We start from the raw sequence: 144,179 nt of genomic DNA on the forward strand, positions 1-144,179 counted from the left end.
CTGTTCAAAGGTCATGGGAAACCATCCACACAGTTGAAAGAGGAGTGTGACTTGATGAGATTTTGGTTTGTAAAATGACCTTAGTATTAAAGAACATCTCCAGAGTAAACATAGAAGAGTACTGCTGGATGGTAAATCTTCATTAATAGTAACAAGACTTGATGAAAGAAATGGCACCTTTAAGGGAAATGTAATTCAGGGAAGGAAGATAAGAATTAGTGAATCTTTTCTCCTAAGATGGTACTTACACCAACTGTAGATATTGGGGCCCTAATTTGGTGTGTTGAAGAGGATTCCTCTAGGATCTGGAATAACTTGAGCATCAGAACACATAATTTCAGACTATAATACCTTTAACAAGATAAGAATCTATGAACTCATAATGATATAAAACATAATGACACACTAACTAGCACAGAAGAGTGAGCCCTTAGCTTTGATGCTAGATCAAAATATAAATGAGAAACAATATTGGGAATTAAAACACCAGCATTTCATATAGCATTGATGATTAAAAATACTATTAAAGGTAGTGGATGAAAATTTGATAGGAAGTAGGATACTGGCATAATATTGGAATAATTTTTAATAAAAGTCCACACATTCCAAAAAGGAATAAAAATGTGTATATAGCACAGCATATATGAATGCTGTGGTGCAGCAAGTTTTGCCACTGCCTGCCACACCAGCATTCCACATCAGAGTGCTGTGGTGCTGCCTCAAGTACCAGCTTCCCTGCTTTTGATCAAGCACAATGTGAATGCACCTGGGAAGGTTTCAGAACATGGCCCAAGTGCTTGGGCCCTGCCACCCATGTGGAAGACCGGGAAATAGTCATTCATCCTAGCTTCAGCTTGACAAAGAACTTAACATTGCAACTCTTTGGAAATGAACCAGCAGAGAGAGAGAGAGAGAGAGAGAGAGAGAGAGAGAGAGAGATCCAGCTCTCTGCTATGGCCTGGGAAAGCAGTAGAAGATGGCCCAAGTGCTTGGACCTCTGCACCTGCATGGGAGACCCAGAAGAATCTCTTGGCTCCTGGCTGTGGATTGATGCAGCTCTGGCTGTTGCAGCCAATTGGGGAGTTAACCAGTAGACGGGAGACCTGTCTCTCTCTCTCACTGCCTCTCTTTCTCTCAAATAAATAAATAAATCCTTTTAAAAGATATAGATGTAGACATAGATATAGGTACTGATCACTCATTGTAATTCTGCATTCAAAATGGATAAATAAATACTTAAAAGGTTGCATGTGAATCAATCTGGCAGAAATTCACTAAGTACCAAGTTGATAGCATCCATCATAGCACAGATGGGAGACTTAGCAGAGCCCAGCATCGACCCATGGTGCTTCTGATGAGAATACAGGGCCCATATTTTCTCAGAAAGGAACACTGGAGCGACCCAGCTTGAGTCATCTCTGCTCTTGATATCTATTAAGAGTTTTCATATTAGAATTTCATATTAGAATTCCAGAAAAATAACATGGAATCACAGTGGGAGAAACGATATTTTAACATGGTTGGAAAAAGATGTGATAGTTCTGTGGATTGGGTTGTGTTGGATTAATGTTGGTTTCTTAAATTGGGGTTCATATGCTATTTATCAGGGGACCACCCTATAGTTAGCAGAAACATCTTGGGTCAGGGGCAAAAGTGCTAAAAGGATACTAACTGGGCATTCTCAATGAATGGGACTCACTCATGGTATTTCTGTAAGTTTGAAATAATTTCAAAATTAACTACTCTTAAAATGACCAAATTGTAAGATGACAATATCCACATCCTGTTAGTAAAACAGGGACAGCATCAAATACTATAAAGGCTAAACCTTACCCAATTCCCATTAGGCCAACGTTATAAAACTGGACCCCCTCTAAGCATCTACATGCCTGTATGGAGACTGCAGAAATAATACAATAATATTCACAATGCGTTTCCTGTTCTGAACACATTTGTGATAGTTTTGAAACACCTTGATCTTTTTATTTTAAAGATTTTGAGAACTCTCTTGATCTTTAAAAATAATTATTTTATTTTTGTACTGAAAAGAAAATATGTGGATATGTCTCAAATCTGTTGGTTCACTCCCCAACATTATGCCACAGCTGGGGCAGGACCAAGCCCAAACCAGCAACCTGAAACACAATCTGGGTCTCTACAAGGGTGGCACGGACTCAACTCCTTTAACCCTCATCACTGTCTCAGAATGCACACCAACATGAAGCTGGAATCAGAAGCAGAGCTGGGACTTTACCCAGGCTCTCTGACATGGGATGCAGGCATCCCAAACAGTGGTCACACCACTATGTCAAATGGCCACTCCTTCATTTTTAATTTAGTTTTTATTTGGGAATCAGAGAGACTGAGAAAGACAAGCAGCAGAAATCACTTATCTGTTGGCTTACTGCACAATGCCCACCACATCAGGACTGAATTAGATGAAAGACAGGAGCCAGGAGCTTCATCCAGGTCTTCCACATGGTTGACAGAAATGGTTGGGCCATTATTCACTGCCTTCTCCACAGACTAGCAAAAATCTAGAATGGAAGAGGAGTTGCCAGGACTCAAAGCTGCACTCCAGTATGAGATGCCAATGTCAGAAGAGCAGCTTGACCTATTGAATCACATGCTAGTCCCTGCATCAATTCAAACCAGTGCACTCACCCTACCCTGTATATATTCAAAGAATGCAAAGCTGGACATCCTCTCCCTTTCCTTATTATTATATTAGCTCCTCAGCAGACCAATTGTTCAGTTTAAACTGAGAGAACAGAGCAGCTCTGATTAGTACAGTGATATGCTTTTTGGGTTTTGGACACTTTTTTTAAGATTTATTTATTTATTTGAAAGTCAGAGTTACACAGAGAGAGGAGAGATGAGAGAGAAAGAGTTCTTCCATCCACTGGTTGACTCCTCAAATGGCTGCAATGGCCAGCGCTGTACCAATCTGAAGCCAGGATCCAGGAGCTTCTTCTGGGTCTCCCACACAGGTGCAGGGGCCCAAGGACTTGGGCCATCTTCTTACTGCCATAGCAGGCCATAGCAGAGAGCTGATTTCTATGCCACTGGTCCAGACCCTGGGCACTTTTTTGAAGGTTGAGTAACTGATTTTGGCAATGACAGAAAGTTTCTTTTACAATGACTTTGATGGGGCTGGTGCTGTAGCATAACAGTTAAAGCTGCTGCCTGGAGTGCCAGCATCCCATAAGGGTGCTGGTTTAAGTGTCAGCTGCCCCACTTCCAATCCAGCTCTCTGCTATGGCCTGGGAAAGCAGTAGAGGATGGCCCAAGTCCTTGGGCCCCTGCACCCACTTGGGAGACTCACAAGAAGCTCCTGGCTCCTGGATTTGGATCAGCACAGTTGCAGCCATTGCAGCCATCTAGGGAGTGAACCAACCAATGGAAGCCGTCTCCCCCTCTCTCTCTGCTGCTGCCTCTCTAACTCTGCCTTTCAAGTAAATAACTAAATCTTTTTAAAAAAGTGAAAGAAAAAGAAATAATAAAATGACCTTGCTTCCCACAGCTAAAGTATTTTACGTTATCAGGATGTTTAAGGGCAGCAGCCGTATATTAGTTTTGTAAGTCTCAGTCTGTACTGTTTGAAGAAATTTATTCATTTCTGCCATCGTAGTTTCAGGTTTTGGAGACAACAGCTTTTAAAACATTTTTTAATCCTGATTTGCATTTTCATAAGCCATTTGTTTTAGTAATATTTTGCCACTTCCTGATTATCTACCTGATGTCCAATAGCTTTTTCTAGCCTATGCACAAAGGACATATTGCCCTCAGTCAGCCCCTGATGGACTGTAGAAAATGAAGTGGACAGGTCTTTAACATCAAGAATCTTTTTCCATACTTTTAATGAATGTTAGAAATTTTTGCATAAGCCTTCGTCCAAGGATAAGCAACTTGTTGACCAAGATCTGAATACACTCCCTCTCTCAGCAACTGCTCAAAAGTGGTAGGGACATTGTTATTTAGTTAATCTATGGCTTGTACAGAAGCCCAGTCTCTATTCCTGAGCCCAAACAGTGTACTGGGCTGGAGTAACCAAGATTTTAATTAAAGTTTTCCAGTTCCATGGCACCATCTCACACCCTTCTCCAATTCCCTCCAGTATGCCCACTGTACCAGAACTCTGTATCTTGTACTCCGTTAAGCCCTTTTTTAGCCCTCTGTAAACATTATAAGGAAGATGTTCATGCCAGGGAGCTGCATTTTCGGGTCAAGCTACAGGACAAACAGTTAACACTGGTGATTCCCCTTGCTCCTTGGCTTGCAGAAGCATGCCTAGTACCGCTGACACACCTGAAGGGGACTCAGATATCACCACCACAACAGCAGGTGCTGAGAGTGCAGAGGTCTCTGTGAGGCAGTGGGGACAAGCCCATTGACTGACCTTCCTGGCCGGGGACAGAGGCCAAGGGAATTGTAACCTTACTAATGGCATCCCAGCAGAGATATCACATGTGCAAAAACAGAATAGGAGCTCAAGGCTCCTGATGTTATTTTTGACCAACTTTCTCTCAATCAGTTACTGTTTTTTTAGATTTATTTATTTATTTCAAAGTTAGAGTAACACAGAGAGAGGAGAGGTGAGAAAGAGAAAAAGGTCTTCCATCCACTGGTTGACTCCTCAAATGGCTGCAATGGCCAGTGCTGTACCAATCTGAAGCCAGGAGCTAGGAACTTCTTCCTTGTCTCCCACATGGGTGCAGGGGCCCAAGGACTTGGGCCATCTTCTTACTGCCATAGCAGGCCATAGCAGAGAGCTGGATCAGAAGTGGAGCAACCAGGACTTCAACCAGTGCCCACCACTGTAGGTGGTGGATTTTACCCATTAGACCACAGTGCTGACCCAACAATCAGTTATTTTTAAAGTGCCTTCATCAGGGTTCCAAGGATAGCAACTACTAATTTTTTACAGCAAGCATCCAATTACTTTTTGGTAAAGAGTGTCCCTCTTCGGGCCAGCACCGTGGCTCACTTGGCTCATCCTCTGCCTGCAGCAGTGGCATCAAATATGAGCACCAGGAGCTAGTCCCGGTTGCTCCTCTTCCAGTCCAGCTTTCTGCTGTGGCCAGGGAAGGCAGTGGAGGATGGCCCAAGTTCTTGGGCCCCTGCACCCACATGGGAGACCAGGAGGAAGCACCTGGCTCTTGGCTATGGATCGGTGCAGTGCCAGCCGTAGCGGCCATCTGGGGAGTGAGCCAATGGATGGAAGACATTTCTCTCTCTCTCTCACTGTCTATAACTCTACCTGTGAAATAATAAAGAAAAAAAGTGTCCCTCTTTCTAAAGGAGATAAAGCAGCCCAACTTTATGTTTCCATTACACCAGGTATGGAATTCCCCATCTTTATGACTCACCAGGATCTTGAAGAGATGGGTGTGCAAGTGAAAGGAGAGACAGGAGAGACAGGACATGGAAACAGTTCCTCTGCAAAGTGCTGCCAAACTAACCCGGTGTGTTTTCTTTATTGATAATGATTACAACAGCGTATTGTACAGCTCATGCATGTGCTCATCTAACTCCAAGGTTTCTCTGGAACATGTTTAGCAAGACATATTAGATAAACAAGTCTAGGGCAGCTGCTGCATGTCTTTGGGAAGCCAACATTCCCACAAGGCTCAGTGCTCTTCTTCTTAGTGGACCATAAACTATACTTAGTCCCTGCAGCTACATGCTGTGTACTAGGAAGAAAATGTCTTTGCTTTGGCAGAAATCCTATTCTCCACAGTCACATTTGACCATCTTTACAAACCTTCCTATGAGCAACCAGGTTGACCAGATCTGAGTCCACTCTGTGTGTGAATGAACATGACTTTGCTTTATATCTAAATACTGTTCTTCTATTTTGGATTACATATGTGTTTTTTTTAACTTTTATTTAATGAATATAAATTTCCAAAGTACAGCTTATGGATTACAATGGCTTCCCCCCCATAATGTCCCTCCCACCCGCAACCCTCCCCTTTCCCACTCCCTCTCCCCTTCCATTCACATCAAGATTCATTTTTGATTCTCTTTATATACAGAAGATCAGTTTAGCATACATTAAGTAAAGATTTCAACAGTTTGCTCCCACACAGAAACATAAAGTGAAAAATACTGTTTGAGTACTAGTTATAGCATTAAATCTCAATGTACAGCACACTAAGGACAAAGATCCTACATGAGGAGTAAGTGCACAGTGACTCCTGTTGTTGACTTAACAAATTGACACTCTTGTTTATGGCATCAGTAATCACCCTAGGCTCTTGTCATGAGCTGCCAAGGCTATGGAAGCCCCCTGAGTTCACCGACTCTGATCATATTTAGACAAGGCCATGGTCAAAGTGGAAGTTCTCTCCTCCCTTCAGAGAAAGGTACCTCCTTCTTTGATGACCCATTCTTTCCACTGGGATTTCACTCGTGGAGATCTTTCATTTAGGTTTTTTTTTCCCCCAGAGTGTCTTGGCTTTCCATGCCTGAAATACTCTCATATATATGTGTTTTGTAACTGTGCTTTGATTCATAGTAACTCAACTTTTTATGGAATTGATTATCATTGAATGGAAACTGAAAATATAAATAAAATATTGAAAGAGAAAAATGAATTTATGCAAATATTACAATGTAGCCCAGAAAAATTTTTAAGTATAAAATGGTGACCACAAATGAATAACTCCCTCTTGCTCTTCTATCCAACCCTCTCATTTATCTCTCACTCAATGCTGCTCAACCTCTCCCAGTACCTCTAGTACTGATTGAGCTCACTGCAGGAGTGTCTGTCTCCCCACTGCACTGTGAACTTCTGCCTTCACTCAGCTCTATCTCCTGTGTTCACCACTCACGTAAATTCACTTTGATCACTCCAATGGTTAATGAGGGAATTATTTCCTTAGCAACTCCATGATATAGAAGAGAAAAATCAAGTCTTTCATGTTGCTTCTCTCTAGGAAAATCTTTCATGGAGAAAGAAATGTTAATGTAAATGTTGGAAAGACATTATTTTATTTATTTATTTTTATTTTATTATTTTTTTTTTTGCCAGAGTTAGACAGAGAGAGTTATAGACAGTGAGAGAGAGAGAGAGAGACAGATAGAAAGGTCTTCCTTCCATTGGTTCACCCCCCCAAATGGACGCTACGGCCAGCACACTGCGGCGACCCAAAGCCAGGAGCCAGGTGCTTCCTCCTGGTCTCCCATGCAGGTTCAGAGCCCAAGCACTTGGGCCATCATAAACTGCCTTCCTGGGCCACAACAGAGAGCTGGACTGGAAGAGGAGCAACTGAGACAGAATCCGGTGCCCCATACGGGACTAGAACCCGGAGTACCAGCACCACAGGTGGAGGATTAACCTAGTGAGCCACAGCACCAGCAGGAAAGACATTATTGATTATTCTCTGGCCTGATATACCTGGACAAGGGTCCTACCAAAATAAAACTGGAGGGACCGGCACTGTGGCACAGGGGGTTAATGCCCTGGCCTGAAACACTGGCATTCCATATGGGTGCCAGTTCAAGACCTGGCTGCCGCACTTCTGATTCAACTCTCTGCTATGGCCTGGGAAAGCAGCAGAAGATGGCCCAAGTCCTTGTGCCCCTGTGCCCATGTGGGAGACCCAGAGAAAGCTCCTGGCCCCTGGCTTTGGATCAGCACAATTCTGGCCATTACAGCCAATTGGGTGTGAACCATCAGATGGAAGACCTCTCTCTTTCTTTCTCTCTCTCTCTGTGCCTCTCCTTTCTCTGTGTAACTCTGACTTTCAAATAATTCATTAAATCTTAAAAAAAATAAAATAAATAAAACTGGAAATAATATTGTTGGATGCATTTAGAACTCTCAGACCAAGATGAGAGGCTGCCCATTTTCTTATAAAGGAAGATCCATTCATAGGATTCAATTGCAATTGCATTGTCATAAATTCAGCAGAGACTGGTGTATCTTCCTGCATTGTCACCCAAATACAGTGTGATAACTAAGGAGACCAAGCTGGGGAGAGAAAAGAGATATGGCATTGCAGTCTTTCCCAACATTCCTAGATGACACCAGTCATGACTCTCTACTCACTTGGGAATAGCCTGCCACCAGCCCTACTCACAAACACCTGAAGAGTGACCAAAGACCAACAGAGGGAGCCCTTTTCTTATACAAGGTCAGATAGAAGAGGGCTTGAGTACTGTATCTCACAAGGGCAGTTGTCACTGTAAGGTAAGTGATGTATACATGTGTCTACACACACACACACCAGATTTCTAGGATTGTTCTATTTTTACTGAATAGCATACCTTTTCTACCATCCATAACTACCCTTCTAATTTATGCTTCTCATAGTCTATTTTTTTTTAAAGATTTATTTATTTTATTTGAAAGTCAGAGTTACGCAGAGAAAGGAGAGGAAGAGAGAGGTCTTCCATCTGATGGTTCACCCCCTAGTTGGCTGCAATGGCCAGAACTGCATCGGCCCAAAGCCAAAAGCCAGGAGCTTACTCTGAGTCTCCCACATGGGTACAGGGGCACAAGGGCTTGAGCCATCTTCTACTGCTTTTCCAGGCCATAGCAGAGAGCTGCATCGAAAGGGGAGCAGCCGGGACTAGAACTGATGCCCATATGGGATGCCGACGCTTCAGGCCAGGGCGTTAACCTGCTGAGCCACAGCGCTGGACCCTCATATTCTATTTTTTAAAAAAGATTTATTTAATTGAAAGAGTTACAGAGATAGGTAGAGCCAGAGAAAGATCTTCCATCCACCGGTTCACTCCCCAAATGACCACAACGGCCAGAGCTGAGCCAATCTGAAGCCAGGAGCCACGAGCTTCTTCCAGATCTCCCACAGAGGTGCAGGAGCCTAAAGACTTGGGCCATCTTCTACTGCTTTTCCAGGCCATAACAGAGAGCTGGGTCAGAAGTGGAGTAGCCAGGAATTGAAGAGGCACCCATATGGATTGCCGACACTGCAGGTGGGGCTTTAAACCACTGCACTACAGCGCTGGCCCCTCTGACTACTTTAAATACTTCATATGTTGGAATCTTACAGTATTTGTCTTTGGGGACTGATATTTGTGGTTAATTTCACTTAGGAAAATAACCTTACTGTTCATCCATGGCACAGGATTTTCTTTTCTCTGTGCCTGCATAACTTTGCACTGTGAGTGCAGGCCACACTAAAAGTCTTGGCTACAGTGAATTATGCTGTGGCAAACAGTGCCAATACTTTATTTATATTGACCTTTCAATGCTTTTAGATATTTAATAAGAACTGAGATTATCAGATAATATAAAAATTTTGTTTTCAATGTAATGAAGAACATTCATACTGTTTTCTGTGGTGGTTGCATCATTTTACATTACCACTGACACTGTACATGTAGCTGAAAATATATATCTTCAACAAATTATGCACCTGGGTTTTTTGTTTGTTTTTAAAGAACAGGAGCAGGAGGTCGCATTGGCCATTACTGGCCATGGTTATGAAGATCCCTCTGCACTTGCACTCAAGGTGAATCAGCATTGGGCTTCATTGTCAGTGTGGTGAAATTGCCCATCACCCAGGGAGAAGTGTATGACTGTTAAGTACATTTTCAACTTCCTGCAGTGGTTCTAAAGCCAGGTCTATAGGTATCATAACCCCATCTGGCTTTCAATATTGTTTCTGTTCCAGGTAACTTTCTGTTAGCAAGGTCAAGCACAGATTTCCGTCTGAACATTTCTCTAGCTTGGGATTCACATAAAAGATGAGTGCCAGCACAACATTCCTCTACCCATTCTGCCTGCCATGACCTAGAGTGTAGACCTAACAGGCTAACCCAGATTTTAACTCTTCCAATAAATTGTTCCTACATGGGACAGGACAGCCTACATGAAGCTCCCAAAAATACCCACAAAAGGGGAAGTAGTGTTGCAATGCCCAAGTGGGATCAGCATGGTGACCTTGCCTAGAGTTTCCTTCTTTGGGACAACCCATGTCACCATGGAGTCCTTCCTGCCCAAATGCCTGAGGTATCAATAGCAAGAGCTGAGTCAATATCTGCAAAGTTATAAAGTATTCACATCCTAGATTTCTTGAGTCTGGGCCCCTAGAAAGTAAGGACAGACGAGAACAGATGGCTTTCTCCAATGGGGCTTCAGCAAAGAAAGCTTAGACACCCTGAGTTCCAGGTTCTATTGTAGACTTTCATCAAGAAATTGATTTCATTTCTTGGGATTCTCTTTCATGGGATTCCTCAGCAGAAAAGACCTCTCCAAAGACTCATCCTCCATCTGCCTCATGCCATGTCAATAATCACACACATTTATGACACATAGCTCAATCCAAAAACCCCAGGGAGTGCCTGGGTACAATCAGGACCCAGCTTTGCAGACAAACTGAGTTCCAAGAGGGTTCCCTCTACCCTTTCAGTTATGTGACCCTGAAATATCACTGTATCTCCTAAAGAATCCATAGTCTGGGCAATGGCAAGTAGAATGGCAGTTCCTGGGAGTTGGTGGTGGTGGAATTGTAAAAACTTTCTTTCAATGGGTAGAGAGTTTCAGTCTCATAAGGAAAAACAGTTCCTAATATTCATCCCACAACAATGTGCATATCCTCAACACTACTCAACTATACACTTCGAAATGCTTAAGATGATAAAATTCATCAGCTGTATTTTGTTTTGTCAGGACCACAATAATAGTACATTTTAAAAGTGGTCAAATAGGAGCTAGACCTGTGGCACAGTAGGTTAAAACCTTGGCCTGTAATGTCAGCATCCAACAAGGGTGCCGGTTCAAGTCCTAGGTGCTCCACTTCCCATCCAACTTTCTGCAAATGTGCCTGGAAAAGCAGTAGATGATGGCCCAAATACTTGGATCCCTGCACCCACATTGGGGACCTGGAAGAAACTCCTGGCTCCTGAATTCAGATTGGCCCGGCTTGGCCCATTGTGGACATTTGGGGAGTGAACCAACCAATGAAAATTTCTCTCTGTCTCTACCTGTCTTTCTCTAACTCTGCCTTTCAAATAAATAACACAGATCTTTAAAAAAAAAGTTGATATGAAAAAAGTGGCCAAATACACATCTCAAAAAAATTAACATTCTCTCAGAAGTGCAGTTAATACTTACTAATTTTGTACAATCTCTTATATTTGCCCATTTTCATAATAACATTCCTAATTCCATTTTGATGAGTTTTATGTCATCAATTTTTTTTTGAAATAGGAATCCGATGCCATCCTCTCTCACTAAAGACACTGGTGACAGAGTGGAGAAGCCGTGTTCAGTGTGGGTGTGGCCTGGGTTCCCTCCCTCCTGGCTGTGTTTGAGAGAGACATAATTTGGTCACCCTTGGGCATCTTACACTTAGGTGGAAGCAGGTGTACCTTGTGCTGAACAGAGAGATGTTGTGTCAACAGCCAGGGCTAAATCCTGGGGCCTGTGCATTCCCTCATAAGATATGCATACCTGAGCCCCAACTCCTCATGCACCAACAATACCACAGCAGGAAGAACAAGCATAACCCTTGCCCCTGCAGCAGGAGCTAGTTTTATGGTCACTTAACACTTGCATTGACAGGTGGGATGGATCACTCTGAAGAAATCATTGGATGATGCTCTCAGTAGAAGACGTGGACTTATGCCAGGGAAAAGCATCAGAGTTTGAGGGTCATGCAAGTCCAATCCAATTTCTACATAACAAAATGTTTTTTCTATTGTGTTTCTTTGAAGTAGAAGTTTTCTATTTATTTTTATTTCTTTTTATTCACCATTTTCTACATCTTGAAAATTGATTGATTCTTCATTGTTCTATGTGTTTTTTGAATTCCTCATTTTGTTCCTATGTTATTATTGATATTGTTGAGTGTTCCTCTGTGTACTTTTCTAGGTTGAACAACATGCATACCCAACCTCAGGACACCAGAATATATAAGCAAATGTTGACAGCTCTGAAGGGATAAACAGCAATGGAACAAACAGAATGTATTACTACTCCACTTTCAAGAGTGGTAGATTTGAGCAATATTATAAATCAACTTTTCCTAACAGTTATACAGAGAGCATTCTACCTGACAGCAGCAGAACATGTGTTCTTCTCAACAGCTGTCAACAATTCTCCAGGTGGGATCATCTGTTATTTCAGAAAATATGTGTCAACAATTTTTAGAAAATTGGAGTCATATCATTGCTTTCATAACTCCAATGGAATTAAAATAGAAATCAATTCCAGAAAAATGGGAAAAGTCACACGTATGTGGATGTCAATCCACACTGTGTCAAACAGCCATTGGCTTGAAGAGGAAATCAGAAAATATTTCAGTGGGTACTGTCGCTCCCCGTCTTCGTGGAGGAACGACACAGGACCCTGCGCTGTTCTTTTGTCTGCTCGGCCCTCCCCAAGTTTGCTGCTGGTTCTTCCCAGGTTGGCTGCTGGTCCTTCCCGGGTTGACTGCTGGTCCTTCCCAGGTTGGCTACCGTCCCTTCCACCTCCGTGGAAGGGCGGTTCCCCCTGCCACATTCCCCACTTCCGCAGGGGAGCAGCACACCGCCGGCCGGCTCTCTCGGGGGCTGCACAGGTGCTCCCCTTAGATGTTCCTGGTGCATGCCGTCTCTCTCCTCCTTTATAGTCCTCCTCCGCCAATCCTAACTCGGCTGCCCACACGCCGAGTACGCTGCTCTCCTCCAATCAGGAGCAGGTCCTGCAGCTTGTCAAGTTGGTGAGAGGCAGCTGGGTAGAAGCTGTTGCCTCCTCTCCCAGCGCCATATTGTGGGAGAGCAGATGCATAGAATAAGTCTTAATTCCAGTAACTCAGTCCAGTCCGGGTTGCTCCCCACAGGTACATTTTGAGTTTTGAGCTGGGATCCATAGCCACAATCACAATCCTCAAGTCCAGGCTTGGTACAAAGAGAAACCAGGTGGACATGGAAGGTCACCAGCAGAAAAGCTCTCTGAACACTGAGAACCATGGGGATCTTTAAACAGAGCAGACAGAAGTCTTCTTACTGCCCACAACAATTAAGGAAACAAGGATACTGATGCTTATGACCAAGTTCAAAGGCAGACTGCAAATTCTACATTTATATACAATATAAACATTTCATAGTCAGCTGAGCTTTATTTTATAAATGGACTGATTGAACATAAGCTCCTTCATTAACATTTAGTAAATAGTTCAGTTTGTTCATTCAACAAATGATCTTCACGTGTCAGGCACTAGACACTATTCTAAGTATTTGGGATGGAGAAGCAAAAGACATACAATCAGGAAGGTTGCTTTGTAATAGGTCACACACTACATATGAGAAAATGAATGAAAACTCACACTGATGCTGTCATAAGTGCTATAAAAATGTAAGTGTGGACAGAGAAAGAACTGAGATATAAAGAAGCTGCTTTGAGTACTCTGAACAAATCAATCCATTTCCTCCTAAAGTGCAGTATCCCCCAGATGCTTGATCCTGAAGGGAGATTTTTTAGAGATTTATTTATTTTGCTGAAAGGCAGAGTGAGAGGGAAGGAGATACACACACATAGGGGAGGAATAAAGAGAGAGAGATTTCCATTCACTGGTTCCCTCCCCTAAATGGCTGCAACAGTTGGGCCTGAGCCAGACTGAAGCCAGGAGTCAGGAACCTCATCTGAGTATTTCATGTGGGTGGCAAGGGGTCAAGTAATCAGGCCATTATCTGCTAATTCCTAGGCACAGTTAGGAGATTGGATCAGAAAGAACACAGCTAGGATTCAAGTTGGCACTCTGATAGGAGATACAGGCATCATAAGTGATAGTTTAATGTGCTGTACCACAATGCCAGTCCCAGCAAGTGAGTTTTATGTTCATGTTCTTGATGATTATTTCCTATTCCATATTTGCACTGGAACCTGTGAACTAAACTGCAGTAGAAGGTGAAGCAAAGTCTATTTTCCTGAGAACAAATGTAGGTTTCATTCAGATTTGTTCCTGGAGGATATTTAACACGTATCAGGTTGTTTCTTTGCTCTGGAACCTGTGAACTAAACTGCAGTGGAAGGTGAAGAGAAGTTGGAGAGGTCCCCTGCTCAGAGGCCTGGTCTGCCTCTGTGGTCTGCTCTGGCAGTAGGCTGATATGGACGCCAGGCAAGGTGATGAGGCGGCATCTTGGCTGGAGCATCTCGTAGTCTCCTTGTGTCACTTAGCAAGGGGGCTAGGGAGCTGGCACTTCAGCTCCACATGCGAGGAGATCCAGAGGTTTGTATGCACTGGGCCCATGCACACACACACACACTCACACAGACAGTGGGGTTACAGCTCAGGGACAGCTCTGAAGGTTGGCTTGTGCCACTACCTGCTCCATGCAGAGTAGCGGGCTGCCTCTTCAGCTCCGGATGTGAGGAGATCCAGAGGTTCACACACACCAATTTGGAAGAGTATTCATTTGGTGAAATATGAGTGGTTCAATTTAATTTCCATCCAAAAGCACCTTGAGTTGCATTGTGGCTGATTGAGCAGCTTATAGTTACACTCCTATTACTAAGAAAGTGGTGTTCTATTGTAATACTGCATGTCCTGTATGTGTGTTAAATTTAAGAGAAGTTGGCTGTTAAGTGGATTTTTTAAAATGTTTATTTTATTTGAAAGGCAGAGTTACAGAGAAGCAGAGGCAGAGAGAGAGAGAGAGAGAGAGAGAGAGAGAGAGAGAGAGAGAGGTCTTCCATCCACTGGTTCACTTCCCAGGTAGCTGCAATGGCAAGAGCTGGGCTGATCTGAATCTAGGAATCAGGAGATTCCTCCCAGACTCCCTCCACCCTGGATGCAGCCCCAAGCACCTGAGCCATCCTCCACTCTTCTCCCAGGCCACAGCAGAGAGCTGGATCACAACTGAAGCAGCAGGGGGTGGCCCTAACTGGCACCCAAATGTGATGCTGGCACTGCAGGTGGCTGCTTTACCCAATATGCCACAGCATCAGCCCCTGTTAAGTGGATTTCCTATAGTAGAGATTTTGTGAGAGATCTGGTAAATGCGATGGAGTAATCATTTAAATCCCTTAAACCATCCAGCAACTGTGTCTGTGGCTGTTGATGCCCAAGGAGACAGTGAGGAGCCCTTGTCAATTTAGAAAATGCAGGAGCTTTAGGGATATTTGTCCCATTCTTGGCTCTTTCTTTTCCTCCCCTCCCCTCCCCTCCCCTCCCCTCCCCTCCCCTCTCCTCTCCTCTCCTCTCCTTTCCTCTCCTCTCCTTTCCTTTTATAAAGCATTTACTTAATGAATACAAATTTCATGGATACAGTTTTAGGAATACAGCAGTTCTTCCTCCCATACCCACCCTCCCACCCCCACTTCTCCCTGTCCCACCTTCTACTCCCTCTCCTATCCCATTCTTCATAAAGATTCATTTTTAATTATCTTTATATACCAAAGACCAACTCTACACTAAGTAAAGATTTCAACAGTTTGCTCGTACACAGACACACAATGTATAAAGTACTTTTGAAGATGACAAGTTTTACCATTAATTCTCATAGTACAATTCATTAAGGACAGAGGTCCTACATGGTAAGCAAGTGTACAGTGTCTCCTGTTGTTGATTTAACAATTGACACTCTTAATTATGAAGTCAGTGATCACCTGAGGCTCTTCTCATGTGCTGCCAAGGCTGTGGAAGCTTTTTGAGTCCACAAACTCTGTCGGTATTCAGACAGGGCCATAAGCAAAGTGGAAGTTCTCTTCTCCCTTCAGAGAAAGGTACCTCCTTTGATGGCCCCTTCTTTCCACTGAGGTCTAACTCACAGAGATTCTTCATGTAGTGTTTTTTTTTTTTTTTTCCACAGTGTCTTAGCTTTTCGTGACTGAAATGATGTCATGGGCTTTTCAGCTAGATCCAAAGGTCTTACGGGGTGATTCCTATATCAATATGCTGTTTAGGTCATTTGTCATCAGCTCCCCATCAAATTTCTGTCAGCTGCGGCCCAGACAAGCTATGTAGGGTGGGTATGGATCACGGATGGGTGAGGGTGTATAGTGCAGGAAGATGAATAGGGTTAGGACTCATGGGAAGCCAGCCTTTATCATGTTGCTGTTTTTCCTTTTAATAAATTTTGGGGAATTATTAAAATCCCTTAAATGTCTCACCACCCTGGTAGGTAGATTTGCAACCTCTACAGACTGCCACTATTTCTAAGGTATGCTAACTAAATACAATGTTTGGAGTTCTCTCATCTTATACTCTCACATTATGCTAGAATCTATATACAGCACCCATACTGGGGTTTTCAGATCTGAGATAGGTTTTGGAATTCTTGGTAATCAAGAAGCAAGAACTAGGACTCAGAATACTGACTCAAATTTAAAAATTTAAATATTTAAAAATCTGGACATTGCTAGCCAAGACTGCTTAATGCATGTAAGAATAACAGCCACTGATGATGTACTATGGAGAGGCAGAGCAGTTCACTCTTAGACAGCCCATCTCACTATTGCAACCTCATAAACAACAGGGAGGTTCCCAGCTCACAGTCACATGACCTGCTCATTAATCTAAAAATGATGAGTGTCAGCCACCTTTCTTCTAAAGCCTTCCGAGGGACATGTGCATGGATGCTTGGAACACTATAGTCCAGCAAGCCTGTATGTGATTGACATCCCCTTCAGAAATTTGGATCTGGAATTCATTTTTTTTTAAAGATTGATTTTCTTTATTTAAACAGCAGGGTTATATAGAGAGAAAGTGGTAGGAACTATGCTTTTTCTTATTATGCAGGTGCCTATTGGATGGTGAAGGAGAGATAACTGAGCTTAAATTTCCCTACTGAGGAAGGCAATCCCCCAAAGCCAAATGGCTTGAAACACCCTCATGGCCATCCAAAGAAGAAATTTGTGCCCCCATCAAAACAAGATATTGTGTATAAAATCCCAATAGCTCTGGGATCATTTTCCTAGCTAACATGCCCATCCAGTTTAATACTATGTCTGACCTACAAACTGAGCCCTAGTCAATGGCTTTACTTACTTGAGGTTAAAAATTCTTAGTGAAAGCTGCCAACAGTTTTATGATTTGCTGTTTAGGTAGAGTAATGTTAATATGTTGTTGCTTTTATTATTACTGTGAAATGATAAGGCACCTGCAAGGTAAAACATGTGGAAACTACCTGTGTGGCTCCCCTTTCCCAAGGAGGTAGAGACTGGCTTTCAAATTCATTTCCTGGATACCATCTGGAACCAGGTCTATTTTAGGAGGAATTTTAAATGAGGACTAACATTCTAATAATGTTATTGGGAATTTACTTAGGGTTTAAAGTCACTATGTTACAGAAACTTTACAAATGAATGTATGAGCCAGAAGCTAAACAAATGTTCTTGCCTTTATCTCTCTTCAAAGGGAGAAAGCAAGGGTCAAAACAATGTCAATTTTCCATTCCAAAAATTCCCCTACATTACTTTCATTCAGCAGAAAGTAGCCAGAGTGGAGTCAATTCCCCTATTCCATACATATGGATCAGAAAACTTGACAGTGAGGAATTATTAGCCATAATAAAGGCACCTTCCCTTCCCACATTTTACCTTCATGAAGGCATCTACTCTAACCCTAGTCTTGTGAATATTGTTTTCATAAGAATTTTAGGAGTCCACTGAAAGGGGATGATTTGGAATGGCAGACTTTTGACCCAGCTACAGAAAGTCTCCTCCCAACTGATGTTGAGCTCTCCCAACTGATGTTGAGCTCCGTATCAAGAACTGCCAGCTGAGGGATCCATGCTACACTCCTCTGCCAAGGTAGGACCCTCATCAGAACAAAGCATGAAAATCTGCATAATTGTTAATCAAATAGACTCATTGTTCTATTTCCAACCTCACTCTGCAACTGTCCTGTTGGCTTGTTGGGAAAGAGCTCACTTTGGATTGGGGGATCTCTTTCCCCCAAGAGTACTGGATTTTTTAAATTAACCCTTTCCTTTTACCAACACTCTGATGAATTGACCATCTGAGCAGCAAGCAGCAAGGGACTGATTATTTGGTAACTATCATTGAGATTTGATAGACTTCTGTGTCCTCATTTGCAAAGGATTAACTGCTCTGTTTTATTCTCTCCAAAACCATGTCCTCATTATTTTAATTGGCACCTGCTGTGGGGAGATGGGCCTTGCTCCCCACAGGGCCCTGCTCCCCACAGCTCCCCCTTCTTTTTATTCTTTGTGGTGTTCATACACGCCTGTCTTCGGTGCCCCGCGGCACATACTCTGCTCTGCTAGAGTTGCCCACAGGTGCTTATCACCCTAGGCAGTCTGAATCCAAGCCCTCTCATCGCCATGTTGTGGGGAGACTTTCTTATTTTTTTTTTTTCTATTTCCCAGCTCTCTTATCCCCCCCGCAGCTTTTTTCCCCTCAGCTTTCTTTCTCTCCCTGCGGTTTTCTTCCTGCGGCTTTTTCTTATTTTCCTTTCTCCAGCTTTCTTATTTCTCTCTATTTTTCGCCCGTGGCTTTTTGTCTCTCGCTCCCCATGGCTTTTTCCCCCCATCTGTATCTGAGTCACGGAACCACTTGTCGCTCCCCAGCGGGCTCACGGGGGGGGGGGGGGGAGCTACACCAGACTGGACACTGTTGTTTAAGCGAATGACTGCGTTGTGTGCTCAAGTTTGCTCCTGTGCTAACTGCATTCTAACCGCATTCCACTTGGTGTGTGTCCGCATTCTTGTTATTCTTTCAGTGCATTTTGTGAGATGTCTGTGGCGCATAAGCGAATCCCTCCATGCCACTTCAATCTTGCCTTTATAGTCCTCTTCCACCAATCCGTGCTCTGCTGCCCACGCTAGGGGCATGCTGTTCTCCTCCAATCAGAGGTTGGATCAGGAATCAGCTAATTGATGAAGCAGCTGTGTAAGATTTGTTTACTTCCTCAGAGCGCCATATGGTGGGAGATCAGGCGCATAGAGTTAGTCTCAATAGTCTCAGTAGTCTAGTCTAGTCTTGGTAGTCTCAGTACTTATTTCACCATGTTGCAGGAGATGGGCCCTGCTCCCCACAGGGACCCGCTCCCCACACTTGGGACAGAGTCCAAGCCTTTGGAAACAACATTATTCTAATTTCTAATTAAATTTTAGTACTTTATCATCAGGTTTGATTTCCAAGTTATCTGGTTGAGCAGCTTGTTAAAATAAACAGACTACAAGAGAATATTTTACATTTCTGATTATTAAATGAGGAAAAGACATTTTATGTTTTGTCAAAATCTCATTCTCTACTTTTTTTGCTTTTGAACATTTATTTATTTATTTATTTGAAAGTCAGAGTTACACAGAGAGAGAAGGAGAGGCAGAGAGAGAGAGATCTTCCATCCACTGGTTCCCTCGCCAATTGGCTGCAATGGCCGGAGCTGTGCCAATCCAAAACCAGGAGCCAAGAGCTTCTTCCAGGTCTCCCATGTGGGGGCAGGGGCCCAAGGACTTGGGTCATTTTCTACTGATTTCCCAGGCCACAGCAGAGAGCTGGATCAAAAGTGGAGCAGCTGGCACTCAAAGTGGTGTTCATAAGGGATACTGGCACTGCAGGTGGAAGCCCTACCTGCTACACCACAGTGCTGGCCCCCAATATGTATTGTTTTTATAAGCAGATCACACAGGGGCCAGTGCTGTGGCACAGAAGTTTAATCTCCACCTGTGGCACTGGCATCCCATATGGGCACCAGTTCTAGTCCTGGCTGCTCCTCTTCCAATCCAGCTCTCTGCTGATGGCCTGGGAAACAGTAGAAGATGGCCCAAGCCCTTGGGCCCCTGCACCCATGTGGGAGACTTGGAGGAAGCTCCTGACTCATGGCTTTGGATCAGCCCAGCTCCAGCTGTTGCCAACATTTGGGGAGTCAACCAGCAGATGGAAGATCTTTCTCTCTGTCTCTGCTTCTCACTGTCTGTAACTCTACCTGTCAAAAAAATAAAATATTAAAAAAAGAAAGCCATATAAAGACACACAGAAAGGAGATGTCATGACAACAGGGGCAGAAATTAGAGAGATACAGCTTCCAGCCACTGAATGTCAATGATTGCAGGCAATCATCAAAAGCTAGGTAAAGGCAAGGAGGCATTCTTCTCTAGAGCCATTAGAAGGAACATGGCCCTGCCGACACCCTGATATCAGATTTCCGGCCTCAAGAACAGAAAAAGAATATATATTTATTCCACATTTTTATATGCCTATCCCATTTTAGTTGTTTTAAGTCACCTATTTTGTCATGATTTTATGGCAGCCTAGGAAACAATACACGTTCACAATGCTTACATCTTTTACTCTGTGACATCAGATTCCACATTTATTCACTAGCAAGGCATTAATTTTTTTATAGGCAAAGTGGACAGTGAGAGAGAGAGACAGAGAGAAAGGTCTTCCTTTTACCATTGGTTCACCCTCCAATGGCCGCTGCAGCTGGTGCACTGTGGCCGGTGCACCGCGCTGATCCAATGGCAGGAGCCAGGTGCTTCTCCTGGTCTCCCATGGGGTACAGGGCCCAAGCACTTGGGCCATCCTCCACTGCACTCCCAGGCCACAGCAGAGAGCTGACCTGGAAGAGGGGCAACTGGGACAGAATCCGGTACCCTGACCAGGACTAGAACCTGGTGTACCGGTGCCGCAGGTGGAGGATTAGCCTATTGAGCTGCGGCGCCGGTTGGTATTAATCTTTCAGTCTGTCCTTCTCCAAGATAAATCTACATTGCTTCAAACATTTTTGATGTAGCACAATTACTACAACCTGGTTGATTCTGTATCCTGCAACTTTATGGAATGCATTTTTGGATTTAATAGTTTTTTAAATTTTCCTTTTTAAAGATCTATCTATTTTAGTCCAGCAACCACATGCCATTCCGCTATACCACGTGTGCACTGATTAGAGTCCTGGCTCTTCTACTTCCTATCCAGCTTCTTGCTAATGCACTGGAAAATCAGGGAAAGATGGTTCAGGTGCTTGGGCCTCTGCAACCTATGTTTCTGGCTCCCCAGCCATGCCACTGTAGACATGTGGGCAGTGAACCAAGATCAAAGATCTCTCTATCTCCCTGTAACTCTGCCTTTCAAATAAATGAAAGAAATTTTGAAAAATATTTATTTGCTATGTTTGCTTGCTATAATATTTATTTACTTGAAAGGCAGTTACAGAGAAAGAGAGAGAGAGAGAGAAAGAGAGAGAGAATCAGTTTTTCCATCTGCTGGTTCACTTCTGCAATAACCAGGGCTGGGACAGGCCAAAGTCAGGAGCCAGGAGCTTCTTTCCAGGTCTCCCATGTGGTTGCAGGGGCCCAGGCACTTGAACCTTGGACCCAGGTGTATTACCTGAGAACTGGAATGGAAGTTGAGCAGATGGAACCCACACTGGTATCCCTATGAGATGCTGTTATTACAGGAGGCCACTTAACCTCCTCTGCCACAGTGCTGGTCCCTATTTGTCTTAAAAGCAGTAGACTCTGAGATAGGCAGAGACAGATGGGGAGAGAGAGTAAGAATGACAGTTTATTTCTTGAATGGCTACAACAGGCAGATCTTTGGCAGGCTGAAGCCAGCAGCCATCATTGTCTCTTACATTGGGTAACAGGCACATAAGGCTTGGACCATCCTCTGCTGCTTTCCCAGGCATATTAGCAAGAAACTGGATCAGAAGCAAAGTAGCTGGGATTAGAGCTGGGGCTCTGTTAGGGAATGCTGGCAGCACAAACAATGGCTTGACATGCTGCACAATTCAGGACAATGAATAGCCTCTCATGGAATCATTAGGGTTTTCTAAATAGCTAAGGTCCAGTTTTATTTCTTTTTCTCACTAATTGCTCCCACTAGATGTTTCAGTCCTATACACAATTGAGGTGATGAGAGTAGACATCCTTGTATTTTTTGTTGTTATAGGAAATGTTTTTCTTTTCTTTTTTTAAGATTTATTTATTTATTTCAAAGTTAGAGTTACACAGAAAGAGGAAAGGCAGAGAGAGATAGAGGGGTCTTCCATCTGCTGGTTCACTCCCCAGATGGCTGCAACAGCTAGAGCTATGCCATCAGAGGCCAGGAGCCAGGAGCTTCCTCCAGGTCTCCCACATGGGTGCAGGGGCCCAAAGATTTGGGCCATCTTCTGCTGCTTTCTCAGGCCACAGCAGAGAGTTGGATCAGAAGAGAAACAGCTGGACTAGAACCAGTACCCATATGGGATGCCGACACTTCAGGCCAGGGCTTAATCCACTGCACCAAGCGCTGGCCCTGGAAATGTTTATATTTTCAAGGAGTCAGGAGAGACAGAGAGAAATCTTCCATGCTCTGGTTCATTCCTGATGGCTGCAATGGCCAGCCTTGGGCCAGCCGAAAGACAGGAGCTTCTTTTGGGGCTCACATGGGTTACAAGGGCCCAAGCATTTGGAGAATCTTCTTTTGACATTTCCTGGTCATTAAAAGGGAGTTTCATCAGAAGTGGAGCATCTGGGACACAAACAATGCCATATGAGAGGTTGGCATTAGATGGTGACTTTACCCAGTATTCCACGATGTCTGCCTAAGAGGAAAAGTTTTCAAATTTTCACTGTTGACTGTGGTGTTAGCTGTGAGCTTGTCATTTATGGCCTTTATTTTATTGAGATGCATTTCTTTTTTTAAAAGATTTATTTAGTATTTGAAAGTCAGAGTTACAAAGAGAGAGCAGAGGCAGAGATCTTCCATTCACTAGTTCAACTCCCCAAATGAATGCCCAACTGATGGCAGGGATGGGCCAGGTCAAAGCCAGGAGCCAGGAGCTTCATCCAAGTCTCCAACATAGGTGCAAGCAGTTGGGCCATCCACTGCTGCTTTCCCTGGCACAGTAGCAGAGACCTGGATCAGAAGTGGAGCAGCTGGGACTTGAATCAGTGACCATGTGGGATGCTGGTGCTGTAGACAGTGGCCTAACCATCTGTACTGCAACACTGGCCTTGTCTCTCTCTCTCTCTCTTTTTTAAAGATTTATTTATTTAATAGAGTTACACAGAGAGAAGAGAGGCAGAGAGAGAGAGAGAAAGAGGGAGAGAGAAAGAGAGAAAGAGGTCTTCCATCCAGTGGTTCACTCCCCAGATGGCAAGAGAGAGAGAGAGAGAGAGAGAGAGAGAGAGAGAGAGAGGTCTTCCATCCAATGGTTCACTCCCCAGATGGCCGCAACAGCCAGGAGCTTCTTCCAGGTCCTCACTTGGGTGCAGGGGCCCAAGGACTTGGGCCATCTTCTACTGCTTTCCCAGGCCATCAACAGAGAGCTGGATTGGAAGTGGAGCAGCTGGTTCTAGAACTGGCACCCATATGGGATGCTGCCGCTTTAGGCCAGGGCTTTAATCTGCTGCACCACAGCATCAGCCCCTGGCCCTCTCTCTTGAAATTTTTAAATAATGAATCTGGGTTTGTTTTGCCAGATGCTTTTTTTCTTTGCAGCTGTTATAGAATACAAAATTAAGAGAATTTATATAACCTAAGAACCATTTTTTTGAAAAACAAATTCTAGCAGAAAAAAATAAATATATAGGAGTGAATTTAATCTAGGAAGATAATTACCTGAATGCTGAATATTTTAAAATGTTGGTGAAGAAATTGAATACAACAGAAATAATTGAAACATTACTCAAGTTCATAAGTTAGAATAGTATTAGGATATTCTTACTATCCAAAGCAATATACAGACTCAGTGCAATTGCAAAGTTTCAATGCTATTCTTTAACAAAACTTTTTAAAAGATTTATTTATTTGAAAGAATTGCAGAGAGACAGAGACAGAGAATCAAGTGTTCCATCCACTGGTTCACTCCACAGATGGCCACAAAGGCTGTGGCAGGGTGCTGATCCAAAGCCAAGAAACAGGATTTCTTCCAGGTCTCCAAGGACTTGGGCCATCTTCCACTGCTATCCTAGACCATAGCAGAGAGCTGAATCATAAGTGGAGTAGTCGGTACTTGAACTGGCACGCTTATGGGATGCTGGTACTGCAGGTGGTGGTTTTACCCACTAAACCACAGTGCCAACCAGCCCCTCTTTAACAAAATATTTTAAAGTCCCCAGAATTGTACAGAACTGTGAAGGATAATGAATAGTCAAGTCAATATTGAAGTAAAAGAAGAAAGCTGGAATGGTCACACTACTTAATATATTTTACAAAGCTATAGTAATCAAACTAGCATATCACTGGCATTAAAGCACATACATTAAGCAATGGGGCAGAATAGAGAACAAGTCATTAACCCATAGTCAATTGACTTTTTTTTTTTTTTTTTTTGGACAGGCAGAGTGGACAGAGAGAAAGGTCTTCCTTCTATTGGTTCACACTCCAATGGCTGCTGCGGCCAGCGCACCGCGTTGATCTGAAGCCAGGTGCTTCTCCTGGTCTCCCATGTGGATGCAGGGCCCAAGCACTTGGGCCATCCTCCACTGCCTTCCCGGGACACAGCAGAGAGCTGGACTGGAAGAGGAGCAACTGGGACAGAATCCAGCGCCCCGATCGGGACTAGAACCCAGTGTGCTGTTGCCACAGGCAGAGCATTAGTCTATTGAGCTGTGGAACTGGCCAGTTAATTGACTTTTACGGTGTCTAGAACAGATGAAGAAAAATAAGTAGTCTCTTCAATACAAAGTGTTTGGAAAAGTCAACCAATTCTTTTTGCATTTGAAGAGAAATTATCCAGATAACATTGAGAGCCTAGAGTGCTTCATGAAATTTATGGGGTAATGTGAGGGTATTTTAAGGATGAAAAGATAGGAGGTTGTAGGCATTTCTTTAATTTCTTTATTTGCTTACTTATTAATTAACAGGGAGAGAGAGAGGGAGAGATCTTCCACCTGCTGTTTCACTTCCCCAGATGGTGGCATCAGCCAGGGCTTAATCATGCCAAATCCAGGAGTCAGGAGCTTCTTCATGGTCTCCAGCCTGGGCAGCCAGGGCACAAGTACTTGGGTCATCTTCCACTGGTTTTGAAAGGCCATTAGCAAAGTGTTGGATTGGAAGTGCAGCAGCCAAGACTAAAATCAGTACTCATATAGGATGCTAGAGTCATAGTTGGCATTTTACCTGTTACACCACAACAGCAGCTGCTGTAGGTGTTTCTTTAAGAAAAAACTCCCAAGTTCTGGGTTTAGCTGTAGTGATCTTCTGCATAAATAGAAGGTTTACACAGCCAGTTTCTGCATAGCTTTATCTTGCAGGTGCATCACCATTCTACAGCAGTAATAAAAGCAACATGCTAGTATTTCTGTACCTCAAATGAAACCAGAGAAATTAGTGATTTTTCTGCCTGAAAACTTTCAGTTTAAAGCCAGGAAGAGTCACTGATTAAGACTTTGTGTGCATGGGGCTTCCACTTTAGTGTAGAGGATAAAGCCACCGCCTGCCTTGGCAGCATCATACGGACATGGGTTTGAGTCCCAGATGCTCCACTTCTGATCCATCTTTGATAATGCACCTGGGAAATGAGCAGAGGATGGCCCAAGTCCTGGGCTCCTGCAACCACTTGGGAGACCTGGAAGAAGCTCTTGGCTCTTGACTTGGGTGGGCCCGTCTCTGGCTGTTGCAGCAATTTGGGGAGTGAACCAGCAGATGGAAGATCTCTGTGTCTCTCCCTCTCTCTCTTTGTAAGGCTATCTTTCAAATAAATAAATAAATATTTAGCAAAAATAAAAAAAGACTTAGAATGAGGCCAGACATTGCATTCTAAGACATGTTGAGTTGGGAAGCAGTCCACACAGCAGACTCATAGAATGACAATCATTTTAAATAGCATATAGATGTAGCATTAGGTGTGAGAATATTAAGTATCATATCTAGTTCTCATCTCTTTTTCAAAATGGGAGGGCACTCTAGAGATTGTAGTTCTAGCAGAGTCTTTTTGTGCCAGTTACTACCATCATTCATTAAAAATCTTTATAACTTCTTTGCTTTATCTAATTTGCTTTAGAGTTCACACCAGTGACTCACTACATCTTGACTTTTGTTTCTTCCTTATGATGAAGATCTAGTTCTGAAATCACAGCTGATCAATCATGTTCCATCTGTCTCTTGTTGCAAAGTTGTATTTGACCTGGTTTTTCATGCAGACCCATGTCAAGATAGAAACATTTGATGAGAAGAAGTCAGTGTAAATATGTTTTTAGTCACATTTGATTAACAAGGAAGATTTAGGAGTGGTCATCAGGCTAACTTTATCTGTAGTCCATTGCTAAACTTAGATCTATCTGTTCTGTATACAGAAGTCGTTGCCCTGAAGTACCGAGCCAGGATTATTTTGCTGGGAATTGTACTTCTGCAGAAGTATGCCATTCAATAGGCCTAAAGTTCAAAATAAAAGTGTTTAACAAAACCAACAAGATGATAACAAATTGAGTTACATCTATGCATATAAGCTATATAGAAGTTATATGTGAAAACAATGAACAAGGTTACAAGCGAATAGCAGAATACCATAATTAACATCATATAAGTACACAGGAAATGCTTATTAACCTCAGTGAAAGTTTTCAGGCCCATGAACATGGGCTGGTATTGTGGCCCAGTGGTTCAGCTGCCATCTTTGATGCCTACATCCCATACGAGTGCCAATTTGAGTCACTTCTTATTTGGCTCCATGCTAATGGATCTGGGAAAGCAGTAGAAGATGACATAAGTGCTTGGACCCCCGTCACCCATGGGGAAGACTCAGATGAAGTTCCTGATTCCTGACTTCAGCCTTGCCCCATTCCATATATTGTAACCACTTGTGGAGTATACCATGGATGGAAGACCTCTCTTTCTCTGTCTCTCCCTCTTTGTCTGTAATTCTGCCTTTCAAATAAATGAAAAACTAAATCTTTGAAATAAAACAAAAACAATGAACAGAGTTGTGATCTGAAAGAAGGAGTATTACAGTGTGCTAACTACTTACATTAAATATGTATAATGTCTGATCCAAAAATTCTGAAAGTTAAAAATTGAATCCAAGACAGGCTTATATTTTCTTTTTTACCAGCAATATCTGGTATTTTCAAGTTTTGGGGTTCACCAAGAAGTGAAAACTCTATTCACTAATTGCAAGGGTAGGAGTTCATGATGCCAGATAGTCTGTGCATAATTTTTGTATATGCTAACGTTTTCAAGGATATTGTGGTATGATGATAATAGATTCTTCTTTTTTAAAATTTATTCATTTTTACTTGAAAGCCAGAATTACAAAGAGGCAGAGGCAAGAGGGGAGAAAGATGTCTTCCATCTGCTTGTTCACTCTTCCAAATGGCCACAATGGCCAGAGCTGGGCTGATCTGAAGCCAGGAGCTTCTTCTGGTTCTCCCACACTGGTGCAGGGGCCCAAGGGCTTGAGCCATCTTCCATTGCTTTCCCAGGCCATAGCAGAGAGCCAGATCAGAAGTGGAGCAGTCGGGACCTGAATCATTGCCCATATGGGATGCCAGCACTGCAGGTAGCGACTTTGCTTGCTATGCCACAGTGCCGGCCCTGATAATGGATTCTTACTGAGCTCATACAATAACGTTGCCACAAGAAACCAAAAAAGTTTTGCATTTTAGAGGAATTAAGTAGGTGGAAAGGTAAACATTTCCATCTATTTATAAAACTATACTAAAGTATAGTAACCAATAGAAATTGTAGAAATCTTCCTGAATCTAGATGAAACACTGAAATGCAGAACCAAAAACATTTAAATAAAAGCATAGAAATCCATAAATATGATTAATTCAATCTCATGTAACTAATTCTGTGTATTTGAAAGACAGTTACAGAGAGAGACAGAGACACAGAGAGAGAGAGCACTTGCATTTGCTGGTTCACTCCCCAAGTGGCTGAAACAGTTGGAGCTGAGCTGATCTGAAGCTAGGATCCAGGAACTTCTTCTGGGTCTCCCATGTGGATGTAGAGGCCCGAGGACCTGAGCCATCCTCTGTTGCTTTCTCAGGAACATGAATAGGGAGCTGGATCAACAGTGGAGCTCCCAGGACTCAAACTGGTGCCCATATGGAATGCTGGAGTGTCAAGCCAGGGCTTTAACCCACTGTGCCACAGCACTGGCCCCTCTACTAGCAGTTTAATGGGATATTTAGTTTTTTTCTTTCCCGCAGCATTCTGGAAATTAGTGTCTAAAGTAGCCTAAGATCTGTATTTAAGAATATTTTCTGCTAAACTGATTTCAAGTGTTTTTAGAAAATACAAAATTATCCATTGACATATCCAAGGGTCCAGCTAGAAATCTCAAGGTCAAAATGCTTAGAACCTTGATCCTGAGAAATCCTATCAAGAATGCAAAAAGGGCTTCACATGTTTGGTCAAAACTTCTCTTGTCATGAGCTGTACCAAATCCTCTCTGGATTTGGGGGACCAAAAATTGGGAATTTCTTACACCCAGGGGGCTGAAGCTCATGGCTCTAAGGCAATCACCATGTTAAAAAATGACTATTTGACTCCTCAGGTACCCTAGTCTCTACTGTGGACCACATATTGATTGTCAGAGTGCTTTGCTTGCACACTAGAGTTTCTCACCTGATTTCACTCAGATTTAAAAGCTGTAGGAAATCATGGGAGTAGCCATTAGGAGCTTAGGTCTCCAGACATCACAAGTCACTGGGTTCCACATTCCCCTTCCTTCCCACAACTAAGTTCAGCTAAGTCAAAGGAAAAGGGTAGCTCTTTGTATTTCCTTTCTGAAAACATCAATGCTGAAAACATTTAAGTGAAGTCTTCTCTAGAAATTTCACTTGGTTAATGTTCTGTCTGTGGTGCTGGCATCCCCTATGGGCACCAGGTTCTAGTCCCAGCTGCTCCCCTCCCAGTCCAGCTCTGCTGTGGCCCAGGAGGGCAGTGGAGGATGACCCAAGTGGTTGGGCCCCTGAACCTGCATGGGAGACCAGGAAGAAGCACCTGGCTCCTGGCTGCAGATTGGTGCAGCTCCAGCCATTGTGGCCATTTGGAGAGTGAACCAACAGAAGGAACACCTTTCTCTCTGTCTCTCTCTCTCTCTCTCTCTCTCTCTCACTGTCTGTAACTCTACCTGTCAAATAACAAAGAAAAGAAAAGAAAAGAAAAGAAAAGAAATTTCAAGTTGGAGAGAACATTTATCCAAGGTCTATGATCTAGATAGCTGATTATTTTTAGCATCTTTGAGCAAGAATTGTTAATGAGCTTTTCATCACCAAAGTGTTCCAAGTTTCAGTGAAGCACCACAGAATTCAAAGGAAATCTCATCAATCTCTTCCTAGCAGTTTATTTCCTGACAGTCACCTCCCAATAAAAGCAGCCAAAAGAACTTCTAAGACCACAGACACACATTAATGGAGCCACATGCCAAGTCCATGTCTATAAATTAGCTTTCAAATGGTCGGGGATTGGGGTAGTAATCTTAAATCTCCATGCACAAGTCCACAAAACAAGACAAGCTGTGTGCCAAGAAAGAGGAGACAGAGCATGGAGCCACAGGCAGACCAGGTTTATTCAGAAGGTTGATTCACTCCAAGGTGAATGCATGGCAGAGAGTTCCCAGCAAACACAGCAAAGAGAGAACCCCCTGTCTTACAGACTGGTGCTTTATATAGCACAAAGTGGTGGGAAGGAGCTTGGAGGTCTGAGCTAAAGCAGGGCTGCTGAGATAGAGAAGAGCTTGGGCTAGATTTAAAGGTCCTTTGAAGTCACAGTGTGAGCTGGGAGGGGTTTGGGCTGAGGCTGGGCTCTGAGGCTGAGCACTGAGATAGAGGGAGACAGCTTGGGAGGAGTGGGGGAGATCTCAGGCTGATAGCAGAGTTTTCACATAGTGTTGTGTCCAAAAGTTGAGGCAGAGCAAGGCTGGTCAAGGCGGGGTTGGGGGGAGAGGCTGTATTAGCAAGTCAGAGAAACAGGGGACTGCTTGTTGTGTAGGTGAAAGATCAACATGGACATAAGGATTTTTGTCCTTTCTCCATCACTGTGTTTGACAAAGTCAGAATAAAGCAGACTTTGGTGGGAAATTTCTGATATAAATTCTATAATAAAATTTAGCCAATCACAATCTTTTGCAGTTCGGATAGATTTCTGTGGGTGATCCCATGGGACTGCCTGCCCTGCCCATGCAGGAGGTTGAGAGTGTATGGTGTGCTATGCCTCCCAGGAGGGACCCCACAGCCTGGCTGCTGGCAAGTGGCAGGAGCTCCAGGCCCATTTCCTCCATCCCCTCTTCCTGTTGGAAGCCTTGTGGCTATGCTTTTGTGGTTCATAAACAGAGAGCTGATAAGCAACTCCCAGACATGGGCTGGTTGCACAAAGGAGCCCAGGGGCCTATGTGTGCTAAGTGACCTAGAAGTCAATTAGTTGGAGGTCTTTTGGCATCTTGCCCCTTCTGCTCTATAGACTTGCTGTTGCCACCCAAGGTTTTTTCTTCCCCTCTTCCCCTATAAATTCTGAGCCTGATTGCTAAAAAACAGACAGGCTCATCAGGCCTGTCTCCAGTGTTTCTTGTGGAGAGATGCTGTTGCTCTTCCATCTGGACAGCTGAGGGTCTCACGCAAAGAGACCACAGATGCTAGTCTTTAGATAATGGGATTCATGTTTGGCTGCCTTTCAGCTGGGAACCTGAGGAAATGTCTAGCAAGGGTGAATGCCATAGGAGTTGTCAGAGACCTAGTTGAGAAAATGATGTGCATCACCAATGGCAAAATCCAGCTCTAATGACAGAACTCCCAATCCCAATATGGAGCCACACATTTAGCATCTTTCAAGTCAGCAAGGAGTACTTACATTTTGCAAGAACTCTCAGTCAAGTCTCAAGCTATGTGCATGCCTATATTTGTTTTAAGCAAATATCATTTGTTCGGCCATGTGTAGGAAAGATAAGCAGAATATTAGCCACATTAGGCCCTTTATTCACAAGTTCCAACATCGTTACTGGCACCAATTCAGATTTAAGAGGAAGGCAATTGCTAACCTTGGGTGTGCATCTTGGGGAAGGGGCAAAGGAGATGCTGTGTTTCCTGTCTTTGCTCATTTTCTAGCCTGCAAACCTTTCTTCTTCTCTAGTAGCCCCAGGCAAGAAATCAGCCTGCTTCACTTGCTCATAGGTTCTTCTTGAAAATCCCATGGCGCGGGCGGTGCCATAGCTCACTAGGCTAATCCTCCGCCTTGTGGCGCTGGCACACTGGATTCTAGTCCCGGTCTGGGCACCGGATTCTGTCCCGGTTGCCCCTCTTCCAGGCCAGCTCTCTGCTGTGGCCAGGGAGTGCAGTGGAGGATGGCCTAAGTGCTTGGGCCCTGCACCCCATGGGAGACCAGGAGAAGCACCTGGCTCCTGCCATCGGATCAGCGTGGTGTGCCGGCCACAGCGCGCTGGCCGCGGTGGCCATTGGAGGGTGAATCAACAGCAAAAGGAAGACCTTTCTCTCTGTCTCTCTCTCACTGCCCACTCTGCCTGTCAAAAAAAGAAAGAAAGAAAGAAAGAAAGAAAGAAAGAAAGAAAGAAAGAAAGAAAGAAAGAAAGAAAGAAAGAAAAGAAAATCCCATTGCCCACTATCCCTCTGTCTGACCCTCATTCATATCAGGCAAGTGAGTAAACACATGGGACAGCACCCAACATTGCACATCAAGTTGTCATTATGACCCATAACCTGCATACATTAACCAGAATCTCATCTGGTGGTCTCTCAATATCACCCACCCAGCTTGTTGTACTCAATTCAGGCTCCTCTAAGTTCAGAGCAGCATAAGGGGATGGACATGTAGTCAGGAGTCCACCCTGCCTTGCAGGGCTACCCCTGCCACATCACCTTCTGAAAATATTGTTGCTATGGCAACTTTCCAACCTTGAGGCCAGTGCTGCATACTTCCTCTGCCTGTAGGTCTACACACATCCCTTGGCCTCATCAGGCACTCCAGGAGCAGACTTGCTCCATGCATACTGCAATGCTGGCCAGAGGCAGGATTAGCTCAAACCACTGCCACCAGTCATCCCTGATGTGTCAACAGCTGCAGCCAGTACCACGAGGCCACAGCTCACAGCACATCTGTGACCATCCTACTCTGTGGGCAGATGTGTGATGTGGCAAGCCTCTGTGTCTTTTGCTGGATCCTTTAACCAATGGGCTCTAGAGGAGCAGGGCCTTTCCTCCCCAAATGTTTTCTACACTGTCAAGACAGTGCCTGCCCAACTCTGGTCTTAGGGGATTTGTCATTGTTCCAGGAGCATGTACTCAGGGGTGGATGGCTGGGCACTTCTGAAGTGTGAACAGGATTTTCTGTGTTTTGTTTTGTTTTCTTTCTTTCTTTCTTTCTTTTTTTTTTTTTTTTTTTTTTTTTTTTGCTTTGTAAGGAGGACTCTATGGTTGAACATGACCAAAGTCCCCTGCCTCAGTTTTCTCACCTTCAAGTACACCCATAAGGTGAGAATAGATTCATGAGTCTTCCATTTGCATGATACCTCAAGATTCTGTTCATTCAGCCATTCACATTCACATGTGCCCGGTGATGTGGGGCTATCGGAGGTCTGGTGGCTTGAGAGGTTTATGCTAAGAAGACAAGGTCAGGAATGAGCCTTCCTATGAAAGAGGGAATCTCAGGGTTAAAAAGATTCTGGCTTCAAATGTGGGGAGCTCCCACAGTCCCCTCAGCCAAGGCCAGAGATGATTTTCTCTTTCTTGGTTATGCCTCTCTGCCAAGACATGGGCACTAGGATAGAAGTTGGGAGATCCCAGCCTAGTCCAAGTTGATGATTGGTTTGACAGCCTGCCAGTCAAGATCCATGTGCTGATCCCAGCTTTAGTTACCAAGCTTCTACCTACCATCTGCCTATTTTCATTTCATACAACGGTGTCATTTCTGGGCTCTGCTACCTCTGAGATCTGACTCTTTTTTAAAAAAAGATATATTTATTTATTTGAAAGTCAGAGTTACACAGAGATAGAAGGAGAGGCAGAGAGAGAAGAGGTCTTCCATACACTGGTTCACTTCACAGTTGGTGGCTGGAATAGCTGGAGCTGCACTGCTCAGAACCCAGGAGCCAGGAGATTCCTCCAGGTCTTCCCATGAGGGTGCAGGGGCCCAAGGGCTTGTGCCATCTGCTTTCCCAGTCCACCGCAGAGTTCTGGATCAGAAGTGGAGCAGCTGGGAATTGAACCAGTGCCCATATGGGATGCTGGCACTGTTGGGGGTAGCTTTACCCTCTACACCACAATGCCAGCCTGAGATCTGACCTTAACCTGGTGGGTTCCTACCTGATGGGCATGGCATCCACAAATGATGTAGGTGATTGTATTCTGCACCCACAACTTTTGTCACATTGTTTTTAATTATCTATGTCCTTGTCATTTGTCCACCAGGACTGAAATCACCTTTACGGTAATCATGATATTCACAGTATTCGTATTGCATCAATCATACCCAGGAGAGTACCAGGCATAATGCAGACAAGTCACCCCTGTCTCCCTTCCTCCTTTGCTCCTCGTTCCCACAGTGCTAGGGGCTCTTGCTCTTCTCCTCCTCCACCCCTCCCTCTGCACAGCTACCACCACCATGAGACCCACACACCATGCTCCTCTACTCCCTCTGACCCCATACACTCTCCAGTTCCAGTGGATCCTAACAGGATGACATATCAAGTGTGGAGGTTTAGTTGTACTCATGAAGCGAAGCTACAGAGCTCCACTATCACTAAGTGAATTGTGGATGTTGGCCTTGAAAGCTCCGATTCTTGTGCTCAGCTCTATGGTCCTATGACAACTGAGGACATCGCAGGAATTAAGGAGATGCCTGCCTGCATATCCCATTCAGTTAGGAGCCACAGAGCTCTGCAGCATTGTTGTTGGAGCCCTTTCCATTTATTCACTGCTCAAACCTATTGCTTTCTTTTCTGCTTTGTGTCCATCCACTCATATCAGAATAGCCAGGACAGTGAGTTTTTATGAGTCATGATATGGAGAGCCAGTGGCTAGACACCTTACTTGGACTTTACAATGTGCATTTTGGCTATTCCAGGAAATTGTTTTTTTAAAGATTTATTTATTTATTTGAAATAGTTACACAGAGAGAGAAGAAGAGGAAGAGAGGGAAAGGTCCTCCATCCGTTGGTTCATTCCCAATTGGCTGCTATGGTCGGAGCTGTGTCAATCTGAAGCCAGGAGCCAGGAGCCTCTTCCAGGTTTCCCACATGGGTGCAGGGGCCCAAGGCCTTGGGTCATCTTCTACTGCTTTCCCAGGCCATAGCAGAGAGCTGGATCAGAAGTGGAGCAGCCAGGACTTGAACCGATGCCCATATGGGATGCCACACTGCAGGTGGCAGCTTTACCCACAATGCCATAGTGCTGGCCCCTCCCCAAGGAATTTTTTTTACTTCTTTCCTGCTTAATTGTGCTTTAGTTACCTAAGGTTGATGAATCTATAAATTGTGAATTAGTGAGGTATTCCAAATTTAGCTTTGAAATATATGATTTTGTGGGTTTTTTAACTTAACTTTTTTTTATAAATTTTTTTTTTGACAGGCAGAGTGGACAGTGAGAGAGAGAGATAGAGAGAAAGGTCTTCCTTTTACCATTGGTTAAACCCTCCCATGGCCGCGGAGGCCAGCGTGCTTCGGCCGGCGCAACGCACTGATCCGAAGGCAGGAGCCAGGTGCTTCTCATGGTCTCCCATGGGTTGCAGGGCCCAAGCACTTGGGCCATCCTCCACTGCACTCCCAGGCCACAGCAGAGAGCTGGCCTGGAAGAGGGGCAACCAGGACAGAATCTGGCGCCGTGACCGGGACTAGAATCCGATGTGCCGGCGCCACAAGTTGGAGGATTAGCCTATTGAGCCACGGTGCTGGCCTTTTTATAAATATTGAGCATTACTACTCCTTTTTAAAAATATTTATTAGCTTATTTATTTCAAAATCAGAGTTACACAGAGAGAGGGGAGGCAGAGAGAGAGAGAGAGAGAGAGAGAGAGGTCTTTTATCTGATGGTTCACTCTCCAATTGGCCACAATGGCCAGAAGTGTGCTGATTCAAAGCCAGCAGCCAGGAGCTTCCTCCAGGTCTCCCATGTGGGTGCAGGGGACCAAGTATCCTCTACTGCTTTCCCAGGCCATAGCAGAGAGCTGGATTGAAAGTGGAGCAGCCAGGTCTTGAACAGGGGCCCATATGGGATGCCGGTACTTCAGGCCTGGGTGTTAACCTGCTGCACCACAGCGTCAGCCCCTGAATTTTACTTTTTTATTTAGACCTTTCTTATAGAAATGGATTATGTCTTTTAGTTTCTAAGTAGCTGCATCATAATGAGGACCATTGTAGATTGTAGCAGTGAAAAATATTTGGCTTGATGATCAACATAAGGCTTATAGATAGTAGCTACCCATGAGATTGTGTCTTGGATTTAGGGGAAGTTTATGTCAGTTGGAGGTAGCCTTTAATTACTGATGAACATGAATGTACTGAGAACTCCTTATCCATTAAATAATAAAATCCAAATGAAGATTTACACACGAGTTCCCTCCTGCCTTCATCTACCATTGAAATCCTGTTGTTTCTGCCTTTTGGATCTCCCTGTAATCTGTTGCCTCTTCTTCATTCCCACTACCACCATACCTTGGTTCAGGTCCTACTAAATTACCTTTGATATACTTTTTAATTGACCTCTTTGCTTTTTGTTTTTCTTACCTTTGTGTAAAGCCTCTTAGTTCATCCAAACATTTTTCTGATTGCTCAGGTTCTCTTACTCCAATAACTAGGAAAATCATGTGGCTGGTAGTTCTTTCAACACACCACACAAAAGAATGCTCAGTAAATGCTTACTAAATAATGAATGGAATGCCTTACAAAGCTAGGGTGAACATTTAACCTGCTTGGTCCTCGATGGTTTCTGTTTATACATTTCAACCCTGTGTCATTATGAATATGTCTCTTTTATTATCAAAGTTGTCTCTGAGCAACAAATTATACATTCATCTAATTGTGTGTGTTATCAAATAGATATCTATTTCATTATCTCTTCAACTAGGTAGTTATTGGGGATCAGAAATTGTATTTTTTTAATTTTTATAGCCTCATTTATTCATTCAACTAAAAGAATGACTCTATCAAGATGCTGAGTTTCAATGTCAAAGCAAACATGTTTCTTGCCCTCCTGAATTTTCAATCTGCAAGAAAAAGCAGTCTACACAAAGAATATCACCTGACATAATAAACATTAGTGTGAAATGAATGGATACATTTAAGCATTCCTAATCCAGCAATTCTAATCCCATGAATTATAATTGACAGAAGTAATCACAAACAGAACTCCATGTCATCCTGCTTCCATTTACATTTCTACTTAAAATCTTAAAATTCAAACACCACAAATATACCTAAGAATGCATAATATTTATATGCTATCTTGATATTAAGCATGAGAAAAATAACCATACAGCAATAGCAATTTTGAACCTCCTTTCTTTTTTAGATAAGTTATAATCCTATGTGTTTCTCTACAGTGAAGATTAGGATTGTAGATACTCTTCCTCTCCCTCACTTTTTATTTTAGAAATGAGAAATCTGGGGTTTTAGAAACTGAGCTCCAAGATAAAAGAAATATTTCTTGTTTTAAAAGAAGATTTTTTTTTTATTTGAAAGGCAGAGTTACAGAGAGGCAGAGGCAGAGCGAGAGAGAGAGAAGTCTTCCATGCACTGGTTCACTCCCCAAATGGCTGCAATAGCCATAGTTAAGCTGATCCAAAGCCAGGAGCCAGGAAATTCTGGGTCTCTGATGTGGATGCGGGGTCCCAGGCATTCGGGCCATCTTCTGCTGCTTTCCCAGGCTACAGCAGAAAGCTGTATTGGAAGCGGAGCAGCAGGGACTTGAACTAGCCCCCATATAGAATGTCGGTGCTGAAGGCAGAGGCTTAGCCCACTATGCCACAGTGCTGGTCCCGAAAGACTTCTTAAACCAATATTTCATGTTGGTTGGTCTTTAACCTAGACTTTTTTACCATACTTCCATGGGCAAATTCAATTCTAATCTCTTTCCACCTCAGCTTTCTCTTTGTAAATTGAGAATATGGTCTCCAGAATTAACCTAAGGTATAATTGATACAAAGTAAGGCATTTACTCTGTTAATCTGGCCCCTAGAAGATACTTGACAATGTTAGCCCTGAATCCAGTTCTTTTTTCTTTCTTTTTTTTTTTGTACTTGGTGAATTAGAGGGTGGTGTAAAATGCTTTGAAAAGAACCACAAATAAAAGACACAAGTAAAAATCGTATTCTCAAATCTAGATGTTAAACTGTGCCGTGTACACCTGTGCTGAGAGTTACATTGAAATCCTTGTCATTCGTTACTTGAGAGAAGCTGTCCAGGAATAAAGCAGCAGGGGATTTTCCTGAGGGAAACAGCGTGTGTGAGGGAACCGGGATTTGGGCTCAGCAGCAGTGGCTGTCACTTCTTAAGATTTTGTTCAAGAAAGGAAGAACAGCAGCTGACCCTTAAGATCTGGGGTGGGAAGGAAGGGAAGGAGGGCTGTAAACAAAAGCAAACGCTCTCTGGTTCCCAGCCTGTCTCCACCCACCCCACACTGAAGCCCTAGGAGAGGGCCAGTAAGTCTATCTAGGAAATGCCCTGGCCTGGACTCCATTTCCCAGAGTCACCCGGTGCTCTAACGTTTCCTGCTCTGAACGCCTGTGCGTGTGCATGTGGGAGAACGTGCGCATGCGTGCCTTTCCCTGTGGCTCGGGGCTGGGAACAGAAGTTCATTTACTGATCAGAGAGGGCCCTGAGAGGCCGCGCTGCTCCTTCTCCCACATTCACTGGGGAGACTTGCTTTGCAAGTGCAATTGCAGGCGGTTCGGGAGCACACACCCCAGACCTGCCGCCCGCTGCTTCTGTGCCTCTGCATCTGCCACCGTGGGCCCCAAGTTCCAGCGACTTCTCCTGTCCCACACTCTCCGCTTTGCTCCCCGTGTGTCCTGAAGGAAGGGGATGTGCTCCCGAGAGTTTCCACAGCAAGTATGGAGAACAGGAGGGGCACAGATGTGTGTGGGAGAGGGGAGGGTGCGATGGCGGGTGGCGGCTCCCAGACCTCGATCACTTGCTTCTCCCACCGCCACTTCCCAGTCTCCCGATGCTCGGCCAGTCCCACGGGCTGCCTCGCTCAAATTCTCCTTAAAGTACACTGGATGAGGAACGGCACCAGCAGGGCAGTTGAGAGCACGCTGAAGGAAGGAGTCCCATTCCCTAGATTTAAATAAGCCCAGTTCTCACTTGGGTGGGTCAGAGAATGCCTTGTGGCTGGCCTCCGGCTATATCCCCTGGTAGTTCCAGCTGGGCCGGGCTCGGCGGCCCTGAGCCAGAGCCTGAGGCAGTGGAGAGGTGGAGATGGAAGATCAGAGTAGGTTCTGGCTCCTGGCCCCCATGCTGGACCCCGCGGGCACATTTTCAGCTGGGGCGCTGTGTGTTTGGCTGACTTTCCCAGCAGCACGTGAAGCTTGTGCAGTAGCTTTGTGGATTGATCGCTCCTCCGTGTTTAATTAACAGACTCTCTTTCAATCTGGAGCTTGAGGCCATGGAAATGTAGCTGATTTATTTTCCTGTGTTTCGATTTCTGTCTTCAACCCTTCTTTCTTCTCATGTTATTAGGGATGTCAACTTTTATTACCTGCTGCTAATCCCTTTGCAAAGTGAGAAGTGAACTGAAATTAATGCAAGTCTACCGTGTGAGTTAATAATGAGCTACTTCAATCTGCATTTTCATAGTGGAGAGCTACGAAAACATAAATACAGAAAAGTATCAATTTTTCTTCTCTAGTTCTTTACAGTCACTCAATGCTTCACCAAGCTGATTATCTTACAGTCCATATGGTTTTAATTAAGGGGGCCAGTTACTTTTTTTTTTTAATTTGACACGCAGAATTAGAGAGGAAGGTATTCCTTCCGATAGTCACCCCCCAAATGGCCACTATGGCTGGCGCACTGTGCTGATCCGAAGCCAGGAGCCAGGTGCTTCCTCCTGGTCTCCCACGTAGGTGCAGGGGCTGAAGCACTTGGGCCACAGTAGAGAACTGGACTGGAAGAGGAGCAAATGGGACAGAATCCAGTGTGCATATGGGATGCCAGCACTGCAGGCAGAGGATTAACCAAGTGAGCCACGGCGCTGGCCAGTTACTTTAAAAAAAAATTATTTATTTATTTTAAAGGCAGAGTTACAGAGAGGCAAAGAAACACACACACACACAGAGAAAGAGAGAGAGAGAGTGAGCTCCCATCTGCTGGTTTACTCCCCAGATGGTCACAATGGCCAGAACTGCATGGATCTGAAGCTAGAAGCCAGAACCTTCTTCCAGGTCTCTCACACAGGTACAGGGGACTTAGCACATGGGCCATCTTCCACTGCTTTCCCAGGCCATAGCAGAGAGCTGGATCAGAAGTGGAGCAGCCAGGTCTTGAACCAGCACCCATATGGTTTTACCCGCTCAGCCACAACACCAGCTTCAAGTTACTTTTCTTATTCTGGGTTCTGTGTTTAACCCCATGACATTTTCAACACGGGAGGATATTAGTGATAGATTTTCAAAATGACTGGTTTGTGGACGCCTTTGTACAAGGTGTTAATGTGAAGATGGGTAAGGAAGAAAAGAGAAAATGTGCCCCTCTCCCCCACAGAGATGCCCACACAGTACGGTAAAAGATGTGGCTTTGGGCTGGCACTGTGGCTCAGTAGGTTAATCCTCTGCCTGTGGTGCCAGCATCCCATATGGGAACCAGTTCGAGTCCCAGCTGCTCCTCTGATCCAGCTCTCTGCTATGGCCTGGGAAGGCAGTAGGAGATGGCCCAAGTGCTTGGGCCTCTGCACCCATGTGGGAGACCCAGAAGAAGCTCCTGGCTCCTGGCTTTAGAACAGTGCAGCTCTTCTGGCCATTTTGACCAACTGGGGAGTGAACCAGCAGAAGGAAGACCTTTCTGTCTGTCTATCCATCTCACTATCTGTAATTCTACCTCTCAAATAAATAAATAAAACATCTTTTAAAAAAAGAGAGATGTGTCCCTGAAAACTATTGCTACAGACTAACTTTCAGTGTAATGAAGTTTTCACTTGATTAACTGAGTGATTCATAGATTCTGTTAGAGTCTTGTTGTCACCAGATTACTAATCTGTGAAACTCATTTAGCATAGTAAGGTTACCTAGGAAGTAAGAATAGAAAGGGAATCCTGGATAGAGGTTGCTAGGGTGACAGCATTCTTCCTCTCAAACCCAGTGTGTTTTGACCTTTTCTCGCATGTACTCCCTATCACAGTGCTTGCGAGTGGACAAGCAGTGATGTGTTTCTGCTGAGAAGAGCTGCTTCACACCCAGGAAACAACTGTAAGACACTTTCTCAGCAACTATGTTGTGTGTACATTAATACGAACTTGAAAACAGCCAAGAACAGGATTGCTGGACTACTCAGGCTAACTCACTGTCCTTGGCACATCATTCCCTGCTCTGCAATAAGTTTCTGGCAAGTTCTTTAAAATTTTTAGGAGAGACATATTTCACATGAGAGACATAATCTGGTAATGCAGCAGTGATGTCTTTAAGAAAAGGTGCCATGTGAGGAAGCAGTCTGATGTGTCCATTCATCTTCCCATTAATAACTCTCATTGATGTCTACCACAGGGTGACAGAAGCAATCCTCCTTCTTTTTTTTTTTTTTTTTAACTTTTATTTAATGAATATAAATTTCCAAAGTACGATTTATGGATTACAATGGCTTCCCCCCCATACCGTCCCTCCCACCCACAACCCTCCCCTTTCCCACTCCCTCTCCCCTTCCATTCACATCAAGATTCATTTTTGATTATCTTAATATACAGAAGATCAGCTCAGTATACATTAAGTAAGGCAATCCTCCTTCTGAATTGCATCAAGCCAGGAGGATTCCTCTACAGTTTATCTGAGCTTTCCTTGTATGAGGGAATCACCAAAATACTACATTATATAGGGTTTTTTTTAATGTATTTTATTTACTTGAAAGGCAGATTTACAGAGAGACACAGAGAGGTCTTCCATCCATTGGTTCACTCCTCAAATGGCCACAATGACTTGGGCTGGGCCAGGCTAAAACCAGAAGCTAGGAGCTTCTTCTGGTTCTCACACTTGATTTCAGGGGTCCAAACACTTGGGCCATTATCCTCTGCTTTCCCAGGTGAATTAGTAGGGAGCTATATTGGAAATGAAGCAGCCAGGTCTTGAACCAGTGCCCATGTGGGGTGCTGGCACTGCCAGGGTCTGCTTAACCTACTACACCAGTCCCATGTGCATGTTTCAAAGAGGGGGAGGGGTTAAATTTTTTCTAATATGACTCTCAAAATAAAGATTATAATGTGTAGTAGATGATGATTTTGGTTATATTTTGAATTTCATTAAATTTCTATATTTTTTAAGTTAATGAGTACTAGTAGTTATCTTATTTTTTTTAAAGATTTATTTATTTTACTTGAAAGTCAGAGTTACAGAGAGGAGAGGCAGAGAGAGATAAGTCTTCATATGCTGGTTCACTCCCCAATTGGCTACAGTGGTCGGAGCTGTGCCGATCCAAAGCCAGGAGCCAGGAGCTTCTTCTGTGTAGTAGTTATCTTATGCTATCCTTGCTTTGGATAAACAAACTCTCCCATCCCTCATTTAAAATGCTTTTTAAAATAGGTTTATTTTGAGGACTGGCACTGTGGCATGGCAGGTGAGGCTGCCACCTACAGTGCTGGCATCCCGTATGGGTGCTTGTTTGAGATCCAGCTTCCTGGCATGGCCTGGGAAAGCAGTGGAAGATGGCCCAAGTTCTTGGGTTCTGCACAGCTTGGGAGACCTGACAGAAACTTCTGGCTCCTGGCTTCAGACAGATCCAGCTCTGGCCATTGCAGCCATTTGGGGAGTGAATCAGTGCATGAAAGACCTCTCTCTGTGCCTCTGCCTCTCTGTAACTCTGCCTTTTAAATAAATAAATAAATATTTACATGCTACACCACTGTGCTGGCCCCAAGACCTAACAGGTTTTCTGGGTGCTTATCTTGGGGTTCACTTTGAGCACTAAGCACAGTTATTCTGTGTGACTGAATATTTCATGTTCCTTCTTATGGAAAAGTTTTTCTCATGATCTGAGTGATTGGCTACATCTGCCCATAGTGGAAACTAAAACTTAATTTGGCATTTGAACACCCAGAGTGCTGAGTCCTATAATCTTCTGAATTTAATCAAAAAATGTGTTTTGAAACATTTGGTCTGTGGGTAGGCAGGGCAGTTTTCCTGGATCCCTTGAAAATTGATGAGCTGATGGTGTGTTTCTACCCCACATTATATTCTGAAATTTACTTCCTTTTATTTTCCTAAAATTACTATATTTGTAATTTGCTCCCCCTTTCTGAAATGTTTGTGCTTCTGTCCTCCTTATAACCATGGACATAAGTAGCCCTTTTCCTTCTCTCTCTCTCTCTCTCTTTTTTTTTTTTTTAAACAGGCAGAGTGGACAGTGAGAAAGAGACAGAGAGAAAGGTCTTCCTTTGCCGTTGCTTCACCCTCCAGTGGCCACCATGGCCGGCACACCATGCTGATCCAAAGGCAGGAGGCAGTGCTTCTCCTGGTCTCCCATGGGGTGCAGGGCCCAAGCACCTGGGCCATCCTCCACTGCACTCCCGGACCATAGCAGAGGGCTGGCCTGGAAGAGGGGCAACTGGGACAGAATCCGGCACCCCGACCAGGACTAGAACCCGGTGTGCTGGAGCCACTAGGCAGAGGATTAGCCTATTGAGCCATGGCGCTGCTTCTTTTCCTTCTCTTTATGATGTTACAAGAGCAGTGGGATATTGCAGCTCTCTCCCCTGGCAGCACATCTTCCTCAGTACATCTCTTTGAATTAGACCCTGGGTTAACTTGGCTGCACAAAAGGCATATATCTAAACCCAGTGTACCTATTGAATGAAAGTCATCATAAAGTCAATATGCCTTGTAAACCTCTCATCTTTTGTTTTGAAATATGTTGTGAATGTGTCTTTTATGTCAGTGTCTGTAAGCTGGAGACTTCCCACTTAAGGCAGAAGGCTGCTGAGGGACAGCACAACTGTAGCTTTGCTCTGTTACTTTACTGTGGCTACTCTCTCACCCTCTCTCTTTATTTTATTATGATTTAAAAATTTTATTTTAAAGGCAGAGTTACAGAGAAAGAGGCAGAGACAGAAAGATGGGGATTTGCATCAGCTGGTTCACTCAAGAGACTGCAATGAATAATGCTGGCCCAGCCTGGAAGTCCAACCCAGTGTCCCACATTGGTGCAAGGACCCAAGTACTTGTGCCATCTGTTTCTGCTTCCCTAGTTGCATTAGCAGGGAGCTGGATCAGAAGTGGAACAGCTGTGACTCGGCTGGCATTGTGGCACAATGGGGAAAGCCACCATCTGCAATGCCAGCTTCCCAGATGAACAGCCATTCATGTCCCAGTTGCTCCACTTCTAATCTAGCTCCCTGCTGATGGTCTGAGAAAAGCAGCAGCAGATGACTCAAGTGTTGGGGCCATTGTAACCCATGTGGGAGACCCAGATGAAGTGCCTGGCTCCTGGTTTCTGTGTGCTTCAGCCCTGGCCATGGCAGCCATCTCAGATGGAAGATCTCTCTCTTTTTTAGCATTTATTTATTTATTTACAAGGCAGAGATAGAGAAAGGGAGAGAATGAGAAAGAGATTTTCCATCTGCTGGTCTACTTCCTAGATGGCTGCAATGGCCAAGACTGGGCCAGGCCCAAGCCAGGCACCAAGAGCTTCATCCAGGTCTCCCACTTGGGTGTCAAGGACCCAGGTATTGGGCCATCTTCTACTTTTCCAGGGCCACTAGCAGAGAACTGGATCAGAAGTGGAGCAGCCAGGACATGAACTGGTGCCTATACCAGATGCCAGCACTGCAGGCAGCAGCTTTACCTGCTAGTCCACAATGCCATCCCATCTGACTCTCCCTCCTCTCCATAACTCTGACATTTTTTTAAGATTTATTTTATTTATTTGACAGAGTTACTGATAGAGATAGAGACAGATAGAGAGGTCTTCAGTCTGCTGGTTCACTCCCCAAATGGCCACAGTGGCCAGATCTGAGCTGATCTGAAACCAGGAGCCAGTAGCTTCTTCGGATTTCCCATGTGGATATAGGGGACCAAGGGCTTGGGCCATACTGTGCCACTTTCCCAAGCACATTAGCAGGCAGCTGGATTGGAAGTGGAGCAGCCAAGACCTGAACCAGGGACCATATGGGATGCAGGCCAGTGTCTCAACCAGCTGTGCCACAGCACTGGCCCCCAAAACTCTGACTTTCAAATAAATAAATCTTTTTTAAAGGATGGACACACATATTGGATCCCAGCATTTTATTTGGTGGTGGTTTAATCCACTGTGCTACAAAGCCAGCCCTACCCTTTATCCTGGTGACTTGTGTGACAAGATCTGGGTAATACCTGCTGAACAACTGTTGGTATTATGTTAGACTCTTCTGTTTTATTTTGGTTCTCATTTGTTGAGTTTATTTTGACTGTCACTTTTGGGTAGCAAGCTGTGATGTCATCAGTGGCTAAAGCTGCTGTGTGTTAGGCTGGCACTGATTCTACCTTTCCATTTCTTCAAGTAGAAGTGGAAAATGAAATCCTCTCAAAACTAACATGCTACAAAGTAAAAACTGGAAATCAAACTTCCTTTCTTCCCACCTAACAGACCCAGCTCGTCTCTGTGTTTCTCATTTTAGCCCAAACCTACATTAGTTTCCTAGAGCAGAAGGAAGCTTATTTTTTAATGCAGAATTCATAGATGTGGTTGTCCATTCACCTCTGAGAATTGAAGCCATCACTCTGCTTTTTGACTGGTTTTCAGTCTGTGGTGGTGCCCTCTCTCACAGGAGGACAGATTCCTCACAGAATACACCTAGGAGGAGAAAACTTCAAGGAGTGGGTTTTGCAAAGTGAAATGGAATTCTGACCTGGACATCCTTGAGATCATGATCAGCAGAGTGGGGAAATTCTTGGCTATGTCCATTCACATCCTTTCCTTTTTGTTCATTGTATTCCTCCCTTACATAGTGCTTTGTGCTCTCCTTCTGTTGCACACACACAAGTCATGTCTGTGATTGAGGCTGTTTGTGGACCACTGCAGCATCTGGAGTTGCCTTTGTCTCCATCTCTAGCCAGAAACTCAGATGCAGAGTGAGGAGGGGACTGCCAGCCTGCCACACAGGGTTTGGGCCCCTTGCTCCTTTACTTTTCTTCAGTGCAAGAGCAGCCTTAAAGAGAGCCGCACTGGGTAGTATTATTTCTTTTGGATTTGAGTGCTTGGAGAGCAAAAGAAATACATATTTTTTTTCTTATAGAATGGATTGAGGAGGCACTACATAAAGTCAGCAGCAACTTTCTTGGCTCTTGTTACATGTCAAGATGAGTCAGAATATTTAGGGCCATTTGTTAAATTTTTTAAAAAATTAAAAATATTCATTTATTTGAAAGGCAGAGTTACAAAGAGAGAAAGAGAGATGTAAATCATTTATCCACTGTTTCACACCCCTAATGGCCACAGCACCTGGGGTTGGAACTGGATTAAAGTCAGGAGCCAGTATCTTCTTCCACATTTCCCATGTGGGAGTAGGAGCATAGGCACCAAACTTTGTAGCTTTCCTAGGCACATGAAAGAGCTGGATCAGAAGTAGAGCAGCTGGGACATGAATGGGTACCATTCTAGTCCCAGATTCTCCTCTTCTGATCCAGCTCTCTGCTATGACATGGGAAAGTAGTAGAAGATGGCTCAAGTGCTTAGGCCCCTGTACCCAAGGACGAACAGAGAAAAAGCTCCTGGCTCCTGGTTTTAGATCAGTGCAGCTCCATCAGTTATAGTCATTTGGGGAATGAACCAGCAGATGTAAGACTTTTATCTCTGTCTCTTCCTCTCACTGTCTATAATTCGACCTCTCAAATAAAGAAAATCTTAAAAAATAAGATGTAGAGAAGTACTGGAATTAAATGCAATAGTACACTCCTAAATATGCAGTTAGCATTAAATTTTTGTTGAGAAAGGGATGAGCTTGGCTTTATGTGTGTCTTGCTTAGAGCAGAATTTTTATGACTGAATTTGAGATAATTAAAAATCAGTTTCATAATTGACACATTGACCTTTTTTACTGCTGCAGCCTCCCCCTCACTCTGTATCCCTATGCAGATAGTCCACATGAAGGTACAGCAGAAAGAGAGGCCTGCATATCTGGAGTAATGCAAATATGCCCTTTGCTTAAACCAGGGGATTGATCGACTGGAGTTCTTTGAGATTCAGTTTGCATTTTTCTGTAGAGTAAAATATAGTGATTTGGGTAAAGTATCTTCTCTTCTAGTAGATGATTCCAATTGGCTTTCTTATCCATCTACCTGGCATCACAGGTGATTCCCGAGACAGGTGTTGGGCTCTATGGAAAAAAAAAAAGTAGCCTTTTCAGAGTTGATGTATTTCTCCTGGAAAATTGGAGAAATATTTTGTAAGAAGCAGTTCATGGAGGAAGTGTACTTCCCTAGAAATGAGACAGAAGTGATTCCCTTTCCTTGCCCCTCCCTGAGCTAGTTCCTGAGGCTTATTGATCAGGCCAAGAATGCTAATATTTATAGGCCAATTAGGAATGATGCATGTTTGTCTTACACATGAGATGTCTACAGATCTGTTTCTCAAGGCCTTTAAGATAAAATAAGAAAACTTTGCAACAAAAGAGAAGGTTGGCATTGCCTGTTGCCTTGGTCTAGGATCTGTGCATCTATTACCCACTTAGTACTCTGACTCCTATTGTGCGCATCTCCTGATGGTTCTTTTTTGGCCATTCCTGTGTCCAGATTCCTTAATGGGTGACAATCTTTGGCCAGACTGCCAGTCTGATAACTCAGCCCAAATTGGAGTTGACTAGTTTGTGTAGCCACTTCAGGATTAAGGTGGTCCAAAACTGCCAGTGCCCAATGACTGGGCTGCCTTTATGCTCACTCAAGAGATAAGACTCTGGGCACAGGTCCCAAGTGGTTTTGCTTAGTCCTCTTCCCTAGATCTCCCTGGTGAGCAGGCTGATTCTCAGGTAGGCAGGGAACTTGTTGGCTCCAGATTTCTGTTTTGCACTCATCTGGAAAATATTTGAGTTTTCTCTTGGATCTCAAGAGTCCTGAGTAGGGAGTTTTATTTTGTATTGAGATGTGTCTTTATAAAGACAGGGGTCACTGAAGACTGTGTGTCCTCAGAATCAACTGAACTCACCCAGGCCTGCATGGAGTTCTGGGATCCTGGCTTCAGGCTAAACATTGCCTGCTGTTGTGAGCATTTGGGTGTGTACCAGAAAATGGAAGAAATCTCTCTCCCTCTCCATCTTCCCCTGCCTTTCAAATAAATGAAAAACAGATAAAAATTGGAAAAAGTGTGTTTTGCCTTGTGTCCTAAGGCAAAAGTAATTACTGTTGTTATAGGTAGAACTCATTTGTACACTTCACAAATACAAATCTCAGGTTAAAGGCTTGGTGGTCACTACTGGCTGGGCTGCCTACTCAGCTCCCATTCTGTAATGCATCCCCTTCCATCATCTGCAGTTCACTTTGGGTGCTCATAAAACACCAAACTGCCTCCTGACTTTACATCCCTACATTCTTTATACATAGCTGGGCCACAATCTCATTTTCTTTAGCAGCATGCTAATTTTTATGAGTGCTTCATAGGCAAAGAATAATGGGGACATTGATTTTTTCTGAGCTTTTGCCCTAAGTGGTTTATTTTATGAAGCTGATTCTGGGTACTGTATAGAACTTTGCTGGATCAGAAGTTGGGGTGCAGAGGTTGACATTAGAGAAATAGAGCTAGCACTGTCACTTCCACCCTGCAACCCATGCCTGCCTTTGGTTTCTGCTTTTATAGAGTGTTGGAATGAGGCAGTAATGATGCAATAAAGGAATGAACTTTCAGTTGTTAAACATTTTTATTTTTATTAATACAAAGAGAACAGATTGCATAAGATGGTGATTCCAGAAGAACATAACCATACTTCTCTATTGCCCCCTCCTTTCTTCCTTTCTCTTTTTAAGGATTTAATAAGCTGGCTTTTTTTCCCTAACCTAGTCTTTACCCCTTCACCTCCAGCCTTCCTGTCCATTTGTTCCTACTTTACAATCTAGTACTTTAAGCTTTTTTCCCCCTTCTTTCATGCATGTTTTTGCCTACTCCTACTCCAATTCCAAAGAAGGAAAAATGAATAAAAATCATGAGATATTGATTCAAAGACAGGAATCCTATTCAGAAATACAGAAAAAAAGTTACTTCTTTTTTCTTTTTATTAACAATTTATGTATTGATTTACCTTTCTGGAAGAGGCAGCTGGAAGTTCTCCGAGGTCTGTCCTTAGAATGTGAGGAGAGCCAGAGATATTGGATAAACTCTTTACAGTCTGTTTTACTGTGAGAGATGTTGTTCCACTTGCCTGTGGCAGAAAAAAATGAGATTTCAATGATTTTTTTTCTGTATTACTAATTTTTATGATGAGTCTCTTCTTTATCAATGGATAGAGACCTGTCAAATTTACTATGAGCAAAAAATTTCACAGACACAACTGCTTCCAGAGGAGATGAATGACTCTCCATTCCCATGTGGCCTTCCCCTGAGATCTCCAGGTGGCTTCTCTTGGTCTCCTGGAAGCAAAGAGAAGATTCCAACCATAGAAGAAGTTCACTATGACTGTGGTGTTGTTCCTTGGAAGTTCCTGCCAAAAAGTAATCATTTAAGAACACCAGGGGCATTTCATTAGTTTCACAGGACTCTCTTCTTCCTGGCTTCAGTGGAGGGGAAGAATAACCACAGTTGAAGCATGATTCGAGGCAAAGCACAATTATTTATCTGCATAACAAAAATCCTCATGTTTTTCTGCATATTGTTAGTCTTACATGGGTTAGAAAAAAAATGCCATTTAATGTCTTAGAACTCTCTAATGTTAAAAAGTGTAAGAATTAAAAATTGCTATTATTTTATGCTCTTATAATGCTGCAAAAGCATTAACATTGTGCATTTCTGGGTGATTTGGAAACTAAATTCAAAATCAATTACATTGACTGGCTTTGCAGAGTAGGAAGAAAATAATTGGTTTATTAATTATTTATAAAGAGAGACTATGAAAGAAGCTATTCATTGGTACCAATTGTCTAAGCTTTAGCGTTTATGAAACTATGATTTATTTATTTGTTTGTTTGTTTATTTATATTTGACAGAGTTATAGACAGTGAGATAGAGACAGAGAAAGGTCTTCCTTCCATTGGTTCACTCCCCTAATGGCCACTATGGCCAGTGCTCTGCCGATCCAAAGCCCGGAGTCAAGTACTTCCTCCAGTTATCCTGTGCGGGTGCAGAGAACCAAGCACTTGGACCACCCTCCACTGCCCTCCTGGGCCCAGGAAGAGGAGCAAATGGGACTAGTACCCAGCACCCCAACTGGGACTAGAACCTGGGGTGCTGGTGCCACAAGTGAAGGATTAGCCAAGTGAGCCATGGCATCAGCCTATGATTTATTTTATTTTGTGAGCTATGTCCACTTGAAGTTGTGAAAGAAAACATACAATGGTGGTTGTAATTCACTTTAACAGACTTTTTGAAGGATTTTATTTATTTCTTTGAGAGGCAGAGTTACAGACAGTGAGAGGTAGAGACAGAGAGAAAGGTCTTCCATCCATTGGTTCACTCCCCAAATGGCCACAACAGCCAGAGCTGCTTGATCCAATGCCAGGAGCCAGGTGCTTCTTCCTAGTTGCCCATGGGTGCAGGGGCCCAAGCACTTGGGCCACATTTTACTGCTTTCCCAGGCCATAGCAGAGAGCTGTAGTGAAAGAGGAGTAGCTGGGACTAGAACCAGTGCCTATATGGGATGCCAGTGCCACAAGTGGAAGATTAACCTACTGTGCCATGGCACCAGCCCCACAATTCTCTTGAAAACAGAAACATTTATTCCTGAGTCTTTTGATGAGCTAGGCCAATGAAGTCCTGACAGGGCACATATGTCTCTAGAATTAGAGGAGTGCTCATCATTCTTATACTGTGTTCTGTTGCTGTTCAGCCTGTGACAGTGACATGTAAATAAAAAAGCAGATATTCAGCATGTGGTTACCCCACAAGGAGTCTTATCTTGTCTGCATCTGAATAATTTTGATAGCCAGGTGTATTTTGTTGTTGTTGTTGTTTTTTTTTTTTTTTTTTTTTTTTTGGACAGGCAGAGTGGGCAGTGAGTGAGAGACAGAGACAGAGAGAAAGGTCTTCCTTTTGCCATTGGTTCACCATCCAATGGCCGCCGCAGCTGTCATGCAGCGGCTGGCGCACCGTGGTGATCTGATGGCAGGAGCCAGGTGCTTCTCCTGGTCTCCCATGAGGTGCAGGGCCCAAGGACTTGGGCCATCCTCCACTGCACTCCCTGGCCACAACAGAGAGCTGGCCTGGAAGAGGGGCAACTGGGACAGAATCCAATGCCCCAACCGGGACTAGAACCCAGTGTGCCAGCGCCACAAGGTGGAGGATTATCCTAGTGAGCCGTGGCACCAGCCGCCAGGTGTTTTTAAGTTGCTAAATATTCTCCTAATTTGTATTTATTTAAAGACTATTAACTCAGTATGACAATTTTTGTTATAATAATTTGATTGCCAATAAGGAATTTATAAATTCATACCTTGACTAGAAGTTTTACTTTGTAACAATCACAGACTAGCAGAAGTCATAAACCATTAACCCTAATTTTTCTAAAATAAGAGGTTGTAATTAATATGAATATTTAAAGAATATATTTTTTAAGATTTTATTTATTTATTTGAGAGGTAGAATTACAGACAGAGGGAGAGTGAGAGACAGAGAGAAAGGTCTTCCTTCCATTGGTTCACTCCCCAGATGGCTGCAATGGCCAGAGCTACATGGGTCTAAAGCCAGGAGCCAGCTGCTTCTTCCTGGTCTCCCATGCAGGTGCAGGGACCCAAGCACTTGGGCCATCTTCCACTGCTTTCCCAGGCCATAGCAGAGAACTGGACTGGAAGAGGGGCAGCTGGGACTAGAACCGGTACTCATACTGGATGCTGGCACCACAGGCAGAGGATTAACCTCTACACCACATCACCAGCCCCAAGTACATGAAGAATTTAGAACAGAAAATCTACCAACCCCATGGAGTTTATCTCCCTTTCAAAACTTTTAATAACCTTTGGGATGGAGAATGCTAATTTAAGGTACTGTAATTAAGTTCACACAAACAAAAGATGTTTTAGGATGTTTTCCTTCATTATTTAAGTTAGATACTGTTAGGAAATTCTAGATTATTTTGGGGATAAATTGTCATTTCTTTTCACAAGTGTATTTGAGTAGAAACACAAGCTTTTATAATCAATTATTTATGTTTAAAAGATATGCTTATGTATGTTTTATATTAAAATAACAGCATTTTATGAAGTTTAGATACATCTTGTTCAATACAAGCCTATACTTTTTTTAAGTTTTATTTAAAAAGAATCTTTGTATTCATTTTTTAACACAGCAAACTCAGGTGACACAGTAAGTCCATAATTTCCCACAAAATTCGTAAACTTAACAACTGAGTATCTTAAGTCTTATAAATCTTCTGAATCATTCATAGTTATGCACTCGATGGAATGTACTCCTCAGCAGCTGAGAAGAATCTTAACTTAAAAGCACCAACTCTTCAGGCATCTCTACAGACCTCTATTTTTCATTCCCTAAGACATGCAGTCAGACTGCTGATGCAGCAAATACCAATTCGCCTTAAGCTGAATGGATAAGAAAAAGCATTTGGGAAACCAACATTCTTAATATTAAGTCTGAAAGCATTTCTACCTCTTTACTGAATGACTTTCCCTTCTGTCAGTGTTAAACTCTAATGAATAAAAATTGTGTTTTGAACATAATTTTTTCAGGTTAATCTAGCACTTTAGGACATTTATATTTGTTTTATAAGCCTTAAGGAAAACAAAAAGATAATCTCTAATCTAGACAATTCTGGACTCTTTCATTAGATTTAGAGTTTTACAGCAAAGTAATATGATCTGTCCAAATAGTATGCCTTTTAAAAACTTCTCTTCATGTATGTAAATTAATAAAGCTTATTTCCAATATATATTTTCTGTATTTTCATTTGCTGAAGCAGGGTTCAAAGGGTGTTTTTAGGATCTTGCCAACATCAGCCCTATGTACCCATAAATTATTGGAGCCATTAAATGGACAATAAAAACTGGTTGAGGCTACTGATGAATGCTTCAAAAGGAATCTGAATCTTTTCCAGGTGTCTTTTTAGGCCATTACAGCGATTGATAACATCCCAAAACCCTGTAGTTTGGAACATACACCCTAGCAGTTTGAACCCTACACTTTAGCCAATCATTTTAAAAAGCATCAACCCCAAAGCCATCTAACCACCTTTACTAGGTCTATTCCCACCACTGGATTTACTAATCAATTTTAAGAGATGTTCTTTAAATTCCCGCAGAATGAGATGATTTGCTGAATGGTGCTATAATATGTAGAATGTTTCTGAAAACTCTATATAAACCCCACAAAGTATATGGGATGGGTCCTCATCAGATGACCGTGATGATTGGAGGAGTGGACCCTAGATCAAGCTAGAACAATAAACCTCTTTGCTTTTGCATCATTGAAGTCTCTCATTGGGATAATTGAGTCCCATCCAAGTTCAGTCTAACAGAAAGAGAGTCGACCTCTGCCATCTGCTAGTTCACTCCCCAAATGGCCACAGTGGCCAGAGCTGTGCTGATCTGAAGCCAGGAGCCAGGAAATTCTTCCAGGTCTCCCACATGTGTGCAGGGGCCTAAGGACTTGGGCCATCTTTCTACTTCTTTCCCAGGCCAGAGCAGAGAGCTGAGTCAGAAGTGAGCAGTTGGGACTTGAACTGGAGCACATATGGTGTGTCAGCACTGTAGGCCAGGGCTTTAACCTGCTGCACCACAGTGCCAGCCCCCAACTATTTATTAAGAGCTCCTAACTGACCTGTTAATTTTGATAAAAATTTATGACACTCAGGAGTTTTATTATGAATCTTCATTCTAGTTTGCATGGCATATAAATGACCCCCTTGGTGAAATACATAATGATCAAACAATGGCTGACAACAAACACACCTCAGATCAACTTGAGCAACTATTCAGTAATAAGCCACCACAGGGCCCTACTTGTCATGCTCCTGAACCATCAGGTGATGCTGTATGTTCTTTTATTTTTAAAATTATTCTATTTTTTTTTATTTTGACAGGTAGAGTTATAGACAGAGAGAGAGAGAAAGGTCTTCCTTCTGAATGTTGTTGGTATTTTGATTGAGATCATGTTGAATCTGTAAATTGCTTTTGAGGGGCTGGCACTGTGGAATAGTAGTTTGAGCCTCTGTCTGTGGCATTGGCATCTCATATGCATGCCAGTTTGGGTCCCAGCTGGTCCTATGATCCAGCTCTCTGCTCGTGGCCTAGGAAGGCAGTGGAAGATGGCCCAAGTGCTTGGGCTCCTGTATCCACATAGGAGATGAGGAGGAAGCTCCTAGCTCCTGGGTTCAGATCAGCCCAGCACCAGCCATTACAGCTATTTGGAGAATTAACCAACAGTTAGAAGGCATCGCTTTTTGTCTCTCCGTCTCTCTGTCTATAACTTCTTCTCAAATAAATAAATGATTGTAAAAGTAAAATTAAAAATAATTTCTATTGGTAGAATGGGAATTTTGATGATATTTGTTCTTCCAATTTATGAACATCAAAGATTTTTCCTTTTTTTGTATTTTCTTTTTTTCTTTAATGTTTTGTAATTTTTCTTATAGAGATCTTTCACACCCTTGAATAAATTTATTCCAAGGTAATAAAAAATTTTATGGTTATCGAGAATGGCACTGTTCTGATAAGTTATTTTTCAGCCATGGCATTTTTGTGTATATAAAGGTTATTGATTTTTGTGTGTTGATTTCATATTTTACAACTTTGCCAAACTTTCTTGTGAGTTTCAATAATCTCTTGGTGGAGTCTTTTGGCTTCCCAATATTTAGGATCATGTCATCTGCAAACAAATTATTGGACTTTCTCCTTTCTAATTTGTTTTCCTTTGATTTCTTTTTCTTGCATTATTGCCATGGCTAAAACTGTCAGTAGTGTATTGAACAGCAGTAGTGAGGGAGAGCAACTTTGGTTTCAGATCTTAGTGGAAATGCTTCCACAATTTCCCATTCAATATGATGTTGGTTGAAGATTTGTCATATATTGCCTTGATTGTGATAAGGAATGTTCCTTCTATTCCCAACTTGCTTAAGGTTTTTATAATGAAAGGCTGTTTTTTATCAAATACTTTCTCTTCATCTATTGATCATCATGTGGTTTTTATTCTTTAGTTTGCCAGTGTCACATATCACATTTATTGATTTGCATATGTTGAACTATCCCTGCATACCACAGGTACATTCCACTTGGTCCAGGTAAATTATCTTTATGATCTGTTGTTGGATTTTATTAGCTAGTATTTTGTTGAGAATTTTGGGATCTGTGGGTATCAGAGATATTGTTCTTTAATTCTCTTTCTCTATTGTATCATTTTCTGGTTTAGAAAATAAGGTGACACTGGTCAAACAGAAGGAGTTTGGGAATACTCTTCTCTTTCAATTGCTTTGAATAGCTAAAGGAGAATTGGAATTAGTCTTTTTTTTTTTTTTTTTGACAGGTAGCATGGACAGTGAGAGAGAGACAGAGAGAAAGGTCTTCCTTTGCCATTGGTTCACCCTCCAATGGCCGCCGCGGCCGGCACGCTGAAGCCGGTGCATCATGCTGATCCAAAGCCAGGAGCCTCTTCTGGTTTCCCATGGGGTGCAGGGCCCAAGCACATGGGCCATCCTCCACTGCACTCCCAGGCCATAGAAGAGAGCTGGCCTGGAAGAGGGGCAATGGGGACAGAATCCGGTGCCCCAACTGGGACTAGAACCTGGTGTGCCAGTGCCACAAGCTGGAGGATTAGCCTATTGAGCCACAGCACTGGCCAATTAGTTCTATTTTTAAAAGTCTGGTAGAATTTAGCAGTGAAGCTTTCTGGTCTTGGGCTTTTCTTTGGAGGGTTTTTGTTACTGATTCAATATCTGTTTTGGTTTTTAGTTTGTTTAGGTTTTCTATATGTCTTCATGGCTCAATTTTTTTACCTAGCATGTGTCTTGATTTCTTCCAGGTTTTCTAATTTGTTGGTCATTGCATGTGATGCCCACATTCTATATTGCAGTGCTAATCTAAGTTTTCAGTGTTTCACTTCCAAACTAGTTTCCTGCTTAATATCTCTGAGAAGCATGGGGTAGTGGCTCAAATTCTTCAGTTCCTTTCACCTAAGTGCAAGATCTACTACTTATTAGGGGACCTGAGAGCCTGGTCCAGCCATAGCTGTTGCAGACATTTAGAGAGTGAACCAACATATGGAAGACCTCTCTTCCTCTCTCTCTTCACCCACTTTCTGTGTGTTTCTCTGCCCTTTCTAAAATCATTTTAAAAGTTATTTACTTCTTTATTTGAAAGTCACAGTTACAGAGAGAGAGAGAGAGACATAGAGAGATCTTCCATCATCTGTTTCACACCCCTGGTTTCTCCAATGGCCGGTAAAGGGCCAGGTTGAAACCAGGAGCGTCTTTTGAGTCACCCATGGGGGTGGCAGGAGCCCAAGTACTTGGGCCATCTTCCACTCTATCAGGCCATTAGCATGAAGCTAAATCAGAAGTGGAACAAGTGTGACTTGAACTGGTGCCTATATAGGATGCCAGTATAACAGATGGCAGCTTTGCATACTGCAGCACACCGTCCTCCTCTCTGCCTTTCAAATAAACAAATCTTTAAAAAAGAAATGAAAATGTCCTTAAGATAATAAAAGTCATCATGATTGAGCACTGAGGAATCTATTGAAATGATTACATTTTAAAAGATTTATTTATATATTTGAAAGGCAGTGTTAGAGTGAGAAAGGGAGAGACTGATCTTCCTTCTGGTTTGTTCTCCTCCAAAATGGCTGCAATGACTGGGGCTAGACCAGGCTGATCTTGTAAGATAGGAGCTTTTTCCAGATATCACATGGGTTCAGGGGCCCAAGCATTTGGGCAAGCCTTTGCTGCTTTCCCAGACACATTAGCAGGGAGCTGGGTAAGTTTGGAGCATCAATATCTATGACATCTTCCTTGCAGTACAAGGATATAGAGCCCATCTGGCACAATTTACGTCCTATATATGGGTGGGCCAAGCATAACAGCTTCCAACTCTCAAGGTTTGGACTAGATGGGTTCTGAGGAATCGTGTTATAACAGATATTAATCCATAACTCTTGGTTTAAGCTTTTGTTAGCAGATAATGCTGTGACTACTTTGGGTCTCTGGATTGTCACCAGTGAAGGCATCCAGATTAATAGTAATGAAATCAACAGTCAGCAGAATGGTGTCCAGCTGAACTTAAATGGTTTTTCTTTATTATTGTTAGAATAGTGACCTCCTGCTGTACCCTGGCATCTGGACATAGACAGCAGACATTGGAAGCCATCCCTTTTGCCAAATGGAGTATGCCAAGTTTGGGTATATCATCTATTAAGTAGGCCTTAGTAGCCATTCTCATGTTTTACTGTTCTATATCCATGGCCAAAGTCCTACTAGATAACAAGGTTTGGAGAATCACAGGCTCAAGGTGTGTAGGTGACTGTTTTTCTAGTCTAGCACAATTAATAGAAATCTAATTTAATTTTACTGGCACATAGCAAGGTTCCAAGAGAGGTTATTCCTTGCATCACAGCCCTTGAGAAGTAGTGGATATCACAAATGATCCAGAGGATTTAGAAGGCATATGATCTCCACGAGTGAAGAAGTCACTGAGAGCACTAAGGATAGTGCCTACAGAATTCAATTTGACTTTTCATTGGAAGGGGGACCATATAAGCTGGACTGATTTGTAGCATCCATGACAATTAATTTTTTAAATGAGGCATGCATTGCACCAAAACCCAGGAAGGACTAAAAGGTATTAGCATTGTATGTTCTTCACAAGTGTGGCAAATAGTCTCATGAAGGGAGGAAGTCATCAATGTGATATATTCTTGTGCTCCTGATAAAAGCTGGGTACAGTTAAATTCTTTGCAAAAATTATGTTTGATGGCCAAGTCAATGAGATGCTCATGTATACCCTAGAAAAAGTGTCTTTCCAAAATGAAGGCAAACTAGACTGAGGAGCTGTTGGAAAAGCTTTGAGCAAAAACACATTTGCCACTTTTGTAATAGTTAAGACAGGTCATTTATCTACTAAGAGGCATGAGATATGTTAATATTAGATATAAAGTATGGTGGACATAATCGATGGCATATAGCATTAAGATTTTAGTAATCTACCATGAGATGCCATTTACTTTTTTCCAGATTCAACAGGTAAAATTGGGCTGCCAAGTGGGAAACAGCTGGAATAATCACCTTTTTGTTTATTAAGTTTAATGTAATACATTTTAATGCATGAAGACATTGAGTTTCCTTTTATTATGTCATCTTAATTATTTTAGTTTGGGACCTGTGGAGTGTTATTTTCCCTAGTTAAGTTGTAGCTTAACATTTGTATTTTAATAATTACTTGCTGTGTTAGGCCATCTCTCCCACCTGTGGGAATTTTTGAGTACATCTGACTATTGGAAATTTAGGTAATACTATAGTTAAAATGAGATGTACCAAATAAATAATTTTTTTCTTCTGATACATATTTTGGAACTTTTCTAAAATGAAATTGAGCACCCTGTTTAAATTTAGGGGGATTCCCTGGGTAAGACTGTTATTTGAGCCACATTACTGATTTCTTCTATGAAACTCTGTGAATAAGTGCATCTAGAACCTGGAAAAGTTGATGTCTTATGCTGAAGAGACATAAGAATCAATGTCTTTTTATCTTTTTTTAATTATATAATTTACAAATAAGTTTTAGATGACTAAAAGGATGAAATTATGTACTTTTCAGAAATTTATACCTATATACAACTATAATTGATATATTATACATTTTATTTCTTTAGGTTTTTAAGACTTATTAGGGCTGGCACTGTGGTGTGGGCAGAGGCCCACACACTTGGGCCATCTTTTGCTGCTATTTTCCCAGGTTCAATAGCAGGGAGCTGGATCGGGGTGGAGAGACTGGGACACAAACTGGCACAAATATGGGATACCATTCCCATCTAGTAAAACTTGATCAGATAACACTGGTTGCTTCTATTAGTGATAAGTAGCTCAAGCTTGACCTCAAATTTAGTCCTTGTAGGATCCTGAATTAGTTTCAGTCTGTGATCCTCACTCTCTTTATATCTTAGGGACTATATTTTTCATTATTGATTCAGTAAAATCAAGTGTTAGAGCTCCTATTTCTAAGTGCTTGAAATTATAAATGCTGGTCAGAAGGTGTATTTAGGGTTTGGTGCCATGGCTCACTTGGTTAATCCTCCACCTGTGGCACTGGCATCCCATATGGGCACCAGGTTCTAGTCCTGGTTACTCCTCTTCCAGTCCAGCTCTGTGCTGTGGCCAGGGAAGGCAGTGGAGGATGGCCCAAGTGCTTGGGCCCCTGCACCCCCATGAGAGACCAGGAAGATGCACCTGGCTCCTGGCTTTGGATCAATGCAGCGCTGGTGACAGCAGCCATTTGGGGAGTGAACCAGCACAAGGAAGACCTTTCTGTCTCTCTTTTACTGTTTATAACTCTACCTGTCAAATAAAAACAAAGGTATATTTAAAATCAGTGAGAGAAAATGAATTGTAAAAGATCAATCAACAACAATTGAGTGTTGCGTGCTGCCTTCCCACTTTCTTCTCAGGAATCCCCACAGAATTTTCCAGCATAATTCTAAAATCAGCAACTCCTGCTGTCAGAAGTGTGTGGCTACCACTGTGGGGAGCAATAATTTTTAGAAAGGACAAGGGAATTCACTATTTCATGATACTATTCTTGTTTGATGCCTACAACTTCATTTTCTGTTTACATTGTATGATGCTGGGAACTAAGTAATAATTTTATTCTGGGTCTGAGGTGAGGTTATGTAAGATTGAAGTTCAAGACTGAGGTCCTTCAATTTGCAGAATGAAGTCACTGAAAGGCAATTACCAGATAAGTGCTGATATAGGCATTTGCATGGCACAATTCATACACTATACATAGAAAAAATGACCAGTAGCTGTGTGCCAACAGTCAATGGCCCATGAGACCATCACTCAAATCCTCAAGAGTTTGTCTATAATTTCATGGCAATTCTCATTTAGACTAGAAGAGGAGTAAAAGCAGGAGCTCCATGATACCCTAATATTTGTCTCTTGCCTAATTTGTGTCAGAAACCACTACTTAAGTGCAGTTTTTTTTAAATATAGCTTTGTTAAAAATATACAGATAACTGGATGTGATGGATAGATGAATTCAGGATGTTTTGGGTCAAGAATTTCTAGATAGTGCAGTTTTAAATATTCACAAAGACTTTACAAGGCATTCACCCTGTTTTCCAGCCATATTAATGCACCAAATTATTACTATTTTACTGTAAAATATAATCCATTGATGGTCCACAAATTATTTTAATAGGTAAGATCAAGCATCATTTTAAAATCTAGTCTGTTATATACTTGGTACCTGGGCTATGCTTCTGCCCACTGTATTCTTTTTCTCTTTAACTTTTATTTAATAAATATAAATTTCCAAAGTACAGCTTTTGGATTACAATGGCTTCCCCCCTTCCCCCATAACTTCCCTCCCACCTGCAACCCTCCCATCTCCAGCTCCTTCTCCCATTCCATTCACATCAAGATTCATTTTCAATTATCTCTATATACAGAAGATCAATTTAGCATATATTAAGTAAAGATTTCAACAGTTTGCACCCACACAGAAACACAAAGTGTAAAGTACTGTTTGAGTACTAGTTATAGCATTAATTCACATTGAACAACATATTAAGTACAGAAATCTGTCGCTCCCCCTCTTCATGGAGGAACGACACAGGACCCTGCACTGTTCTTTTGTCTGCTTGGCCCTCCCCGGGTTTGCTGCTGGTTCTTCCCGGGTTGGCTACTGTCCCTTCCACCTCCGTGGAAGGGCGGTTCCCCCTGCCACTTTTCCCCACTTCCGTGGGGGAGTGGCACACCGCCGGCCGGCTCTCTCGGGGGCTGCACAGATGTTCCCTCAGATGTTCCCCTTAGATGTTCCTGGTGCATGTTGTCTCTCTCCTCCTTTATAGTTCTCTTCCACCAATCCCAACTCTGCTACCCACACGCTGAGTACGCTGCTCTCCTCCAATCAGGAGCAGGTCCTGCTGTTTATTGGTTGAACTGGAGGCAGCTGTGTAGAAGCTGTTTCTCCCTTCTCAGCGCCATATTGTGGGAGAGCAGATGCATAGAATAAGTCTTAATTCCAGTAACTTAGTCTAGTCCGAGTTGCTCCCCACAGATCCCCCTTTCTTTTTATTTTTGGCATTGATACGTGCCTGTCTTCGGTGCCCCGCGGCACACACTCTGCTCTGCTTGCTGGAGTTGCCCACAGGCGCTTACAAGTCCTATCAATCAGGCAAACCGAATCCGGGTCCTCTCTTCGCCATGTTGTGAGGAGGTTTTTAGGCGCTGATGCGTGCCTGAGTTCGGTGCCCTGCAGCACATGCTCTGCTCTGCTAGAACTGCATGCAGGTGCTTACAAGCCCTATCAGGCAAACCGAATCCAAGCCCTTCTCATTGCCGTCTTGTGGGGAGACTTATTAGTGTTGGTTCGTGCCTATCTTCGGTGACCTGCAGCTCATACTCTGGTCGAGCCGCCTGCTGGTGCTTACTGCCTTACTAATCAGGCAGACCGAATCCAAGCCTTCTCATTGCGGTATTGTGGGGAGACTTATTGATGTTAATTCGTGCCTGTCTTCGGTGACCTGCAGCGCATAAGCTGCTAGCTGCCCGCAGGTGCTCACCACCTCCCTAATCAGGCAGACCGAATCCAAGCTCTCTCATTGCCATGTTGTGGGGAGGCCTTATTTTTCTGTTTCTCTATCTCCAGGCATTCCTATTTCTCCTATTTTACTTCTATCTACCAGCATTCTTATTTCTCTCATTTTACTTCTAAACTTCTGTTTCTCTTATCCCTGCGGCATCCTGGCGCCCGCCCCGAGGCTGCTTCTCCGCACCTCGCCCCGCGGCGGCTTCTCAGCTCTGTGCCGCTTCAGCCCGCACTTCTCTCATCTGCACGGCTTCCCGGCGCCCGCCCTGCGGCGGGTTCCCAGCTCTGTGCGCACGCTCCGCGGTCTCCGCGCCCCCTTCGCGCCTGCACCACGGCCTCCGCGCCAGTCCCACGTTCCCTATCTATTCACGCCCCGTGCTCTCTCTGCACGCGGCGGCTTCCGCGAGTCACACAGCGTAGCTTACGTTTCCGCCACCACCGGTATTCAGTCCAAGTTCCCCGGACTAACCTGGCGAATTCCAACCTGGCGGCCCACGTCTCTCCCTCTGGTTCCAGATTTTCGCCTTTTGCTCCCCGGGCTGACTTAAAGAATTCCAAGGTGGCTTACGTCTCCGCCTCGGCCTGCACTCGTGGCTTCATCCACCCTAACATTTTTCTCTGCCCGGTATGTTTCCCTAAGTTTTCTTCCAACAATATTCCTCCCTCATTTCTCCTGGCCTCTCCCCACAGTCCGTATCCAAGTCTAAGTTTCTTATAGGTTTCACTTTCACTTTCAACCTGCAGTCCGTATCTGAGTCTAAGTTTCTTCTTGCTTTCACTTTAAATCCTAACTTCTTTCCCACAGTCCATATCCGAGTCTATGCCTAGGCTTTCGATAGCTTCTTCTGGCACCTTTTCTGTCCGGCTTTTCCCTAGGCTCTTTGCTAGTCTCTCTCTCTGGTATTTTCCACTTCTTCCCGTTTCTTCCCTCCTAAGTTTCCTATCTGAGTCATGGCACCATTATGTCGCTCCCCCTCTTCATGGAGGAACGACACAGGACTCTGTGCTGTTCTTTTGTCTGCTCGGCCCTCCCCGGGTTTGCTGCTGGTTCTTCCCGGGTTGGCTACCGTCCCTTCCACCTCCTTATTTTTTTAATTTTTTTTCCAGTGTGTCTTGGCTTTTCATGCCTAAAATACTCTCATGGGCTCTTCAGCCAGATCCAAATGCCTTAAGGGCTGATTCTGAGGCTAGAGTGCTGTTTAGGACATCTGCCATTTTATGAGTCTGCTGTGTATCCCACTTCCCATGTTGGATAGTTCTCTCCTTTTTAATTCTATCAGTTAATATTAGCAGATACTAGTCTTGCTTATGTGATCCCTTTGACTCTTAATCCTATCATTATGATCAATTGTGAACTGAAATTGATCACTTTGACTAGTGACATGGCATTGGTACATGCCACCTTGATGGGATTGAATTGGAATCCCCTGGCACGTTTTTAACTCTACCATTTGGGGCAAGTCTGATTGTGCATGTCCCAGATTGTACATCTCCTCCCTCTCTTATTCGCACTCTTATATTTAACAAGGACCACTTTTCAGTTAAAGTTAAACACCTAAGAATAATTGTGTGTTAATTAAAGAGTTCAACCAAAGTATTAAGTAGAACAAAAAAGTACTAAAAGGGATAAAGTATTAAGTTGTTCATCAATAGTTAGGAAAAGGGGTGATCAAGTCACTGTTTCTCAAAGTGTCTGTTTCACTTCAACAGGCTTCCTTTTAGGTGCTTGGTTAGTTGTCACAGATCAGGGAGAACATATGATATTTGTCCCTTTGGGACTTGCTTAATTCACTCAGCATGATGTTTTCCAGATTCCTCCATTTTGTTGCAAATGACCAGATTTCATTGTTTTTGACTGCTATGTAGTATTCTATAGAGTACATGTCCCATAATTTCTTTATCCAGTCTACTGTTGATGGACATTTGGGTTGATTCCAGGTCTTAGCTATTGTGAATTGAGCTGCAATAAACATTATGGTGCAGACATCTTTATTATTTGCCAATTTAATTTCCTTTGAGTAAATTCCAAGGAGTGGGATGGCTGGGTTGAATGGTAGGGTTATATTCAGGATTCTGAGGAATCTCCAGACTGACTTCCATAGTGGCTTGACCAGTTTGCATTCCCACCAACAGTGGGTTAGTGTCCCTTTTTCCCCACATCCTCTCCAGCATCTGTTGTTGGTAGATTTCTGTATGTGAGCCATTCTAACCAGGGTGAGGTGAAACCTCTAAGGTCTAATTGATAGGCAAAGATTGTGTTTATAGGAGCTTTTTTTCTAAGTTTTTTAAAAAAATTATTTGAAAGTATTGTATATAGAGGAGAGACCCAGAGAGATCTCCCTTCTGCTTTTTCACATCACAGATGGCTGCATTGAGCAGGGCCAGGAAAGAATGAGGTCAGGAACCAAGATCTTCACCTGGATCTCCCACATTGGTAGCATTTGCCCAAGTATTTGGATCATCTTCCATTGCTTTTCTCAGGCCATCAGCAGGAAGCTAGATCAAAAGCAGAAGAGCCAGAACATGAACCAGTGCTCATATGGGGTGCTTGTATTGCAGACGGCAGGTTTACTTGCTATGTGACAATGCTGGCCCTGTTTTATGGGAACTTCCAAATGAAATTTTGAAGTTGTATGCATTGTAGTTTGCATGTAATTCAACTTTTTGCCATACTTACTGATATATATCAGCATTTGATGTAGGACAAATCAGAAAACACAATGGCTTAACAAATAGCCATTTGATTTGCAGTTCTGACTCTGTGTTTTGGGCTGTACTCAGCTAGGCAGTTCCTATGATCAGTCCAGGAGCAGAAATCAGAGTTCAGTCATCTGGGGAACTGATTGAGGCTTCACTTAAGTGTCTGGGGTTTGTGGTGAATCTTGGCTACATATTATCTCTTTTTTTCTTTTTTTGACAGGCAGAGTTAGTGAGAGAGAGAGAGACAGAGAGAAATGCCTTCCTTCCATTGGTTCACCCCCCAAATGGCTGCTATGGCCAGTATGCTATGCTGATCCAAAGCTAGGAGACAGGCACTTCCTCCTGGTCTCCCATGTGGGTGCAGGGCCCAAGCACTTGGGCCATCCTCCACTGCCTTCCCAGACCATAGCCGAGAACTGGAGTGGAATAGGAGCAACTGGGTCAGAACCAGCAACCCCAACTGAGACTGTCACCCGGAATACCAGTGCCACGGGCAGAGGATTAACCTAGTGAGCCACGGTGCCAGCCTACATACTATCTCTTCAACAGGCAGGCCCCAGGGTTTTTCAGAAGATAACTGTCAGAACAAGAAAATCTGAGAAGGCAAATACTTTACAAATTGTCTATTTCTGGGGCTGGTTCTGTGACATAGCAAGTAAAGACACTGCCTGCAGTGCCAGCATCTCATATGGGTGTCAGTTGATGACTTGGCTGCTCCACTTCTGATCCAGCTCTTTGCTACAGCCTGGGAAAACAGTAGAAGTTGGCCCAAGTCCTTTGGCCTCTGCTCCCTTGTGGGAGACCTGAAAGAAGCTCCTGGTTCATATCTTTGGATCTACACAGCTCCAGCCATTGCAGCCATCTGGGGAGTGAACCTGCAGTTTGAAGACCTCTCTTTATTCCTCCTTCTCTCTCTCTCTCTTTTCTCTGCCTCTCCTTCTCTCTTTGTGTAACTCTTTCATATAAATAAATATTTTAACAAATTGTCTATTTCTATCACATTTACTGGTATCTCATGGGGTAAATCAATTGAAATGGTGAAATTCAGGGTCTTTTTCAAAAAGATTTATTTATTCATTTGAAAGAGTTACACACAGAGAGAGGGAGAGGCAGAGAGAGATAGAGAGCTCTTCCATCTGCTGGTTCACTCCCCAGTTGGCTGCAATGGCCAGAGTTGTGCCAATCCAAAGCCAGGGTCCAGGAGATTCTTCTGGGTCTTCCACATGGGTACAGGGGCCCAAGGACTTGGGCCATCTTCTACTGCTTTCCCAGGCCATAGCAGAAAGCTGGATCAGAAGTGGGGCAGCTGGGAATCAAACCAGTGCCTATATGGGATGCCAGTCTACAGGTGGCAGTTTTACCCGCTAGGCCACAGTGCCAGCCCCAATCCAGGGTTTTGTGAAGGGATGAATACAGGGAAAGGTGCTACTTGGAATCATTACTGGTAAAGTGCACTGCATTAAATATACATTATGTGTATTTGTTAACTTTCTTTAGTATAAACTTTAATAACATAATGTTTATCTCTGATAACCTTATCCATTTGAACACTCAACTTTTCTTTTTCCTTTTACATTATTATTTTACAAAATTTGTAGATAATGCTTTCGTTAAACCAATGATAACTTCTGTTTAATCTCTGCCACTTAATATAGGTGGGTGCATTTTCCTATGTATTTCTATTTTTAGAGGTTTATTCCTCCACAGTGAAGCTGATGTTTTCTTGGTTAATGTATTTATTATTCTTTATTCATTCTATTATATCCTTTTTTTCCCCACTGTTCAGTGCAGAAGGAAACCAGAGGGTTTTTTTTTTAAGATTTCATTTATTTATTGAAAGAGTTGCAGAGAGAGAAAGTCTTCTATCTGCTGGCTCACCCTCCAAATTACTGCAAAGGCCAGAGCTCAGCTGATCCAAAGCCAAGACCCAAGAGCTTCTGGGTCTCCCATGCAGGTGCAGTGGCCCAGGGACTTGGACCATGTTCCACTGCTTTCTCAGGACATAGCACAAAGCTAGATTGTATGTTGAGCAGGCAGGACTTGAACCAGACCCCATATGGAATGCTGGCACTGAAGGCAGCAGCTTTACCCATTATGCCACAGCGTTGGCCTCCCGAGTTTTCTTTGAACTCCTGCCATTCACCTCTCTCCCAGGTATGATTCTGGGTCCTCCACATGTTTCTAAGAGGAAAGAAAATTAATATATCACCTGTAAGTGTTTTTTTTTTTTTTAATTATTCCCCAGCTTGTCAGTACTCATTTTTGGTATTTAATGCTAGTTTATTTATTTATTTTTTTAGATTTTTTTTATTTATTTGAAAGTCAGAGTTACAGAGAGGCAGAGGGGGAGAGAGAGAGAGTCTTGCATCTGCTGGTGCACTCCCCAGTTTGCCACAATGGCCGAAGTTGCACTGGTCCAAAGCTAGAAGTGAAGAGCTTCTTCTGGGTCTCCCACATAGGTTCAGGGGCCCAAGGACTTAGGCCATCTCCTACTGAATCCCCAGGCCATAGCATAGAGCTGGATTGGAAGTGAAGCCACTGGGACTTGAACTGGCACCAATATGGGATGCCAGCACTGAAGGCAGTAGCTTTACCTGCTAGCCACAGTGCCAGTCCCAGTATACTAGTTAATTAAAATGGAAAATATGGGGCTGGCACTGTGGCTCAGTGGGTTAATGCCCTGGTCTAAAGCATCGACTTCCCATATAGGCACCAGTTTGAGACCTGGCTGCTCTACTTCTGCTCCAGCTCTCTACTATGGCCTGGGAAAGCAGTGGAAGATGGCCCAGGTCCTTGGGCCCCTGCACCCATGTGGGAGACCCAGAAGAAGCTCCTAGTTCCTGGCTTCAGATTGGTGCAGTTCCAGCCATTGCAGCCAACTGGGGACTGAACCAGCAGATGGAAGACCTCTCTCTCTTTCTCTGCCTCTCCTCTCTCTGTGTATCTCTGACTTTCAAATAAATAAATAAATCTTTACAAAATTTTAAAATAGAAAAATAAACATAAAATTTGTTATCACAGAATATACAGAAATGAATTATGAATTTGGCATGATTATGAAACATTACTGTCATCTATAATAATGCAGTTTGGTCTCTTGTCTTTCTGTTGCTATAGCAAAATATATATTTGTTACATGAATTGAGTTGAAACTAAGAACAATATGCTACCTTTTTGGGGTCATGTCTGAAACATTCTACACATAGATGATGTACTGAACAGTGTTTTAGTGCTACCTATGAAGTAAACACTTAGCATTCTGCAAGAGGAAGAGTTACCTAGTGCTGGAACACAAATCAGTTAAGTTTGTTTTCAAATTGTTAGAGTAATGGAGTTCTTAATACCTTTGAGAAGTTGAATTGGATTCTGGAATAGGATAAGGAATGTGTGGAGAAAAGAATCTACTGGAGGCTCATTTATTTTTTTAAGATTATTTATTTGAAAGGTGGACTTGCAGAGATTGGGAGAGACAGGGAGACAAAAGGTGATATATTCTATCTACTGTTTCATTCCCCAAATGCCCACAATGGCTGGGACTGGGCCAGGCCAAAGCCAGGAGCCTGGGACTCCATGGGTCTCCCACATTGAATACTCAGGCCATTTTCACTGCTCTTTCAATCAGGTTAGCAGGGAACTAGATTGGAAGTGGAGCAGCAAGGACTCAAGTCCTCTGTTTACATGGGATGCCAGCATTGATGGTGGAGGCTTAGCCTGCTGGATCACAATTCTGGTGACTATTGCAGGTTCTGAAACAAATCTCTAAGCATTTTTCTCAGTGAGTCACAAATGCAGATTGTACTGCAGACATTCCCAGGTTCTCTTTTTGGACAAATAATTCCATTGCTTTCATTTAATTATGTATAATGTCATTTCAAATGTTTATCATTTGAATGTTTTGGGCAAGTATTTCCATTGCTTTCACTTTAATTAGGTATAATGTTATTTCAATTGTTTATCACTAGAATAATCATAGACAAGGGCAAAAGCTAATTTGTATTCTTTGTCTTACCTGTATTTTCTCTCTTACTTAAAAATATTTATTAGCTTGATAGAGAAAAAAGTTGATGGACTGAGAGATAGAGAGCTTTGACACATTAATTCACTTCCTAGATAACCATACCAAACAGGTGGGGCAGGACTGAAGCCAGGATTGAGGAATGGAATCTAGGCCTCCTTCATTGGTGACATCACCATTGCTTCCCCAGGTTTGCATTATCTGGGAGCTAGAAACTAGAGCTGGCATTGGAAATCACAGACACTCTGAGACGGCATCATAAACAACACTAAGCTAAATGTCTGACCTGTCTTTTAATATATTTTTCCTTTGACATATTGGAAATGATATGCATGGTGTTTTCCTGGAAATTGTTTTCTGTTCATTCCCATCATAGTTTCACTGATGGTTTCTTGCCTTTTTTTTCTCAATGCTTCTACATACTTCTCCTTAACATTGCCCAGTCAAGAGTCAGTATTGCCCCCCTTCTAGCCTGCTGTGCAATTCCCCTTGACAGATGTGGCCTTTGTGATTTGAACCTCCTGTTTCCCTCCAGCTTGGGCATGTCTCACAGCCAGTAGATCATGGGTTTGACTCTGTTGAATGCTCCGTGTGGCTTTCTAAACACTCCACAAGTCTAATGTGAAACCATATCCTTCCTTTTTTCCTTCATATCCATATACAAATGTCAGTGTTTATTTTGTGACAGAGTTAACATGTTGACTGGAAGTGTATTATTATAGGTGATGACAGCATTTGAAGACCTGGCTGTGTACTTTACATGGGAAGAATGGCAGAAAATGAACAATGCTCAGAAAATCCTGTACAGAGATGTGATGCTGGAGACCTACAGCAGCCTGTTCTCCTTGGGTGAGTGACACCCATCACATGCCCAGTGATAACATTTTCTTGCTATTTGACAAATAAGGGAACACTTTATAATGTTTAATATTGGGCAGGATTAGAAATTGAGTCCATGAATAATCTGAATATCTACCATCTAACAAAAGATTCAAATTGGAACATTTGTTGCATAGCTCCTGAACCAAGCTGTAGTCCTTTAAATAACCCAAGATAGTAATTTTACAAAGTCTTACTTTGTTTCCATTAATAGGGCACTGCATTACCAAACCTGACTTGATCTTCAAGTTGGAGCGAGGAGAAGAGCCATGGATGGTGGATGAATGCTTGAATCTGAGCCTTTCAGGTCAGTCTGCACATGACAGGGAAGCCAAGGCAGAAAGTGTGCAGATGTTGACTGGTGTTCTTTCCATGAATTTTTCTCAAGCCTTACTCCTGATGACAGCTGCTTTTGTGCATCAGACACAGGCATTTAGAGATACCAATATCTTTCTAACTTTTGTTCTTAGTGAAGATGTTCTTTGATTAAAAAAAAAATCCAGTCATTTTCTGATGTTACTAAGGCTTTTATCTAGGTTTGATACATTCCTCCAATTCTAACTTGTCCTTCTCTACACTTTCATACCTTTTCCTTCATGCACTTATTATATTAGTTCCTTCAGTGCTTGTTAATTAGGCAACATACAGAAACTTATTTTTTTAAGATTAATTTTTTTTTTTTTTGACAGGCAGAGTGGGCAGTGAGAGAAAGAGACAGAGAGAAAGGTCTTCCTTTTGCCATTGGTTCACCCTCCAATGGCCACCATGGCCAGTGTGCTGTGGCTGGCACACCATGCTGATCCAAAGCCAGGAGCCAGGTGCTTCTCCTGGTCTCCCATGTGGGTGCAGGGTCCAAGGACCTGGGCCATCCTCCACTGCACTCCTGGGCCACAGCAGAGATCTGGCCTGGAAGAGGGGCAACTGGGACAAAATCCAGCACCCCGACCAGGACTAGAACCTGGTGTGCCAGTGCCGCAGGCAGAGGATTAGCCTATTGAGCTGCCATGCCAGCCTGTTTCTGTTTTTTTTTTTTTTTATGATTTACTTATTTATTTGAAAGTCAGAGAGAGAGAAGAAGGAGAAGCAGAGAGAGAAAGAGAGGTCTTCCATCCACTGGTTCACTTCCCAATTGGCTGTCGTGGCTGGAGCTGTACTGATCTGAAGCTAGGAGCCAGGAGCTTCTTCCAGGTCTCCCATATGAGTACAGGGGTCCAAGGACTTGGGCCATCTTCTACTGCTTTCCCAGGCCATAGCAGAATGCTGGATCAGAAGTGGAGCAGCTAGGACTTAAACTGGTGCCCATAAGTGATGTTGGCACTGCAGGTGGTGGCTTTACCTGCTATGCCACAATGCCAGCCCCCAGAAACTTATTTCTAACTCATTGCTCAGATTGCGTTCCCACTCATGATTTTGCCCAGGCATAGAACTTGCTCAGGACTGAATCAATAAATGTGAACTCTCTCTTTCTTAGTCTCTTTCTTTTCTTTTCCTCTGTGCCTCTCAAATAAATAAGAAAATTATAGTCTGTTGGAGACATTTGAGGAGTGAGCCTATAGTTGGCAAACCTCTGTTTCAGTCTGTCTTTATCTTTCATTCTGTTTCTCTTACTCTCAAGGAAGTAAATAAGCAAATGCTATAAGATGGTCATGTGGCTGGTGCTGTGGCGCAGTGAATTAACACCATAGCCTGAAGCACCAGCATCCCATATGGGCACCAGTTTGAGACCCAGTTGCTCCACTTCTGATCTAGCTCTTGGCTATGGCCTGGGAAAGCAGTAGAGGATGGTCCAAGTCCTTGGTCCCCTGCACCTGAGGGAGACCCAGAAGCAGCTCCTGGCTCCTGGCTTCAGATCAGCACAGTTCTGGCCATTGTGGCCAACTGGGGAGTGAACCATTGGTTGGAAGACCTTACTCTCTTTGCCTCTCCTCTCTCTGTGTAACTCTGACTTTCAAATAAATAAATCTTAAAAAAAAAAAAGATGGTCATGAGTAAGCCTCTGTGCTGTGACATCAGAAATTATGAAGCTAGGAATGACACTGTGGTGCAGTGTGTTAAAGCTCCAGCCTGCAACACTAGCATTGCATATTGGTGCCAGTTCAAGTCCCAGCTAGTCCTCTTCTAATCCAGCTCTCTGCTAATGCACCTGAGAAAAGAGCAGAGGTTGGCCCAAATCCTTGGCCCCCTGTACCCATGTGGGAGACAAGAAAGACACTCCTGGCTCCTAACTTCATTTTGGCCCAGCATTGGTTGTTGTTCCCATATGGGGAGTGAACCAGCAGATGGAAGACTTCTCTCTGTCTCTCTCTCTATAATTCTAGCCTTCAAATAAATAAAGTAAATGTTTGAAAAAAGAAATCCTACACTAAGGATGAACTTACATAAAACATGAAAATAAGTGATCCTGGACTCACCAAGAAAGTAATGAGATTTTGAGACCCAAGGTCAAGTAGCCTCGTGGGGTTATGTTGAGTGGCTCAGATTTCTTTTAGGGTGGAGTTTGAAGTATGATTTTTCTCTTATTTTCAGTATCATTGAAAATAAGCAAATAAAAAGATAAGAAAAACATAGGAAATGAAGCTTTCAGTGAAAATAGGAGGCAACTGATCAAATGCCTCCAGAAATTCAAATTATCACACAGGAATGTTTCTAGAAAGAATTTAGAGGAGGTAACCAGCACTGATGATTTCAGAATGAGTTAGAAACCACTTTTCAAAGAAGATGAGCAATTCCCGGTTTGCAGAAACAAATTCTTCAAACTGATTGGGAGTGTTTAACTAAAGTGGTATATTGGGAATTTTCTGTACCTGTTGTACTTCTGAGAAGCTGAAGGTGTTGGGTGTCCTTAGGAATTTGGGGAAGCTGTCATAGAGTAAAGACAAAGTAGTTTTTCATTTGAAAAATCCCACAAATGATGTTTACCTAGGAAGACTGAGCATGAGACACTCATAGATTTAAATCCTACTCCTTAAATGTTGTCCTGCTTAAAGTACAGGCACATTTCACTCTTCTCCACCTGCAAGTAAATGATCATTAAAACTTTTTCATGTTTATGGTTGAGATATCAGAGAAGGAAAAAGCACACAATTTTTATAAAAATAAACTGGGAAAAAAGGACAGGGAAAAAAATGGTTGCTAGGTAGTGGGTGAATATTTTTATTAAATATTTGCCCATTCTTTAAAATATTTTATAGTTATTTCATCTTTTGAAAGGCAGAGTGATAGTGAGAGAAGAGAGAGAGAGAAAGAGGTCCTCTATTAGCTCACTTCCCAGATGCCTGCAACACTTAGGTCTAACTAGTCTGAAGCCAAAACTCTAGAATCCCTCTAGTCTTCCCTGGTTTCTCACAGGTTCCCAGGCACATGAACCATTATCTGCTTCCTTCCAGTTTACATAGGCAGAGAGCTGTACTGAAAGCAGAGTAGCCAGGGCTCAAACTGACACTGTTTTGAGATGCAGGTATCCCACACATCATAGCACAAATGTCATTCTACCATCCTTGACAAATTCCCATAGTAAAAAGGATCATGTTTGAACATTGGGAAACCTCATGGTATATTAATGTATTAAGGAGAAAAACCATATAATGATCACAAATAATTACCTCATACTGATTTTGTGAACATCTCATGCCACTTGGATAACAAGTAACTTCATTCCCTTTACATTGAGTATGCCAGGAGAAACATTTACATGTGACTCAGTGACATGATTGCTTTTTTCTCATTTCAGTGGTCATGAAAAGGGATGACCTGATTAGGATCAACCAGAAAAGTCAGGACAAAAATCTGAATCAGGATTTTATGAAAAATAACAAGACATCAGCTCTCAAGAGAATTGAATTAAGAAAAACACTTAGTTTAAATTCAAGCCATGTTCCAACACTGATTATTAAAAAGGGAATCTATTCAGGATTGAAGCCTGAGGAATGCAATAAATGTCACACTGTGTATCCCCCCAGTGGGCCTGATCAACTACAGGCTGGAGAGAAATTTGATAACACTAAGATACCTGGAAAATCTCTCCAGTTCTGTGAGCCTCTTAGCCAGCTTGACAATATTCACATCATGAAGCAGCCATTTGGACCCACTGGACAAGCAAAAGTCTTCACAAGAAAGACGTTCTGTAAATCTGAGAGGGTTCATATGGCAGAAAACTGTAATAAGTCAACTGTCACTTTTGGAAAAGTAACGCAAATAGAAAAAGCTATCCATGAAAATGCTAGCCTCAATATGCATCAACAAACTCACACAAGAAAGAAATTTTATAAGTACATTATGTATGTTGAACCTGTCATTCACCAGTCACATCTTGCAATAAACCAGAAACTAAATACAAGGGAAAAACTTTACACATGTAAACCTTGTGGAAAATCACTCAGTTTTAATTCACCTTCTGAATGTAATGACTGTGGAAAAGCCTTTAGACAAAATTCAGTCCTCAGGAAACATCAGCAAATTCACACAGGGGAGAAACCTCATGAATGTAGTGACTGTAGAAAAGCCTTTACACAGAAGTCATACCTCATAAACCATCAGCGAATTCACACAAGAGAGAAACTTTATAAATGCCTTGAATGTGGAAAAGGCTTTTTGTGGAAGTCAGACCTCATAGTACACCAGAGAATTCACACAGGGGAGAAACCTCATGAATGTAATGACTGTGGAAAAACCTTTGGACGAAAGTCAGACCTCATCATACACCAACGAATTCACACAGGGGAGAAACCTCATGAATGTAATGAATGCGGAAAAGCCTTTGGACGCAAGTCATCCCTCCTCATACATCAGCGAATTCACACAGGGGAGAAACCTCATAAATGTAATGACTGTGGAAAAGCCTTTGGACACAAGTCAAACCTCATCATACACCAGCGAATTCACACAGGGGAGAAACCTCATAAATGTAATGACTGTGGAAAAGCCTTTGGACAAAAGTCAGCCCTCCTCATACATCAGCGAATTCACACAGGGGAGAAACCTCATAAATGTAATGACTGTGGAAAAGCCTTTGGACAAAAGTCATCCCTCCTCATACACCAGCGAATTCACACAGGGGAGAAACCTCATAAATGTAATGACTGTGGAAAAACCTTTGGACAAAAATCAAACCTCATCATACACCAGAGAATTCACACAGGGGAGAAACCTCATAAATGTAATGACTGTGGAAATGCCTTTGGACACAAGTCAGCCCTCCTCATACATCAGCAAATTCACACAGGGGAGAAACCTCATAAATGTAATGACTGTGGAAAAGCCTTTGGACGAAAGCCAGACCTCATCATACATCAGCAAATTCACTCGGGGGAGAAACCTCATAAATGTAATGACTGTGGAAAAGCCTTTGGACGAAAGCCAGACCTGATCATACACCAGCAAATTCACACAGGGGAGAAACCTCATAAATGTAATGACTGTGGAAAAGCCTTTGGACACAAGTCAGGCCTCAGGAAACATCAGCGAATTCACACAGGGGAGAAACCTCATAAATGTAATGGCTGTGGAAAAGCCTTTGGACAAAACTCAGACCTTATCAGACACCAGCAAATTCACACAGGGGAGAAACCTCATAAATGTAATGACTGCGGAAAAGCCTTTGGACAAATGTCAGCCCTGCTCATACATCAGCAAATTCACACAGGGGAGAAACCTCATAAATGTAATGACTGTGGAAAAGCCTTTGGACGAAAGCCAGACCTGATCATACACCAGCGAATTCACACAGGGGAGAAACCTCATAAATGTAATGACTGTGGAAAAGCCTTTGTACGAAAGCCAGACCTGATCATACACCAGCGAATTCACACAGGAGAGAAACCTCATAAATGTAATGACTGTGGAAAAGCCTTTGGACACAAGTCATCCCTCCTCATACACCAGCGAATTCACACAGGGGAGAAACCTCATACATGTAATGACTGTGGAAAAGCCTTTCGACGAAAGCCAGACCTCATCATACACCAGCGAATTCACACAGGGGAGAAACCTCATAAATGTAATGACTGTGGAAAAGCCTTTGGACAAAAGTCACACCTCATCATACACCAGAGAATTCACACAGGGGAGAAACCTCATAAATGTTATGACTGTGGAAAAGCCTTTGGACACAAGTCAGGCCTCCTCATACATCAGCAAATTCACACAGGGGAGAAACCTCATAATTGTAATGAATGTGGAAAAGCCTTTGGACAAAAGACACACCTCATCGTGCACCAGCGAATTCACACAGGGGAGAAACCTCATAAATGTAATGACTGTGGAAAAACCTTTGGACGAAAGTCAAACCTCATCATACACCAGCGAATTCACACAGGGGAGAAACCTCATAAATGTAATGACTGTGGAAAAGCCTTTTTGTATAAGTTATACTCATATCAAAACAGCTCACACAGGGCAGAAACCTTGTGAATCTAATAAGTGTGGAAAAGCCTTTATAAATCATATGTTATAAATCATAGCTCATATCACACCACAGAATTCACGCCAGGGAGAGACTTTATGAATGCAATGACTGTAGAAAAGCCCTTGGCAATAAGTCACATCTCAGAATGCATCAGAAAATGCACAGGAAGAGAAACCTCTTGGACATAATGACTTGGAAAGCTTTTACCATAATTCAGCCCTCATTGCACATCATCTAATTCATATGGGGGAAAACACTTCGGATATAATGCATATGGAAAAGCCTTTATCCATAAGTAACACCTCATAAAACATCAGAATTCACATGGGGGAGAAACCTTATGAATGGAATGAATGTTGGAAAACTCTGCTAAAATCACACAATATAACATCAGAGAATTTATTACATGGTGGAAATCTTGTAATAAATGTGGGAAAGCCTTTTGTCAGAAGGAATACCTCATAACATGTAGATCAAACAAGGGAGAGAACTTAATGAATGTGAAGGACTTTTTCCAAAGTAAACATAACCATGTGACAGAGCCTTTTGCTGGAAATTACATCCCATACAATAGGCACTCCCATAAGGAAGAAAGGTTGGGACCAGCGCTGTGGCACAGTAGGTTAAAGCCCTGGCCTGAAATGCTGGCATACCATGTGGGCACTGGTTCTAGTCCCAGTTGCTCCTCTTCTGATCCAGCTCTCTGCTATGGCCTGGGAAAGCAGTAGAAGATGGCCCTGCACCCACGTGGGAGACCCAGAAGAAGCTCCTGACTCCTGGGTTTGGATCGCTGCAGCTCCAGCCATTTCATCCCTCTGGGGAGTGAACTAGCAGATGGAAGACCTCTTTCTGCTTCTCTGTCTCTCTCTAACTCTGTCTTTCAAATAAATAACATAAATTTTTAAAGAAAATGAAGAAGTTCAGAAATATTATTAGTGTGACAAAAAGCCATTTGTCAGAAATGGCATTATACATCAGAAAATTCACACAAGTGGTTTCTCAGGAGTGTAATGAATGTGGAAGTATATTTTCATAGAATTCAGGCTTGCATAAATATGCAACTCAAAAAAGGCAATATTCTTCAAGTGCAATAGACCTCAAAAAACCATAGCCAGAAATTAAACATCAGGCCGGCGCTGTGGAGCAATAGATTAATCCTCCACCTCCACCTGCTATGCTGGCATCCCATATAGGTGTGAGTTCTAGTCCCAGCTGCCCCTCTTCAATCCAGCTCTCTACTGTGGCCTGGGAAAGCAGTAGAAGACAGCCTAAGTGCTTGGGCCTCTGCACCCACATGGAAGACTAGGAAGAAGCACCTGGCTTCTGGCTTCAGATCAGTGCATCTCTGGCCACTGTGGCCATTTGAGGAGTGAACCAACAGAAGGAAGACCTTTATCTCTGTCTCTCTCACTGTCTGTAACTCTGTCAAATAAATAAAAATCTTAAAAAAAAAGAAACATCAACTAACACCAGAGAATTCATACAGTAAAATTTCAATTTAATGAATGTGAAAAATTTTTTCTGCCATTAATCAATTCACATGAAGAGACCCCGAAATGAGAAAACATACATGTATAGAAAAGTCATGTACCATATGTCACCTCTCAATGGTTACCTGACAACTCACAGAAAGAAAAAATCCTATGATTTATTGTAATGGGAAATACCTTTATTATTAGGCAAACTTCCACAAAACACAGCAAGATTACAGAGAGAAGTCCCTGAAGTATAATTTGTTTGGAAGAATTCTTTGGTGGAATCACACCTTAGTGAGTATTGGGCAGTTTTCATAATGAATTGTGACAGAGAGTGGTTAACCACTCTTCAGAAATTTTTCTCTTATGCAACTGGAACTTTTGGTTTCTCATTATTCTGAGTGGAATCAAGTATATGAACTGAACTGTGCTCTCTTGTGTAAATTTTGTTAATAAATATTTAAAAGTTGAGTAACAGTTATTTCAACAGTTATTTGGAATACCATCTTCATCAATTACAAAGTTACTTGTTTTATAGCTGCTTTTTTGGCCACCCAGGACTCTTTCCCCACATTATTGTAGTGGAAACCAATGATGTGACCATAGGCATATCAAGTGACACATGTTCCAGCCATAATAGTGTACCCTGGCCCTGGATAATAAGTGTTGTGTGCAACACAAGGGAATGAGTGTGTGGTGACCTATATACCCATGAGAAATTTCAACTTATCTGTGTGCACATCTGGATTAGACTCCACTACCCAAGGTCTATTTGAATATGCAAGTAGATGTTGCCACATACATTACTCTCATTCTTTAAAGGGACAACCTGAAACCCTATAAGTTGCAACACTCATCTGAATTTTCCTGTATTACTGAGTGCATAATACCTTTTTCATTCATGATGCCACTTTTCTACTCTTTTTCATTCTATTCCTAATTGCCTTGAGACGAGACAAGAACATGGAATGAAGTCTATCCATGTGGTACCCATTGCAATAGAGAAGCAGGAGCATAAAAGTAGTATTTTTTTTTAAAAAAAGATTTATTTATTTGAAAGAGTTACATAAAAAGAGCAGAAGCAGAGAGAGAGAATTTTCCATCCAATGGTTCACTCCCCAATTGGCCACAATGGCCAGAACTGTGCTGATCCAAAACCAGGAGCTTCCTCCAGATCTCCCATGTAGGTGCAGGGACCCAAGCACTTGGGCCTTCTACTATTTCTCAGGCCATAGCAGAGAGTTAGATTGGAAGTGGAGCAGCCAGGTCTCAAACCAGCACCCATATGGGATGCCAGCACTTCAGATCAGGACATTAACCTGCTGTGACACAGTGCTGGCCCCTGTAGTACATTTTTGTATTAATTTAACTTGTAATTTTTTACAACCTTTTTTTGTTGCATTATTCCCTGCTCCTGCAGGTGGCCCTCATTTTTATTGAAAATGTGTACTTTTATTCCTTCCAATTTACAAAGTCCTTTCTGGATTAATATAAATCTGATTTACATTCAGTTAGTGCCTCAGGATACCCTCAGGAGGAACACTTTTCCTAGGTTGCTTGGCTATCCCATGATAACAGGGCTACAAATGCTATGATGCATCTAGCTTCAGTAACTCTTTTATTTCCCATCTAGATAATAGCTGTGCAACTAATCCATTCCACCTCCATTACTACCCATAAGAAATAGCTCTTCATCCCTGTTTAAGTCCCCACAGCTTCTTGCAAGTGTTCATCAAATTAAATCTTATTATAAATAGATTTAATAGAAAATGAATGATGTAGCTGCTGGTAGTTTCAGTGAGGTTGAATGATTTGCTGGACTGCTGTTTTCTCTGGGTTATCTTTCATATTACTTAGAACTAGTTTTTCACAATATTACTTGCCTGAGCACTTTTTCCTAGGCTCCCAGCTAAACAGGTGTTTGAAGACTAGATTTACTGTTAATTCTCACTAAGAACAGAGGTCCCACATTGAGAGCACAGATCCTTATGTGGTCCTTGGGACATAGTGAATATTATACCCACTTGATTTAGTACTCAGGCACTGGTTTCCATTGAAGAGAAGAACTCAGCTGAACAGAATATAATTCCCTTCTGATTAAAAAAAGATTTACCATGCCAAACCTGTGTGTGTCCCCTTAGGCATACCCTTTACCCTTGAAAACTGAACAGAGCTCTCTGGCCACACCCACTACAAGCCTCTAGAGATTCAGTGAAAGCAGAAAGTCCATTTATCTACAGTCATAATACAATGATAAAAACCGCCAGAAAAAAAAGAGTATTTCCACAAATGCCAAATGCAAGAATCCAAGAAGCAAGAATAAGGAAAACATCATCATGCTCCCAAAAGAACATGACATTCCAATACTAGGTCATGAAGATGATGAGAGAAGAAATGCAAGAAATAGAACTCAAAAATTTGGTCATAAGATTTTATAGAAGTAAGCAAAAGCAAAGGCACAAACTACTGAAATCCATTAAGGACATGAAAGAAAATCTCTCCCATGAAATAAAAATTATCAGGAGGAATCAAGATGAAATGAATTCAACAGAACATGAAACTGAGATATTAAAAAGAAATCAAAATGAAATGAAGAATTCACTACAACAAATAAAAAATGCAGTGGAGAGCCTTAAAAACAGAATCAGTGAGGCAGAAGAGAGAATACCAGACTTAGTAGACAGAGTACAGAAAAGTATACAGTCAAACCAAACACAAGAACAGGAGATTAGAAATCTAAAAAAGACTGTTGGGAATCTATAGGATACTATATAAAAAAAAATAAGACCAACATTCTGGTTCTAGGAGTTCCTGCAGGCATGGTGAGAGACAAAGGATTAGAAGGCATTTTTAGTGAAATACTAGCAGAAAACTTTCTGGGTTTGGGAAAAGAAAGAGACATCCAAGTACAGGAAGCAAACAGAACTTTGAATAGACATGATCAGAAAACAACCTTGCCATGACACATTGTAATCAAACTGCCACAGTGAAACAAAAAGAGAAGATTCTAAAATGCATAAGAGAAACATCAGATTACTCTCAGAGGATCTCCAATTAGACTCACAGCAGGTATAATATTTGTCCGCTCTGTCCAAAGAACCACATAAAGGATCTGTGTAGTCCTCAGTATAAATTCAGATTCTCCAGAAATGTCTCTCATAAGGTAACCAGGAACTCCCAAGCTTGTGGCCTCTCCCAGTGAGAGTGCTCAAAGTCCCAGTCACACCACAAATCTTCCTACACACCCTCAGTTTTTTATTTTTTCACAGTCCTGCTTCAGAAGTTTCACACAGTCACAAGTTCCTAGTTTCCTGTTATTTTTCCCTACCAGCATCAGGAGTCTCCACTTGGCTGCTTGCCTGGTGTAGACACAAGCTGGCACAGATGTTATGTATGACCAAAATGGCTCCTGCTCTATCAGCTTGCATGCCTTTGTGAGGTGATTGGAGAGAGAGAAACATGTCTGTACTGTCCCTTTTTTTCCTCTCCTCTAGTTTGGCTGGCACACTTTCCCTCAGATATATAAGCCTCATTCCCTCTAGGTTCCTGCCACATTTTTGCTGGTGGCTCAGGCTACTGTGGTCTTGTCTCACCTCACTTTCCAGTTCTAGTGCATAGACTCTCAGCTGTTGGAGTCATGAGCCGTGGGCACCATGCCCTCCATGTGGGTCCACCATGTCCCTCTCATGTCAGTAGAATTTCCTCTGTCATTTTTTCCCTAACTCTTCCCTGAGACTACTCTATTTCCACTTTTTTAAAACTATCTTCTCCTGGGCTAGAGCAGTAAGCTCCCTCCCTACTCCACCATCCCATTATTAGCCCATCTCTATATGATTATGACTCTGTTTCTTCCAAATTACTAATTTATACACCATATAATCAAAATTAAATGTCTTCCATGGAATGCATATTTATTTTGTCATTTACTACTATCACCTGCATGTGTAATGAATAACCCAATTTGTGACATTCCTAACAGGGAAATGATGGGTACCATGGTTTAATTTATAATTGTGTGGTCATCAACTCATTCTAAATGCTGGAAGTTGTCCAAGCAACTGTCATGTGTATAGGATTTGAGTACATTGCAGTGCCAGCACCATCATGGTCATCAGCATAGGATACATTCTTAATGTTTCTAGATGCTCCTGGAACTGTAAATTATTTTCTGATTGTGGAAATTTTCCAAACTGCAAGTCTGTATCATACTGTAATTTTTCCAGTTTATTCCGGACTGTTTTTTCACCAAATATTCATCCACATATTTTTTAGTTATGGCTCACATTAAAATATACATTGTTACTAATGGCAAGGCAAAGTTTTAATTTCCATGTGCATCAGGTTTCTATTTTTTATTTTGTCTTTCATTTTATTAATTTCATCTGAGTATGTCAATATCCACATGGAAAGCAATCTTAGCACTGCCAAGGAATGATGATTCTCTTGGGCACTTATATTTTCATATCATGAATGCACTAAATAATGTTCAAGTTGTCTTAGCAACCTCCATCTTTATGGCCTATCAAATAATTTTAGAACATTACATTCCTTTACACTTTCAATGACACTTTTTTATAGCTTCCTTATATTTTGAGAATCAAAATTGTCATTCTCTTTAAAATTTCCATGCATTGGATCGAGACAATTTTATCTTGGTTTTAAAATTACTGAATTCAATGGCATAAGCTTTCTTTGATTTAAGAGAGCACAAATTTTCTGTATTTAAATGTGTATTTAGGGCTATTTTTATTAATATCTGTTACATCTCCTTGTAACCTTATTCCTGCTTCTACTAAATTTACCATTTGTACACACAACTGTCAATATATTGAATACATTTCTCTATTTTTCATGTTGATTCACATTTATCATTACCATCTCAATAAATAATAACCTAATTTGTGCCAATTCTAGTACAGGGAACTTCAGTCTACCATGACTTACTTTAACATTGTAAGGCCATCAAATTCTGGAAGATGTACAAATTTTATTTTCACAGTATATGAGAACAATTTAAGGCCAGTTCCATCACTCATTAGCAGGAGATTTCATTCTTCGCCTTACAGACATTCATGGAACTTGAAATTAACCTTTAATAATGAAAATTTAAGTAAAATTTTAAATTCACTGTAGTCACTCTTTTGCACAAATATTTTATTCTAGGCCAATCCTAGCTCTGTGACTCTGTGGCCATGGTGATTTCACTTTTATTGTAAGATCATCATCACCCCCAACATTCTGTAAGTTGCCCTGGAAACTGTCAGGTACACAGTGTCTCAGGGCCATTTTAGCCAAGGGTAATAATTCTTCCTCCTCAATGATATATATATATATATGAATATATGTAACATATATAATATACATATATTTTATACATAGATAAATTTGCCACTGTGTGTTTAGATACTAGTATATTTTCTGAAAATTATGCGGGAAAATAGTGGGATCTTAATGTGATTTCTATCCCAGAATTATGTATGTTTATTTAATTTTAGAGGTTGGTAGACTTGGAGACACAGAGAAACAGAGATTATGAGCTACAACTTGGTGGCTTACTCTTCATTCTTGTAATGATCAGAAACTGGATTATTACAGAAAGCTGAGCTATTCTTTTCTGATGATAAATACATTATAAAAATTTCAAAACGTTGCTCTCTATATATTTATATTACAAATTATATATATATGTACATTTATATTGTAATGTCATAAATTAAACACACACACATATATATTATATATAAACACCTTTAAAATTCTCCTTGTTATTGGTATAAATTTTTTGAATTTTAAATATTTACTTTTAAAATTTTATTTAAGATAAGTTTGATATATTTCATATATACAGACTAATGAATGTAAGTGACACTTCCCCTGATACCCTCCCTCCCACACACAGTCCAACCCTTTCTCTTCTTACCTCTCACATTCCCACTTAACTTTTACAAAATCTGTTTTCAGTTTACTTAATGATTGTATAGTTAACCCTACACTAAGTAAGAGTTCAACAAGTCAGCAAATAGTATGAAGCAAAAAAAAAAAAAAAAATCACTGTTCCTCAATGGAAGAGACAAGAGCTCTAAACAATCATCAAATCTCAAAATGTGTATCTAACTCCAATACATTACATTTTAGGTACTCTATTAGCTACCTCAGATCAGGGAAAACATGATATCTGTCTTTTGGAGACTCATTTATTTTACTAAGTATAATGGTTTCCAGTTTCCTCTATCTTGTTGCAAAAGACAGGGTTTCTTTTTCTTTCCTTTTTTTTTTTTAATAACTGAGTAGTACGCCATAGTGTGTATATACCATAATTTTCTTATTGAGTCAACAATTGATTGATATCTGGATTGTTCCCAGATCTCAGCTATTGTGAATTGTGCTGCAATGAACATGGGGTTATAGATAACTCTTGCATATTCTAATTTCTTTTGGTTTGGGTAAATTCCAAGGAGTGGGATGGCTGGATCAAATGGTAGGTCTATAATCAGATTTGTAAGATATCTCCATACGGTCTTCCACAGTGGCTTGTGCCAGTTTACATTCCCACCAACAGTGGACCAGGGTAACTTTTTTCCACATCCTCATCAGTTTTGTCATTTGTTGATTTCTTTCTTTTTTTTTTTGACAGGCAGAGTTAGGCAGTGAGAGAGAGAGAGAGACAGAGAAAGTCTTCCTTCCATTGGTTCACCCCCCAAATGGCCACTATGGCTGGCGTGCTGCAGCCAGCATGCTGTGCTGATCTGAAACCAGGAGCCAGGTGCTTCCTCCTGGTCTCCCATGTGGGTGCTATTCTTTTTTCCCTAGTTCTGGCTCTTAAAACTGTTCCAAATTATGGGATTTGATTCAATGCACCAGGTCTTAAATTTAAGGTTTTATTTCTGACTTTTGAACAACCAAAGAGACAGATTTTCTGTTATTTTAAAGTAATCTATTATGTTCTCTTAATGCCTCTTAAGTTCTAATTGTTTAAAACAACGTTTTAAAGGAGTTATGATTTGATCAAATCTGGTCTATACTTTGTCATGATGTTAAGGATCTTATTTTAACCAGATATTTTAAGACTTCTTGTCATCTTTCACAGGCATTCAAAAAAATCAAAGTTCCAAATAATTTGGACTTTGATATTTCCAGTTAGGTTTCTGGAAATGTCAAAGGATATATGTCTCTCATCTTGAAGAGACACCAGCTAATCAATGAGGCTATTTAGGTTATATTACAGGTATTGTTAAAATGTGAAGTCATGCTAAATTTTAAGTTTTGATAATATAAAATGCCACTGATACAAATGTCTGAAAGTTAAAAAGTCTAATGATCTTGTGTTACTAGACATGATGGTTATCTTAATGAGAAAGGCCCAGAGGCCTAAAAGAATTAAATGTTTTGTAAAATCCTACAGGTACTTTTGAAAATACTGTGTAAAGTAAGCAAATGCCTCTTATTGGTTAATGAGTTTATCATGTTTAACATAGCTATTTAAAGTTTTTTCTCATCCACAGTTTTGTATATCAGATTTGCTGCTCTAAACTAAAACATTGTTGGTTCTGTGTTTAGCTGCCCTCCTAGAGGTTCTGATGGATTTTTTCCCAGCCACTTCTATTGAATTCAGTGGTTTTGAATTGTTCTGTAAACAGATGAATTGAATAATGCACTACAGGTTCCTACGGGAAGAAAGTATGGTTAATCAAGTTGACCAAGAACAGAAAGTAATTTTAATTGGTTGGTAATAAAAAAAAAAAGCTAAAGATTTTAGGAAACTATTACTAAAACTTCTTTATTGTTCTACCTTGTATGTTGTGTTATGTGTGTGTTCATATTGTATGTCTACATGGGAAAATTTATTTTGAGCTCTGTCTTAATTGGTTTATAAAGGAAAGATTGCTCATAAATTTAATAGTTAAAATTAATTGAAGATACATTTGATTCATGTGACCTGAATCTCTTTGTCAGATGTTTTAAATTTGTCAATAGAAAGAAACTAAAAAATGTTTTATGTTTCTGTTTGCTGTTTAAACAAGCCACATCATGTTAGATATTTAAGATATATTTAAATACATGTATTCTTAATATTTATAGAAGGCATTGGACCTACAGTAAATATTTTATAAGCTATTATTTAATGGTTAAAACCACTTGCTAAGAGTCCATTTGACATTGTCAGTGGGCATTCTGGCAAGCCTGACTTGCTCCCACATTTCTCTATTCTCTTTAAGATGGGACACTGACTCTGTCCTGAGGGATTTCTCAAGATGTAGTTTGATTTTTAGATCTTATGAAAGGAGTGACTAACATATTCTGTGTAACAACATAGCCAAAATGAGAGCTTAAATCATAATTTCGCAGCTGGATTTACTTCACCATGGGATCCCAAATCCCCTTGGGCTAGATGGTGAAAGTGACATTTTAAGTTTTAACATATATATATATATATATATATATACATATGATTAAGTCTAAAAGTGACTGTATTTGATTCCATTAAGTTTTAGATTGGTCATATAGGAGGCACTAATTGTTAAAGTGATCACATCAATAGAATTAATAGAATTAGAGTAGTAAATGCTTGAACATGGGAAGCAGTCCATACAGCAGACTCATAGAATGGCAATTGCTCTTAGTAACGCTCAATGACCTCAGAGTCATCCCTAAAGGCATTCTGGTCTGGCTAAAAAGCCCACAAGAGCATTTCAGGCATGGAAAGTCAGGACACTTGTGCAAAAAGGTGTGCCTACATGGAGAGTCTCCCTGGGTGAGACTCCTGTGGAAAGAAGTGGTCATCAAAGAAGGATGTACTCTCTTCAAAGGGAGAACTGTCACTTTGCTTACAGCCTTCTCTAAATATTGATGGAGTTTGTGGATTCAGAAGGCTTCCATAGCCTAGACAGCTCATGTCAAGAGCCTTGGGTGATCACTGACAGCACACAAAAGAGTGTGAATTGTTAAATTAACCATAGGAGTCACTGTGCACTAATTTCACATGCAGGACCTTAAGACTATGATTAAAAAACAGAGGGGAGAGTACGGTACCCCCACTATGAGTGTATTAACTTTGCTCCTTTCACCGTAAAGTTCTTACAGGTCTCACCCCCTGGAGAGCCACCAGCAGTGAGACACTGGAGACCTTTCACAGGTGCAACCCAATTGCCTCTGGTTTGATGGAGGGACCCAACCACCCAACAATGGAAGGGGCCTGATCCCCTCATAATGATGGGCAAACATTTTGCTTGTGCTTTCCAGAGATTACTCTGCAGCCTGTGTGGATAGCAGCCTGAAATGCCAAACCCTGGACCCAGTCTCTGAAAGCTGACCCTCTACAAACCAACTTCAGCACCTTTCCCTGAACAAGCCATTCATAGAAAGATCCTTTTCAGATGGGCTACAGCTTAAATGGAAGGGACCTTACCAGGTGCTACTGAACATGACTACCTCAGTAAAATTAGGATTAAATGTCTACCTCTCAAGTCCTCACAGGTGTACTCAAAAGACATGCCTGATTATTCCTGTAAGCCAGAGATCTTAAGCAAAAAGAAAAGTAAAGCCTTTGCTTTCCTCACATCAAGAGTGCTGCTCCTGAAGGTAGGCATGGTGTATCTGCCTCTGTGATTCTCTCTGTTATTAACAATAAAACTCCTAATGTGATTAACACACAATTATTCTTAGGTGTTTAAATTTTAACTGAAAAGTGATCCCTGTTAGGAATTTGGAAAACATTATGCTGAGTGAAATAAGCCAATCCCAAAGGGACAAATACCATATGTTCTCCCTGATTGGTGACAACTGAGCACCAAAAAGGAAACCTGTTAAAGTGAAATGAACACTATGAGAAATGGTGACTTGATCAGCCCTTACCCTGACTGTTGATGAGCAACTTAATATGTTATCCCTCTTAGTATTGTTTTTGTTTGTTCTACTTAATACTTTTGGTTGAATAATGTAATCAATACACAATTCTTCTTAAGTGCTGGAACTTAACTGAAAAGTGATCGCTGTTAAATATAAGAGTGGGAATAAGAGAGGGAAGAGATGTGCAATTCGGGACATGCTCAAGCTGACTTACCTCAAATGGTAGAGTTAGAAACATACCAGGGGATTCCAATTCAATCCCATCGAGGTGGCATGTACCAATGCCATGTCACTAGTCCCAGTGATCAATTTCTGTTCACAGTTGATCATAATGATAGGACTAAGAACCAAAGGGATCATATAAACAAGAATAGTGTCTGCAAATACTAGCTGATAGAATCAAAAAGGGAGAGAATGATCCAACATGGGAAGGGAGATACACAGCAGACCCATAGAATGGCAGATGTCCTAAACAGCACTCTGGCCTCATAATCAGCCCTTAAGGCATGTGGATCCAGCTGAAAAGCCCATGAGAGTATTTCAGGCATGGAAAGCCAAGACACTCTGGGAAAAAAAAAAACCTAAATGAAAGATCTCTGCGAGTGAGATCCCAGTGGAAAGAATGGGTCATCAAAGAAGGAGGTACCTTTCTCTGAAGGGAGGAGAGAACTTCCACTTTGACCATGGTCTTGTCTAAATATGATTAGAGTCGGTGAACTCAGGGGGCTTCCATAGCCTTGGCAGCTCATGACAAGAGCCTAGGGTGATTACTGAGGCCAAAAACAAGAGTGTCAATTTGTTAAGTCAATAACAGGAGTCACTGTGCACTTACTCCTCATGTAGGATCTTTGTCCTTAGTGTGCTGTACATTGTGATTTAATGCTATAACTAGTACTCAAACAGTATTTTTCACTTTATGTTTCTGTGTGGGAGCAAACTGTTGAAATCTTTACTTAATGTATGCTAAACTGATCTTCTGTATATAAAGAGAATAAAAAATGAATCTTGATGTGAATGTAAGGGGAGAGGGAGTGGGAAAGGGGAGGGTTGTGGGTGGGAGGGACATTATGGGGGGGAAGCCATTGTAATCCATAAGCTGTACTTTGGAAATTTATATTCATTAAATAAAAGTTAAAAAAAACTCCTAATATGTTCTTCTAATATAATTCTCTATACTCAAGCTAAATGGGTTTATAATGTATCACCACCCACTATCTGGGAGTCTGTAGGATGTGGTCTTTTCATCTTAAAGGGGCACTCCATTTACAATTGGTCATGTTCCAGTTTTGCTCATACTAATTAACAAACTTATATGTTCCAGAACTCAACAACTTCTGGGAGTCACTGACCATACAGGGGACACAGACATTGGTGGTGACCAAGATTGCTCCAGTTCACAAAGAGAATTTATTAGATGAGATAGAGACTTCCAGACTGAGGACAGGCAGGGCCTGCACTACATCCCTCATAAATAGGAAGCAGCTATAGAGGATGTGATGATTCTACACCCTTCAACATCCCTAGGATTAAGGGAATGGAGTCTCTGAAGGGGGGATGATGCAGGCAGTCATATATCATTAGACAAGAGCTGGAAGGCTACACCCTCATCACACTGTCCCCAGCCCCCATGTGATCTCATGCCCCTCCTTTCCCATACCTGTGCACCGCCTGCCAATTATAAAGGCCTGGAACATGGTGGGCCTGGCCTTTTTCCCTTTGCCCTTCTTTTCCCCCTGCCTTAATCCCCATGCTAGGCATTCTTCAATTTAATTTAAAGCTTATTGTGGGCTGCGGCTTGTTGCTGTGCCACGCTAAGCAGAGTCACACTTGCCCTAAAACAAAGGGGGGAGATGTGGGTGATCCTGTGAGACTTTCTGCCTAGCCCATGTGGCTAGCCTTTTTGATGGTGGGAGGTGGGAGCCTCAGGCACATTTTCTCCCACCCCCACCTGCTAATTAGGTAAACTGTTGCGGGGGGTGGTCCAGGCCCACCTGGAAAGCTACCCTAACTATGAGACCTTCAAGCTAATTGGAGATGCATATTGGTGCCAGTGTTGGTTCTATCCTATAGAGTTAGGGTTGCCCAGAATTAGTTATGCCCCTTCTGCCTGCCCTTTGAAAAGGTACATGGTCATTAATAAAGGTGGACATGTTCACTGAAGCCTGTCCCTGGTGCTTCCTGTGGAAGAACACCATTGCCTCACTCTCCCCGATGGTGTGGGCCTCACAAGACAAGTCCACAGCTCTTGGCCTGCTCCTTGCTTGGTATGGCCCCTACTTAATTTCCAGACTTTCCTTTCTCCTTTAGATAGAGCCCTCACTCTCCTATGTGTTTCTCTCACTGAATAAAAGCTTAAAAACTCAGCTTATCATCTGGTCTATTTGAGCCAGTATTCAGAATTTGTCTCTGAATTCATGGCAAGAACCCACACAGATTATTAATTTCAGAAATATTAATAAGTGCTGAAGTCTCAGGGCCTAATTATGGAGTCTTTTATTTCTAAAAGCCTGTGGCTGCACAGGGGCGTGTGCTCTCCAAATCACACTGCCCTGAAGGAGCTCAAAGTTAAGCTTCTAAAGGCCAAAACCATATCTTGTTGAAGTTAATTACAAAGCCAAGCATTTGTTACAGGAGCTAGAGCAAGCAACATTATGCTTATCTTGGGGATATTAACAAGTTTCCCAGTACTTAATGTAAATAAACTTACAAAAAAACCTCTCAGAAGATTAGTTTTTGAGTAGCTAGCAGTTGTGGGACTGGTTAGAAAAAAATACAGGACAATCAGGGACAAAATGGAGTGACTCTGGTCAGGCCATAGGTCATTTGCACTTGAAAATCAGTAAAACTTAGCCTGAGGATCTGCAGCACCTTCTGTATGGACCCAGAGGCCCCTCTGACTTTGACGACCTTGACCTCAGCATGACCCCGGCATGGCTCCCCATTCTCTGTTACAGGAAACTGGGTTGCCAGCATCACTGCAGAGAACAAGGACAGTCCCACAGGGACAGAGGTGGAGCCTGGAGCTGGAGTCTCTACAAGGGGCAAGGACCCATGGCAGTGTGGCCAGGAGTTCCCCATGTCTCACAGAGGACAGTGAGTGTGCCTCTGGTGGACTTCCTGTTGCAGGCAGAGGATTGCTCACTTCAGGACTGGTTACTACATGAATCATGCTGGCTGTGAGGCCTTAGCTCCATGCAAAACTTGGCTCATGCCTTGGCTGCCTAGAATTAATCTCAGACATGGTGAAGCAGGCCCCACAGCACTGCTCAGTGCATGGCATGGCCTCTGTCAGCAAGGATAGTGTCAACATAAAGAAGCCACACCACTGCCCCTGAGCCAAGCATCCAAAAGCACTTGTCTGTCCCGATGACTGAACACCAGCCTGTTTTCATAATCAATTTCATTGTGACAGGATGAAGAAGTAAACAAAACTGGAGAAAAAGTTGAAAAACCTATGTAATTCTACACACTTTTCAAATGACAAAGAGGAAGAATACATCTGGACTAATCCATAATGCAAAGATTATCCAACTGAAAGGACTCCCCTTGCAATAAACCCCGCCTAGAAACAGCCAATCATCAGATAGCAGGGAGATACCTAAAGTTTCAGGTGTCTTTTCAGGCACTTAAGGTAATTGATAATATCCTGAGACCCTGCAGTTTGGCACATACACCCTAGTGGCTCAGACCCTATACTTTAGCCAATCATTTTAAAAGGCATCAACCCCAAAAGCCATCCCACCACTTTTAATAGGTCCATTCCTGCTGCTGGATGCACTAATCAATTTTAAGAGATGTTCTTTGAATTTCCCATGGAATGAGATGATTTGCTGAATGGTGCTAGAATGTATAGATTGTCTCTGAAAACCCTATAAAAACCCCCTTCACTGAAGTTGGGGCTTTCAACCAGACCCATGGCATCAGTGATAGTTGATCGCCCAAGCCCAGACCTGCAATAAAACTCATGTGTTTCACAATGGTATAGGCCCCTTGGTGGTCTTTAGGGACAATCTAAGTGGGCATAACATATCATACAAAAATTTTATTGCTAAAGGAAATGAGCTCACAAATCACGTGGTCCATTAGCATTTTACACGACATCTTGTTTCAACAGCCTGAACATGCAGATGAATATCTGTGAGATGGGATAACTTCAGTCAGAGTAAAGTTAAGTTTGAAGATAAAGTCTGGGACCTGGCACTGTGGTGTAGTGGCCTAAGCCTCTGCCTACAGTGCCATAATCCCATGTGGGCTCCAGTTTGAGTCCCTGCTGCTGCACTTCTCATCCAGCTCTCTCCTTTGGCCTGGGAAAGCAGTGGAAGATGGCCCAAGTCCTTGGGCCCCTGCACCCAGGTGGGAGACTCGGAAAGAAGTTCCTGGCTTTGGATTGGCCCAGTTCTGGCCATTTGGGGAGTGACCAGCAGATGGAAGATCTCTCTCTGTCTCTCTTTTTCTCTGTCTGTAACTCTACCTGTCAAATAAATAAATAAATAAATAAAATAAAGTCTGCCTGATTTTTTTTTTGGACAGGCAGAGTTAGACAGTGAGAGAGAGAGAGACAGAGAGAAAGGACTTCCTTCCATTGGTTCACCCCCTAAATGACCACTACAGCCAGTGCACTGCTGTAATCCAAAGCCAGGAGCCAGGTGCTTCCTCCTGGTCTCCCATGTGGGTGCAGGGCCCAAGCACTTGGACATCCTCCACTGCCTTCCTGGGCCACAGCAGAGAGCTGGACTGGAAGAGGAGCAACTGGGACAGAACCGGCACCCCAACTGGGACTAGAACCCAGTGTGCTGGTGCCACAGGCAGAGGATCAGCCCAGTGAGCCATGGCGCCAGCCTGAGTAGTAGTTTTACCATTAATTCACATAGTACAACACATTGAGGACAGAGATCCTACATGGGAAGCAGGTGCACAGTGATTCCCATTGTTGATTTAATAATTTACAGTCTTATTTATGATGTCAGTAATCACCCAAGGCTCTTAGCTCCAGCTGCTGAGGCTATGGAAGCCTCTTGAGTTCACAAATTCCAACCTTATTTAGATAAGGCCATAACCAAAGTGGAGGTTCTCTCCTCTCTTCAGAGAAAGATATCTCCTTTGATGGCCCATTCTTTCTGCTGGGATCTCACTCACAGAGATCTTTCATTTAGCAACCTGGTTATTTTTAAAGTAATAAGCTGATATAAGTGCATATGAAAATGCAAAGAATCTAGGATAGCCAAAATAACTCTGAAAAATAATAAAATCAAATGGATGATTTTTAAGTGTTATAAATTTATACTAACCTAAAGTGTGCTGTTGTCATACAGAAAGCCAGATGACTGGAACACAAAAGAGGTTCCAGAGAAGATCCAAACACAGTGAACAGCTTTTCTACAGAGGCACTATCACAGTGCAGGGGAGAAAGTATAGCCTTTTCAACACATGGTGTTAGCACAGTGAGATACTAATTTCCAATAAAATAGCTTCTATTTACAAAATTGAAAAGAAAGTATGCCACAAATCTAACTGTAGTACTGAAAACTACAATACTTCCAGAAAGAAAAAGCACAGAAGAAAATTTTTTTTTTTTACTTTAAGTTAGGCAAAGATTTCCTAGATACAAGAAAAAATTAAAATCTATAATTGAGTACAGGGATAATTTACACTTAATCAAAGTCTAAAACTTCTTTTCTTCAAGACTTATTTATTTATTTGAAAGGCAGAATTACAGAGTGGCAGATGCAGAGATAGAGAGAGAGAGATCATCTATCTGCTGGTTCACTCCCCAGATGGCCACAATGACCAGAGCTGGGCTGAGCTGAAGTCAGGAGCCAATAGATTCTTCTGAATTTCCCATGTGGGTGCAGGAACCTAAGCACTTGGACCATCTTCTACTGCTTTCCCTGGCTATAGCAGTGAGCTTGATCAGAAGTGGAGCAGCCAGGACTCAAAGTCATACCCATATGGAATGCCGGCACTGCAGGCAGCAGCTTTACCCACTATGCCATAGCATGGCCCCAAAAACTTCTTTTCAAAATGCTGTTTAACAGCACTCTGGACTCAGAATCAGCCGTTAAGGCATGTGGATCCGGCTGAAAAGCCCAAGAGAATATTTCAGGCATGGAAAGCCAAGACACTCTGGCAAAAAAAAAAAAAAAAAAAAAAAAAAAAAAAAACCTAAATGAAAGATCTCTGTTAGTGAGATCCCAGAGGAAAGAACAGGTCTTCAAAGAAGGAGGTACCTTTCTCTGAAGGGAGGAGAGAACCTCCACTTTGACTATGACCTTGTCTAAACAAGATAAGAGTCGGAGAACTCAAAAGGCTTCCATAGCCTTGGAAACTCATGACTGGAGTATAGGGAGATTACTGATGCCATAGACAGGAGTGTCAATTTGTAAAGTCAACAACAGGAGTCACTGTGCACTTACTCCTCATGTAGGATCTCTGTCCTTAATGTGCTATACATTGAGATTTAATGCTATGAGTACTCAAACAGTATTTTTCACTTTGTGTTTCTATGGGGGTGCAAACTGTTGAAATCTTTACTTAATGTATACTAACCTGATCTTCTGCAAAAAAAAAAAAAAGAGAAGAAATTATCAATTCCCAACTTGACTTTCACTGGGATTAAACATGACAATAGGTCTGATCTGATTTCATCTTCATTTAAAAAATCATCTATTATTTTTCACTTTATGTTTCTGTGTGGGAGCAAACTGTTGAAATCTTTACTTAATGTATGCTAAACTGATCTTCTGTATATAAAGAGAATCGAAAATGAGTCTTGATGTGAATGGAAGGGGAGAGGGAGTGGGAAAGGGGAGGGTTGCGGGTGGGAGGGATGTTATGGGGGGGAAGCCATTGTAATCCATAAGCCATACTTTGGAAATTTATATTCATTAAATAAAAGTTTAAAAAAATAATGGGTTGAGCCATCTCCTACACTACTGGGATTCTATATGAGTGCTGATTTGAATTTTGGCTGCTACACTTCCAAACCAGTTATAGTAATGCTCCTGGGAAAGCAGCAGTGGATTCCACACATATTCTGACCCCTGGCACATATCTGGGAGACCGATATGCCCTGATCCTCTCCAGGTAATCAGTGAGCCCTGAGTACATGCAACTTCCCACAGTGACTGCCCAAAGTCCCAGCCACACCCTGAGCCCTCCCACACAGCATCAGTGTTCTCACAGTCCCAGCACACAAGCCTCCCACAGTCATGAGCACCCAGCCCCCCCATCAGTTCTCCCCACCAAATTCAAGTTTCTCTGCTCTGCTGTTTGCTGGGTGTGCAGACACTGGTGCATCTATTACATATGTCCAAAATGATGCCTGCTCTCTATCAGCTTGTTACAGAATGCCAGTTTCAGGGTGGTCAGGGAGACAGAAACATGGCAGGTACACTGTCCTACCTAGGGCTCCTAGCTGGATTCCCACCAGGATCTTTCTGCAACTTTATCACCAGTGGCTTGGGTTGCTCCAGTTTGGTCTCACTTCCTGAGCTGCTGCTGAGGTTGTTGGCTGCTGGGTTTCTGAGTTGTGCATGTCCACACCCTGCACATGGTCCACAGTGTCCCTCTTATTTGTGTGGAGTTTCCTCTGCCATTTCTTCCCTAACTCTTCCTTGAGACTGTACTCTCTCCACTTTTTTCATACTATCTTCTACAACAGTAAGCTCCCTCTATTCCTCCATCTTAATCCAATCCTTGATTTATTTTTTCTCAAGAAATTCATCAATAGGCTTTTACTCATCGGTTCAATTGTTTATTATTGAGTTCAACAAATACTTATTGAACAACCAATGCATGTCCATAGTAGTCACGGTGGAAAGAAACATGGCTTTTCAATTTTAAAATTTTATAATAAAAATGGTAATCTGTGATATATTGCCAATATTTTATTTTCTAAAGTACATATACCAAGTCTTCTCATTTTCCCTAGAGTATAAACAACTATTATACAGCATCCTGAAAAATCATAGCTATTTATGATAACAGGGTCAATGACACTGTCATATATATAACACTAAGGAATGGCTAAATTTCATCTTTCAAATTGCTTTTATTGGATGCATGCTTGTGAGAACACTATTGGAAAGGCTTCACCCTAAGCTCATTTTCCCAACCGCACCTTCCTCCCTACAAACTGCCCTCTCTAACTTGGATTCTGTATCTTCTTCACTCCCTGAAAAAGAATGCATCTGCCAACTAATGTGAAGAGCAAATCACTTTATCTCCTGTTTAGATGCTGCTTTTTGGACACTTGTGTGCTTCTACCTCCAAAAGCAGCCACTTTGTCATTCAATGGTCACTGTTACATCCTTCAACAAACAGGCACTAAAAAAAAAAAAAAAAAAAAAGGACAAGAGCAATCCCACACTTCATGGGTTTTGTGTCTTCCCAGAGCCTGTAGATTAAAATTCTCATGGCTCAGGTCACCAAGGAGTTGGATCAAGACAGACAACATAGAGTTCCCTATTAAAAAAAAAAAAAGGTCAGGTTTTCCTCTAACACATTTGTATTAGCCAATTAAAATTCATTAGATTATTAGAACAGCTACTTACTACGTTAGGACAAAGAGATAACATAGCATCATGGAACGAATAAGAAAATGAACCTAGGGTGCTGCTGTTTTTTCCTTTTTTCATGGAGGCAGCTGGCAGTTTGAGGAAGAAAAGAGTTTGGACAAGAGTGCAAGCTCTGAGCTAGCAAAAGCCAACCCCAGCTGAAAGAGTGATGGTCCACACCAAAAGTTCTTGCTTTCCAAAATTCAGAAACAAGCTTCCCAGAAACTGAGATGCCCCAGGAAGAAAAGACAGATAAAGAATCCAGTTAGGCTGACTCCAATGAGACAAGAAGAGAAACACATTTTTTTTAAATTTTTTTTTTATTTTTTATTTTTTTGACAGGCAGAGTGGACAGTGAGAGAGAGAGACAGAGAGAAAGGTCTTCCCTTGCCGTTGGTTCACCCTCCAATGGCCGCCGTGGCCGGCGCGCTGTGGCCGGCGCACCGTGCTGATCCGATGGCAGGAGCCAGGAGCCAGGTGCTTTTCCTGGTCTCCCATGGGGTGCAGGGCCCAAGCACCTGGGCCATCCTCCGCTGCACTCCCTGGCCACAGCAGAGAGCTGGCCTGGAAGAGGGGCAACCAGGACAGAATCCAGTACCCCAACCGGGACTAGAACCCGGTGTGCCGGCGCCGCTAGGTGGAGGATTAGCCTAGTGAGCCGCGGCGCCGGCCGAGAAACACATTTTTCAACATGATGCTTGTAGTATGTTCTCCACCTCATGAAGCATCTGTCCAGGGTCTGGTGCCTTCTTGGTAATGTCAGCCATCAAACAGATGCCATACTTCCCCCCTAAGCTGAACTGTAGCCATCACCATTCATCAGCTGGCCTCTACCCTGTTCAGCAGCACTGAAGCGTATACCCCATCCCCAAGCCCTACTTCAACATCCCCAGCTTCTGTAGCTGGATGGACCAGAGAGACTGGTAAGCCAAACTCGAGTGAAGACAAGGCACAATAAAAAGAAATATGGAGAAGTGTGTAATTCAGGTTTGAGTAGTAGAGACAACATGTACTTAACTCACCAGTCTTGGTTCCAATCCAGGTCCTGCAACATGTTAGTCTGTCACAAGACTTTGAGCCAATTATCTTGCTCCTCAGCATCTGTCTCCTCATCTGCGGAGATAAAACACCGACTTTGCAGAGCTACTATGAAATTTAAATACATATGAAGTTGGCCTTCAGAAAACAGTAATTAAAATTCTTATTTCTTTATTAAAAGACAATCCCAAATGCATGTGATGCAAGAATCAGATTTTACTACACACAAATCCTACAGTATAACTAAGAATATAAAAAAATCAAATCTGAATAACATATAGCAGCTACTTTGATGCAGCAAAATATACATGCACACACAACAGTTGTACAAATTCCCAGCTTGTGAAATCAGAATTATCTTAACAAAACAGATGTTAATAACCAAAGTGTATGATGAGTTCTGCTCATTTCTTCACCACAAGTGAAGACCTTCCAGGATGAAATCAATGTCCTCATTTGCTTTCTCTAAGTTTGGTGGTGGTTAGGATCACTTCATTGGCCTCCTGGGGTTTTCAAGGAAACTGTTAGGGTAATTCTCAAAAGGAAAAGAACACCAAGTCTGTGACAACTTTTCTAGAGACACTCATACAGTAATAGACATTATTACTAAAAATGCACTGCTCTCGACAGCAGCTATTTCCTTTGAATAATTTACTACATTCAAAGCTCTAAGTAGGTAAACATACACTTCTGCATAAAAACTAATGATTATTACTACAAGAAACCATCAGAACTCTAAATGGAAAATAAAATTAATTTCATGAAAGTGAATTACAGAACCTAAAGCCCAAATTTGCAGCATAACCCAGTATTGTCTTTCCAATAAAAAAAAGTTAATTCTCAAGTGTCTACACTGAAGAGATTCCCACAGCTGCCTCATGTCATCCTTTTCCAGGAGTCCTAGGCAGGGAAACAAATGGCTATATTATATTCAGCATGTCCTTAGTGTTTCTGTTTATTATCACATAAATTTATGATAGGTCAACTTTCAGTTCAGCATTTCAATGTTCAGTTGTGCTAGAATATTTCATTTGTGGAGCAGGTATGTAAACTAGCAGTTAAGATGCCTGCATCCCATGTCAGAGTACCTGGGTTTCATTTCTGGCTCTAGAACCTGGCTCAAGCTTCCTGATAATCCAGACCCTGGGAGACAGATAACTGCTCTTGCTACCCACCTAGGAGACCTTGATTGAATGCCTTTTCTGCTGACCTAACCCCAAGTGTTTAGGCACTCATGGAGTGGACATGAAGAGTTTAGCTCTTTCATTACATTCCTATCTCTTTGTCTCTATGCCTTCCAAATTTAAAAAATGAAAGCAATTCTATTTCTGAGCCATTTAATAAAGAATCACATCTAACCATGAACTATAAAGAAATTGAAGTTCTAAACAGAATTCTTTTTTAATTTTTTAGTTACATAAGGTGAACAAATTCCATGTATTTCATATGTACAGATTTAGGAGCATAGTAATACTTCCCACCAACTCTCACTCTTGCCCTTGCTCCCATCTTCCCTCTTCCTTCTTTTCTCAAATTTTCTTTTAATTTTTACAATGACATACTTTTAAAACTCCACTAAGTAAAGAATTCAATAGATATCAAGTAAGAAAATCACTGTTCTTCAAGAGGATAGACAAGGGCAATAAACCATATTCACATTTTAAAGGAGGGTGAACCAATGGCAAAGGAAGACCTTTCTCTCTGTCTCTCTCTCTCTCACTGTCCACTCTGCCTGTCAAAAAAAATAGAAATTGTTTCACTAAAAAGGAAATAATTAACAAAGTGAAGAGGTAATCAAAACAATGAGAGAAAATATTTGAAAAATGCATCCTATAAATGATTAATATCAAGAATATATAAGGAGTTGCAGAAACTCAACAACAACAAAATAATCCAGTTAAAAATGTGCCAAGGGCATAAACAGCATTTCCAAGGATGAAATAAAAAGGGCCAACATAGGGCCAGTACTGTGGCATAGCAGGTAAAGCCACCACTTGCAGTACTAGTATTCCATATGGGTGTTTGTTCAAGTCCTGGCTGCTCCACTTTTGACCCAGCTCTCTGCTGTGGCCTGGGAAAGCAGTAGAAATGGCCCAAGTTCTTGGGCCCCTGAACCCACGTGGGAGACCCAGAAGAACCTTCTGGCTCCTACCTCTGTACTGGCTCAGCTCCGGCCATTGCAGCCATTTGGAGAGTGTACCAAAGGATGGAAGACCTCTCTCTCTCCCTCCCTCTCCTTGTCTCTCTGTGTAACTCTGACTTTGAAATAAACAAATAAATCCTTAAAAAAAGGGCGGGCAAAAGACAGATGAAAAAATTCCAGGATCACTGCCATCAGGGAAATGCAAATAACAATTACAGTGTGGTGTCACCTCACCCCAGTTAGAGTGGCTATCATCCAAAATAAAAAATGGCAAATGCTGCTCATTATCAACCATACATATTCTGAAATAAGCATGAAAACTATCACTCACCTAGTTTTCCTATTGCTTTTCTAGTGTACCCATCATAGTCTGTTTTTATTTCTCATCTCCTCCTTTTTAAATATAGAAGTGCTGTAGATCTCAATCTTTGATATCCTTTCTAATGATTTGTACAACCTTGTTTGTACTAATGGTTTCCTAATTTGTATCTACAGTGCAGGAACCCCTCCTTAATTTCAGATCAGTATATCACACTGCCTACTTGAGACTTCTCTTTGATTACCTATTGTGTATTTAAATCCCAACAGGTCCAAAATATTACTAATATTATTCTTTCTCATACCTGTCCCTTAGGTAGTCTTCCCTACTTGAGTTAATGGCAGCTTCTGGAGTTGCTGTGCTGAGTTCCACAGTGCAATTATTTATTTATGTATTTATTTATTTATTTTTTGCCAGGCAGAGTAGACAGTGAGAAAGAGAAAGAGACACACAGAGAGAGAGAGTTATAGACAACGATAGAGACAGAGAGAAAGGTCTTCCTTCTGTTGGTTCACCCCCCAAATGGCCACCGCAACCAGCACGCTGTGGCTGGCACACCATGCTGATCTGAAGGCAGGAGCCAGGTGCTTATCTTGGTCTCCCATGGGGTGCAGGACCCAAGCACTTGGGCCATCCTCCGCTGCACTCCCAGGCCACAGCAAAGAGCTGGCCTGGAAGAGGAGCAACCAGGACAGAATCTGGCACCCTGACTGGGAATAGAACTCGGTGTGCCAGCACCACTAGGCGGAGGATTAGCCTATTGAGCCGCGGTGCCGGCCGGTTCATGAAACAATTTCTTAGATTGATGTAAACACATTAGTTTATTGGTGTTTGTTTTATTACTTGTTCTTCTGCTATCTTATTCAAGAATTTATTGCCTAGGCCAATAGCCTTTCCCCTATGTTGTTCACCAGTAATGTGATGGTTTCATGTATGAGGTTTAGATCCTTGATCCATTGTGAGTTGATTCTTGAATAGGGAGTAAGATATAGGTTTGATTTTGAACTACAGCAGTGGAAATCCAACTTTCCAAACATAATTTATAGAAGAGACTGAATTAATTTCTAAAATATTTATTTATTTAAAAGACAGAGATGGGGGAGAGGAAGAGAGACAGAGAAAGTGATTTTCAGTCTGCTGTTTCTCTCCCCAAATGGCTGCAATGGTCAGGGCTGGGCCAGGTCAAATTCAGGAGCACAGAACTCCTTCTGGGTCTCTCACATGGGTGGAAGGGCCCAAGGTGCATTAGAACAAAGGTGGATTGGAAGTGGAGCAGCTGAGGCTTGAACCAGCACCCATATGGGATGCAGAAACTGCAGGTGGAAGCTTGACATTCTATGCCCCAGTGCCAGCCCAGAAGCAATTGAATTTTATCAAACTGAAGGAAGAACTGATCCCCCTTCTTAAATCATTCAAAACAATTGAAAGGGATAAAATCAATCCAAATCTATTCTTTGAGACAAGAATTAGCTCAATTGCAAAAGCACAGAGATGCAATAAATAAGAACTATACACCAATATCCGTAATGGACATAGATTCAAAAATCCTCAACAAAATGGTATGAAATACATCAATAAAATCATCAATAATACATCAATAAGACACAAAGTAGAATTTATTCAAGGGATGCAGGGGTAGTTCAGCATACGGAAATAAATATGTTATTTAAAATCAATAAAATGAAGGATAAATCCATTTGATTTTCTCTATAGATGCAGAGAACCATTTGATAAAATGACATCCTTTCATGATAAAAACCTTTAAAATTCAGGATATAAGAAGCATACCTTGACACAATCAAAGCAATATATGACTAAACCACAGGCAGCATCATTTTGAATGAGGCAAAGCTGTGAGGAATTTCATTAAGTCTGGAACCAAAGATGATCATTTTCATTATTCTTTTTCAGTATACTTCTGGAAGTTTTAGTCAGGCATTAGGCAAAAAAAAAAAAAATCAAAGTGATACAAATTGGAAAGGAGAAATTCCAATTATCCCTGTTTGCAGATAATATAATCCTTTATATACAGGAACCAAAAGACTTCACTAAGAGACTATTAGAACTCGTAAGAGAATTAGGAAAATTTGTAGGATATAATATCATCACACAAAAACCAGTGTCATTCTTATACATGAACAATTCTCTGCCTGAGAAAGAACTGTAAGATTAGGCCCATTCACAATAGGAAAAAAAAAACCCTTGGGATAAATTTAATCAAGAATGTGAAAGATCTCTACAATGAAAATTACAAAACCTTAATTAAAGAAACAAAGGACATAAAAATGGGAAAAAAAATCTCTCATGTTCATAGAACGGAAAAAGTAATATCATCAAAATGTCCATACTACTCCAAGGAATTGATAGAGTCAAAGCAATCCTAATCAAAATACCAAGGACATTCTTCACAATTATAGAAAATACTGATTTTAAAGTTCATATGGAAAGAAAAAAGATCCCAATTACTCAATCTTAAGCAGAAATGAAGCTGGAGGCATCAGAATATCAGATTCCAATACATAATTGAGGTCTGCTGTAATCAAAACAGCTTAGTACTGGAACAAAAATAGACATGTAAACAAATAGGACAGAATAGAAACCCCAGAAATGAACACACACATTGACAACCAACTAACATTTGACAAATGAGCTAAAATCACTCCCTAGATGCAAATATTTTGGAAGACAAATGAGGAAGCAATTTTGGAGATGTTTATGTTGAGAACAATACTGCTGGCAGGTTATATAAAATAACATTGAAGAAATGACCTCTAATTTTATTTATTTATTTTTTGACAGGCAGAGTGGACAGTGAGAGAGAGAGACAGAGAGAAAGGTCTTCCTTTTGCCATTGGTTCACCCTCCACTGGCAGCCGTGGCTGGCGCGCTGTGGCCAGTGCACCGTGCTGATCCAAAGGCAAGAGCCAGGTGCTTATCCTGGTCTCCCATGTAGGTACAGGGCCAAAGCACTTGGGCCATCTTCCACTGCACTCCCTGGCCACAGCAGAGAGCTGGCCTGGAAGAGGGGCAACCGGGACAGAATCCGGTGCCCCGACCAGGACTAGAACCCTGTGTGCCGGCGCCGCTAGGCAGAGGATTAGCCTATTGAGCCACGGCACCAGCTGATGACCTCTAATTTTATAAAAATAACTGTCAACCTGGGGAGAACAAATTTTGAATGGTCAGGGGAGTGGAAATTACTGGAATCAGTTCAGGAGTAAAGGAAAAGGATGTTTGAGACAATGCGTAAAGACAGTCCTTTCACAGTCATCATTGCTGAGTGATGTAATCATACAAAATCTAATTTTACTTTGAGTTTTCTAATCCTTAAATAATGGTTACAAATTATATTGGCAATACTTCAAAGCTTTTAAACTATGAAATGAATATATATCAGTAAAAGGCAGACCAAGGTACTAAATGATGTATATCTAAAGCTAAAGAATAAAATGACTTCTTCAAAATTCCCAAATATGTATTATGTATACTATTTATCATCTTGCTTAGATTTGTAGATACCATAAAATGTTTGAAAATCTTAAAGACTTGGTAGTTCTACCCTAGTCAAGTATAAAATTTCTTAATCATATTTAAATTTTGAATTACTTAAAAATGATAGAAAAAAGCAGAAAGAAACCTTATTTTGTAATTAAAGATTTGAAAGTTTTATTTGAATACCCCCTTGAAAAATGTGGTGTGGCACACAATGGTATCCGTAAAGTGGGTAATGACATGCATGCAAGATATTCTGAAAAAGGAAGATTCACCACATTAGTAGTTCCTGTAGGCTACATTCCATTTAGATCATCCCCCAAAAGAAGCTGCGTACCCAATAGCAGTTCCCCTTCCTCTCTCTCTCTCTCTTTTTTATTTTTTGACAGGCAGAGTGGACAGTGAGAGAGAGAGACAGAGAGAAAGGTCTTCCTTTTGCCGTTGGTTCACCCTCCAATGGCCACCACGGCTGGCACACCGCGCTGATCCGATGGCAGGAGCCAGGTGCTTCTCCTGGTCTCCCATGGGGTGCAGGGCCCAAACACTTGGGCCATTCTCCACTGCACTCCCTGGCCACAGCAGAGAGCTGGCCTGGAAGAGGGGCAACCGGGACAGAATCCAGTGCCCCGACCGGGACTAGAACCCTGTGTGCCGGTGCCGCAAGGTGGAGGATTAGCCTAGTGAGCCGCGGTGCCAGCTAAGAACAAAACTCTTAAATAATAGAATGTGAAGAATAGATGGAAGAAATAGCAGAAATGGAATTCAAAAAATTAATCATAGAACTGTAATTAATCAAAAACAAATTCATGAACTAATATCCAAACATGACAAAAAAGTTTCCCCATGAAATTGAGATTTTAAAATGAAATCAAATTAATTATTGGATATGAAGAATTCAAGGAACAAAAATAAATACAGTGGAAAGCCTCTCAATGAGGCAGTGGAATAGACTCAATGAGGCAGAAGAAAGAATATACAAATTAGAAGACAAGTCTCTGGAAAATTTACAGTCAGAAAAAAAGAAAAAAAGCAAGAAGAAATTAAAAAGCTAAAAAAGTATCAGAGATTTGATACTATCAAATCTCCCAACATACAGGCTTTACAAATTTCTGAAGGTTTAAAAATAGAGAATGGGTTAGAAGGCCTATTTAGTGAAATAATTACAGAAAACTTCCCTAATTTAGAGAAAGGAAGGGATGTCCAAGTACAGGAAACACACAGAGCTCCTAATGGACATGACCAGAAAAGATCTTCACCATGACACATTGTAGTCAAACTCTTCACAGTAAAACATAAAAAAAGGATTGTAAAATATGCACCAGAGAAACACCAATTTACTTTCAGAAGATCTCCAATTAGACTCACATCAGACTTCTCATCAATAACTGTGGGGAGCAATCCGGACTGGACTAAGTTACTCGAATTAGGACTTATTCTATGCATCTGCTCTCCCACAATATGGCGCTGGGAGAGAAGTAAACAGCTTCCGCACAGCTGCCTCCAGTTCAACCAATTAACTGTAGGACTTGCTCCTGATTGGAGAGCAGCGTACTCAGCCGAGTTGGGATTGGCGGAGGAGGACTATAAAGGAGGAGAGAGACGGCATGCACCAGGAACATCTATGGGGAACATCTAAGGGAACCCGTGCAGCCCCCGAGAGACCCGGCCGGCGGTGTGCCGCTCCCCTGCGGAAGTGGGGAATGCGGCCAGGGGGAACTGCCCTTCCACGGAGGTGGAAGGGATAGTAGCCAACCCGGGAAGAACCAGCAGCAAACCCGGGGAGGGCCGAGCAGACGAAAGAACAGCGCAGGGTTCAGTGTTGCTCCTCCACGAAGAGGGGGAGCGACAATAACCCTACAGGCTAAGAAAGAATGTCAAGATGTATTCCAAGTCTTAAGCAAAAAAAATTGTCAACCCAGAATACTATACTCAGCAAAGCTCTCACTTATGAATAAAGGTGAAATAAAGAATTCATAACAATCAGAAATCAAGAGTTTGTCACTGCTCCTACAGCCATAAAAAATATGCTTTAGGGTATGCTATACACAGAAACATAGTCATCGCTACAAAAGGTGAAACCAGAAAATCTCCAAGTAAAAGTTTAAAGGAAAACCAAAGTAAACAATATGAATATTTATGGAAAAATGGCAGGGCCAAGTTGTTACTTATCAATATTCACCTTGAATGTAAATGGCCTCAACTCTCCGGTTAAAAGATACAGAGCGGCTGAATGGATTAAAAAAAACCCATCTAATTGCTGCATATAAGAAACACATCCCCCAAACAAAAACACATGCAGACTGAAAGTAAACAGATGAAAAAAGTTATTCCATGTTAACAGATGGTATAGCCATCCTAATATCATACAAAATAGACTTTAACATAAAAAAATTTTAAAGAGACAAAGAAGGTGTCAATTCAACAGGAATATGTGACTACTGTTAATGGATTTAAAGGGAGCCATAAACCCCAATACAATAGTAATGGGGTCTTTAATACTCTACTTGAAGCAAAGAACTAATCAACCAGATTGAAAATCAGCAAGAAACAACAGAGCTAATAGACGCTATAGAACAAAAGAATCTAACCGATATCTACGGAACTTTTCGTTTTAGATTTATTTACTTATGTCAAAGTCAGAGTTACAAACAGAGAAAAGGAGAGAGAGAGAGAGAGAGAGAGAGAGAGAGAGAGAGAGACCTTCCATCTGCTGGTTCATTCATCAATTGGCTGGAATGCCCTGAGCTGTGCTGATCCAAAGCCAGGAGTCAGGAGCTTCTTCTGGGTCTCCCATGAGGGTTCAGGGGCCCAAGGACTTGGGTCATTTTCACTGCTTTCCCAGGTTATAACAGAGAGCTGGATCAGAAGTGGAGCAGCCTAGATTCAAACCAGTGCCCGTATGGGATGCTGGCACTGCAGGTGGCAGCTTTACCTGCTATGCCTCAGCATCAGCTCCAACAAAATTTTTCATCCTACAGATGCAGAATGTACATTCTCCTCACTAGTGCATGCAACTTTCTCTAGGATAGACCACATACTAGGCCACAAAGCTAGTCTCAGCAAATTCAAAAAAACTGAAATCATACTATGCTTCTTCTATAACCACAAAGGAATGAAGCTGGAAATCAACCACTCAAGCATCTCTAGACCACATGCAAATACATGGAGACTGGACAATATGATCCTGAATGAAACTGGGTCACTGAAGAAATAAAAATAGAAAAAAATTTCTGAAATGAATAAAGATGACAATACAATATATGAAAACTTCTGGGATACAGCAAAAGAAGTGTTAAGAGGAAAGTTTATAGCAACTGGTCACTACTTCAAGAAATTGGAGGGGCCAGCACTGTGGTGCAGTGGGTTAATGCCCTGGCCTGAAGCATCGGCATCCCATTTGGGCACCAATTCTAGTCCTGGCTGCTCCTCTTCTGATCCAGATCTCTGCTATGAACTGGGAAGGCAGTAGAAGATGGCCCAAGTGCTTGGGCTCCTGCACCCATGTGGGAGACCTGGAGGAAGCTTCTGGCTTCTGGCTCCTGGCTTTGGATCAGAGCAGCTCCAGCCTTTGCGGCCAACTGGGGAGTGAACCAGCAAATGGAAGACCTCTCTCTCTCTCTGACTCTGCCTCTCTGTAACTCTGCCTTTCAAATAAATAAATAAATCTTAAAAAAAAGAAATATATTGGAAAGGAACCTAATAAATGAGCTATCAATGCATCTCAAGGTCCTAGAAAAACAAGCATAAAACAACCCAAAATTAGTAGGAGGAAAAAAACCCTTAAAACTAGAGAAAAAAATAGACAAAACTGAAACCAAAAAAAGAATACAAAAGATCAGCAAAATGAAAAGCAGGTTTTTTGAAAAAATAAACAAAATTGAAACAACACTGGCCTAATTAACCAAAAAAGAGGAAGAATACAAAGAAATAAAAGTAGAACTGGAAAAGGAAATGTAACAGTGGATACCATAGAAATAAAAAGAATCATTAGCAATTACCACAAAGAACAGTATGCCAACTAATCAGGAAACCTAGAAGAAATGGTTAATTTTCTGGACTCATACAACTTACCTAAATTGAACCATGAGGACACAGAAAACCTAAACAGACCAAAAAAACAAGATAGAAATTGAATCAGTAATAAAGACCCTCCCAGCAAAAAAAAAGCACAGGACTAATGGCTTTACTGCTGAATTCTACTAGACATTTAAAGAACAAACTCCAATTCTTCTAAACCTATTCAAAAAATTGAAAGAGGAAATCCTGCTAAACTCCTTCTATGACGCAAGATATACTGCATGACATTTATAATCAAAACATCCAAGAATTTGCAGGATGTACAGGCCAATTAATCAGAATAGAAACTCCAAAAATCAATCCACACATCTACAACCAAATTATCTTTGACAAAGGAGCTAAAATCAATCCCTGGGACAAGGATATTCTCTTCAACAAATGGTACTGGGAAATCTGGGATTCCACATGCAGAAGTATGAAACAAGAATATTACCCTACTCACTACAAAAAATCCACTCAAAATATATTAATGACCTAAATCTATGACTCAATATCATCATATTATTAAATAATTCTTTGGGAAACACTACAAGGCACTGGCATAGACCAAGAGTTCTTGGAAAAGACCCCAGATGCTCAGCGAATCAAAACCAAAATTGCCAAATGGGATTACATCAATTTGAGATGTAATTTCTGCACTGCAAAAAAAAAAAAAAAACACTCAGCAAAGTGAATAGGCCACCAACAGAATGGGAGAAATTATTTGCAAACCATGCCACTGATAAAGGATTAATAACCAGAATCTACAAACAGATCAGGAAACTCCACAACAGCAAAACACAAAACCCAGTTAAACAGTCATTTTTCAAAATGGGAAATCCAAATGGCCAATAGACACATGAAAAAATGGTCACATTCACTAGCTATCAGGAAAATACAATCAAAACCACAATGAAGTTTCAGTTCACCCACATATGAATGGCTTTCATACAGAAATCAACAAACAACAAATTCTGGTGAGAATGTGGAGAAAAAGGTATTCTAATCCACTGTGGGTGGAATTGTAAACTGGTATAGCCACTCTGGAAGACAGTATCAAGATACCTCAGTAACATGAATATAGAACTACCATATAACCCAGCCATTCCTCTCCTGGGATTTTTATCCAGAGGGAATGAAATTTACATATGCAAGAGTACCTGTACCCCCATATTTATTGCAGCTCAATTCATTACAGATAAGATATGCAATCTATCCAAATGTCCATCAACTAAAGATGAAATAAATTATGGGGTATGTACACCACAGAACACTTACTACACAGCAGTTAAAAAAAATGGAATCCTTTCAGTTGGAACAAAATGGATGTAATTGAAAAACATCATACTTAGTGAAATAAGCCAGCCACAAAAGGACAAATACAATCTCTGATATTTGATAACTAATAGAACACCTAAATGGTAATCTATAGAAGTAGAATTAACATTTTAAGATTTCATGACTTTGAATAGCACTTGTCTTGACTGTGGAGAAATTTTTTTTCATACAACTTGTGAAAATCACACACACACACACACACACACAAAGAAAAAATTCCAGATTGCATACAAAGGGACAAACATGATTTGTAACACCTAAGACATATCTTGCAAGCAAAAGACATTCTGAGGTATTCACAAAAATGCCAAAGTAAAACTCAGTGATGTTCAGATTATAAAATAAAGATATAAGTATCAAATATATTTCTGTGTATCATAAATAAATATTATGAAAGTACAATTAGCATTAACATTCAATGTAGCATCAAACTGAAAATACCACTAAGAAAAATTTAAAAAACTTGGATTTCATATTTGAAAAATACAAAATATAAGAACATGCAATTTTTAAAACAAAGCAGTGATTTCAGTAAGAGATTTAATTTTAATACAGCAAAAAATATTAGTCATTTGAAATGCAATCAAATCTTCAGGAAGATATAAATTCATATATAGTAAAATGACTGATTCAGTCATAGATAAATGTTGACAGGGACATTAAGAACATGGAACCATCATATACCTAAATAAAATAGTGCAGGCATTATGAAAAATAATTTGACAGTCTTTCAACATGTTCTACATGGGACTATTTATGGCCTCAGCAGGTTATCTCCCAGGTAGGCCATTAAAAGATACAAAATTTATATGCCCATAATGGCTCACTGCAGCAATATTCATGAAAGCCAAATATGAAAGCAACCCAAATACTAATGTGCAAGAAAAACAGAGTTCAGTATATCTTTTATAAGGCATACTATTTGGCAATAAAAATTAATTAAGAAATGAAAGACCACAAAAATAATGAAAGTCAAAATATTTTTTTAAAAAAGAAGAAATCAGAAGCAAAACCCCACACATTTTATCATATTCAAAAAATAGCTAATCTCTGGATCAGAGTTTAGATTAATGCCTGTCTGCAGCTAATGGTGGATGAGAATTTACTGTAGTTACCTAGTCTATGGAACTTATGTTGGCAACATAAAATGAGGTCAGATCCGAGACACAGCTATTCTGAGAGATCAAGGTCTGGGACTGAGACCTTGCTTCCAATGTCTTCTGAGAACTTGGGGAATCAGGTCACCCTGGGAAGAAAAGAGCCAGGCACCACATAAATGACAGCCCCTCACCTGCATGAACCGTCTTAATTTTCTATTCACTTCCTGCTCATGTGTGTGTGTATGAGTGTGTATCTTTCCAGTAATCTCATTTATAAGTTGTATTTGTTTTTATATTTCATGGATTAGCCATTATATAAACATCATCCAATATATTCATATTTTACTGCTCAGAAATTGACATTTAAACCTTATATTTCCTTTTTTACTGTAATATTTCACTGACTATTCCTGCAGTTGAAGAGAGATAGTGCAGGCATCAGGGACTAGGTTTACCCCTAGAGAAAACAATTTCAATGACTCTGCATTAGTGGTGTTTGTTGTAGGTTCCCTTCTCTGTTGATTAGGTTAAGACACTGGATTGTTGTTGTTTTCTTTGTTACTCTGTATTCTTTTTTTTTTTAACTGGCATTAATAGTCCTTTTCCTACAGAAACTCATGAGTTGAGGGTACTTCAAAAAGTTCATGAGAATATATTTGTGAGATAACTAAACATGGATTTCAATTTTTATACCAAATAAATTTATCATTTAATTCAATTTCTCATGAACTTAAAGTATCCTTTTATATGACATTGTTCCCAAAAAGACAAGTACCATTTTTTCCCTGATCTAAGGTATCAAACAGAGTACAAAAAAATGTATAGAAGTGAAATTGCTACTTTGAGATTGGATGATTGTTTACAGTCCTAGTATATACTGTTGAGGAACAGTGTTTTTTTCTTCTTACTATTTATTGAACTCTTTACTTAGTGTATGGTTATTCTTATGGGTATGAAGTAAACTAAAAGTAGACCACTGTAAAAACTGAGAGGGAATAAAACAGGGAGGAAGAAAAAGGGTGGGACTGTGGGCAGGAGAGAGGATAAGGTGGGGAGTATCACTATGTTCCTAAATCTATATATATGAAATTTGCTTACCTTTAAAAATTAAAATAGTTTTTTTTAAAAAAAGAAAAATTCAGCTTGTATTGGAATAAATTTTCTGAGTTTTTTTAATCTTCCTCAATTCCAACATGCAAGTCTAAATTTATTATTTAGTAGGACTAGGAGAGACTTAAAAATTTATATTTCAAACAAATTCACAAGTAGGGCTATGTTACTTGTCTGATGAGCATACTTGCAGAACCACTAAATTGTAGTGATACCCATGTCATTTAAAAAAAAGTTACTATGTATAATTACAAAGCCAATGAGTACAAAAGAACATTAAATATCTTGTTATGGTTTATAGTAGTTCCTTAACCAGGATCCACTGAGATTCTCATTCTATTATTTGAAAATAAATGTAAACACTACCAGTCTCCTTTGATTCCCAGAGTTACATGAGAGATATATGCACAATACACCTCACAAAATACAAGTTGCAAAGGGAGGAATAGCACACTACCTGCAATTTTGCTTACTAAACTTTTGAGTAATTATTTAACATACAGGAACCTTGATTTATATTTTTAAAAAAGTGATCATATAGCTACATGTATATACAAGTATTAGTTGAGATATATCTGCTGATACTAAGCAGTCTATTCAAGTTGAAAAATAATGATACATGAAAACATGAAGTTAACATGATATGAAGGAACATCAGAAAGCAATTGGAAAACAGAATTAAATGTATGAGATTATATTACTGAGAACATTTTTAAAAATAGGTTGAAAATAGATATTACAAAAAATATAAATGGATTTCATATTCTACCTCCAATACATTGATATTTGAATTATGATCAACTTACAAAAATGATACAATAGGGCAATACCAAATTATACTCATTCAAGTGTGTTTTGGCCACTCTGCCACTTTCCTATATACTTTTTTAAATTGTTAATTCATCCCATACACATAAAACAACTCACTAAACTTTTACGAAGTTTATACTAGATAGGTAGATGGGTAATCCTGGAGAAAAATTGACATCTCTGTATTACTTCCTGTAATGTTGCTAATGTTTTATGGAATTTCATGTTCTGTGGCATGTATCTGTCTCTGTATATATCTAACATCTATCTACCTACCATCTATCATCTACTTTATGCTTTATACACACATATATGCTGTGGTATATTATATCTGAGTTACTTTTTTTCTTTTTGAGTTGTTTTGCTGATAAATAGAAGTATAATTGTTTTACAACTTATGATCAAAAGTAAAAATTGATATTATCTCTCATTTCAGTGTTTAATATATAGTTCAGTTATAGTAATCTATTGTGGGATTTTTCTTTGTAAGATTGTTTCATAGTTGTGGGAAGATTTATGCCGTATATTTTATCTGTTCATTCTTGAAAGTGCTATTTTCTTAGCGATTTATCTCTTTGGTCTAGCTTTTCAAACTTATTGATGTAAATTTTCTTGTAATTCCCTCTTTGCATTTCAATATTATATTAGATTTTCAGGTTTGTAGTCATGACACTATTTGATCATTGTTGTTGAATATCTGCATTTCTTTCCTTTATTCTTTTTAGTTTTGTCAGCTAGTTGGTTGGATTATCAAAGGAATCAACACCTGCCTTTGTTGCCTTATGTGTTATACATTTTCTATTCAGTTATTTCCTATGGTTATCCTTATGATATTTATTATTCTTGTCTTCTTTTAGCTTATTTTTTATTTTTTATTTATGCAAGTTCTTTTTTAAATTTTTTTAAAAAAGATTTATTTAGTTATCTTAAAGGGAAAGAGAGAGAGTTCTTCTCATCACATCTGCCATTTGCAACAGCTGGCACTGGCCAGGCTGAAGCCAGGAGCCCATAACTTCATTTCAGCCTCCCACATTGGTGGCAAGAGTCCAAGAACTTAGATCATCTTCCACTGCTTTCTAAAGCACATTAGCAGAGATCAGAAGCTAAGCAGCTGGGACTTGAACCAGTACTCCAAATGGGATGTAGGCATTGGAGGAGGCAATTTAGCTATCCTCACCACAATGCCAGCCCCTTTATACAACTTCTTGGGTTAGTTTTTTTTTTATTTATTTGACAGATAGAATTACAGACAGTGAGAGAGAGAGAGACAGAGAGAAAGGTCTACCTTCTGTTGGTTCACTCCCCAAATGGCTGTGACAGAGCTGCACTGATCCAAAGCCAGGAGCCAGGTTCTTCTTCCTGGTCTCCCATGTGGGTGCAGGGGCCCAAGCACTTGGGCCATCCTCCACTGCTTTCCCAGGCCACAGCAGAGAGCTGGATTGCAAGAGCTGCAATCAGGACTAGAACCAGTGCCCATATGGGATGCCAGTGCCACAGGCAGAGGATTAACCTAGTGAGCCAAGGCACTGGCCCCAAGTTAGATTTTTAATCATTAATTTTCTGTTGTGGTCTTTTGGTCATATAGGCATTTTAGGTAATATTGTGTCAACACTCATATAAACATCTCCAAGTTTTGTTTTCTAACATTTTGATTACATTTATTATAAAATTTTTACTTAATTCCACTGTTATTGTTATTTTTGAAGAATGAGTTACTTAGGTGTTAGCTGGATATGTTTTCTTTGTTGTATTATATTTCCAGTGCCCAGACAAGTATTTTTTCATTTCTCAATAATTTTTTGCAGTACCCTTGTTCCAGGTTACTCATTCAGACAACAATGGCATTGGTTTTGAAGCACCTAAAATGTATACATTCATATAAATTTATAAATATGTACATAAAATGGATAATAAATATGTATATTGCATCAAATCCTTCCTTTGCTTAATATTGAAAATGATGCTTGTAGCAGATGAATGTCAAAAAGCAGATTATAGACTGGTGCCGTGGCTCACTAGGCTAATCCTCTGCCTGCAGCACTGGCACCCCAGGTTCTAGTCCCAGTTGAGGTGCTGGTTCTGTTCTCATTGCTCCTCTTCCAGTCCAGCTCTCTGCTGTGGCCCAGGAAGGCAGTGGAGGGTGGCCCAAGTGCTTGGGTCCTGCACCCACATGGGAGACCAGGAGGAAGTACCTGGCTCCTAGCTTCAGACCAGCACAGTGTGCTGGCTGTAGCAGCCATTTGAGGGGTGAACCAATGGAAGGAAGACCTTTCTCTCTGTCTCTCTCTCACTGTCTAACTCTCCCTGTCAAAAAAAGAATAAAAAAAAAGCAGATTATTTGTGAAATGGGAACAATTAACTTACAGGAATAACTGCAATGAGGAACATGCCTAGGGTGACAGTTATATATTTACATGTATTTCACAGTGAACATAATGAAATGATCATATTTCAATATAAAATTTTAAAGTACATTATGGGACCAACACAAATAACTATAAATTATTCTTGTTACACTATATTATGTTTAGCACTGTTTTTGCTAGACTTTGCTTAGTCATTGCAAATACAGATTTCCTAGGCTAAATATGGTAAATCCCAGGGAGTTTCAGTTAATTTTGTGTCAACATGTTTAATTAGTTAACATGCTATCTAAAACTGGGAAACTACCTCATTTTTATTATTTTAATGTTCTTCCATAGCCTTCATCCTCTGATTTACAGGCATGAGAAATGAAATTTTGTTATTTTCATGTAAGAAAGAGAAATTATTACTTAGTTATTTATTTGTTATCAATAATGTGACTCATTTTCATAATTACAAAGCAACTAAATAGTCAAGTTAGGAAATGCATCAAAATCAGCATCTTGTTAGCTAAAATAAATATTACTACTCTATTAAATTCAAAATTTAGAGAATTTTTTGAAAGATTTATTTATTTATTTATTTGAAAGGCAGAGTTACACAAAGAGAAAGAGGCACAGAGAGAGAGGTCTTCCATCCTCTGGTTCACTCCCCAATTGGCCGCAATAGCTGGAGCTGTGCCAACCTGAAGCCAGGAGCCAGGAGCTTCTTCCGGGTCTCCCACATGGGTGCAGGGGCCCTAGCACTTGGGCCATCTTCTACTGCTTTCACAGGCCACAGCAGAGAGCTGGGTCAGAAGTGGAGCAGCCAGAACTCAAACTGTTGCCCATGTGGGATGCTGGCACTGTGGGCGACGGCTTTACCCACTATGCCACAGTACCAGCCCCTCAAAATTTAAAGAATTTGAAGATTCTTCTTCTGAAAAATATCTTTTCTTTTTTTTAAAAGAAAATGTTATTTGTTTTATTTGAATAACAAAGGGACAGAGACACACAGAGAGAGACAGAGAAACAGATCTCCCATTCACTGGTTCATTCATCAGATTTCTGTGACAGTGAGGCTCTAATTTTGGGTTTTCCACATGAGTGGCAGGAACCCAACAACTTAAAACATCACATAGTTACTGCCCAAGGTGCACATCTGCAGAAAGCTGGAATTTGAAGCAGAGGTATTCAAACCCAGGGATACTGATATTATTTTTAGAAAAGTTTCACATTTTTTCATAAAAGTTGAGAATATTGTCCAGAAAGATCCCATGCTTTGTGCAACAATGTCCTCAGTTATTAACAATGTAGAATAGTATTGTATAGTGTATTTGTTTGCATTAGTGAACCACTATCGATAGATTATTATTAACTAATATCTATAATTGGTACAGATTTATTTATAATTTAGTTTATTCCTAATGCCCAGGGTAAAATCAAGGTTACCATGTCACATTTGTTGTCATATCTTCTTAACTCCCTCTGTTTTATGAAATGTAGCAGAATTTTCTTTTTTTTAAATGATTCTGATAATTTTAAGGATTTATAAGATACACTGAAGGATGTCTGTCTACCAGAATTTGTGTAGTGTTTTCTTTTCATTTTTAAATGATTTATTTATCTTATTCAGAAGGCAGGATTATAGAGAGAAGGGGGTGGGGGGGAGTGAGAGCAAGAAAGAGAGAGAGAAATTGATTGATTCATCTTCCAACTTTGGGTTGTCTCCCAAAATGGCTGTAACAGTAGGGGCTGAACCAGGCCAGAGTCAGGAGCTTCATCTATGTCTCCCATGTGCATGACAGGGACTCAAACACTATAGCCATCCTCTGCTACTTCCTTAATTTTGGGGGAATATGATTAAAACTGTTTAGAATGCATGTGTAGGTTCTATGTGGACATAAATTTTAAATTCAGTTAGTTAAATACTTAGGTGTGTGGTTGTTAGACCATGTTAAAAATACATGGAATTTTCCAATAAAGTACTAAAGGAAAGCTATTGTTACTCTGTATACAGCATTTTATGAAGTCTTTTTTTTTTGGTATTTTTAACATTCTAATGTTACTGATATATCATTTGTATTTTAATATGTGATACTCTAATGAGAGATGGTGTTGAGCATATTTCCATTTGCATATTCTGCAATTCTCCCTTGTTAAAGTCTTTATCCAGATTCTTTGGTCATTTTAGGGGAGCTTTTGCCTTATTCTAAAGTTTTAAGAGGTTTTCTGATATAAATTTTTAAATCTGATAGTCTGTTTCGCAAATAAATCTCCATTTGGTCACTGTATTCTTCATTTTGTTTATCAGATCTTTTGCAAACTGCAAGTATTTTATTTATTAAATTATAACATTTTGATGGATTATGCTTTTTATGTTGATTTCAAAAATTTTTACCAATGACAGGGGTTTTGGCCTCGCAGTTAAGATGCCTTTGTCTTGTAGTGGAGTGTCTGAGTTTCAGACCTAGCTGCTTCTGATTCATCTTATTGTCAATACAGACACCTGCAGGCATAGTGATGGATCAACCAATGGGGTTCCTTCCACACATTGGAGACCCAAATTGAATTCTGACTGACTGTTATGGGCATCCAAGACATGAACCAGTGGATAGGAGCTATTTGTTTCTGTCTATCTGTCTTTTTACTTTTTTCTGTGTCTCTGCCTCTCACATAAATAAATAAAATGATAAACAACTGAATAAAAATTTACCATTAAAACCACCATTGGTTAGATTTTCTCCAACATTGTCTTCTAGGAATTTTGTATTTTCCTCACACTTAAGTGTACTATCCATTTTGAGTTAATTCTTATGAGAGGTGTGAGGTCAACATCTAGAGTAATTTTTTCAATAGGTACATCTATTTTTGCTAGAATCCATTTGGTGAAAAATCTGTTCTTTCTCTATTGAGTTGCCTTTGCTCCTTTGTCAAAATTGTGTTGGGTATATTTTTGAAGTTCTAATTATGCAATATTTTTCCAGCTTATTGATCTCTGTGGCTGTTTTTTCACTAATACCATGCTGTCTTGATTGCACTAACTTCACAGTAATCTTGAATTCCTGTATCATTAGTCTTCAAATTTCTTCTTCATTTTATGTATTTTGTTGACTATTCTGTCTTTATTTCCAAATAATTTATAGAATTATTTTGTTGATATTGACTAAATAGTAAAATAGTTTGCTTGGGATAATACAGATTTTGTTGGCTTTAGAGATCAGGTTGGGAAGAATGAATGAATCTTCCCACACTTCAGGTAGAAATATTTCTGAATTTATCTTTTTAAAGATTTATTTATTTATTTGAAAGGCAGAGTTACAGAGAGGCAGAGAGGTGAGAGAGAGAGAGGAAGAGAGAGAGAGAAAGTGAGAGAGTAAGTTTTCCATCCACTGAATCACTCCCCACATGGCTGCAACGGCTGGAGCTGGGCCAATCTAAGCCAGGAGCCAGAAGCATCTTCTGGGTGTCCAATGTGAATGCAGGGGCCCAGGGACTTGCACCATCTTCTACTGCTTTCCCAGACTACAGCAGAAAGCTGGATTGGAAGTGGAGCCACCAGACAGGAACCAATGCCCAAATGGGATGCTGGCACTGCAGGTGGTAGCTTTACCTGCTGCGCCACAGTGCTGGTTCCTGAATTTATTATATAGTTTATTATTTTTGAGAGTTTTCTGATATTGCACTTGTACATCTTCTATATATTTTGTATCCAAATATTTCATTTTATGCTAATTAAATGATATTGTATCATTAATCATACATTCTAAGTATAAATATAAACAATTGATGTTTGTATGTTAGCATTTTAGCCTGAAATTTGGCTATAAGTGTGTTAGTTCAGAATTTTTTTTCTCAGTACCTAGAAATTTTGGGGATAGATGGTACAATAATCAGTGAAAACATTTAATTGCTTCCCTAAAACTCTATCTCTTTGGTATCCTTTTTAGTTCTTACTGCACTAGCTAGGTTTAACATTATGATGTTGCATAGAAAAGTTCTGAAGTAGCATCCATACTTTGTTCTTGATGGTGGAGAAAGCTACAGTTTCTTACCTTTATGTATGATGTCAACTATAGGGTTGTTTTGTAGATACTATTTATAAAGTTGTAGAAATGCTCCTTATTCCTTATTTACTGAGAGTTATTGCAATAAATGTGTATTAGATTTTGTTGAATGCTTCAACAATTTATAATGTATAGCTTTTCTTCTTTTATTGGTGCATAGTTTGGTTACAATTTTTGACTTTTGAATCTTGAATTGGCCTCATATAACTCAATTTTGATAACATTTCTCCAGCGCATGTTGTGTTTATGTATTATTGTATTTAATTTGCTAATAGTTAGTTGAGGATTTTAGACCTATATTCATAAGAGTTAAGGCTGAGTTTTCTTTCATGTTATGATTTTATGTGGTTTGGTTTTACTGTAACACTGACTGAATAAAATGAATTAGGAGGTGTCCCCTCTGCTTCTTTGTTTTGGAAGAGATTTCAGAGAAATAGTATATTTCTTCATTTTAGCATTTGATATAATTCACTAGTAAAACCATTTGGATCTGTTACTTTGTGATTTGGGATGATATTAACAACTATTTCTTCAATTTCTCCTCTAGTTTTACAGGGCTTTTCAGACTATTTTTGTCTCCCTGCAAGACCATTTTTATTTGGGTATTTATCCATTTGCCATTAGGTTGCTTAACTTTTGAATTTTAATATCTCATATATTTTGGATTTTAACATTTTATTACATGTAGCATTTGGAAATATTTTTGCTCAGTCTGCAGAGTGTCTTTTCAATCTGTTGATTGCTGCCTATTGTGAAGAAGCTTTTCAGTTTGATGTAACCCCACTTGTCTATATTTGCTTTTATTCCAATACTTTTGCAGTCATATCCAAAAAATCTTTGCCATGTTAATGTTAAGCTTTCCCCCTGCATACCTTTATAGAATCATTTTCTTAAGATTTGTTTTATTTGCAGGAAAGGCAGAATGACAGAGACAGGGAGAGAAAGGGAAGGAGAGAGAGAGTGTAAGAGCCAGGAGTCAGGGACTTCATCCAGGTCTTTCATGTGGATGGCAGTAGCTTCTTTTTGAAGACCAATTCACTGTATGTGCATGGATTTATTTTTGGGATCTCTACTCTGTTCCATAGTCTGTTTAGGCCAGTAGTATGTTGTTTTATTACTGTAGCATTATAATCATTTTTAATTTTTTTTTATTTCTTTATTTGAGAGTTAGAGTTATAGACAGAGAGGAGAGACAGAGAGAAAGGTCTTCCATCCTTTGGTTCACTCCCCAAATGGGCATAATGGCCAGAGTTGTGTTGATCCACAGCCAGGAGACATTACCTCCCTTTGGGTCTCCCATGAGGGTGCAGGGGCCCAATCACTTGGGCCATCTTCCACTGCTTTCTGAGGCAATAGCAGAGAGCTGGATCTGAAGAGGATCAGCAGGATGAGACGGGATGTTGGCACCACAGGTGAAGGCTTACCACACTACGTCACAGTGCCCACCCTTGTAATTCATTTTTAAATCAAGAAGAATTATATCTTCCTCCAGTGTTTTCTTTGCTCAAGTTTGTGTGCTTATTATATTATATTGTGGTTACAATTAAACTTTAGAATTGTTTCCTGTATTTATATAAAGGATATTGATCTTCTTGTAGGGATTTCATAGATCAGTTTATATGGCATTTTCATTTTAATAATAATAATTCTTCCAAATCATGATCAGAGGATGATCTCCTATTTGTGTATCTAATTTTATCATTGATATTTTGCAATTGTAAGTATGGAAGTGTTTCACCTCTTTGGTTAATAGTATTACTGAGTATTTTATTATTTTTGTTGCTATTGTGCCTGAGTTTGCTTTTTTATCCTTAATTCTTTTTTCTTTTTAATTTTTATTTGAAAGAATTATACAGAGGGTGAGGGAGAGGAGGGAGAGGGAGAGGGAGAGAGAGAGAGAGAGAGAGAGAGATTGAGAGAGAGAGAGAGAGAGATTATCCATCCTCTGGTTCAATCCCCAAATGGCTGCAATGGCCAGAACTGGGCCAGGCCCAAACCAGGAGCTGGGGGCTTCATCTGGGACTCCCATGTGGTTACAGGGGCCCAAAGACTGGGCTATTTTTTTCTCTTTTCTGTGGCACATTAGCAGGGATCTGGATTGGAAGTGGAGCAGCTGGGAGTTAAACTGTCACCCACATGGGATGCCAGTGTTGCACGCAGTGGCTTTTACCCATTATGCCACAGTGCTGGCCTGTCCCTTAATATATTTTAACAAATTTAGAAGTATTATTTTAAAATGTGTCATTAATCTCCACATGTGCTGAGATTTTTCTGACTATATTTCAAATGCTGATTTCAAGTTTAAATCATCATCAACTGATAGACTGAATAATTTTTATTTCACTAATTTATTAAGGTATATTTTATTCACCAAAATGTGGTTTATCTTTTTTCATTATCTATGAGAAGTTGAGAAGAGTGAATGTTCTGCTGTTTGTGGCTGAAATATTATATGAATGTTAATTCAATCTTTTTGATTAATGATCTTGTTCATTTCAAATATGTTTTCTGAGTTTGAACTTGCGGAATCTATAAATTACTAAAATACAGGTTTGGAAATCTCCAAATATAATATGATGTCTATTCTTCCTTATAGTTCTCTCAGTTTTGGCCTCATGTATTTTGATGCTCTGATATAAGCTACTAACATACTAAAGAGACTTTTGTCTTATAGGAGATCATTATTTGATATGTCAGATAACTTACCTGGCCTTGAAATATCCTTTGTTTGAAATTAGCATAGATATTCTAGTTTTGTGGGTTTTTTTATATTAGTGTTATTGTGCTCTTTCTCTTTTCATGTCTGTGCCCTCATATTTAAAGGGGGTTTCTTAGAGACAACATGTAGAAGGATCTTGTTTTCATGTCTCCCTAACCTGTGGTTATCCATGTCTTTAAGCTGATAGAATAGTCACATTTATAGTGATTATTGGCATCATTTAATCCCTGTCTGTTTGTGATTCTTTTCTATTCATTATTACTGTTCTTTGTTTCCCTTTTCTATCTTTATCTTATTTCTGCTTTCTCAGATTTTAATTGTTCACTTTGTAAGTACATTTCTTTCTTCTATTTTAACAAATATACTTCTTTAAAAATTATTTTTAGGGATTGTCCTAGAATTTTTGATATGCATTTACAGCTAGTCTAAGTGCACTTTTAAATAACAGTATGCTATATCCTGGGTAGTCTAAATGACACGTATCAAGATATTATCAATATTATCTTCTCTGATATCTATGATAATATTAATGTCACTTATTTAATTTATGTATATATTAAAATCACCTAATGTTTCTTCTATTATAACTTGAGAGTTGTCATTTAGGTCAATTAAGGATAGGGGAAATAAAAATTTATTTTTACTCTCATTTATTTCCTCCTTGACACTGTTCATTATGTAAATCTTTGCTTTATGAACTATACTATTTTTCTTTTCTATGAATAACTTATTTTATGATAAACCTCCTCTACTTTCTTGTCATATGTCTTTTTTCTACTTCCTGAAGAATAATTTCATTATCCATAAATTTCTAAGTCTGTTTTTCTTTCAATAGATTAAATATTTCACTCCTTGCTTACATGGCTTCTGAAGAGAAATCCAATACATTCCTTCCCCTCCCTCTCCTTTAAGGTTAATGTAATCATTTTCTTCCAGTTTATTTCATTTCAAGATTTTCACTTTAGGGTTTTTTCCAGTTTAATATGATTTGACCTTGTGTTAATTTGCATACCTTTTATCCTGAATGCTGTTCTGTAAGCTTCTGGGATCCATAGTTCAGAATCTATCTTTAATTTGGGAAAACTTCATCCATTTTCAGTCTTTGGGATGTTTCTGTTGGCATGTCTCAAACTCACTGATATTTTTCACCACTTGACTGAGTGCAGTCTACTGATAAGCCTAAAAAAGGCATTGTTTTTTCATTTGTGTACAGTTATTTAGATGTTCAGTATTTTCTGCTGATTCTTTGTTAACATTATCATATCTCTGCTTACGTTACCCACTATATTTGCATTTGTAAACATGTTTTCATTTCAGTCCTTACCATGTAGTTGTATTTATTACGTATTTCTTATCTACTAATTTCCAAAAACACATCCTGTCTAGATCTGATCCTTTTTCTTACTTGATCTTTTCAAACTAAGATTTCTCTTGGCTTCTAATATGGCTTACAGTTTTTGTTAATATGTGGAACTAATGTGTAAATTTTTTTCTTACTTTACATTATTCATTGGTTTTGTTTCCCATTTTTCCTGATTAATCCTTTTTTTTTTCTTCCCAAGAATTTTTCTTAAATACAGTATCTGTTTTATAGCTCTTTCCATTTTTACTCATTACTGCTCTACTGGAGGAGTCCTGTTGATGTGACATAAAATATGGCTGAGCAAAGTATTCCATGATGTTACTGAATTCTGGGGATTTGATCTTTGTAGTTGTTAGATTCTTTTGCTTATCTTTCTGGGTGACACAGTAAGACTAAAGAGATTTGGAATTGTCTCATTGCCATTCTCCAGGTTCATGAGGTCCTGATAAACTTATTTTCTCTTGGGAAGGAGGAGCTTGTCATGAAGAAACTTTGGAGCATATTTCAAAATGGTTGTTTCCCTCGTCCTGCTGCTTGAATAAAGACCTTTCTCATCTCTTTACTGTGAGAAATTGATGTGGTTCCTGGAACTGAAATTCACAAAAATGTGGAGTACCCCAAGACTGTGGCTCAAAGGAGTTTTCAGTCTCAAGCCAATCTACACTTAGCTTCCATCAATTCACTAAAACTGTCATAAAGTGTCCTTATCAGTGTAAATCTCCAGTATCTTTTTCCTCAGATAAACATCTCAGTGGTTGTTTTCAGTATGCTCTGTCTCTTGAGATTTCGAGAGGCACGTTTGTCCTGTGATCTCTGTTCTCTGATGGTTATCAGAAAAGTTGTTGGTTTTCAATTTATTCCAAATCTCTCTTCTCAGAAAATCAGGAATGTCAGTTTTTAAGCTCATACATGTCATAGCCAAAACAAGGATTCTATCTTCTTTCCTATGTTGTCACGTTTAAAAAGCCTGAATTTTAGATACTATATTTCCTGAAAAACATTAATTGGTAAAGTGCATCTCCTTATGAAAAACTAGCCAACATGGTAATTCATGCCTTTAAAAGTCATGAAATGTACAGCAATAATGTCACCGTTTAGTCTTATAGAATATGATAAAAAATAGCCAATACATGCCATCTTGACAACAATTCTATCTGTTCTTGTCAATGCTGTTCTTTATTCTATATAATTTATTCTTTAGAATATGCACATATTTCATTAATCAATTTTTGTTCATTATATTATGAACAATTACAACCACTCATACTTAATATATGCTTTACTGCTATATCAGAAGTTTTCATAACTTTCTCCTCCCTTTACGCCTTCAAAATAAAAATTGAAATAAAGTCAAATGGAAACCCACATCTCTTTATTATCTATCTTGCCTCAAAGTTTCAGTTTTTTGTATATTTGTCCTCAACACACTCAATTCTCCCATGTTCCTATATTTTTGGACATCCTCTACTCTTTTCTATATTACAGGTGTATAATTTCTCGTTATTCCAAGCAAACACAGAGACCATAAAGACCATAAGCAATATAATTGTTGTCCAACACATCTATCCTGTTCAATAATAGCAGGCAGCCTGATTTGATTTAAAATAAATATATCTTGATATTCAAAAATCTTTAATAGCATCTCATCACACCTGAAAAGTCCAAGACTCCTTTCCCTGTCCTATGGTGTTCTCCTTGAAGAAGTTCAAATTTTTATTCTCTATCATGTCTACTACTTCAGAGCATTTTTATTGGTTTTTCAGTGCTGTTTAGCAGGAGAATCCAGGCAGTTGGCTGGCTTAGGATAGAAAATATAAAGGGCATAAAAAAAGGGCCATGTGAGTTTTGGAGGTGCAAAATATGGGGACAAAATAGGTGAAGCATCTATTGTATCTATATGATGCTGTGAGAAAACATGACACTTCATGGAGGTACTGACCCCCCAAAAAATTTAAAATTAAGGAAAAGTTCAGGCTCCTGTCACATGGAACCAAATATCAAAATATATACTCTGATTTCCTTTTCTAATTTCTATAGATTAACTGAGTAGATTTGTGCAGTTGTTCTTTTTCCCTATATCCATGGATTTCCTCTTTCTTTCTTTTCTATGAAATACACAAATTAGCACAAACTTAGAAGCTTAAATTTATAATTTTTTATTTAATAAATTCTTTGTGTCAGCACATCAGGGTATGAGGGAGCTGGCCATTTGCAAAGCAGCAATCAAGATGCTGGGTGACTTTAGAAAGAATCTGTAAGCAATAGAGTCTTTTATAATACGAGGTAATAAGGTGAGCGACAACCCCTCACTTTCACCATAACTATAACTTTGAAGTAATTCACAAGCATTAGGAGAGGTTTATACAGTGGTATAAATATCAGGAACTGTGTGTCATGAGGGTCTCTTTAAAAATTTGTCCATGACATCCATTAATACTTTTTGTACTAATTTCATTTCTCTACTTCCTTCACAACAGATTAGCTGGAAATGTTTTAACTTGCTGGATTTGATTCCACACTTTCTTTGCAAGTATTCAAGTCATATGCTTCTCCATCATTCTACCAAAGTTGTACTATTCCAGGTCACCAATTATCTACCTAACCATGCAGAGTCAAATTGGCAATTATCAGCTCTCTTTTTTCAGCCTAACAGTGAAATCAGCTAATAATTATATCTCCCTGAAATATCCTCTGAACCTAACATCTGGAATATCCATATTCACTTATTTTTTCTCTTTCTTTAGCTATCTCCAATCTCATTTTCTGCTTATTCTTATTCTATAAAATCCATTTCCCTTGAAAAAACTCCTGCCTTTATTTTTTTTCCTCTCTGTACTCAATTAAGTGCATGGATAATATCTTCAATTCCATGGTTTTATATATCATCTATAAGGTTAGACATTATGGTAAAGTGGGTATGCCATCACTTGGGATGCCTGCATGTGATATTGTAGTGCCTGGTTTGAAATTAGGCTACTTCACACGTTTGACTCAGCTTTCTGGTTTTGTGCCTGGAAAGTTGCAGTTGACAACCCAGTGTTTGGGTTCCTGCTACACATGTGAGAACCTTGATGGAATTCTTGACTTCTGACTTCTTACTGGCCTAAAACTGCTATTGTGGACATTTGTGAGTGAACCAAGAGGTAGACACACTCTCTGATGTGCCCTCTTTATGTCTTTCTTGGCCATTGCCTTTCAAATAAATGCATTTTAAAAATAATATATATGGATGAGGAAAGGTTATTTAATAGATGCAAAGACAAAGATAGGATTAAGAAGTTCTGATATTCTATTGCACAGCAAGGTCACCCTAGGTAATGATTATTTACTGCACTTTTTAAAATTTTTAAAATTTTTTTAGATTTATTTATTTGTTCAAAAGTCAGAGTTACATAGAGAGGAGAGACAGAGAGAGAGGTCTTCCATTGGATGGTTCACACCCCAGATGGCTGTGATGGATAGAGGTGCACCGATCTGTAGCCAGGAGCCAGGAGCTTCTTCCAGGTCTCCCATGTGGGAGCAGGGGCCCAAGGACTTGGGCCATCTTCTACTGTTATCCCAGGCCAAAGCAGAGAGCTGGATCAGAAGAGGAGCAGCAAGACTAGAACCAGTGCCCATATGGGGTGCTGGCGCTTCAGGCGAGGGCATTAACCAGTTGTGCCACAGTGCCGACTCCATACTGCACATTTTTCTATAAAAACACTATAAGAAATGATTTTAAACATTTCTATCAAAGTAAATGATAATGTTTAAAAAGATAGATATATTTAGCCTGATTGGGCATTAAATAATTTATGTGTATGTTGAAATAAATATATCTGATGGATACTTACAATTTTTATTTAATTTTTTTAAATAATGAAAATAGGGGCCAGTGTTATGTTGTGACACAATATGGTAAGCTGCTATTTGTAATACCCTCATCCTATGTTAGAGTGCTGATTTGAATCCCTGCTGCTCTGATTCAAACACATCTCCCTGCTAATGCACCTGGATAGACAGTGGAAAATGGCCCAAATTCTTGGGCCCCCACTATGCATGTGGGACATCAGGATGCAATTCCTGTCTTTTGGCTTCAGCCTAGCCCAAACCTAACTCTTGTGGCTATTTGGGAAATAAATCAGCAGATTAAAGACCTTTCTCAGGGTGTTTGGGTGCTGTGGTGTAGCAGGTAAAGCTGCCGCCTGCAGTGCCAGCATCCTATATGGGCGCCGGTTCGAATCCCTGCTGCTCCACTTCTGATCCAGCTCTCTGCTATGGCCTGGGAAAGCAGTATAAGATGATCCCTGTACCCATTTGGGAGACCTGGCTTCAGATGAGCACTGCTCCAGCCATTGTGGCCCATTGGGAATGAACCAGCAGATGGAAGACTTCTGTCTCTCTCTCTTTCTCTCTCCTTCTACTCACTCTCTGTGTAACTCTTTCAAATAAATAAATAAATCTTTTAAAAAGAGACCTCACTCTCTCTCCCTCATTTTCTGTCTCTTTCTCTGTCACTCTGCCTTTCAAATAAATAAATATATAAATAAATACTTAATAAAATTAAACAAAAGTTAGCTATGTACCAATGAATCCTAAATTTATATATTTATTCTGGACCTCTTCTTTTTACTCACTTCTATTAATCTGCTGTACAATAACCCATTTAAATGTTTAGTAAGAACATTCTCTAATCTGACATTCATCTCAATAGCTGAGAATTTCAATTTTCAATTGTTCAACTGCAAATAATCATAGTGATGCTCATCAACTCATCAATCATCTTCTCTCTCTTTTCCTTTCACATAAACTAATTAGTACATAAAAACCTCCCTGTTACTGTCTTTGAAATATTTCCCTTATATGACAATTTTTGACCCTATCCTTTCCTAGCACTCTGGTCCATGTAATTACCATTTTTATTATGGGTTATTGAAACAGGCAGCTCTATCGTCTTTACTTCAATTGCATAGTTTTCCATTTTCAATACTCTCTATCTGGTTTTATTATTAATTTAGAAAATAGAGTAATTTACTTTCAAATGAAATTAAAGCATGTCATTCCACTTACAGAATTCTCTGATTGCCATTATTTCAGAACTAAACTTAAATCCTTTACCATGATCTAGAAGACATTCTCAAACTTACTTCCTGCTGTATTTTTATTGCTTTTATGCTAATGATGAAATTGGGTACTTTGAATTGGTCCTCTGGACCCAGTTCAGATGATTCCAATTTTGCTATAAAATCCAAGCAGCATAATCCAGAGCCATTTCATTAAATGCTTTCTTCTCTCCAGCAGCCTGATCAGGATGTTCACCTTGGCCACATCTAAGTCGGAGTTGCTTCACAGCTTGTCTGATCTGGTGTTAGCTGGCCTTGACATCCTCAAGCAATGCAAGTGTGTGTGGCCTTCCGTCTTCCTCATGGAAGCTCTGCTGTCAGGGGAATTGATGGCATGCTAATCTAACTTGTTTCTCCTGGAGGTGCACTTTTAGGGATCTTTGGGCTTCATCCAGAGTTACACTGTTTTATTTGTTTTTCTTCATTCCTTTCTTCCTTCTTCCCTCCCTATTTTTTTTTCCTTTTCCTTCTCTTCCTCTTTGTCCACCCCGACTTCTACTACTACTACTGCTACTACTACTTCTCCTTCCTTCTCTTTTGCTCTTTCTCCCTTCTTCCCTCCCTCTATCTCTCTCTCTCTCCCTTTCTCTCCCTCTCTCCCTGTCTCTCTATTATAGGTGGCTGTGGATAGCTTTCAGTGCTGTTTTCTTGTCCTCAGCATTTGCCTTGACATCCACTTTGGAAGGGGCAGGAGCTTCTTTGTTTTGGTGCCATCTTGTTCAAAAAGGCCATATTTTCTCACTTTGTTTAAATATAATTTATGAGTCACTTTGTTTCAGAATTACACTGAAGGAGGAAAATCTAGTCACTCTGTATTTTTTTTGAAGATTTTCTTATGTATTGGAAAGGCAGAAGATTAGTTTAGCATATATTAAGTAAAGATTTCAACAGTTTGCACCCACATAGAAACACAAAGTGAAAAATACTATTTGAGTACTAGTTATAGCATTAAATCACACTGTACAGCACATTAAGGACAGAGATCCTACATGAGGAGTAAGTGCACAGGGACTCCTGCTGTTGACTTAACAAATTGACACTCTTGTTTATGGCATCAGTACTCAACTCTTATCATGAGTTGCCAAGGCTATGGAAGCCTTTTGAGTTCACCGACTTTGATCATATTTAGGCAAGGTCATAGTCAGAATGGAAGTTCTCTCCTCCCTTCAGAGAAAGGTACCTCCTTCTTTGATGACCTGTTCTTTCCACTGGGATCTCACTCGCAGAGATCTTTCATTTAGGTCATTTTTTTTCCCAGAGTGTCTTGGCTTTCCATGCCTGAAATACTCTCATGGGCTCTTCAGCCAGATCCGCATGCCTTAAGGGCTGATTCTGAGGCCAGAGTGCTGTTTAGGACATCTGCCATTCTATGGGTCTGCTGTGTATCTCGCTTCCCATGTAGGATCGTTCGCTCCCTTTTTTTTTTCTATCAGTTAGTATTTGCAGACTAGTCTTGTTTATGTGATCCCTTTGGCTCTTAGTCCTATCATTATGATCAATTGTGAACAGAAATTGATCACTTGGACTAGTTAGATGGCATTGGTACATGCCACCTTGATAGGATTGAATTTGAATCCCTTGGTATGTTTCTAACTCTACTGTTTGGGGCAAGTCAGCATGAGCATGTCCCGAGTTGCACATCTCTTCCCTCTCTTATTCCCACTCTTATATTTACCAGCAATCACTTTTCAGTTAAGTTTCAACACTTAAGAATAACTGTGTATTGATTACAGTATTCAACTAAAAGTATTAAGTAGAACAAACAAAAAAATACTAAGAGGGGTAACGTATTAAGTTGTTCATCAACAGTCAGGGTGAGGGCTGATCAAGTCACCATTTCTCATAGTGTTCATTTCACTTTAACAGGTTTCCTTTTTGGTGCTCGGTTAGTTGTCGCCGATCAGGGAGAACATATGATATTTGTCCCTTTGTGACTGGCTTATTTCACTCAGCATAATGTTTTCCAAATTCCTAACAGGGATCACTTTTCACTTGAACTTTAAACACCTAAGAATAATTGTGTGTTAATTACAGAGTTTGACCAATAGTACTATAACAAAAAAATACTAACATGGATAAAGTATTACATTGTACATCAACAGTCAGGACAAGAGCTGATGAAGTCACTGTTTCTCATAGTGTCCATTTCACTTCAACAGGTTTCCCCTTTGGTGCTTAGTTAGTTGTCGCCAATCAGGGAGAACATATATTTGTCCCTTTGGGACTGGCTTAGTTCACTCAGCATGATGTTTTCCAGACTCCTCCATCTTGTTGCAAATGACTGGGTTTCATTGTTTTTGACTGCTGTATAGTATTCAATAGAGTACATGTCCCATAATTTCTTTATCCAGTCTACTGTTGATGGGCATTTGGGTTGGTTCCAGGTCTTAGCTATTGTGAATTGTGCTGCAATAAACATTAATGTGCAGACTGCTTTTTTGTTTGCCAATTTCATTTACTTTGGGTAAATTCCAAGGAATGGGATGGCTGGGTCAAACGGTAGGGTTATCTTCAGATATCTGAGGAATCTCCAGGCTGACTTCCATAGTGACTTCACCAGTTTACATTCCCACCAACAGTGGGTTAGTGTCCCTTTTTCCCCACATCCTCGCCAGCATCTGTTGTTGGTAGATTTCTGAATGTGAGCCATTCTAACCGGGGTGAGGTGAAACCTCGTTGTGGTTTTGGTTTGCATTTCCCTAATGGCGAGTGATCTTGAACATTTTTTCATGTGTCTGTTGGCCATTTGGATTTCCTCTTTTGAAAAATGTCTATTGAGGTCCTTGGCCCATCTCTTAAGTGGGTTGTTTGTTTTGTTGTTGTGGAGTTTCTTGATCTCATTGTAGATTCTGGTTATCAACCCTTTATCTGTTGCATAGTTTGCAAATATTTTTTCCCATTCTGTCAGTTGTCTCTTCACTTTCCTGACTGTTTCTTTTGAAGTACAGAAAGTTCTCAATTTGATGAAATCCCAAATGTTAATTTTGGCTTTGACTGCCTGTGCTTCTGGGGTATTTTCCAAGAAGTCTTTGCCAGTACCTATATCTTGCAGGGTTTCTCCAGTGCTCTCTAATAATTTGATGGTGTCGGGTCATTTAAGTCTTTAATCAATGTTGAGTGAATTTTTGTGTAAGGTGCAAGGTAGGGGTCTTGCTTCATGATTGTGCATGTGGAAATCAAATTTTCCCAGCACCATTTATTGAATAGACTTTCCTTACTCCAGGGATTGGTTCTGGATCCTTGATCAAATTTAAGTTGGCTGTAGATGTTTGGCTTGATTTCTGGTGTTTCAATTCTGTTCCATTGGTCTATGCATCTGTTTCTGTACCGGTACCTTGCTGTTTTTATTACAACTGCCCTGTAGTATGTCCTGAAATCTGGTATTGTGATGCCTCCTGCTTTGTTTTTGTTGTACAAGATTGCTTTAGCTATTCGAGGTCTCTTGTATCTCCATATGAATTTCAGCATAATTTTTTCTAGATCTGAGAAGGTCTTCAGTATCTTGATTGCTATTGCATTGAATCTGTAAATTGCTTTTGGGAGAATGGACATTTTGATGACGTTGATTCTTCCAATACATGCGCATGGAAGATTTTTCCATTCTTTGGTATCCTCTTCTATTTCTTTCTTTAAGGTTTTGTAATTTTCATCGTAGAGATCTTTAACGTCCTTGGTTAAGTTTATTCCAAGGTATTTGATTGTTTTTGTAGCTATTGTGAATGGGATTGATCTTAGCAGTTCTTCCTCAGCCGTGGCATTGCCTGTGTATGCAAACGCTGTTGATTTTTGTGCATGGATTTTATATCCTGCTGCTTTGCCAAACTCTTCTATGAGTTCCAATAGTCTCTTAGTAGAGTTCTTTGGATCCGCTAAATAAAGAATCATATCATCTGCAAAGAAGGATAGTTTGAGTTCTTCCTTCCCAATTTGTATCCCTTTAATTTCTTTTTCTTGCCTAATAGCTCTGGCTAAAACTTCCAGAACTATATTGACTAGCAGTGGTGAGAGTGGGCATCCCTGTCTGGTACCAGATCTCAGTGGAAATGCTTCCAACTTTTCCCTATTCACTAGGATGTTGGCTGTGGGTTTTTAATAAATTGTTTTGATTGTATTGAGGAATGTTCCTTCCAAACCCAGTTTGCTTAGAGTTGTCATCATGAATGGGTGTTGTATTTTATCAAATGCTTTCTTGGCATCTATTGAGATAATCATATGGTTTTTCTTCTGCAGTCTGTTAATGTGGTGTATCACATTGATTGTTTTGCACACATTGAACCATCCCTGCATATCAGGGATAAATCCCACTTGGTCTGGGTGGATGATCTTTCTGATGTGTTGTTGCATTCTATTGGCCAGAATTTTATTGAGGATTTTTGCATCTATGTTCATCAGGGATATTGGTCTGTAATTTTCTTTCAGTGCTGCATCTTTCTCTGGCTTAGGAATTAAGGTGATGCTGGCTTCATAGAAAGAATTTGGAAGGATTCCCTCTTTTTTGATGGTTCTGCATAGTTTGGAAGACATGGTGTTAGTTCTTCTTTAAATGTCTGGTAGAATTCAGCAGTGAATCCATCTGGTCCTGGGCTTTTCTTTTTTGGGAGGGCTTTTATTACTGTTTCAATTTCTGTCTCAGTTATGGGTCTGTTTAGGTTTTCTATGTCTTCCTGGTTAATTTAGGTAGGTTGCGTGAGTCCAGGAATCTATCCATTTCTGATAGGTTTCCTTGTTTGCTGGCATACAGGTCCTTGTTGTAATTCCTGGTGATTCTTTTTTTTTTCTGTGGTGTCTGTTGTTACGTTTCCTTTTTCATCTCTGATTTTATTGATTTGGGTCTTTTCTCTTCTTTTTTTAGTTAGTTGGGCCAATGGGTTGTCAATTTTGTTTATTTTTTCAAAAAACCATCTCCTCATTTGGCTGATTTTTTGTAATTTTTTTTTTGATTCAATCCTGTTAATTTCTTCTCTGGTTTTAATTATTTCTCTTCTCCTACTAGATTTGGGTCTGGTTTGCTGCAGGTTTTCTAGATCCTTGAGATGCATTGATAGCTCATCTATTTGGTGCCTTTCCAATTTCTTGATGTAGGCACCTATTGATATAAACTTTCCTCTTAACACTGCTTTTGCTGTATCCCATAAGTTTTGGTATGTTGTGCTGTCATCCTCATTTACTTCCAGAAAATTTTTGATTTCTCTTTTGATTTCTTCTATGACCCATTGTTCATTCAGGAGCATGTTGTTCAATCTCCATGTATTTGCATATGCTCTAGGGATTCCTGAGTTGCTAATTTCCACCTTTATTCCTTTATGGTCTGAGAAGCTGCATGGTATGATTCTAATTCTTTTGAATTTGCTGAGACTTGCTTTATGACCTAGTATGTGGTCAGTCCTAGAGAAGGGTCCATGTACTGCTGAGAAGAATGTAAATGCTTTCTGTGTAGGATGAAAAGTTCTGTAGATATCTGTTAGATCCATTTGGGGTATAGTGTCATTTAAATCTACTGTCTCCTTGTTGATCTTCTGTCCTGTTGATCTGTCTATTTCTGAGAGTGCAGTATTGAAATCCCCCAGTACTATTGTATTGGAGTCTAAGTCTCCCTTTAAGTCCCTTAACAAATCTTTTAAATAAACCGGTGCCCTGTAATTAGGTGTATATACATTGATAATTGTTATATTTTCCTGTTGAATTGATCCGTTGATCATTATATGGTGCCCCTCTTTTTCTCTCTTAACAGTTTTTGTGGTAAAGTTTATGTTGTCTGATATTAAGATGGCTACGCCCACTCTTTTTTCATTTCTGTTGGCATGGTATATCTTTTTCCATCCTTTCACTTTCAGTCTGTATGCATCTTTGCTGGAAAGATGTGTTTCTTGTAAGCAGCAAATAGATGGGTTTTGTTCCTTAACCCAGTCAGCCAATTGGTGTCTTTTAACTGGACAGTTCAGGCCATTAATGTTCAATGTGACTATTGATAAGTAGTAACTTTGCCCTGCCTTTTGCCAAAGATATGTTTTGAACTTCCTGTGATCTTTTGCTGTGAGGTTTCCTTCATTTACCTTCTTTCATATTGATGACCGTGTTTCTGTGTTTCTGTGTGTAACACATCTTTAAGCATCTTTTGCAGGGCTGGACGAGTGGCAACAAATTCTTTCAATTTCTGTTTTGTGAAAGGTCTTTATTTCACCTTCATTCACAAATGAGAGCTTAGCAGGGTATAATATTCTGGGCTGGCAATTTGTCTCTCTTAGTACCTGGGCTATGTCTTGCCATTCCCTTCTAGCTTGTAGGGTTTCTGATGATAAGTCAGCTGTGAGTCTAATTGGAGATCCTCTGAGAGTAATCTGACGTTTCTCTCTTGCACATTTTAGGATCTTTTCTTTATATTTCACTGCGGTGAGTTTAATTACAACGTGACATGGTGAGGATCTCTTTTGGTCATGTTTATTAGGGGTTCTATGAGCTTCCTGTACTAGGATGTCTCCGTCCTTCTCCAAACCTGGGAAATTTTCTGCTAATATCTCACTAAAAAGGCCTTCTAATCCTTTCTCCCTCTCCATGCCTTCAGGAACTCCTAGAACCCGAATGTTGGGTTTTTTAATAGTATCCTGAAGATTCCCGACAATATTTTTTAGATTTCTAATTTCCTCTTCTTTTCTTTGATTTGACTGTATCCTTTCCTGTTCTCTGTCTTCCAAGTCCGATATTCTCTCTTCTGCTTCACTCATTCTGTTTTGAAGGCTCTCTAATGTGTTTGTCATTTGATCAATTGAATTCTTCATTTCATTATGATTTCTCATCACTATCACAGTTTCTTGTTCCACTAGTTGTTTCATTTCATTTTGATTCCTCCTTAATATTTCATTTTCACGAGAGAGATTTTCTATCTTGTCCATTAAGGATTTCTGTAGTTTAACAATTTGTTTTTGAGAACTTCTTAATGTTCTTATCAATGTTTTGAGATCCTCTTCTTGCATTTCTTCTATCTCATCATCTTCATAATCTTGAATTGGGGTGTCTATTTCATTTGGGGGCGTCATAGTGTCTTTCTTGTTCTTGTTACCTCGGTTTCTGCATTTGTTGTTTGGCATATTGGAGATATTCTTTGGTTTCTTCTCGTTATACTGTGACTCTAGATTAAGTGGACTGTCTGCTTTTGATGGATCCTTAGAGGCTTTGATGGGTGTGGCCAGAGAGCTCTGTTTGGTTCTTCAGGGTTAAGGGTGTGCCAAAGGTGACTCACCCAGATTGTTCTCTCGCTTGCTTGCTCTCTCTCTTTTTTTTTTCTGACTCTGTTGGGAAGTAATTCCACACAGCTGAGTGGAATTGAGGGTAGTTGATGTATGAAATCTGGCCCCTGTGGGTGTTTGTCTGCTTACCCTTGGAACCACACAGAGTTTATGCAGCCCTCAATGTTGTTTCAAATTTCTCAACAGTCTCACCAGTTTGCCCAAGTTACTGAGTTTGTGTACTCGGTGAGTTCTCTCGCCAGCCCCTCAGATTTTCACAGTCTCAGTTCATTAGCTCCTCACTTTCACTAACTAGGTCTTTTTTTTGTTTTGTTTTGTTTTTTTGACAGGCAGAGTGGACAGTGAGAGAGAGAGAGACAGAAAGGTCTTCCTTTGCCATTGGTTCACCCTCCAATGGCCGCCGCTGCAGCCGGCGCACCGCGCTGATCCGATGGCAGGAGCCAGGATCCAGGTGCTTTTCCTGGTCTCCCATGGGGTGCAGGGCCCAAGCACCTGGGCCATCCTCCACTGCACTCCCTGGCCATAGCAGAGAGCTGGCCTGGAAGAGGGGCAACCGGGACAGAATCCGGCGCCCTGACCGGGACTAGAACCTGGTGTGCCGGCGCCGCAAGGTGGAGGATTAGCCTATTGAGCCACGGCGCCGGCCCCACTAACTAGGTCTTAACCTCCTGTTATTTCTCCCCACCAGAGTCAGGTTTTTCTGCTTGGCTAATGGCGGGCACCGCTTTACATACACAAAATGGCACCTGCTCTTTGTCTTGCTCGGCTTTGTAAGGTGAGTGGAGAGAGAGACTAATGTCCGTGCCGGTTTCCCTTAAGTTCATTTTTTCTCTCCTCCAGTCCACCTGATGAACTTTTCCCAGTTGGGCTTTCATTCCCTCTAGGCTCTTTCTGCCTTTCCCCGTCAATGTCTTGGGTTACCGAAGTTTTTATCTCACCTCCCCTTCCAGCGCTGGCTGCCAGACTCGGCTGCACGGCTTCCACGGTGCTGTGGCTCCTGCGGCTCAGCTTCCACGTGGTGGGTGACCTTGCTCTCCCCGTAGGTCCTCTGTGTCACATCCACTAGATCCAGAAGAGTTTCCTCTGCAATTTTTTTGCTGAGCCTTTTCTTGTGGCTACAGTAACTCCACTTTTATTAAACTATCTTTTCCCAGACCATCAGTGCGTGCCCTCACTGTTCCACCATCTTGGCTCCACCTCCACTATCTCATAGTTTTAAATAAAAATACCAGCTGGCGCCGTGGCTCAGCAGGCTAATCCTTCACCTGCGGTGCCAGCACACCGGGTTATAGTCCCGGTCGGGGCACCAGATTCTATCCTGGTTGCTCCTCTTCCAGTCCAACTCTCTGCTGTGGCCCGGGAGTGCAGTGGAGGATGCCCCAGGTCCTTGGATCAGCGCAGTGCACTGGCTGCAGCGCGCCGGCCGCAGTGGCCATTGGAGGTGAACCAACGACAAAGGAAGACCTTCCTCTCTGGCTCTCTCTCTCACTGTCCAGTCTGCCTGTCAAAAAAAAAAAAACTATAAAAAAAATAAAAATACCATGTTATGTTGAAAGAATCACATCACCTCCTAAGTTATAATAGGAAAATAAACAATGCAATATTAAAATAAACTTGTATATGCTCCAAAAACATATTTAACCTCTCTTAATGGCATAAATAGTAATTAAAACATTAAACATTGATACACATATATATGTAAAAAATTTACTCATAACAGAAGATAAATAGTATAAATGGTATAGAATATTAGCAATGGGTTTCCATCCTCAAGCAAGTTTAATTGTTTGGTAGTGACTAGTTCAAACATGTTGATTGTGAGTAATGACTTCTCAGGAATGATTGCTATGGAGTTCAGAGGGAAGAACTGAATTAAAGATAGTGTGCTTCACTGTGTGTCTTATCAGTCATGGTAGAGGGACCTAACATTATTTTTCCCTCAGACATGTAGTTTACCTATTTTCCAGTTGAAAACACATAGATATGAATACAAAAAGGATAGTAACAAATATATAATATAGGCATTATGTATATTAAATTTCATGTACTGGTATTAAAATGAATAGGTATCATTAAAAAGTGAGTATGACTCCGAAGATTATGCAATGCTAATTTGTGTTTTTTGATACTGATCTTCTGTAATTTGAATCTTGCTTCTACAACATACCAAATACATGATACTAGTAAATATTCTTAACAAAATATGAATAACAACTCACTTCATAGGGTTATGTTAGGAAAAAATCACCTTAATGCAATAAGTAAAATCAACATTGTTATGAAAATTAAAGTGTATTTTAAAGGCATCTGCCTAAATAACCTGGCTATTTTGCTACCAGTTACAATGAAAGTGGATATAGAACTTGTTAGCTTCCAAGATGTCTTATTAATTGCAAAGGGGGACCCTAGATTTTATCTTTTTCTAATTTTTTAAAATTTAAAGTAAACAACATTAATGTATTTAATATATACAGATTTAGGGACATAGTGATACTTTCTACCCTACCCTCCCTCTGACCAACACCTCCATCCTTCCTCATTCTTCCTCTCTCATTCCCTCTCAATTTTTACAATGATATATTTTCAGTTTTTGTTATGCTCATAAGATTAACTTTTTCATATGCTGATTTCATTTCCCTTGGGTAAATTTTCAAGAGTGAGAATGCTCATCTTATAGTATATCTATTTTTATCTTTCCAAGGTATCTCCATTCTTTTGAATTCCTTTTCAGGCATTTCATCAATCTCTTGATCTTCACATTTTTTTAATTAATTAATTTTTTTTGACAGGCAGAGTGGACAGTGAGAGAGACAGAGAGAAAGGTCTTCCTTTGCCGTTGGTTCACCCCCCAATGGCTGCTGCGGCCGGCGGGCTGCGGTTGGTGCAACACGCTCATCTGAAGCCAGGAGCCAGGTGCTTCTCCTGGTCTACCGTGTGGCCACAGGGCCCAAAGGCCTGGGCCATCCTCCACTGCACTCCTGGGCCACAGCAGAGAGCTGGCCTGGAAGAGGAGCAACCAGGATGGAATCCAGCACACCAATTGGGACTGGAACCCAGAGGATTAGCCTATTGAGCCACGGTGCTGGCCTTCATCTTCACATTCTAATATTGATATGTTGTCGTGTTTCTTTGGGGAAATCATGCTTTCTTTCTTATTCTGATTTCCTGCCTTTCTGCATTTATTTTTAGTCTTTTGTAAAAATACTTGGTGTTCTCTGATGGATTTCATCTTTAAACCATGCCTCTGTGGCTTAGTGAATTGTCTGCTCTTTCAGATGCTTCTCCCAAACCGGTACTAGAACCCCAGGGTACCGGCATTACAGCTGGAGGATTAACCTAGTGAGCCGTGGCCCCAGCCCAATATGATGTTCTAATACATGAATACCATTTGCAATGATCAAATCAGAATATTTAGCACACCCATGAACTCAGATATTTATTTCTCCATTGTGGTGAGTACAATAAAAATTATGTTAATTTTTACAAGATCATTTTGATTTGAATGTCAATGCTTAACATAAGGTTAAGTTACAGCTATGCAAAACAAGGAGGATATTATTGCACCAATGAAAGAGATAATTGGGAGGTTGTTACAGTACTAAGTTCATTTTCTGTTGCTGTAACTGGGTAATTTATAATGAGGTTGATTTTGGCTGCTGATTCTGGAAGCCAGTGGGTTCTAGAGCATGGCCACAGCATCTGGCAGATAGGTAACTATATGCATACAGGAGACAAAGCATGTAGAGTTCCCAGGCTTCAAAGCAACTTGTCCTTGAAGTAACTAATCCAGTGTTGCAAGAGCAATAACTCACACACCTCTGAGAAGAAACCCAGTCCTGCCAGGACAACATGAATCCTAAATGACCTAATGACCCCTGAAAGTCCTCACTTCCTGATACCATCTAAAAGACAATCATATTTCAACATGTGTTATGGAGAAAACCATATTCAAACCTAGCATAGTGCAGAGAAACTAACAAATTATAAAGGAAAAATGATTTTGAAAGGTAGGAAGTTTCTGATTGGATGCTGGAGATGAATCAGACTCTACAAAAAGGATTAATGAATATAAATCGTATTTAGGGCATAATAAGAGATGCTAGGGAAGAAAGTAAGATAAATGAGAAATATCCAAATGAGAACTTTTCAGTTTTAGTCCTTTCCAAAAACATGAGCACATATCTAGGAATAGTTCCAATTCTTTGAAAACCTGAAAGTCACATTTGAAGAATGCTTAATGAATATGAAAGTAATTTATCACAAAAGACAAAGGATCTTTTAGGTAGTAAAGTAGCTGTTAGATTGATGTGAGATATTTTTTCAAATTGGACAATGAGTAGATATCATAGGTAAAGACTTCTGAATCCAACTTAATAATAATCAAACATAAAATAAATTTACATTTGATTTTTGTATATAAAATCAACAACTAAAAATACATGATAGTGGCTGGCATTATGACACAGTTGGTTATGTCAGCTTGCTGCTCTACTTCTCATTCAGCTCCCTGCTGATGCACCTGGGAAAGAAGTACAATGGAGCTTGAATGCTTGGCCCTTGCCACCTATGTGGGAAATCCAGATGTTTTTCAAGTTTCTTGGCTTCAGGCTGTCCCAGAGTTGTCCCTTGCAGCTATTTGAGTAGTGAACCAGCAGATTGAATATCTCTGTCTGTCCCTCTGTCTCTGTAAACTCTGACTTTTAAGTAAATAAATAAATAAAATATTTTAAAAAGCATGTGAAATAAATCACATATTGCTGCTTATCCCTTATCTTAGAAAAATACTGTTCACAATTTTGTAATTTAGTTCATTCAGATGAAATCTTAGTAATTACCATCAAAGTTTCTATTATCCAGTCAAGGCTTCTCCCACTTTTCAGAATTGCATGGTGTTATTAATTTATTATTTTTGATTTATGTTTATTCTTTCAATAGAACATATTACTCTCAAGCTTTACTATGAACAGAGAGAGTGCTTAGCAATAAAGAATATACAAATTTCTGCTCTAAATAAGATTACATTATACATTTGATTTTGCAAATCAGCTAATATTAAAGAAACTGGTAAATAATTCATATTATGCATAAATGCTTCTTATTAACATTTCTATGGTCCTGTTTCTAAGAGGAACTATAAATAATTAGAATTTGCAGACACTAAACACACAAAATATGTCATTAAAACAAAAATTATTTTAACACCCATTATAAATTAAACCTGTTTTATTTAAAATGACCAAAAACTCACAATTGTAGCCAAATTTACATACACACAGATTTTATTTGCTTTTCATATCCAATGTAGTGCACCTCACTATAGTATGCTACTTCAAGACCAAAGATGCTTCTATCTTATAAGTTCACCTAGGCAGAATACATTGGTTTCATTTGCGCAGGCCAAAATGAGAAATTTTGGAAAGCATGAAAGTAATTTCTTAACAGTCTTATAGAGATAGGCATATGATATTTTGATGTTTCTACTGGAAGTCAAGATTGTCCAGTTGAGCTACTTAGTGCCATAGGGGCTATATAATATGAATCATGTGAATATTTAGAAAGTATAAGTCTTCTAGTCACCAAATAGCTTTTTGATTCTTTTAATGTAAAACAATTCTCATAATGTAAAAAGACAAACTGTATAATCAACTTTAAATATGAAATGAGAAAAAATTGTAGAGTCACTAACATACATGTACACATGTTTCAAAATGTCTGTAGGCTATTAATATAAAAGTTGTTGCAAAAAATTAAATTCATGCATTATGAGAAGTCTTATAAAGTTCAGAAAAAATACTTATTATGAAAAAATTGCATGGAATTCAAAGTTTTCAACAAAATAGATATCTTTTAGTTTCATTTACTCATGATTTTTAAAATTAGTCTCATATATAATATGTGCATCAAAACCATATATGGTGGAAAAACCTTCATGTATTTATTTTTCTAGATACATACATGCATACTCTAACATTAGAACAGGATAATGATAGGAGTCAGTAATCTGGAGGAATACAAATGTTCTCAGGAAGTCATGAGTAGAAGCTCTCAGAGTTTACAATAATTGGTAGGAACTTTCTTCATTAGATCCCCTGATCTGGCTTCTAAAAGTGGCTTCCTAGACTTTACCTAGTCCCTCAGATAATTTTTTAAATATCTGGAATCTTCCTTTTTTCCTGATCAAATATAGCATTCTGAAATTATTGTTGGACCTCATACTCCTTGAGGGTCTACATAGCCTTGCAAGCATGCTTTATGGACGTGAGTGAGAAGACACATAGCATTGTTTTAAACAGTTTCTTTTTTAATGATATATATTCATTTGAAAGTCAAATTTAGAGACAGAGGGAGAGACAGATCTTCCATCCACTGTTTCACTTCCCATATGGGCACAGTAGTCAACTGGCTGGATCAGACTAAAGCCAGGATCCAGGAACTCCATCCATGTCTCCCAAGGTATGCAAAGGCCCAAGTACTTAAGCCACCTTTGGTTTCTCTCCCAGGTGTATTAGCAGGGAGCTTGATTGAAGTGGAGCAACTGTGCCACAGAAAAGTACCCATACAGGATATCTGCATTGCAGGTGTTGGCTTAATCTTTTGTGCCAAAGTGCCAGTCCCAGATACTGTGATAGTTCACAATATGTGCTACTCAAACTGTGTCAATTTTCTTATTGTTTTGTATTGAATTATCACATTGTAAATATAGATATATTTTAATATATAGTAAGTATATAGAGATTTCTCAAATCTCTATAATTTTTGAGTCCTCATATATCCATCTCTTTCATCCTCCTCTTTCCCTCACTCTACATTATTATTGTCAATGTTTAATTATATGAGAAACAAGTGAAATGCCAGATACCAAAGCAAATTTAATTCTTGAATTATTACCTTGAGTTGGGGTTTTCTTGTGGCAACTATTTATTTTGAGGTTTTGGTTTTTTAAATTTAAGAATAGACTTAGCAATCTCTACACATGATTACCTAAGTGTGTCAATGGTTTCCATTTTGCAGCTTTGGCAGCATGTGTGTATGTATTTTTCCCAAACCATTGAAGAGAAGTGAAGACTACCCTTTTACTATCAAGTAGTTCTGTGCCTAGTTTCTAAGAAAAATATGCCTTTTTAAAGTAATATCCATATAATAATGATTATGAAAGCCAAAAAACTTAATATTCATGCAACATTATTACCTAATTCAAAGTAATCTCTTCTAAAGCATAGCCATATGAATACTAATGTGGTAACTCTACAAAAGCACAAGGACATCCTTCTTGAGTATTTGTGGAAAATTATGTAGTTAAAAGTGATTGTGGGTGACTTTTGACAATTCTTTATCTAATCATATAACTGCATGCACACACCAATATATGTAAAATATTATCAATATAAAAATTTGGAAAGTTCAGAAAAATTAAAAAAGAAACTATATCATTTGAGATAAACCTTTGTGCCTTTACACACATATATATTTCAGTGTGAATATAATATATAATAGACTTTTGATATTTTTATTTTTGTTTACATATAGTTTATTTATATAGTGTATATTTGATGAGAGCAGTATTTTTATTTCATATTATATATTCAACAGGCAGAGAGATGGTAGGATGGATGACATAAAGACAGACAGAACTCTCACTGTCTGGTTTGTTCCCCAAATGCTTGCAAATTCTGGGGTTGACCTGGGACCAAAACCAGAGCCATGAGCCCAGCCTATGTCTCCATTGTGAGTGGCAATAACTCAGCTACTTGAATTATCACCTGCTACCTCCAAGTATGTATACTAGTAGGGAGCCTGAAATGGCAATAGAACTGAGACTCAAAGCCAGCCGCACTGACATGGGATACAAGCACCCAGATAGGCATCTAAATGGCTAAGCTACAGGCCTGACCCTGAGAACAGTATTTTAATATGTTGCAACATATCATAAAATATTTAACCAGTCCATACCACACTATTCAGCAATATATATTTCGAGGTTTTAAAACAATGAAGACATTTATACATATGCATTTTTAGCTCTTAATGCTTCCTTAGGTTAATTATTAAAAATATAATTTGATTTTCATTTCACTGATTGCTAGTGGTCTTGAACATATTTTCATGCATCTGTTGGCCATTTGGATTTCCTTTTTTGAAAAATGTCTATTGGCTGGCGTCACAGCTCAATAAGCTAATCCTCCACCTTGCAGCGCTGGCACACTGGGTTCTAGTCCCGGTTGGGGTGCTGGATTCTGTCCCGGTTGCCCCTCTTCCAGGTCAGCTCTCTGCTATGGCCCGGGAGTGCAGTGGAGAATGGCCCAGGTCCTTGGGCCCTGCACCTGCATGGGAGACCAGGTGAAGCACCTGGCTCCTGGCTTCAGATCAGTGCCATGCGCCAGCCACAGAGCGCTGGCCGCGGTGGCCATTGGAGGGTAAACCAACGGCAAAGGAAGACCTTTCTCTCCGTCTCTCTCTCTCTCACTGTCCACTCTGCCTGTCAAAAAAATTAATTAAAAAAAAGAAAAATGTTTATTTAGGTCCTTGGCCCATCTCTTAAGTGGGTTGTTTGTTTTGTTATTGTGGAGTTTCTTGATCTCTTTGTAGATTCTGGTTATTAATCCTTTGTTGGTTGCATAATTTGCAAATATTTCTCCCATTCTGTTGGTTGCCTCTTCACTTTCCTGACTGTTTCTTTTGAAGTACAGAAACTTCTCAATTTGATGCAATTAACTCCAAATGTTAATTTTGGCTTTCACTGCCTGTGCCTTTCGGGTCTTTTCCAAAAAGTCTTTGCTTGTGCCTATATCTTACAGGGTTTCTCTGATGTTCTCTAATAATTTGATGTAGTCAAGTCATAGATTTAGATCTTTAATCCATGTTGAGTGAATTTTTGTGTAAGGTGAAAGGTAGGGGTCTTGCTTCATGCTTCTGCATGTGGAGCTCCAGTTTTCCTAAGACCATTTGTTGAAGAGACTGTCCTTGCTCCAGGAATTGGTTTTAGGTCCTTGCCAAATATAAGTTGGCTGTAGATGTTTGGATTGATTTCTGGTGTTTCTATTCTGTTCTATTGGCCTATCCATCTGTTTCTGCACCAATACAATGCTGTTTTGATTATAATGAATGGCTTACAGAAAGAAATCAACTAACAACAAATGCTGGTGAGGATGTGGGGAAAAAGGGACACTAACCCACTGTTGCTGGGAATGCAAACTGGTAAAGCCACTATGGAAGTCAGTTTGGAGATTCCTCTGAAACCTGAATATAGGCCTACCATACAACCCAGCCATCTCACTCCTTGGAATTTACCCAAAAAGGAAATTAAATTGGCAAATAGAAAAGAGCTGTCTGCACCTCAATGTTCATTGCAGCTCAATTCACAATAGCTCAGACATGGAATCAAACAAAATGGCCATCAACAGAAGACTGGATAAAGAAATTATGGGATATGTACTCTAGAATACTATACAGCAGTAAAAAAAAAAGAAATCCAGTCATTTGCAACAAAATGGAGGAATCTGGAAAACAAGTTGAGTGAACTAAGTCAATCCCAAAGGGACAAATATCGTATGTTCTCCCTGATCTGTGACAACTAACTGAGCACCTAAAAGGAAACCTATTGAAGTGAAATGGACACTATGAGAAACAGTGACTTCATCAGCCCTTGTCCTGACTGTCATGGAACAACTTATTATTTTATTCCTTTTAGTGTTTTTTTTTATTCTTCTTAATACTTTGGTTGAACTCTTTAATTAACACACAATTATTCTTAGTCATTTAAATTTAAGTGAAAAGTGGTCCCTGTTAAATATAAGAGTGGGAATAAGAGAGGGAGGACATGTACAGTTCGGCACATGCTCAATTAGAATTACCCCTCACAATAGAGCTAGAAATGTGCCAGGGGAATTCCCATTCAATCCAATCAAGGTGGCATGTACCAATGCCATCTTACTTGTTAAAGTGATCAGTTAAAGTTCATAATTGATTGAAAAGATAGGATTAATTGTCAAAGGGATTACATAAATCAGACCAGTGTATGCAAATAATTGATAGAATAAAAAGGAGAGAATGATCCTACATGGGAAGCAGGATACACAGCAGACTTATAGAATGGCAAAAACCCTAAGCATCACTCTAGTCTAGGAATCAGCCCTTAAGTCATTCTGATCTGACTAAAAATACCATGAGAGTTTCTCAGGCATGGAAAGCCAAGACATTGTGGCAAAAAAATTGACCTAAATGAAAGATCTCTGTGAGTGAGATCCCAGCGGAAAGAATGGACCATCAAAGAAGGCAGTACCTTTCTCTGAATGGAGGAGAGAACTTCCACTTTGACTATGGCCTTGTCTAAATAAGATCAGAGTTGGTGAACTCAAGAGGCTTCCATAGCCTCGGCAGCTCATGTCAAGAGCCTTGGGTGATTACTGACATAAATAAGAGTGTCAATTGTTAAATCAACAATGGGAGTCACTGTGCACCTGGTCCCCATGTAGGACCTCTGCCCTTAATGTGTTGTAATATGCAAATTAATGGTAAAACCACTACTCAAACCGTACTCTGTACTTTGTGTGTCTTTGTGGGTGCAGTCTGTTGAAATTTTTATGTAGTATATACTAAGTTGATCTTCTGTATATAAAGATAATTGAAAATTAATCATGATGAAGAATGGGATGGGAGAGGGAGTGGGGGATGGGATGGTTGCAGGTGGGAGGGAGGTTATTGAGGGAAAAGCTGCAATAATTCAAAAGTTGTACTTTGGAAGTTTATATTTATTAAATAAATGTTGAAAAAAATATAATTTGGGGTGGGTGCAGTGGTGCAGCCTGTAGTGCTGGCATCCCTTATGGGCACCAGTTTGAGACCCAGCTGTTCCAATTCTGATCCAGCTCTCTTCTATGGCCTGGGAAAGCAGTAGAAGATGGCTCAAGTCCTTTTGCCCCTGCACCCGCATGGGAGACCCAGAGGAAGCTCCTAGCTTCTGGATTCAGATCAGCACAGCTCCAGCCATTGCGGCCAATTGGGGAGTGAATCATCAGATGGAAGACCTCTCTCTCTCTCTCTCTCTGCCTCTCCTCTCTCTGTGTAACTCTGACTTTCAATAAATAAATAAATCTTTTAAAAAAACAGAATTTTGAGTTCAAATGCATCAGGAGCTTTCAAAGGTTGACAATATATATTGTAAAACTGCATGGAGAAGTATTTCCCTTGATATATTCAGCATTGAT

The 144,179-nt window shown here is 40.5% G+C and overlaps 1 protein-coding gene across 4 annotated transcripts; it reads left to right on the forward strand.

The window, feature by feature from the left end:
- The first annotated feature begins 5,343 nt into the window (after positions 1 to 5,343).
- Positions 5,344 to 75,767, forward strand: LOC103345782 (zinc finger protein 585A). 4 transcript variants are annotated; one of them, XM_070067886.1, is made up of 6 exons: positions 5,344 to 5,465; positions 11,849 to 12,081; positions 17,551 to 17,710; positions 68,297 to 68,423; positions 68,668 to 68,760; positions 72,184 to 75,767. In XM_070067886.1, exons 3-6 carry the CDS (start codon positions 17,690 to 17,692, stop codon positions 74,859 to 74,861), a joined length of 2,919 nt encoding a protein of 972 aa, XP_069923987.1. In that variant the 5' UTR covers positions 5,344 to 5,465; positions 11,849 to 12,081; positions 17,551 to 17,689; the 3' UTR covers positions 74,862 to 75,767. The 4 variants fall into 4 exon arrangements, with proteins under 4 accessions (XP_069923987.1, XP_069923988.1, XP_069923989.1 ...); XM_070067888.1 differs by lacking the exons at positions 5,344 to 5,465; positions 11,849 to 12,081; positions 17,551 to 17,710 and adding exons at positions 37,533 to 37,850; positions 38,481 to 38,557; XM_070067887.1 differs by lacking the exons at positions 5,344 to 5,465; positions 11,849 to 12,081 and having other exon boundaries at positions 17,350 to 17,710.
- Positions 75,768 to 144,179: the final 68,412 nt, after the last annotated feature.

This window comes from Oryctolagus cuniculus, unplaced genomic scaffold (genome assembly GCF_964237555.1).
Source record: "Oryctolagus cuniculus unplaced genomic scaffold, mOryCun1.1 SCAFFOLD_77, whole genome shotgun sequence".
Classification (NCBI taxonomy): Eukaryota; Metazoa; Chordata; class Mammalia; order Lagomorpha; family Leporidae; genus Oryctolagus; species Oryctolagus cuniculus.

Coding starts and splice junctions, on each gene's coding strand:
- LOC103345782 (XM_070067885.1), top strand. CDS start 37,824: ATGTGCTCCCGAGAGTTTCCACAGCAA. Junction 68,424..68,667: donor CAGCAGCCTGTTCTCCTTGG/GTGAGTGACACC, acceptor TTCCATTAATAG/GGCACTGCATTACCAAACCT. Junction 68,761..72,183: donor CTTGAATCTGAGCCTTTCAG/GTCAGTCTGCAC, acceptor TTCTCATTTCAG/TGGTCATGAAAAGGGATGAC.